The 144179-nt window shown below is 47.1% G+C and overlaps 1 long non-coding RNA gene across 4 annotated transcripts; it reads right to left on the reverse strand.

Annotated features, from left to right (window-relative positions):
- Nucleotides 1-14413: 14413 nt before the first annotated feature.
- On the reverse strand, nucleotides 14414-90293 carry LOC140395397 (uncharacterized). 4 transcript variants are annotated; one of them, XR_011936173.1, is made up of 7 exons: nucleotides 90164-90293; nucleotides 89554-89759; nucleotides 69270-69304; nucleotides 66445-66542; nucleotides 55506-66094; nucleotides 35093-35134; nucleotides 14414-16531 (listed from the first exon to the last, which is right to left on the reverse strand). It is a non-coding gene; the product is annotated as an uncharacterized lncRNA (long non-coding RNA). The 4 variants fall into 4 exon arrangements; XR_011936174.1 differs by lacking the exons at nucleotides 14414-16531; nucleotides 35093-35134 and adding an exon at nucleotides 47157-49272; XR_011936175.1 differs by lacking the exons at nucleotides 14414-16531; nucleotides 35093-35134 and adding an exon at nucleotides 50410-54030.
- Nucleotides 90294-144179: the final 53886 nt, after the last annotated feature.

The raw sequence follows: 144179 nt of genomic DNA on the forward strand, positions 1-144179 counted from the left end.
CTCCCAGGCCAGCAACAGGCGGGCAATGAAGCCCCGAGAAGCCACAAGGAGCTGTGCGCACTAGGTTTGCGCTGTCGGCAGAGTGAACCAACCTCTCCCTGCGCCCCCCCCCCCCCATGTGATGATGCCCCGAGGCAAAGGAGAGGGGCAGCAGCCACGACAAACACACAGTGTGGGTGAGGCAGGTTGCCTTGAAGACTCTGGGCGAACAAGGTGAGTGAGAATGGAGGAGTGTGAGGAGTGGGGACAGACTGTGAGGGGATGGGATGGGGAAGAGTGTGTGGTGGGGGGGAGAATTTGTGAGGGGGTTGGGTTGCAGACATGCAAGGAGGGAGAGTGTGAGAGGGCGGGTTGCATGGAGGGAGAGTTTGTGATGGGGTTTTGGAGTCCACGGGAAAGAGAGATTGTGAGTCAGTGAGGGAAGACTGGGCAGGAGAAGAGAAGAGTGAGTGTTGTTTGAATTTCATGATCAGAATCACAGCTTCATAGTTAAAAGATGAATCCCATTTTGGCAGATCTTGAACCTGATAAAAATGTGGGATTGACTGTAGCAAATACCTTCTCTTCCAGAAACTTTAAAATCAAGGTCCGTTTCTTTTGCAATATGAAGTGACACTATCAATCTGGCAGTCAAAAATGCAGAAAATTGAAGGCGAGACAGAAGGACAAGCTAGGAAAAATGACAGTTTGGCATTTTACGTTTAGAAGTTAAGTATTGAACATCGCACAAACTGCAAATTCAACCCCATTCAAATGTCGGGGTGAATTACCTCATGACTTAAACGTGCTGATTTCCGGAGATACCAGATCTCCAGGAAAAGTTAAACAAGACGTGGACTCTGAAATGGCAACACAACTACAAGATGTTGCAGATTCTGTTGAAGTGAGGGAAGAAACCTACCCTTGAAGACATTGCCTTATGGCGAAAATATGCTCCACTAGATAAGAGAAATGGGATGATGGAAATTAGAAGTTGGTCGATCTTTTCGGAAACGTCTAAGGCTGTCTACTGTTATGTTTGCAAATTATTTCCTGACCCGAGTAAAGAGAAACAATCATTCATCGACAGGTACTTTAACTGGAGAAATGCTGAATAAAATATTGCTGATTATTAAATTTCCAAAGCTCATATTAAAGCTATGTGTGCGTTCATTCAAAGATGCAAATTATCTGGAAAAATTGATTCTGCATTATCGGCTCAGTTTGAAAAATAGCAGGCTGGATTCTCTGCACCCTCGCGCCGAGATCGCAACTGGCGGAGAATCCATTTTGACGCGGAAATTGGGACCAGTGCTGGTTCGCCAATTCTCCAGGCACCAAAAAGCAGCATCACTGGGGAGTACGCCATGCCGCCTGGGGCCCGCTCCGACATTCTCCGCCCCCAACCGGCCGAAGTCCTGATGGCGTGGATCTAACCTGGTCCAGCCGGTCGGGATACTCGCATGGCAGCTGCGGACTCAGTCTGCGGCTGCCCTGGTCGGGGGCGGGCGGATCGGAGGCCAGAGGGAGCCTTATAGGCGGCCGAAGAATGTTCATTGGGGCTTTGAGGGTTAGGCACGCAGCCGATCGGGGGGTCTCCTTCATGGGTCTGCCTCCGCGGTCCGAATCCACTATGGAGCACGGCGCGGCCACTGGAGGCCGCCACTGTGCGCATGCGCGGCCTCTAACCCGGAAGTGTGGGGGGGACCGTGTCTGTAGCAAAAGCTGTGAGATTTACTCCGGGTCCCTGCTAGTCCCCTGCAGGGCTAGGAATTTGTGGTCCTTTCACGGCAGTTTGTCTGGCGTGAAAGTCCACAGTTTTGATGCCGGCGTGGGGACATAGTCCCAATAGTGGAGAATCCAGCCCAGTGTTCATATTGGAGAGAAGTGCTGAGATGCCACAGTCAAACTTCTGTCTTCTTCGGGACTATCCCGAAGAGGATATGATGAGTCATCATTGTCAAATCGAAGAGGTAAAGTTTTAGCCTGTCTTGAATATCTCAGTGCATTTGATGAGCTTCTCAAAGAGTATTTGAAAAATTATCCATATTGTGGCACAGGGAAGAGCAACATTTTAATGAACTAAACCTCCGACTTCAGCACTACAATGGCAATGTGGATCAGAAACTAATTCACTCATGAAGTAAAAGATGGCAAATACATTTACAGAATAGTTGATTCAACACCACATGTGAGTAATGTGGGCCAATTAACATTAATTGAAAGCTATGTGACCTGTGATGGTGAAATTGTAGAGCGATTTTTTGTTTTGTCCAGCTCAATTCCTGCACTTCTGATTGCCTGGAGACAACTATTTTGGAAATCATTGCAAATTTAGGTTTGGACATCAACAATTGTCATGGGCAGAGCTCCGATAATGCCTCAAGTATGTCAGGAAAATATTCAGGTCTACAAGCAAGAGTGAACAATGCAAGCCCCTGAGCTTTCTTCATCCCATGTTCCAGTCATTCTTGGAATTTAATCTCCAATGCTGTAGTTGAATCCCGGGAAGGAGCTGTACATTTTTTTGACTTTGTTCAGAACGTGTAAGCCTTTTTTTCGGTTTCCACGCATCAATGGAATATGTTGCACTAACGCTTGGATCAAGCAAATGAAAACAATTTGACAGTCAAAAGAATTTGTAACACCAGGTGAGATGCTCATGCAAATGCTGATTTGGCTTTGAAAATGAACATTGCTGATATAAAGAAAAACTATATAAAGGAAAACTTATAGCAAATGTGACACCACTGTTTAAAAAAGGAGGTAGGCAGAAAGTGGGTAATTATAGGCCAGTGAGCTTAACTTCGGTAGTAGGGAAGATGCTGGAATCTATCATCAAGGAAGAAATAGCGAGGCATCTGGATGGAAATTGTCCCATTGGGCAGACGCAGCATGGGTTCATAAAGGGCAGGTCGTGCCTAACGATTTTAGTAGAATTTTTTGAGGACATTACCAGTGTGGTAGATAACAGGGAGCCAATGGATGTGGTGTATCTGGATTTCCAGAAAGCCTTTGACAAGGTGCCACACAAAAGGTTGTTGCATAAGATAAAGATGCATGGCATTAAGGGCAAAGTAGGAGCATGGATAGAGGATTGGTTAATTAATAGAAAGCAAAGAGTGGGGATTAATGGGTGTTTCTCTGGTTGGCAATCAGTAGCTAGTGGTGTCCCTCAGGGATCAGTGTTGGGCCCACAACTGTTCACAATTTACATAGATGATTTGGAGTTGGGGACCAAGGGCAATGTGTCCAAGTTTGCAGACGACACTAAGATAAGTGGTAAAGCAAAAAGTGCAGAGGATACTGGAAGTCTGCAGAGGGATTTGGACAGGCTAAGTGAATGGGCTAGGGTCTGGCAGATGGAATACAATGTTGACAAATGTGAGGTTATCCATTTTGGTAAGAATAACGACAAAAGGGATTATTATTTAAATGATAAAATATTAAAACATGCTGCTGTGCAGAGAGACCTGGGTGTGCTCGTGCATGAGTCGCAGAAAGTTGGTTTTCAGGTGCAACAGGTGATTAAGAAGGCAAATGGAATTTTGGCCTTCATTGCTAGAGGGATGGAGTTTAAGACTAGGGAGGTTATGCTGCAATTGTATAAGGTGTTAGTGAGGCCACACCTGGAGTATTGTGTTCAGTTTTGGTCTCCTTACTTGAGAAAGGATGTACTGGCACTGGAGGGTGTGCAGAGGAGATTCACTAGGTTAATCCCAGAGCTGAAGGGGTTGGATTACGAGGAGAGGTTGAGTAGACTGGGACTGTACTCGTTGGAATTTAGAAGGATGAGGGGGGATCTTATAGAAACATATAAAATTATGAAGGGAATCGATAGGATTGATGCGGGCAGGTTGTTTCCACTGGCGGGTGAAAGCAGAACTAGGGGGCATAGCCTCAAAATAAGGGGAAGTAGATTTAGGACTGAGTTTAGGAGGAACTTCTTCACCCAAAGGGTTGTGAATCTATGGAATTCCTTGCCCAGTGAAGCAGTAGAGGCTCCTTCATTAAATGTTTTTAAGATAAAGATAGATAGTTTTTTGAAGAATAAAGGGATTAAGGGTTATGGTGTTCGGGCCGGAAAGTGGAGCTGAGTCCACAAAAGATCAGCCATGATCTCACTGAATGGCGGAGCAGGCTCGAGGGGCCAGATGGCCTACTCCTGCTCCTAGTTCTTATGTTCTTATGTTCTTATTAGATATGGCCATATCAAATTCAGAAAAACCATGGGCTGGATTCTCCCAAAATGGGACTATGTCCCCACGCCGGTGTAAAAACGCTGGAGTTTTACTCTGGAGATTCCTAGAAAAAAGTACAGTTAATTCAATGCCCTGTAGGGGATAACAGGGAGCCAGAGTGATTCTCGCATCTTTAGCTGCGGATATGGGCTCCCGCAATTCCGGTTGTGAGTCCGCGCATGCGCACGGCGGCAGCCTCCAGCTGCCGCGCCGAGCTCAATGGCGGACTTGGACAGCGGAGACAGACATAAAAATTAGACCCCCCCCCCCCCCCAAATCGGCTGCTGAGTTGCGTGACCGGCGACGTGATCGGAGGTGCTGGTACGGCCCCGCGATGACTGTCCGTGTAGATCGTACGCGTCGAGGGCGTAGAAGATGGCGCCCAAGGTGGCGGCCCCCGTTGGTCGAGCGTGGCTGGCCGCGTGGGGGAGGATGACCAAGCTGCCGGCCCCCGTGAGTTGCACGTGTTGTGAGGGGGCGGAGTCGGCAGACACGCTGCCACATTGCGGGGTCTGCGGGCCTGTGAGTCTGAGGATCAGGTCTGTGAGTTAGAGTTCTTAGACCTGGCCAGGCAGACCTTGGCGAAGTGTCCTTTTCACCCACAGCTGCTGCAGTTCGCATTGCGGGTCAGGCAGTGCTGCCAGGGGTGTTGAGACTGGGCACAAAAATAGCAGGGTAGCCCCCCCCCATGGTGGGCGGGCGGCCGCGCGGCACAGGCCTGGGATAGTCTCTGGTCGGGGGCCCATGAGGGGGTCGCATGGTCGGCCGGGAATGCAGTAAGGCTCTGAAAAGCAACCTCCAGAGAGGTGGCTAACTTTACCCTGTCGTCCAGGTCCTGGGCCCCTTTTTCGAGCAGTCGCTGTCTCACATAATTCGACCGGACTCCCGCCACGTAGACGTCTTGGACGGCTAGCTCCATGTGCTGAGTGGCAGTAACGGCCTGGTAATTACAGTTGCGTGCGAGGGCTTTGAGGTCGTGTAGGTAGTCATCTAGCGACTCTCCGGGGCGCTGGCGGCGAGTGGTGAAGACGTGTCGTGCGTAGACCTCGTTCACAGGCCATATGTAGAGGCGTTCGAGCAGTGCGAGGGCATCTGTATAGGAGGCGGCCTCGTCGAACTGGACAGAAATGCGACAGCTCACCCGTGCGTGGAGGAGGCTCAGCTTCTGTTCATGAGTGACAGATGGCGTGGACGACGCGGCGAGGTAGGCCTTGAAGCATCAAAGCCAGTGCAAAGAAATGTCTTTCGCCTGCGGATCGAGTTCCAGTCTGTCAGGTTTGAGGGCTGATTCCATAGTTGTATTTAAGCTGATTAAATTGATGCGGCCATCAAATCACTCAAAGACACGAGGAGAAGTAAACCGTGGTTTCAATCAGCTTAGAACAGTGCCTGCCTGCGACTGGCACAATACTGGGAACTGCCTGCAGGTCAGCTGCTCTTTATACTTCCTCTTAAGGGGAGGAGCCATGGGCGGAGCCCGTACATGCCCCAACATATCCTCCTGTGGGTGAAGCCACGCAATGGCCCATAGGTGGAGCCCATAGGGTTAACAACATAACACAACAGCAGAACATGATACAAATGCACTGGCGAATTATTAGCACTATACATTCACCACAAGGTTCACACTCAAAAAAATTCCATGTGTGGGAGAATCCAGTGAGAATCTCCCCAAGATCAAAAAAAAACAGACTTCACCCCTATTAACATTTGTTTAATTGGGTCAATCTAAATGCCTTTGTGAAGTGATTTATCACATTTTTCTGAATGATATGTGCTATTTTTTTAAAAGTAAGTTGTTGCTGTGTTTTGTACACAAGGTCTTGCTTCAGATGGGATGTGACTTTTTAGTGGTAGATGAGGAAAGCCTACGTAGAGAATACAAAAATGGAGCAGACATATGGGGCGGGATTCTCCGGTCGCTGACGACCAAATCGCATTCGGCGATCGGCCGTAGAATCAAAGTTTCCGACCAAATCGGGGGCGTGGCGGCGCCGCTTTTGCGATGGTCCGCCCCCTCCAAAGCGGACCATCACCGTGCAATGTATTGATGGCCTCAGGACATTGCCTGAGACCCGGCCCCCGATGCTCCGCCCCCGACCGGCCGAGTTCCCGACGGCGTGGGTCTCTCATGGTCTCATCCGTCGGGAACTCGCCGTGGCGGCTGCGGACTCAGTCAAGTGCCGCCGCAGTCAGGGGAGGGCCGATCTGTGGACAGGTTGCATTTTGCCAGGGGCTGGGGGCACTGTGGGGTCTGGTCTGGGGCTCGCAAGCCAGCCAAATGGGGGGCACTATTTAGCAGGCTGGATCCGCGAACGGCCGGCACCATGTTGCACGGCATGGCTGCTGCAGGCCTCCGCTGTGCCCATGTGCGGCCATTGGACCTGGCAATTCTCGGGCCGTATTGACAGCTAGAGCCAGATGCTCTATGCTGCCTTGATGCTAGCCTCCAGGATTAGTGGCCGTTTTACGCTACTTTTTCTGTCGTAAAACGCCACCGTTCCCATGCCGGTGTGGGGACATAGCCTCAAAATCGGAGAATCCCATCTGTTTTCTGGTGGAGTGGGCCCCTGCAGGCAGCTGGATTCTCCGCCCTGGCAACTGGCCAATGGGGTTTCCCATTGTGGGCACCCCCACTCCGTCGAGAAATCGGGAGAGCTGCATGTTGCCAAAGACTCGAGCTGAGCAGGAGGAACCATGGAACATCTTTGCCAGATCATGATGCATCTGGCACTGCAGGGGAATGGGGGAGGACACCCGCTCCCGGTGGCCGTCATGATGAAGGTCGCCCTCAACATTTACACCATGGGGTCCTTCCAGGCACTGAATGTGGACCTGTCTGGGATCTCACTCACCTCGGTGCACAGGTGCACCTGTGCTGTAACGGAGGCCCTCTAAGCTCGGTCGGCAGAATGCATTACTTTCGCCGTGGACCGAACCTACAAGGTTGTCCGGGCAGCGGGATTCGCCGCCATTGCCAGGGTCCCCCAGGTTCATGGGGTAATCCACGGGACGCATGTCCCCCTATGAGCACAGGTGCATGAAAGGGTGATCTCCACAAATAGGAAGAGGTGGCACTCTATATGCGTGCAGTTAGTTGATGTGTGACCACGAGATGCACATCTGCGCCCAATTCCTAGGCAGCATTCACAACGCCTTCGTCCTGACACACTTGACATTTCCCTGCACCTTCAAGGTGCACCCCCAGGTGAGGAGTTGGCTCCTGGGGGACAGGGCTTATCTTTCATGGTTGCTTTCGTGGCTGATGACTCCTATCCGGAAGCCACGGACTGATGTGGAGACTCACTACAATGTCTCCCATACGGCGACCAGGGGCGTGATCGAGGGGTGCATTGGTGTGCTCAAGATGCGGTTCAGGTGCCTGGACCGCTCGAGAGGGAGCCAGCAGTAGACTGCTAGGAGAGTCTTCCACATCGTCAATGCATGCTGGATCCTCCACATTATTGTACAGCAGAGGGGTGACTTTCTGGAGGAGGAGGACGAACGGCAGGCATTGGACACCCTCTCGGGTTTCGTGGGGCTGCAGCTGGGGGCTTGTGGCAACAGGTGTCACCTCATCACCCGGAGTTGGGGCCCGGGACAGGGGACACCGGTTGGGCCCGCCTCATCGCCAGGTGATCCTGCAAGGCATGCATCAAGACCCATGGTTATATCGTGGATGGGGGGAGGGTGGTGAGAGTAGGGCTGGTGGGGGGACATGGTGGGTCGGGGGTGTGTGGTAGGTGTGGGGGGTTACACACGTGCCATGGGGACATTGAATTCCATGGGGGCTCACTTGCTTCCCCGATGCCGCCCTCCGCCTCAGCGACTGTCCACTCTCCGACCCCACTGACCAGGTCCAAAGCGCTCCTCTCAGCAGCAGTGAGGGCCCTCAGTCCAGTAGGCCCCCTCAAGTCTGCTCTCTCTCTCGCTCTGCGTTTGTGGGTCACCTTCCCCTGGGGGGACAGATAATGCACATTGTGGGACACTCAGACACGGGCAGCACACAGGGGTCTGCAGCTGGTGGCCTGTGTGTGCAGGGTGTAGGATCGGGATTGGTGCCAAGGGCGCGGTGGTGGTAGTGGGCCACCGTGTCTGGCCTGCGGGGTTACCCAACAGCACCCAGCACTGCCTACCAATCCACCTGATGGGGCCGCGTGGAGTTGGAGGGGGCTATGGAAGTGGGGGTGGGGTGGTGAGACGGGGGTGGTGCTAGGGGAGCGGGGCTGGTTACTCACACATCGTTACCTCTGTATCTGTATTGTTTTATAACATTTGGTGTAAATTTACATATTTTATCTTGTAGCCTCTGCCAGTAAGAATGTAACCCACTTCGAGAATGAACATAACTTTCTTTATTTTCATGTCCAATTTGTTAATTAAAAAAATATTAGAATATTGTTTCTTAGTAAATTGGGTAAATTTCACATTGTGCAAAGTAGGAATAAAGACCCCCAGTCCAATTTTTAGAAGACAACCTTAGGAACTTGATAATAGATTGATTTTCAAAATCCTCAAAATGAATATTATTACGCAAATAAATCCAAACTCTGCTTTATTGACCACATTCATTGTACCTTTGTTTCTTTTGTAAAGGCTCATGGAATCTCGATTGTGTCCTTTCTAGTCCTTTCGCTTTTCTTAACACAATTGCCACTTACACTTTAAAAGCATGCTAACAATCCAGATGTCACTGCAGCTCAAGTGATAGTTTCCATTGACAAGGCAGCTGCTAATTCGCTTTTGTCGTAAATCATCAGCTGTTCTGTATACATTAGGCTTGTCTAAATGCAGCAATTTTCTCTTCTACAATCTTGGTCACAGTGGAGCCAGAATTAAGGCCAAGGTGGTGGGATAATGAGCTCTATTATTGTTCAAGTGTAAGACAAAAAGAGGATGAATTTCTCCACTCAATATTATACCAGTGGTTACAAAACTTACATTTGTACTTTTCTTCACTCTCCTCCAGTTGGTGACATGATGTGGTCCACCTCCTTAGGTACCAGCAGCCTATGTAGCTTACGCACCTGCAGTAGTTCACCCAAGTGGTCATTCATGTGTGTAGTAACAGTGAGCGATGTCAGGCCAGGGTGGCAACATAAAATAAAAGCAAATTACTGCGGTTGCTGGAATCTGAAACCAAAAGGAAAATGCTGGAAAATCTCAGCATCTGTAGGGAGAGAAAAGAGCTAATGTTTTGAGTCCAGATGACCTTTTGTCAAAGTTAAAGACAGAGAAAGTGGAAAATATTTATACTGTGGAGTGAGAATGAAAGATGAGTCATAGCCACATAAACCCAGGGAAGCGGGGTGCTAATAGCCACAGAAAGCAAAGGGAAAGAGTGCTAATGGCAGTCCCCAGAGAGAACAAAAGGTGTGAAAGACCAAACTGCAGAGCAACTAACATCAGAGGGTAAACTGTGACAGATGTAGATGTGGGGGAAGAGGAAGGGGAAGCAAAGGGGAGAAAGGGTAACAAAAGGTGGATAAGATGGGGGGTGAATATATATAAAGAAAGACAAGAGAGAAAGGAATGGTAACAAAGCAATTGAAATGCAATGGGATGAAAATAAATGGATTGAGTTGGGGTAGAGCTAATCATCTGAAGTTGTTGAATTTGATGTTGAGACCGGAAGGCGGTAGCATGCCTAACCGAAAGATGAGATGTTGTTCCTCGAGTTTGTGTTGAGCTTCACTGGAACATTGTAGCAGGCCAAGGACAGACATGTGGACATGGGAGCAGGGTCTTAGTGTTAAAATGGCAAGCAACAGGAAGGTCTGGGTGCTGAATGTGCACAGGTTTGCAGCATGGCAGATCTCAACCTTGTCCTTACCAAACATCCCCAGAAATGAATTTTGCAGCACACTTTTAATGTGTCAATATGTTGGTGTCATGAGAATGTCACTTTAAGAACTGGTTAGCTGCTCATGTTACTGCAGTGATGTCAGAGTGTGGGTGGCGCTGAGCTCTAGTTCTGCTGTTTAGTTTCACTTTGAGAAAAAGCTTGGGTGTGTCTGTCTTTTTGGTTTCGTTTTTCAGGGTGTTGCAGCTGAAGTCAGCCAAAGCAGCTGTACTGTTGATCCCTCTGCCATGAAGGACTATCTCTTGATCATTTGGTGAATTCAGAAATGTAAATGTTTTCAGTATTGAATGTAAACCCTGATGTGCTTCTGTTTAAAGGTTGTTAAGTATTTTGGATGTTAAAAGGACAGCTTAAAGGATTACTTAGTGTTGTATTCTTTGGGGGTTAACTTTGAATTAATGGTGGCTAAGATATTCACTGTTTGTTTTAAAAAGGTTAACTTGAGTTCATAGAATAAACATTGTTTTGTTTTTAAAAATACTGGTCCATTTCTGCTGTACCATACCTGTAGAGTGTGCCGTGTGCTCCCCATACCACAATCTATTAAAAATTGTGGGTGAGGTGAACTCCATGTTACACTTTGGGATTCTCTAAACCCTGACACATAACAGTTGGGTAGTTCATTTTTCTATTCATTTCTCCAGGTGTATTGAGTTGCCCTGTCAATTGTAGAGCTCCTATCACTGCCCAAACTAACCCAGCAAAGGCCAATACTATTTTCATCAAAACTACTACTGAAAAGGAAATGTGTGAATCTTTGTTCATGTGTCAAACTTTTTACATGTATCAAATTACATACCTTTTCAAATAATATTCAACATAAATACAGAAAAATAAACGTCTGATGGTCACATAAAAGCTTGCAGGTACAATGGTACGTTGGCTTGGATTCACCATTCTGGAGACTAAACCTCCCGCCAGCACAGAATCAGGACTAGTCCCCGTTGGCACTGGGTGCGGGACCCAGTTGCGAGTCTCTCTCCTTAACCATGCAAATATATGCACGTTGGAGAGCTCGCCGGATTGTATTGAAATCCGAGTAACAAGTCATCATTTTTAGTGGGCAGCCCGATCCCAAGGTCTGGCGGCAGACCCCCTCTCCCCCTCCACCCTACAACGCTAATCCTGCCCTCCCCCCTTTGACAAGAAGGGGAATGAGTGTGTTTATAAACATTGTGGTTAGTAGCAGGGTAATGGAGATGCATTCAAGCATGAAAGGAAAGATAGACAATCCACCAAGCACCTGTCTCTGGACCAATGTCAATCACTGGCTAGCGAAATGTATTGCTGTGTGAAATTGAATTAAAGATTTGCATTTCAAAGGCTGTCAGGGAATTTGGCTTTCAATGAAGCCTCTGACACTTGTAACAGATGCTGCTTTAAACACTTTTATTTATTTATATTTGCTTCAAACACTTTTGTCTGAGGCAGCAAATTTTAAGGAAGGGTAAGTGAAAATGTCTTGCGTGGACATTCTTCAGCTTTCACTGTCTTGCGTGGACTTTCTTCAGCTTTTAGGCAGGGGTGACTGATGTGGGTCTCTCATATGGGTCTTTGATGGGGGTCTCTGATGGGGATCTCAGATGGGGTGTCTCTGATGGGGGTGACCGATGGAGGTGACTGATGGGGTAAATGATGGGAGGGTCTGATGGGAGGGATTGAGGGGTCGATGGGGAAGGGGCACCCTCATGCGTGTGCTGTGGGGGGGTGAACCATTATTTCTGTAGCGAGGGGAGGGTGCCCCTCTTTGTTAGCGGGAGGGAGAAGGAGGCAATATTTACACTGTGGGGGGCCTTACGATGGACTTGAGAAGAACCTCAGATATGCACTGACCCCTTGACCCACCTCAAGATCCATCAGGTAGGGTAGGTTTAGACAAACTTGCACCAAAGCCCACCCCGTGCATAATTGAGGAGGGGGGGATATGGGGGGGGGGGGGGTTGCTGCGGTGAATCGGGCTTCCAGCCTGTTAATTATATTGAGATGGATGCAAATCACAGGGGCAAACCCACTTTTCAACAGATGCTCCATCCTTCGCCCGATTGAGAATCCCAATCCTGGCATTGGGCAATGGAGAATCCACCAGCTCAATCGCCCTGATTATCAGCAATTAGTAATATGTATACCATCTATCTTTCACCGCTGTTTGGTGTTACTTTGAATAGAACTTTTATTCAAACAAATCATGTTATTTTCGTAAACACTCAAGTGGCTTGTCGTCTGTGAGTAACCAGAATTGACTGACAGGTATTTTATGCAAAGATAGCAACAAAATAAAGCTGCCATCATGTTTCCTATTTCTACCTGTCGAGGAAGAAAGTGCAGCAGAATGTTTGTTCTAAAGGTGAGAAGGTCAGGAAATCAACTCAGTTTTCTCATTAGGGGCATGATGGTTATCCGTCTCCATGCATAGTGGAAGGAATTACACTGTGCCTCTTTCAGCGCTGGTGTTCTAGATGTCTTAAGTCTGATGCCATAAATCCAGCTTGCTCAACACCAACTGTTTAATGGAGATTATTTTTTCATATAGAGAGACATGCCCACCATATTTCCTCCACTGGGATTCTGAGTGGTGTGGGTCTCAACTGATTCAACTGCAACCAGTTACCATTCCCCCCACATATCTATGATATGAGAAATTTACACTATATCGATTTACTTGTAAGAGTTCAAATATCTCTAATGATGTGAAATTTGAGTAAAAGCAAAATCACACAGATAACTTTGATTAGGCAATTTGAGGCCACTTTAAGTGAAAGCTAATGTGCAAAATTACTGGGAGGCACTCTGAAAGAAGGAGGGACAGTCATGGTAAATGTGGGGGAGGCCTTGGGGTTTGAGGGTCCCAGGATGGAAACCCTAAAGAATTGTCAGTCTCTGTCCTCCAATTCCTTTGAGATAAAACTATCTTTGCTGGTGTGAAACCGCAGGAGCTGTCCTCGCTGCGCTTGGGGAAGCTGAGGCAGGCAGATCCATAAAAGGCAGTAATGACAACGTAGGCTGGAGGTGGCATCCCATATGCAAGGGCTGCTGCACACCCTGAAGACCTGGATGCCCATCAGGCTGAGGAGGGTGCTAGAAGGGGAGGCCAGCAATGGCCCACAGTGTACAGGCGTCATTGGTCATTCCATGAGCTGATGGACACTGTGTGCCGCAGAAGGCTCTGACTCGGCAGGGAGACAGTGTGGCAACTGTGCCATGTCCTTGTGGGCATGGCACCCCATGGAGGAGAAGGAAACCCTCTTCCGGTGGCCATAAAGGTCACTGTAGCCCTCAAATTCTATGTCACCGGGTCATTCCAGGGCTCTAGCGGGGAATTGTGTGGCATATCCCAATCTTCCACCCACAGGTGCACCTGGGTGGTAACAGATGCACTGTATATCTGGGCATCAGACTATATCATCTTCAACCTTCACCAGGCCCACCAAGATGCCGGGGCTGCAGAATTTGCTGCCATCACTGGGATGTCCCAGGTCCAGGAGGCAATCGATGATACACATGTCATCCTGCAAGCACCGGGCATCAGGGAAAGCCCCAGATTAAAACCGGGAGCAGGGGGGGGCATTCCCTGAATGCTCAAATATGTGAACCCACCACATCAGGATCATGCACGTATGTGCTCGCTTCTCAGGAGCACGTATAGCAGCTACATCCTGGGACATTCAGATATCTTCGAGGACCACCCCAGTTCAATGGGTTGTCTCATGGGGGACAATGGATATCTGCTGAGGACATGGCTGGTGACGCAGGTGCGGAAGTCTGAGACCGAGGTGGTGACCCGTTATAATGAGGCCCATTTATGCTGTTGTTGAGTCGCGCATCGGGCTGCTAAAACTGCGGTTCCAATGCATTGACTGCTCAGGCGGTGCCCTGAAGCACACCCCCAGAGGGTCTCCCACTTTGTGGTGGTCTGCTGTGCCCTCCACAATCTGGCACAGCATTGGGCAACATGCTGGAGGGGAAGGTGGAGGAGGTGGAGGGACATGAGGCCTTGTCCGAGGAGTTGGACCAGGAGGGGCTGCAGGATGTGCCCAGAGGACGAGCCCGAGGAGGAGCCAGAGGATGGAGGACAGTCTGCAATGAGGGTCTGAGATGTGAGTAGGACCAGGGAGGCCCTGATCGTCTCAAGATTTTCCTAGGACGAGGCTTTGCCTATCAGCTCAATGCACCCACCCCCACCCAATTTCCTTCCCCCACCAATCAAACCCCTTCTCTCCCAATCTCCTTTCCCATGTCACCCCCAATCTCCTGCCCCACACATTTCCCTCCTCACCTGCCCTTCCATTACCCCCCCCCCACAAGCTGAACCTTCCAACCACCCTGTTCCCCCTTCCAAAGGTCTTTGTAACATCGCTCCAGGGTGAGGGGCTTGTGTCGGCACTGTGAGTGGGTCACTATACAGGCAGTAGAGAGATGATCACTCGCTGTGAGGAAAGCTCTGGTGCTCCTCAATTTTTGCTGAAGTTTGACTCCTGTCTTTCTGCTGACAGCACACTCACACCCATCCTCTGAACAAGGTCTGCAACGGGGCTTTTGATCTTGGACCACTGTGCCTTGGGGGTTCAGGGGAGTGGAGGGGAACAGGGGGTGGGGTGCAGGCAGGCCCACTGTGTAGGTTAGCATGACAGAGGCTTCACATATGAGTTGTGACATGTTTTAATAATGAACATTTCCATTCCCCCTAACTACAGATAGTGACCCCACCAGTGCCCACTCGTGCATCTCACTCTTCGTGATCTTTTGTTGTCTACTGCTAGGTCTAGGTGTGTCCCCAGGATGCACATCAGAGGCGGAGGCAGCTCGCTCCTTTCCCCGCCCTGTGGCCTTTGATACCCTTGGCAGAAGTCCGCTGGAGGTCCTGGAGCCGGAGGGCCCCTGCCGGCTTACCAGTTTTGCAGTGCCACCCTGTTCTGCCCACTGCCATTGGGATGCAGCAGTGTCAGGAGGGGGAATACTGAAGAACTGGAGACCGTTGTTGTCTGCTTGGTGGCAGGGCCCAGGTAGGCCTTCAGTGCTGCCTCCTCCCCGACGGAGCCTATAGGGTCCTGGGGGACTCCATAGGATGGAGCGGCAGCTGGAGTGAGCTCCAGAGGTTTCAGAGTCATCTGGCGGTTCCAGTCCTGGGGCCTTTCCAATGGTCTGCACCATAGTATCGACACGCTTAGCCATGGTCCTCAGTGGCTGGGCTAAGCTCTGCAGTGCCTCGACAATGTCCACCTGCATCTGGGGCACATCCCTCAATGACTGGGATATGATGTCAATGCCCTCAGCCATGGTCTGCCCAGATTGAACCATGCCTTGGTCTGCACCACTCCAAGACATGGATGCCATGCTTCAGGTATTCCACTGTAGTTGCCACTGTCATGGGAGTGTCCCTTTAAGAAATGTTTTTGTCTTATCACATGGCTTTAGTGAAGTCATTGTGTGGGGGGAGCTGGGCTATGGCTCTGAGTTTTTACTTTCTCTTTGAGTTTTCGGAGCTGGATTGTGGCTTTGTGAGTTTTTACTATTGTTTTCTCATTTGGCTGCTGTAGACTTAGACAGAAAAGTATCTTGGCATGTCTCTCTATTTTCAATTTTAAAGAGTTAGTCCAAGGAAGAAACCCAATGATTATAGTTACCTGCTGTTTTTGGTAAAAACGGGTTTTTGATTTATGGGATGTTGTTATTAAATTGGAACAATTAAGGGGGGATTTATTAAGGGTTATAGATAGATTACTGTAGCTGTGTGGGGTCTTTATGTTTGTCGTTGATAAAATTCTTACTGTGTGTGTTTATACAAATGTTAACTAAATTCGTAGAATAAAACTTGTTTTTTTGTTTAAAAGCGCCGAAGAACTCTGTTGAATAACACCTGAAAGGCAGACTCTTGTGCTCATCGTAACCAAAATCATTAAACAGTTGTAGGTCAGGTGAACTCCATAATACATGGTGTTTTCTAAACCCTGGCCCAAAATACCACACGAGCAGAGTTGATTTCGGTGCCACACATTGTCGGCACCATCTCCTGCATCTGAAGCCTTTGGAACTCTACCAAACGGCGATGCAGACATTGGCATGTTGCTGACACCTCCTCCTGAATCTCACGGCTCTGTCCTATCATCTACATCAGCTCAAGAAGAACATTGTCCAGCGGCTCAACATCTGACTGCGATCAAGCTGTTTCCTGTGATCCAACAGACCTCCAACTGCTGTGTTTCTTGGATGTTCCTGCCTCCACTTGATGTACATCAGCAACTGTGGTGCGCATCAGATTGTGCCTCAGAAGCCTCTTGACTAATTTCACCTACTGAGGTGTGTGTCTCTGCGATGGTGGAGGATGCAGGGGACAGTTGTGACACCTTGATGGTGGTTTCTTCAGAAGTCTTCTCCAAGGTGTTCTCTTCGATGGCGGGGGTTAGGGGGGAGCGGAAATGACTGCAGGTGACATGGCCCCATCAATTGGATCCTGCAAGACAATTGACATGTGGTCAGTGAGAGGGAAGGATCATTTTGCCTGACATGACAACTCTCTTGAGACATCATCTGGATGAAGGGGCAGTGGATCCTCAACTCTCTGGCGCAGGCCAACCTTGCCATCGGTGACTGCTCTCGCCTCAGGCAACCACACAATTTCCAGTTCCCATTCCTCACAGAATGTGAGGACTTGAATCTCAGGGATTCCTCTCCCTGTCGTGGCCCTTTCCCATTTATTATTGACTATCTTCTCCTGCGCAGACAAAGAGAGGACATTGTGAGCCACACACTTGATGGGTCAGGGGGATCCATAGCGGGCAGCATGTGTGGCACTGCACCTCGACATGAAGGGGTTGTGACGGTGGGTGTCAGGGGGCTCTGAGGAACAAGCTGGAAGATCAGATGTGGAGAGGGTGCGAGGTGTCAGCCAGTTGATGTGGGGGATGGGAGGAGCGGGTTTTAGAATTTGTAGGGCTGCAGTCAGGATAGGTTACCTACTCTTGCAGCACGTTGGAGGTGATTGGTCTTCTTCCGACATTGGACGCCAGTCCTCCTTGTCATGCTGCCTGCACTGACAGCCTCTGCCACTGCCTCCCAAGCGGCATTGCCCACCCTGCTGCTGGCCCTCCGACCCCTCGGGGGAACAGGGTGCCCTGCTTCTCATCCACGGTGTTGAGAAGTTTTGTAAGGTCACTGTCCCCAAAGCAAGGAGCAGGTCTGCGCGCTGCCGTGCTTATGTGTTAACTGGGAGTGAGGGAGAGCTGAGGTGCGGGTTGGACGAATCAGACAGCGAGGGAGCCACAAATTTCGAGAATCTCGTGGAGGCTCATTTTTGGCACTAAGTGCCGTTGAATACTGCTATCTCGTCAATGCGGCCACCGCAAACCTCCCACAAATCACGCCCAAAACCAGACTTTAACTTTGGTACGCTGAATCGCATCGATTACCTGAGCTGTAGCACACTGTGCAAACATAATTCAAAAACTATTTTAGTCAATTTAGTCAACTGAGGAAAGCAAATTGAGGATCTAACAGCTTACAATTATTTCACAAAGGAATTTACAAACTGTCAACTTCAATCTTCACAGGTTTCCATATTGTTTCCAAAGCTAATGAAGGCAAAAATAAATAAATTATTCTTACAATATTAACATATGATTAGCTTATTCATATGGTAGAATAAACTGGTTGAATGTCAGGCAATGCTTTCTTTGCGAATCACAAGCACCAGCCTGATTATCATTGTCACAGAATGAAGGAAAACACAACTAAGGAATCCTTATTTGTCCGATGGTGATAAACGATTGGCAATTGAACATATCTGTCACTGGTGTTGTAAATAATGATGCAATACTTGGCTATGATTGTGATTGGATCCAAGATCAGCTGCAAACCACATGATCCATCTGAAGCAATAAAGGCCATTGAATTACATTAAAAGGGATAGACCATTCCCAGTGTGTTTTGTTTGTCAAATTAAATGGAGTGGGTATAATCTATAGAGCGTGGTCTTCTGGTAACCCCCCACCACCACCATGCAACATGTTTTCTGGCAGCAGAGGGGGAGGGGGGTGGGGGGGTTGCCATTGGCTGCCGGCGGGATCTACCGCTCCTGCCAATGTTCAAGACACTTTCGTTGGCTCATCTTCCCCACCGGCAGAGGGTCTGCCGCAGGGGGTCACCTTCGGCGGGACTGGAAGATCTGACTAGCAGGAAGGGCCAGAAAATCCGTCCTTATGACAACATTGCACAAGGAATAAATTGATTTGTTGAACAGGTCCCTTTCTCTTTTGAATATCTGTTAAACTTTAGTGTTTTCTGTGTTGCCGTGCATAAGGAACTAAAGTTTAGGTTAATATTGACAGTTTTACAGGTTTAATGTTTATGTATAACTCTCTATAATACATCTTTCAAATATTTAATTCAAATATTGCTAAGATTTTGTCTCACTATCAGATCTAAATTTAGCTTGATCCCTAATAATAGGAGTCCTCTTTGCTGATTTGTCAACAGGAGAGCATTTGGTTAAATATTTAAAATGTTGTATCCTACTTTCCTTACCATGATATGGTTTCCCTTATGGCAGCAACACTGATATCTCACTCGCACACCATTGTCATTAGTGAGCCGAGGTTGTGAGTATTGGTCAACCATGCTGCACCGTGCATCATCTTTATTTGCCTATGTGTATTGTTACCACTCCCTCGGGGACCACAAACTATCGTCCATCAGATTCCCCACATTTACCTCTGAGTATGAACTCCCCTGGTAATTGGGGGCAGGGTTCCTCACAGTATATAAACCCTGACCTGGTTGCAGGTCGGGGAGGGTGGCCCTTCGGCGAGGAGTTGTTAGCTTAGTGTATACCTAATTAAACCTTAGTTCATTTTAAAAAAATAAATTTAGAGTACCCAATTCATTTGTTCCAATTAAGGAGCAATTTAGCGTGTTCAATCCACCTACCTTGCACATCTTTGGGTTGTGGGGGGAAACCCACGCAAACACGGGGAGAATGTGCAAACTCCACAAGGACAGTGACCCAGAGCCGGGATCGAACCTGGGACCTCGGCGCCGTGAGACTGTAGTGCTACCACTGCGCCACCCTGCTGCCCTCTTAGTTCATTTCTATCCTACCGTGCGTTCCTGTGTCTCTTTCTTTGGGTTCTACATGTACAATCAATCAGGATACTGAATAGCAATCAGCCTGATGATCAGGTAGGTTTTTTCCCTCTGGTCACCAGACTGAAAACACTTAGGAAAACGGCAGCATCCATTACTCCCACCTGAACTGAGATGAGTTTATGTAGTCCACTACATAAAGTCGATGGAGTCGGAACTGTCGGGGCTATTTCCACTTCGGGTATATTCAGAAAATTAGTTGGAAACTGCTTTGGTTAGTTTACAGTTTCAGGTTTTCACAAAAGGAATTTGCATAACCTCAAATATAAAGGGCGGGATTCTCCACTTGGCGACGGCGAAAGAGCATTGGCGATCGGACGGAGAGTCCCTTTTGTCGCTGAAATCGGGGAGAAGCCTGTTTTCGGATGCTCTTACCCCTCCAAAACAGCGTCATCGGTGAGTACGCCGCACACCGTTGGGACGGCCTCAGGACGTCATCTGAAGGCCCTTGCCCAATGCTCCGCCCCCGATGGGCCAACTTCCCGACAGCGTGGATCACTTGTGCTCTGAGTTTTCAGCAAACTTGCGTGGGGGCTGCAGACTGTGTCCAACACCACCACAGTAGTGGCAGGGGGAGCCGTTCCGCTGGCAGGTGGGCTCCGGCAGGGGCTGGGGGAAAGGGTGGGGGTGGTCTAAGGGTGGCGAGGGGGTTACAGGGGGGCCCTATCTGACAGGCCGAGTCCGTGCATGGCCGGCGCCATGTTGTACGACGCTACTGCTGCAGGTCGTCGCCATGCGCGGCCACGGACCTGGCAATTCTCTGGCCGTTTCTGTCGGGAACGCCGGGGGTTTTACATGGCATGGTTGCTAGCCCCACCACTGGGTGCAGGGGCGCTTCCGACATTTTCATCATAAGACTAGACACATTCTCCGGATATAGCCACAAAATCGGAAGATCCAGCCCAAAATCGTACATAAAGCAGTACCATAACGCAGCATAGGAGACTGTAATAATTTATTTGTTCTTCCATTAAAAAGTATCCTTTGAATTACCTTGTGCAGTTTTATTAATACACTGCAAATGGGATTAACACCAAAAATAAGAATTTTTTGTCCTCTATCTAGCAGGAATTTGAAATCATTGATAATGGCTCTAAAAACCATTCATTTGTGTACCAGTAAATTAAATATTTTTTTTAAAAGATAAAGCTTTTAAATTGTCTGCATGCATCTACAAAAGACAGCATAATTTGAAGAGCTTTACTAAACCAGCACAATTACTGTATTCTCCGAATTTTACCCTGCATTTGTGCTGTGTGTGTGAGAAGGATCTGGGGCGAGATTCTCCGACCCCCCGCGATTCTCCGGACTGGATGGGCCGAAGTCCCGCTGCTAGAATGTCTGTCCCGCCGGCGTAGATTAAACCACCTACGTTACCGGCGGGACAAGGTGGCGCGGGCGGGCTCTGGGGTCCTGGGGGGGGCGCGGGGCGATCTGGCCCCGGGGGGTGCCCCCACAGTGGCCTGGCCCGTGATCGGGGCCCACCGATCCGCAGGCGGGCCTGTGCCGTGGGGGCACTATTTTCCTTCCGCCTTCGCCACGGTCTCCACCATGGCGGAGGCGGAAGAGACTCCCTCCACAGCGCATGCGCGGGGATGCCGTGAGAGGCCGCTAACGCTGCGACGCATGCGCTGCCCGGAGATGTCATTTCCGCGCCAGCTGGTGAGGCACCAAAGGCCTTTTCCGCCAGCTGGCGGGGCAGAAATTAGTCCGGCGCGGGCCTAGCCCCTTAAGGTTGGGGCTCGGCCCCCCAAGATGTGGAGGATTCCACACCTTTGGGGCGGCGCGATGCCCGACCGATTTGCGCCGTTTTGGGCGCCGGTCGGTGGACATCGCGCCGACACCGGAGAATTTCGCCCCTGATTTGGGCAAACTGAAACACTGAACCAAGCCGGCAATTGAACCTGAGACCCTGGAGCTCTGAAGCAACAGTGCTAACCACTGTGCTACCATGCCACCTGTGATGTTTCTCTTTGTTGATATCTCAGGGCATTTTGTTTACTCCAGATAAAATTTTGGGCCAGTTTCATTTGAACACTTCTTTTTCCAATGTTGTTCCAGGGGAGATTCTCCGCCTGCGTTGCACCTGGCGCACATCCCAATACTCCTGGAGAATAGTGGCAGAGCCCCTAAATGGAGCTTGCACCAGGTACCAAATGGAGCATAATGCTCCTGGCTCGTGGCATTGGACGCAATCTGGTTCACGCCTTTGCTGGACATGAACCAGATGAGAATATTTGCAATAACATTTATATATGCTCAGACCATTTGAAGTTGGAATATCCCGGCTGATGCACTATCAATTACGACGAGACGAGAGTAGAGAGTAATCGAGGCTTTATTACACAGAGATGTGGAACTTCCCGCAGCTGCTGCCGAAATGGCTGCAGTTCAGAGAGCACACACATTTATACTCCGCCTACTGGGCGGAGCCAGCAGGCAGGGATCTACCGCCATACCTGTAGTACAGGGGCCTTACCGTAATACCCTCGTATGCAGTATATACAATATAACAGTGGTGACTACCACATTCACCCCCTGTTAAAAAAAGAGTCCAGTGGGGGTGGTGGAAAACTATTTACATACAGGTTGTTTAAAATTTAAGAGGTTACAAATTTAGACGATCGGGCGCCTTGATCCGTTGTTGCGAGCGCCACAGTTCTGGTGGTGATTCAGGCGTCAGTTCGGTCGTCGGTGACTCCGGGAGCGTGTTGACCTTAACTTCATCCCCGGGTGGGACCAAGGGGAGGACGGATCGTCCTGGAGCGGGGGCTGTGGTGGGGTGCACCAGGGGGAGGGAGGATGGCGCCGGGGCAGAGGGGGGGGGGTGTGGGAACCCAGCTGGCGCCAGGTCCCTGAGGGAGACTGTGTCTTGGCGGCCGTCGGGGTATGCTACGTAGGCGTACTGCGGGTTCGCGTGGAGTAGCTGTACCCTTTCAACCAACGGGTCCACCTTATGGAGCCTGTTGCTGAATGTTTCTCTCTTTATTTGGCTCTGAATATGGTCGCCTTCCTTAATTCTAATTACGTTTGCTCTAGAGTCGCCAGGTATCTTTCGATACCGCCACAAGGTTCAAACCGAATACTGATCAAAGACTCGATACACTAGTTAGTTAGTTCAAAGTCAAATGCTTATTTATTTACACACACAGTTAAATATACTCATGCACAAATACTACAGACGAAACTATCACTACACATAAAGCCTATACTTAATTTTGGGCGCCCACTCAGTCAGAGGAACAATGGCCGTTGTTCGGTTCTGAGGCTGCTGTGGTCGAAGTGGTGAAGGGGAACAGCTAAGGCCGTCTGTCAGGTAGCTTGCGTTGACCTTGGACTTACTTGTTCTGGTGCAGCTGTTGGGCAGGTCTCTCCTCGGTGAGAGCCGGAGCCTAGAGAACGATTCTCTCTTGGGGATTCCTTCTTATAACCAAAGGGGCTTTGCGCGCTTTTGGTTGGGCCTTGAACTTGGCCCCAATCAATTGGGCCGTTTCTCGATCGTTCCTATCGATTTCATCCAATAAAGGGGTGGGTGACTGATGGCTGGGCGTGTCCTAGGTGGCCATTGGCCTGCTTTGTTCAGGTCTCCTCTGGCGCCGGGGTGTCTGCCTTAGTATTGGTTACATAAATATTACTCTTTTGTTGCCGGAAATGGGCCATTAGTATGCTCATAGGCCTACAGTTTTGGTCTGGTCTGGGTGCTGCGGCTCCAATAAACAGACAAACCCTGAACCTGCTTGTTTTCTCAGTATTGTCCATTTTCCTTGCCATCTTTGCAAAGTGTCATTTTGTAATCAGAAGTGGCCAGCCCAGATGGCTACAAGCCATGCGTATTTGCGGAGGAGAATGGGTCCTGGAGCTGCCAGCCATGTTGAGAGCGAAACCCCGGAGGTGGACTTCCTGGGGAAGGCAAAGAGACATTCATGGGGAGTTTCGTTTGTCGCAGTGCACAGGAGCGACCGAATGGAGTGAAGGGCGTCGGGGAGGACCTCCTGCCAGCGGGAGGCCGGGAAATCTCTGGACCGTAGGGCCAGCTGGACGACCTTCCAGACCGTCCCATTCTGCCGCTCCACCTGCCCGTTTCCCCGGGGGTTGTAGCTGGTCGTCCTGCTCAAAGCAATGCCATTGTTGAGGAGGTACTGGCGTAGCTCACCGCTCACAAATGAGGATCCCCAGTCACTGTGGACGTAGGCGGAGAAACCAAACAGAGCGAAGAAAAGTTGAGGGCTTTGATGACGGTGGCAGACGTCATATCGGGGCATGGGATGGCGAAGGGGAATCTTGAATATTTGTCGACCACATTAAGAAAATAGGTGTTGCGGTCGGTGGAGGGGCGGGGCCCTATGAAGTCCACGCTGAGGCGTTTAAAGGGGGGGGAGGCCTTCACCAGGCACGCACGGTCTGGCCGGTAGAAGTGCGGTTTACACTCCGCGCAGACCTGGCAGTCTCTGGTGATAGCCCTGACTTCCTCGATGGAGTAGGCCAGATTGCGGGCCTTTATGAAGTGATAAACGCGGGTGAACCCCTGGGTGACAGAGATCGTCGAGCATGGTCCGGAGTCGGTCCACTTGTGCGCTGGCACATGTACCTTGGGATAGGGCATCGGGGGGCTGGTTGAGCTTACCGTGGCGATACAAAATCTCGTAATTGTAGGTGGAGAGCTCGATCCTCCACCTCAAGATCTTATCATTTTAGACCTTACCCCGCTGTGTGTTAAACATGAAGGCAACTTGTGGGTGGGGGTGGTATGGGAGGTGTTGAGGGCGGTGATCAGGGGAGAGCTGGTTTCCATTGGGGCTCATGTGGAGAGGACAGGGGGTATGGAAAGGGAGAGGTTAGTGGGGGAGATTTTGGGAGTGGACGGGAGATGTGCGGCGGCCCCGGAGGAAAGATTGCTTGGGGAGGGACGACGGCTCCGGACGGAGTTTGACCTGTTGACCACAGGGAAGGCGGAGGCACAGTGGAGGAGGGCGCAGGGGACGACCTACGAGTATGGGGAAAAGGCTAGTCGGATGCTGGCACACCAGCTCCGTAAGAGGATGGCAGCGAGGGAAATAGGGGGAGTCAGAGATGGGGGGGGAGCCGCGGTTCGGAGTGCGACAAAAATAAACGAGGTATTCAAGGCCTTTTATGAAGAGCTGTACAGATCCCAGCCCCCTGTGGGAAGAGGGGATGAGACGATTCCTAGATCAGCTGAGATTCCCGAGGGTGGAGGAGCAAGAGGTGGCTGGTTTGGGGGCACCAATTGGGGTGGAGGAGCTGAGCAAGGGTTTGGGGAGCATGCAGGCGGGGAAGGCCCCGGGACCGGACGGATTCCCGGTGGAGTTCTACAGGAAGTACGCAGACCTGTTGGCCCCGCTACTGGTGAGGACCTTTAATGAGGCAAGAGAGGAGGGGACCCTGCCCCCGACAATGTCGGAAGCGACAATTTCTTTGATCCTAAAGCGGGACAAGGACCCACTGCAATGTGGATCGTACAGGCCGATCTCGCTCCTCAATGTGGATGCAAAGTTGCTGGCAAAAGTGCTGGCCACGAGGATCGAGGACTGTGTCCCGGGGGTAATCCACGAGGACCAGACGGGATTTGTAAAGGGCAGGCAACTAAACACCAATGTGCGGCAGCTCTTAAACGTGATAATGATGCCATCGGAGGAGGGAGAGGCGGAGATAGTGGCAGCTATGGACGCGGAGAAGGCCTTTGACCGAGTAGAGTGGGAGTACCTCTGGGAGGTGCTGCGCAGGTTTGGGTTCGGGGTAGGGTTTATCAATTGGGTTAAGCTCCTTTACAGAGCCCCGATGGCAAGTGTAGTGACGAACCAGCGGAGGTCGGAGTACTTTCGACTGTACCGAGGGATGAGGCAGGGGTGCCCCCTGTCCCCCCTGTTGTTCGCATTGGCGATCGAACCATTGGCCATGTCATTGAGGGAGTCTAATAAATGGAAGGGGGTGGTCCGAGGGGGAGAAGAGCATCGGGTGTCGCTATATGCGGATGACCTGTTGCTGTAAGTGGCGGATCCAATGGAGGGGATGGTGGAGGTCATGCAGACTCTAAGGGAGTTTGGGGAGTTTTCGCGCTATAAGCTCAATGTAGGGAAGAGTGAGCTCTTTGTATTACAGGCGGGGGACCAAGAAAGAGGGATAGGGGACCTACCGCTGAGGAGAGCGGAGGGGAGCTTTCGGTATCTGGGGATCCAGATAGCCAGGAGTTGGGAGACCCTACATAAACTGAATCTGACAAGGTTGGTGGAGCAAATGGAGGAGGATTTCAAAAGATGGGACATGTTACCGCTCTCGCTGGCGGGTAGAGTGCAGTCGGTCAAAATGGTGGTCCTTCCGAGGTTTCTGTTTGTGTTTCAGTGCCTTCCCATCGTGATCACTAAGGCCTTTTTTAAGAGAGTAGGCAGGAGTATTATGGGGTTTGTGTGGGCGAATAAGACCCCGAGGGTAAGGAGAGGGTTCCTGGAACGCAGTAGGGACCGAGGAGGGTTGGCGCTGCCAAACCTGGGGAGCTACTACTGGGCAGCAAATGTGGCGATGATCCGCAAGTGGGTTATGGAGGGAGAGGGGGCGGCATGGAAGAGGATGGAGATGGTGTCCTGTAAAGGAACGAGCCTGGGGGCGTTGGTGACAGCACCGCTGCCACTCTTGCCGACAAAGTATACCACGAGCCCGGTGGTGGCGGCAACGCTAAGGATCTGGGGCCAGTGGAGACGGCACCGGGGTGCAATGGGAGCATCGGTGTGGTCCCCGATCAGGGGTAACCACCGGTTTGTCCCGGGGAAGATGGACGGGGGGTTCCAGAGCTGGCATCGGGCGGGGATTGGAAGAATGGGGGACCTGTTCATCGACGGGACTTTTGCGAGCCTAGCGGCACTGGAGGAGAAGTTTGAGTTACCCCCGGGAAATGCCTTTAGATATATGCAGGTGAGGGCTTTTGTGAGGCGACAGGTGAGGGAATTCCCGTTGCTCCCGGCACAAGAAGTTCAAGATAGGGTGATCTCGGGTGTATGGGTCGGGGAGGGCAAGGTGTCGGAAATACACCAGGAGTTGAAAGAAGAGGGGGAAGCGCTGGTAGAAGAGTTGAAGGGTAAATGGGAGGAGGAGCTGGGGGAGGAGATCGAGGAAGGTCTGTGGGCTGATGCCCTAGGTAGGGTTAATTCCTCCTCCTCGTGTGCCAGGCTCAGCCTGATACAATTTAAGGTGGTCCACAGAGCGCACTTGACGGGACGAGGTTGAGTAGGTTCTTTGGGGTAGAGGACAGATGTGGAAGGTGCTCAGGGAGCCCGACGAACCATGTCCATATGTTTTGGTCATGCCCGGCACTGGAGGAGTTCTGGAGAGGAGTGGCGGGAGCAATATCTCAGGTGGTGAAAGTCCGGGTCAAGCCAAGCTGGGGGCTAGCAATATTTGGAGTAGTGGACGAACCGGGAGTGCAGGAGGCGAAAGAGGCCGGCATTCTGGCCTTTGCGTCCCTAGTAGCCCGGCGAAGGATCTTGCTAATGTGGAAGGAGGCGAAGCCCCCCAGCCTGGAGGCCTGGATAAATGATATGGCTGGGTTCATAAAGTTGGAGAGGATGAAGTTCGCATTGAGAGGGTCTGTGCAGGGCTTTTACAGGCGGTGGCAACCGTTCCTAGACTATCTCGCGGAGCGTTAGAGGAAGGTCGGTCAGCAGCAGCAACCTTGGGGGGGTGGGGTGGGGGGGGGGGGGGGTACGACCTGGGAGGGGGGCGGGAGAGGGGTGACTGCGTGGGAGAGTGGATGAGCAAGAGATAACATGAAGGGTTGGGGAAACTAGCACGTAAGGGTGAGGGCCAGTGTACAAAGCTGTGTAAATATATCATTTTGCCATGTATATATCTTGCTCTGCGCAATTTCTCGTTTTTTTTTTGTTACGGGGGGGTGGGGGGGGGGGGTTATTGTTTGTAAGGGAGAAAAATTGTGTTAAAAAACTTTAATAAATATATATATTTTTTTAAAAACATGAAGGCAACCGACCGCTGGTCAGTGAGGAGAGTGAATCTCCTGCGAGCCAGGTAATGCCTCCAATGTCGCACAGCTTCAACGATAGCTTGGGTTCTCCTTTTTGACGGAGGAGTACCGAATTTCGGAGGCATGGAGAGTGCGGGAAAAGAATGCCACGGGCCTGCCTGCCTGGTTGAGGGTGGCGGCCAGAGCGACGTCTGATGCATCGCTCTCGCCTTGGAAGGGGAGCGTCTCTTCGACTGCGTGCATCGCGGCCTTGGCGATGTTGGCCTTGATACGGTTGAAGGCCTGGTGAGCCTCGGCCGTCAGGGGAAAAACTGTGGAGTGGATGAGTGGGCAAGCCTTGTCCGCATAGTTAGGGACTCACTGGGCGTAGTACGATAAGAAACCCAGGCATCGTTTGAGGGCCTTGGGGCAGTGGGGAAGGGGGAGTACCATAAGGGGGCGCATGCGATCGGGTTCGGGCCCCAGAACTCCGTTCTGAACCACATAGCCGAGGATGGCTAATCGGTTCGAGCTGAACACGCACATCTCCTTGTTGTAGGTTAGGTTGAGGAGTTTGGCGGTGTGGAGGAATTTGGAAAGGTTAGCGTCGTGGTCCTGATGGTCGTGGCCGCAGATGGTGTCGTTATCTAGGTACGGAAAAGTGGCCCGCAGTCCGTACCAGTCAACCATTCGGTCCATCTCCCGTTGGAAGACCGAGACCCCGTTAGTGATGTCGAAGGGAACCCTAAGGAAGTGGTAAAGGCGGCTGTCCACTTCAAACGCGGTGTACTGGCGGATGGGGAGCTGGTGGTAGGCAGATTTCAGGTCCACTGTCAAGAAGACCCGGTACTGTACAATCTGATTGACCGTATCAGATATGCGTGGGAGGGGGTACGCGTCGAGCTGCGTGTACCGATTGACGGTCTGACTGTAGTCAACCACCATCCTGCTTTTCTCCCCAGTTTTCACCACTACCACTGGGCTCTCCAGGGACTGTTGCTGGTCTCGATGATACCTTCCCGCAGCAGCCGCTGGACCTCAGACCTGATGAAGGTCCTGTCCTGGGTGCTGTACCGTCTGCTCCTGGTGGCGACGGGCTTGAAATCCGGGGTGAGGTTCGCAAACAGGGAAGGTGGGTCGACCTTAAGGGTCGCGAGGCCGCACACAGTAAGGGGTGGTAGGGGCCCACCAAATTTCAGGGTTAGGCTCTGGAGGTTGCACTGAAAGTCCAGGCTGAGTAGCAAGGCAGCGCAGAGGTTGGGGAGGACGTGGAGCCGGACGCCGCTGAACTCTGCGCCCTGGACGGCAAGGGTGGCGGTGCAATACCCCCGGATCGAACATGGAATGGGATCCGGAGGCCAGGGAGACTCTCTGGTTGATGGGGTGTACCGTGAGGGAGCAGCACCTTACTGTATCGGGGTGGATGAAGCTCTCAGTGCTCCCGGAGTCCAGAAGGGAGGATATCTTGTGCCCGTCGACCTTCACTGTCGTCGACGCGGTCGCGAGGTTGTGCGGTCGGGACTGGTCGATCGTGATGGAGGCCAGACGTGGCTGGTCGGCGGTGGTTGCAGGCGATGAGCGGCCCAATGAGGTGCCCGATGAGCAGGGGTCCTGAGGCGGGGAAGATGGCGGCGCCCATGGGTCGCACGTGCCCTGATGCATGCAAGTTGGCGGCGCCCACGGGCCGCCCGTGTTGTGAGCCGAGCAAGACGGCGGCGCCCACGGGCCGCACGTGGTCTGAGGCGAGGAAGATGGTGGCGCCCGCGGGTCGCACATGGGGGCTGCCGGGACAATAGCGGTGACCAAGTGGGCCTGGCACACAACAGCGAAATGTCCTTTCTTCCCGCAAGCCTTGCAGAGCACGCTCCGTGCTGGGCAGCACTGTCGGGATGCTTTGAGTGTCTGCAGAAGTAGCATTTTGGTCCCCCGGCATCGGTTGGCTGCCGCGCGGCGCAGGCCTGAGGTTGGCTGGGCGGGGTCGCTGATGGGGTCCACGATGACCCAGGAGGGGTGGGCCGTGTGGTAGGGGGCATACGCCTGTACGCTGCGTGAGGGGACTGTGAGTGAGAGCGCTAGTTTCTTGGTCGCCGTGAGGTGAGGTGCTGGCGGATGTAGGCCGACCCTATGCCTGTAACGCGTCTCTAAGTAGCAGGTCAGAATGTTCAGTGGCCGAAACGGTGTGGCAATCAGTCTCTCACCAGGACGTGCAGGGCACGCCAGAAATCTTCCAGACTCACCGGTGAGTTGATGCCACGTGGACAGGAGGTGCCTGGCTTAGATTGTGTTAGTCTGCTGAGTGTAGTGCTCCTTCAGTAGCGCCATGGCCTCAGCGTAGGTTGGTGCGTCCCGAATGAGGGGAAAGATATCGGAACTCAGCCGCGTGTACAGAATTTGGAGCTTCTGTGCTTCTGGGATTGGGTCTGTCGCAGATCCGATGTATGCTTCAAAGCAAGCTAGCCAACGTGCAAAGTCCTTTTTGGCGTTGTCTGCTTGAGGAAGCAGCTGCAGATGATCCGGCTTGATGCGGAGATCCATCTTTTTAAAATCTCTGTGTAATAAATTGATGCACTATCAATTACGGCGAGACGAGAGTAGAGAGTATTCGAGGCTTTATTACACAGAGATATGTGGCCTCCTACAGCTGCTGCCGAAATGGCTGCAGTTTGGAGAGCACACACATTTATACTCCGCCTACTGGGCAGAGCCAGCAGGCAGGGATCTACCCCCGTACCTGTAGTACAGGGGCCTTACCGTAATACCCTTGTATGCAGTATATACAATACAACAGTGGGGACTACCACACCGGCTCCCCGGATTCACCCCTCGCTGAAGCCAGTGGAAATCACAGTCTCCATCCAGAGACCAAACATGTGGAGGGGGCTTGGAGGCCATTCGAGCCACTTGGTGGTTGGAGACATGGCAGGATAGTGTCCGGGACACATTCCATCTGGGGGAGTGCAGCTCTGTCAGGCTGCCAAGGCGCACCGCAAAGTGGTGGGGCCTGAAAGTAGACATGGCCTTGAAGGAGGGACGTGAAGTGGGGGGCATGAATGGGGGCATTTGGTGATCCCCCATAGCGGGGGTGTATTACTCACCTGGGAGGAGGTTGCTGGTGCCGCCGATTCGGGGTTGCCTGATACTGGTTATAAAAGGGTGGGATCTGAAGTGATACCATTTGGGAGGGCCTGATGCCACCAAGCCAGCATTCCTTGGCGGAGTGGGTGGGCTGCACTCTCACTTGAAATTGAGGCGCTCTTTAAAAAATGGAGCCATGCGATTTCTGTGAGGCCGGACTTACAGGTGTCTCCAGGTCCCACCCATCATTTCTCTGGCGGCTTTCACCAGCCTTAGGGCGTGATTCTCTGGAAAAAGTGTGGTTGTGAGCAGGAACTGCCGCGAGCTTCCCGGCATGCAACCTGGCGAGTCCGGCAACACTATTCAACGTTAGTCGGTCACTTAACGAAGCCCCACAGGCTTCTCGCCGCAAATGAAGGCTCGCCAGCCGATTTGCCTGCGCCGCACTAGCCTGCTAACAAGGTCGAGCAGCACTTAAGTAGTGCTTGCTCAGCCAACCCCAGCCAACTTGCAACAATGGTCCCCAGGAGATCGGTCCCAAGATTCGGGGATGCTGACCTGGAGAGGCTCCTAGGCACAGTGGAGGCCAGGAGAGATATCCTAGTCCCCTGAGTGTCCCAGAGGGTCAGCCTTGGGAAGCCATGGCTGCTTGGGACAATGGGGCGGTGGCTATGAGCACCGGGAGGGTGACCAGAGGACTGACCTCCAGTGCAGGAAAAAGGTCAATGACCTACACTGGGCAGCACGAGTGAGTAGACACACACGCCCCCCCCCCACTCAAACCCCCCCATGATCCTTCCACCCCCACGCAAGCATCCACCCCCAAAGCCCCAAGCAACCCCCAACCCACCCTCCACCCCCTTCCCCTTCAACACACCCTACCCTTCCTTCACACCCCCTTCAACACCATTGTGCACCATGGTGTGGCTAACGATGACCTCTCTTTGTCTCCTCAGGAAAGGCTCTCCCACAATCGCCGGGAGAGGTCCCAGACTGGCAGTGGTGTTGCGGACATAAGAATCCTCACTACCTTTGAGGAGCGTGTCCTCGAGGTGACTGATGTGGCCGAGAACTGGGCAGTCACCAACACGGAGGCTGGCTGACGCCGCAAAGTTGGGGAACCAATGGACTCCACCCTGAGAACCTGTCAAACGTGAGTTGTTATTGCCTTACTGACTGACCGCATGTCCATTCCCCCGCAGGTCCTCCAGGACAGCGCCGGCCCATCCTGGGTGGCCCCCACTCCAGCCACCCACGAGAACACCTCGAAGGAAAGCTCAAGGGATGGCACCATAATAATCGCGGCACAGCTGTCATCCCCCCACCCCCTCCACCAGCACAGATACAATCACCTTAGTGGGAAATATTAGTGATCTGGCTTCTGGGGCACAATCAGTTGAGCACCACACAGCTGCTGATGTACATCAGGTGGAGGCGGGAACCCCGAGGAGAGACAGCAGTCGGAGGTCAGCTGGATCCCTGGACCTAGCTGAATCCCAGCCTGATGCAGAAACTGGTCATCCCAGAGCTAAGGGAGACGTTAGAGTGAGGCCGGGACATTCAGAGGGAAATGTCAGCATCACGCCAGCAGATCCATAGCTACTTGGAGGAGTCTCGGAGCCTACAGGCACTGGAGATGTCGCCAGCAATGCGTGGCACCGAGGCCAACACAGCAAGGGTGGAGAGCATGGTGCACAACGCAGTGGAGAGCATGGTGCACAACATTGGCAGCATCAGTAAAGGTGCCCAAGATGTTGCGCAGTCGGTGACAGCCATGGCTGAGGGTCTCAGCAGAATGTCTGACTTGCTGAGGGATGTCACCCAGTATCTGTCTGTCCTTGATGAGGTTCTGCGGGACATGTCCCGCTCTCAAATGGAAATGGCCAAAGCGCTGCGGAGCTTGTCCCAGTCGCAGTTGGGCTAGGCTGAGGCACTGCAGAGCATGGCTCGGTCACTGGCAATGTGTCCCAGTCACTGAGGAGCATCGCTGAGGCGTTGACACCATGGTGCAGACCATGGGGAATGGCCAGGGCTGGCAGAGTCAGTTGATGCCAGGGCTCAAACCAGCTGCACCTCCATCCCAAGGTAAACCCCAATGTCCTATGGGCACCGAGCGGGATGAGGTGCCGGGTGCCTACCATGACCCGCCCTATGGACTGACGATGGTGGCCACCAGCTCCTCCGAATTCCATTACTGTGATGAAGCCACGTCTCACTGCCAGCACAGGGTACAGGGCAGCACAGCTGTGCATGTGCCACTGACAAGTGAGTCGGGGCCCTCCGGCTGCAGAGCCCCTAGAGGACACCCACCTGGGGCATCGAAGGCCACGGGACATGGTAAGCAGATGACTGTTTCCACCTCAGATGTGCATCCTGGGGACACCCCTAGACATAGCAGTATAGCTAGGAGGACCAAGCCCATCGAGGATCACTGAGGGCACACAGGAAGGCGGGTTGGGGTAGTAGGTAGGGGTGAGGTAGCTGGGGTTGGTGGAGGGGGCAGCACCATCGGGAGGATGGGGAATTATAAAACATTAAACACCCTTGTGACACTTACTTCCGCAATGCGCACCAATCTCCGAATCTTTGGGCCATCTCTCCAGGCATTCCCCCCCTCCCCATGACACTCATCCACTCTCTGGCCATGGTATGTCCCTGAAGTTATGTCCCATCCCCTGGATGTTCGGATGTTGCCTGCTGCGTGTGTGGTGTTGCCTCCCGCAGTGTTCAGGCAGTGTCCGTGCATCAAGGTCTCATTGGGATGCTAGGCAACGACTCCCACATGCTACATTGCCCTCTCACCCATGGGAAACCACTTGGGTTGTGTGAAGTGCTCACTTAATGATGATTGCCAATTTCTTATTAGCAATAGCCTTCATCTGCACAGCCAAAGGCTTCGGCAGTTGATGAGGGTAATGGGAGGTGGGACAGGGACAAGAGTTGCCCCCGGAATGGGTACACACGATCCAGGGGTTTGCATAGTGGTGCAACACGCGGTTGCCCCAGTTGCCCTCCCCTCCAGCACCTCCCCCCCACCCTTCCATGGCAGCCCACCCCTGGGGAAGGTCCCCCACCCCCAGCCAAAGGCGGGACCCCATCTCCTGCCGAGCACTGGGGTGGCAAGCCCAGCGCCCCCAAACTCTTTGCCCATGAGCAAAGATGGCTACTCTCCTCCTCGGCTCCCCACAGTAGCACTTCCGCAAGGTTCGTGTTTTTCAATAGTTGTACTAATCGGCGCCAGTGTGACCACTTGCTGGGAAGGCCACTGAATGATGGGAGGCCGCTGTATATGGTGTGGTTCTCATTAATTATATGGAACAAGGGCTTAAGTTGTGATAATTGGTTTCTCGCCACGCTACGGCGAGATCCCGATTTCCCCTACGGAGCGGGCCGGTTGCATCGCCTGGCGCAGTTCACTTTTTCTGCCTCTCCCGCTATTCACGGGCCTCGTTTCGCCGGGCGAGACGGCAACGAGGCCGGAGAATCGCGCCCCAAGTCATTTTGGGGAGAATTCCACCCACTGTGTTTTGCAACCACGTTTTACATAGCTGAGCATGTTTAAACTCATGGTGAATCACAGGATAATTATGTTCAAGGAAGGTGATACAGTCTATCTTAGATTGCCTTAGACCTTGCCACGTGCAGTTTCTAAATTTTTCTTAAATGATTCATGCCTATTAACTCATCTGAAGTCCATTCCATAATTGAGTACTCTTTTTGTGAAGAATGTTCAGTCATCAGTCTTGAATTTCCCTTTATTACTTTGAACTTGTACCCCTTTGTCCTATGATTGCAGCTAACTTTAAATAATATTCTGAATTTGTCCTGCCTTAAAGGTTTAGTAATTTTATCTTTTGCTAGATTTTCCACTCTGTGAATGACACCCTAGCACAGGTAAAGAAAATCATTGGCAAGCTCTACATCAGGGTCCTGGGGAAGAGAGAACCAGAACTGCAGTTGCAGGCCACTGGCATTCAGACATATTTCACAGTTCAGCGTTCCGTTTTCTTGATTGATGGATGCTTTTCCGTGGTTGAACATATTGGGTCTGTCGGGAACCTTAGATCTCTTTCAATTTAATCATGTCAACACTATTCATGGAGCCATCTGTTGACCTTTTATCTTTCCTTACATATACAATTACATAGGTTTTCTGTTCATTCGAATTTACTCCACCAGTATCAGTCTATTTTCTTTTCTAATCCCGATTTATAAATTACATATGGTTATGTTCAAAGCCAAAGCACTGTATTTAAGAATGGTTCGATCTCGGACATCAACCCCCTCCTCTTAAAGCAAAAATAATCTAATCAGGTGAGTTAACTAATATGGACATGGGTTACATTCAGTCAGGTTTTCACAATTAACTAAGCCTTGATTATGTTCTAGATCATGGTGAGTATCATCGAATCATAAAGGATAGAAGAGGCCCTTCAGCCCATCAAGCCTGCACCGACAAAAAACTACTCTAACTCTACACCTATCCCACTTCCGACTTCCAACTTCCGAATAACAAAGCAGAACATTGAATCAAAGCATTTTCAATCTTTGTTATATAACAGGGAGCCAATAATACTAGGCAACAGATATTCCCTCTCTCCGCTTTGTGCAATGGAGTCTAAAGTGAAGTTAACAATCTAAACACATTGATCCAACTAAAATCCTTCAATCGCTTTTAATTTAGTTATTTCAATATCATTCGTGGAACATGTATCTGCCCATATGTGCATTACCTTGTATATTTCTCTTTAATTTTGTTGTGCGTGTTATCTCAATAGCACAGGAGTGCCGAATTCGTCCAGACCCAGTTTGAACAGGATTGAAACTTACCAGTCTCATTGTGGATCGTGCCACGGGATCCATTATGACCATCTGAAAAGGTAAAGTGGGTGTCAGATCAGCTTCTCATTTGAAAGACTAATTAGTAAAGTCCCTGATACTGACAATGTGAAGTTAGCTCCCAGCCCATATCTTAGAGTTTGAATTCCATCTGCCACTGCAGGCTGCGAATGCCAACCAGTCACAGCTTTACAGGAAACACGATTCATGTTGGGTCCAAGTGCAGTTGAAAATACGTAATACCATGGTGCTACATATCATATGTTTTATTTCATACCATTTCCACAATGTATTCCTCTGTTGTATATTACATGTTTCAGATTTTGTTTTGCACATGCATGCACATCAGCAGGTCTTGTGGTGCAGTGGGCAGCATCCCTACCTTCGGGCCTGAAGCTGTAAGTTCAAGTCTCACTTCAGGACTTGATGATCTTGGAAGGTCCATTCATAACACAGCCAAACAGCTTGATTATCAGCCCATAAACCCTTCCAATACGCCTGGTAGCAGGCGGTAAGAGTGGGAGGCTTTCCTGGTCAGGCATACTGCAGAAGGCAATGGCAAACCAATCATTACATTGCCAAGCAGAATCATGGACCAATCCATGGAAGTCCATGGTTGCCAACAACCTCGTAGGGCATGATATCTGGAGGAGGATACATAACAGCAAAAGCTTCATTTGTTTACAAAATGGTTCTCTAAAAAAAATCATTGCCATGTAATTATAAAAGTGCTGGTTATCAATACAAAGGAGACAGACTGATTCAATTCACATCAGTATTCACAATCAAATCCTGGGTATGGTGCTGGATGCTAGTGTAGCTCATCAATAGAAAATAATGTATTGCACAGTTTTTGGTTCAAAAATTAAAGAATCAGTCCATGTATAATGGAGGATGTCTTGTGGTGCAGTGGGTGCATCCCTGTCACTGAACCAGAAGCATCTGGGTTCAAGTCCCATTTTGGAACTTGATGGCCAAGAAGGGTCGGCTCTTCATGTGTCAAAACTGATGAATTATAAATAATAGATGTAAGCACGTGTGCTTTGTCTGTCTCATGCTTTGTTGGACATAAAAAGCCTAAGAGGGCATTATACAGTGGCACAGTGGAGTCTACACATTCTCTCTGTGTCTGTGTGGGGTTCGTCCAGGTGCTTCAGTTTCCTCCCACAGTCCAAAAATGTGCGGATTAGGTGGATTGGCCATGATCAATGCACAAGTTTGCGGGCATAATGCGGGGGAGTGGGCCTAGGTAGGGTACTGTTTCAGTGGGTCGGTGCGGACTCAGTGGGCTGAATGGTCTCCTATGGAAGACTACATAAATTCATGAGGGTTATTTTTTTACTGACATTCATATACTGGTACAAGGCAGAGGCAATGGATGGAAAGGACCTTCGAATGGGATGGGCAGCATGGTGGCACAGCAGTTAGCAGGGCCAGGGACCTGGGTTCCATTCTGGGCTTGCTTGACTGTGTGGAGTTTGCACGTTCTCCCCGTCTGCGTAGGTTTCCACCGGGTGCCCTGCTTTCCTCTCACAGTCCAACGATGTGCAGGTTAGGTGAATTGGCCATGATAAAATTGTCCCTAGTGTCCAATGATGTGCAGCTTAGGTGGAATTACAGGGATAGGTTGGGGAGTGGGTTAGAAAGTGTGCTCTTTCAGAGGGTCGGTGCAGACCGGTGGGCCGAAAGGCCTCCTTCTACACTGCAGCGATTCTATGACTCCGCAAGCCTCCCGCCCGGACTTAATTAGGAAAGAGTGCAAAGGTGGGTGCCCACATGCCACCCTCCTGCCTGATTAAATATCATCCCACCTCCAAACCCGCCTTGGGAAAGGGCATTAAATTCCACCTCACATATTGAGAAATCCCAAATTGTAGAATTTCATCCACTCCCAATGTTATCATGTCAGGAAAGTAAAAGTTATGCCTAATGTTTCAGTTTTTCTTAACTGCTGCCACCAAACAATTAAAAATACTTGTGGCCTTCTGGGCGATTAGGCATGTAGCCTAAAGAGCAGGTGGACCATTCCTGGATGTTGGACCCCATCATGATAACAGCCCTCAGGAGGTAAAATTCTGAAAGAATATGATCTCCACTGTGCCTATTCTGAATTCTCCCTCTGTGTATCCGAACAGGTGCCGGAATGTGGTGACTAGGGGCTTTTCACAGTAACTTTATTGCAGTGTAAATGTAAGCCTACTTGTGACAATAAAGATTATTTATTTATTTATTTGGAGAGGGCCTCTTCCTCATATAAATGTGCATGTGTATTTGTTGTGTCACTCCTGCACTACAATGTTGTGTGCTCAAACTGTAAACTTCCATGAACATAGAAACTAAGACCATTCAACCCTTCGAGTCTGCTCCGCCATTCAGTATGATCATGGCTGATCATCCAACGCAATAGCGTAATCCTGCTTTCTCCCCATAGCCTTTGATCTCCTTTGCCCTAAGTGCTATATCCAACTGCTTCTTGAAAACATGTGATACGTTGGCCTCAACTGTTTCCTATGGTAACAAATTCCACAGGCAGACCACTCTCTGGGTGAAGAAACTTCTCGTCATCTCTGTCCTAAATGGTTTACCTGGACTGTGAGCCCTGGTTCTGGATACACCCACTATCACGGCATGGTAGCACAGTGACTAGCACTGTTACTTCATAGGGTTCCAGATTCGATTCCCACTCGCTGTCTGTGCGGAGTCTGCACGTTCTCCCCATATCTGTGTGGGTTTCCTCCAGGTGCCTCCTACAATTCCCGAAAGATGTGCTTGTTAGGTGAATTGGACATTCTGAATTCGCCCTCAGTGTACCCGAACAGGCAGCGGAGTGTGGCGACTCGGGGATTTTCACAGTAACTTCATTGCATTGTTAATGTAAGCCGATTGTGACAATAATAAAGATTATTATTATCGGGGACATCGTTCCTGCATCTATCCTGTCTAGTCCTGTTAGAATTTTATAGGTTTCCATGAGATCCCCCCCTCACTCTTCTGAACTCCAGCGAATACAATCCTAACCGATTCAATCTCTCCTCACATATCAGTCCCACCATCCCAGGAATCAGCCTGGTAAACCTTTGCTGCATTCCCTCTAGAACAAGAACATCCTTCCTCAGATAAGGAGACCAAAACTGCACACAATATTCCAGGTGTAGCCTCACCAAGACACTGTATAATTGTAGCAAGACATCCCTGCTCCTGTACTCAAATCCTCGCGCAATGAAGTCCATCAAACCATTTGCCTGCTACACCTTCACGGCTTACCTTCAGTGACTGGTGTACGAGGACACCCAGGTCTCATTGCACATTCCCTCCCCTATATATGGACTTCCAGATAATAGTCTGCCTTCTCGTTTTTGCTACCAAAGTGGATAATCTTGCATTTATCCAAATTATACTGCATCTGTGATTCATTTATCACTCAGTCAACTTGCAAATCACACTGAAGGATCTCTGCATCCTCCTCACAGCTCATCCACCGCGCCCCCCCCCCCCTGCCCCCCCCACTCAACTTGGTGTCATCTGCAAATTTGGAGATATTACATTTTGTACCCTCATCTAAATCATGAATATATATTGTGAATAGAAGTTCTACAACTTTATATTTGCAACACAATAGTCCTTCAAATTAAAGACATTTCTTGGCCTCAAGAAATACTGCTGGAACTGACCAACTGATAACTGCCACATTGCTGTTTGCGGAACCTTGGTGTGCACTAATCGGCTGTAATATTTTACACATCACAACAGTAATGGGGTTTTAAAACAAAATGTAATTGTCAGTGAAGTGCTTTCGGAAGCCCCGACCTCTTGAAAGGTGTCCCAGGCATACAAACTAATGTTTTCCCTCTTCCACCTCCACCTGAAGAAAACAGAATAGATAAGGCTCCTTGTGGGTGAGGTGCAGTTTTAAAAATACATTGATATGCTAAAACTAATGATTTATCTTATAGATAGTCTTTTGAGGTGGTAGCATAGTGGTATTTTCACGGGACTAGTAATCCAAAGACTCAGAGTACGCTCTGGGATCCCAAGTTCAAATCCCGCTGCTGCAGATGGTGAAATATAAATTCAATAAAAATCTGGAATTTTAAAGTCTCGTGAGGACCATGAAACCATTGTTGATTGTTGTAAAAACCCATCTGGTTCGCTAATGTCCTTTAGGGAAGGAAATCTGTCATCCTTACCTGGTCTGGCCTACATGTGACTTCAGACCCACAGCAGTGTGATTGACTCTTAACTGCCCCCACAAGGGGCAATTAGGACTTGGCAATAAATGCTGGCACAGCCTGCGATGCCCAGGTCCCATGAACGAATAAAAAAATAATTCATTTCAGTAATTTTGGCTGCAATGATATAAATAACTAAATAGCTTGTGATTGATGACGTCTCACTGCAATAAAATGAATGTCTATGGTCTCTGGTCTTGTCTGCCCGCACAACAGCCAAAGCAGAAGTTCTGGCTTATATGTGCATTCTTACATTCAGTGTATTTTGCTGGAGATTTCATGCCCTTCTCCTTCCAGAACATTTACTCCAATACATTCTTCAGATTATCAGAGAATTTCCTGACCGTAAACCGATCCCTATAACAACTCAAATGGTGACAACCCTTTGATAGTTGCAGCATCTCCCTTCAATCAACTTTTGGTCCAAGATACTGCTTTGATTTGCGTATCGCATGTTAGAATTAAAGAATCCCAACAATGCAGAAGGAGGCCATTCAGTGATCGAGTCTGCACCGACCCTCCAAAAGAGCTCCCTACCCAGGGCCACTGCCCACCTTATTCTCATCACCTCACCTAACCTTTGCACACTAAAGAGCAATTTAGCATGGCCAATCTACCCAACCTGTACATCTTTAGATTTGTCAGAGGAAACCAGAGCACCCGGTGGACACCCCGCAGACACGGGGAGAACGTGCAAACCCCACACGGACAGTCACCTAATACCGGAATCGAACCCAGGTCCCTGGTGTTGTGAGGCAGCAATGCTAACCACTGGGCCATGATGTTGTTTAATATGGCACTGCCCTCCCATAACTCTGTAATTAACTGAGGCATAAAATGTCTCCTGGTGTTTGACTGCACTTCTTCTGACTTCACATAAACATTTTCTACGCATGATTTTCACTTGACATAATGTTGTGCCTGGATATCGCGGTGCAGAGTTCCCTATTGTCAAATGTACAGTTTTCTGGCGTTAGTCTCAGAATGCTGTAGTATTACTAAATCCATGTCCATTCTTTTAAAAGTGTTGCTGTCATGGGTATTATATTGTAATCAATCTAACGATACATCAATTTGATTCCACAGTTTTACTCTTTTCTTTCTGGAAGCTGTTAGCTAATAAAAGGAATATTACACTTCTTGGCCTTCAACTCTTTCAACAGCTTTTTGTGGTAGACCTAAGATCGCAATATCTGTTGAAATATTTCAGGTTCAATGTTAATGGATTACTTTAAATGCTGCCCAACCAATTGTCCTTTGATACTAAGAATGTCCCTGTTGGCTCATGTTCCACTTTGGAATCTATGTCCTGGACTTGAATTAGCAGGTCAAATAGTTTGTGGCCACCATACCATCCTTTTCACTTTTGCAACTTTCACCCACCGGGTGGATCATATTCTAGGGCTGGTTTAGCACAGTGGGCTAAATAGCTGGCTTGTAAAGCAGACCAAGGCCAGCAGCGCAGATTCAATTCCCGTACCAGCCTCCCCGAACAGGTGCCCGAATGTGGCGACTAGAGGCTTTTCACAGTAACTTCATTTGAAGCCTACTTGTGACAATAAGCGATTTTCATTTCATTTCACATTTAGCTGTCTCCCATACAAACATAGACTTCACAGAGCAGCAACATAATAGCGAGTGGCGAGGAATGAAGAAACAGCTGCAAGACCAGTAGAATGGCTTTTGCAGCCAGTTTTTAAAATAGGTTGCATCTCACAACATAGTTCTGATGGATTCTTCCCTGTAAGAATAAGCAGTTGCATTCAACAAATTAAAACCCCCTCTGAAATAACTTTGTCCTAGCTTTAGGATTAATCCTAACTCTAAACCTAACCCTAACCCAAAGGCCAAAGCTAAGCCCAAGTTTTCTCGGGATACATCTCAAAAAGTTTTTTAGCTACAAAGCCACATACAGCAACAACAGGACAAGCAAAAAACCCAATAGACTTACTTACCTGCACCAGTAACAGACTAATCTGGGAGTTCATGACAGTAAGCCTAAAGAACCAGGAATGAAGCAAAGATGTAAATATTTTCATTGTTTTGTGGTGTTCAATAAGAAATGAAAAAGCCAACTCTGGAAATGTTGTGTAGGAGCCCTAAAGCTGGCATTCTCACTGAGTGAAAATAAACAATGTCCTGGAACCACTAATATATAAGGTGGGATTCTCTGATCCTGGGGCTAAGTGTTGACGCCGTCGTAAATGCCGGAGCGATTTACGACGGCGTCAACAGGCCCCTAGGAGCAGCGATTCTGCGCTGCACAATGGGCCAGCACGGCACTGGAGAGCCTCGCGCTGCTCCAGTTGCCGATACCGGCGTCAGAACGGGCGGCACGGTTCTGTGTGTGCGCACTACGGCCGGCACGAGTTCGTGCATGCGCATGGGTTGCCTTCTCCGCGCTGGCCCCGATGCAACATAGCAGAGAGCAACAGGGGCCCGGCGCGGAGGAATATAGGCCTCCACCAGGATAAGCCCGCCGGCCGATCGGTAGGCCCTGTTCGCGGGCCAGGCCACCATGGAGCCCCCCCCCCCCCCCCCCCCCCGGGGTCGGATCCCCCCTCCCCCCCCCCACCAGGCCGCCACCCGCAACATGAACGCTGAGGTCCCGCCGGGTAGGACCATACGGCGACCGGAGAATCGACGGACCGGCATCGGGGTGGAGTCGCGTGAATCACCCCCCCCCCCCCCCCCCCCCCCGCCCCCGGTGATTCTCCAACCCGGTGCGGGGTCAGAGAATCCCACCATAGTCTCTGGGTTTGTAGTAGCCCTCTGAACCTCTAAACGTTGCTCTACATTCATATTTCTTGGGGTGGCTTGAACAGTTATACCTCCGAAACGTATGCAGTGGAATTCTCCAGTCCGCCCGCAGTATACCTGTGCCCGCTGGTTTCCCGATGGCGTGGGGTGGCCATAATGGGAAACCCCATTGGCCGGCAGTGGGATTCTCATCGTGCCAGATGCGTCGTGCCAGTAAACGTGGCAGGTGGACTGGAGAATCTCACCCAATGTTTACAGAATTTTCTATCTCTCCACATGCACATGTTGGGTGGAATCTTACCAGAATTTGGCAAAGTGTCAGCCTTAGACTGAAAGCTGGTGAGTAACTCTCCAGTTGCACTGTGCAAAGATTGAGCCTCTTAGAAAGAAAGAAAGAAAGAAATGTGCGGACGTGGTGGCACTCTGGTGAGACTTGGCCTCATAGAGCCAGAAAGGAGCTCCACAGAGATCGGGTACCATCTTTAAGGCCGATCAACGTTGCAGCCTAATGGCGCCAGGCTCCATCACTGAGTTTGCAGGGGCTCACCCTCACCCCTGACAGTCCTCCTTGGCACCCCCCCCCCCCCAACCAACATTGCTGAAGTGTAGCCGACACTCCCCCCCCAACACCAGTGTGTCCACCCTCCATCCCTATCACACATCAATGCAATCCCCTAATAGTGGGAGGTACACAAGGGCCATGTCACTGCCCCTGGCCCAGGTGGGCACTGATGGGTTGGCACAGTGCCCACCTGGGAATGCTGCGCCTCCCCCCCTGGGGGCTATACTGCGCCACCGGAGGGATCCCCTCGACTGCCTCACATCTGACTAAACCTGTCTTCATAGAATTTACAGTGCAGAAGGAGGCCATTCGGCCCATCGAGTCTGCACCGGCCCCTGGAACGAGTACTCTACCCAAGCTCACACCTCCACCCCATCCCCATAACCCAGAAACCCCACCCAATACGAAGGGCAATTTTGGACACTAAGGGCAATTTAGCATGGCCAATCCACCTAACCTCCACATCTTTGGACTGTGGGAGGAAACCGGAGCACCCGGGGGAAACCCACGCATACACGGGGAGCGCGTGCAGACTCCGCACAGACAGTTACCCAGCGGGGAATCGAACCTGGGACCCTGGAGCTGTGAAGCAATTGTGTTAACCACCATGCTACCGTGCTGCCCCAAAGTTTGTGAACCTCATCAAAGTGGAGTCACAGCGGTGAGATATGAATATTCAGTGAGGTAAGATCATGTGGAGGGGGAAATCGATAAGATTAAAATTAATGTAAGTCTATTGAAATGAGGTTCATGTCCTTTGCCGCCCGTGAGGGGGCGAGGAAAATTGGAAAATATGGGGCTGGTTTCACCGTTTTTCAGGCTAGGTGCCGACACCGGCGTGGGAACTGTGGCATTTTACGATGCCAAAATTGGCAGAGAACCCTCACCGATCCGCGCCGAGTAAAACTCCCGGCTCCCACGATATAAACGGCCAGAGAATGGCCGGGTCTTTGGCCACGCATGCGCACAGCGACGACCTGCAGCGGCCGTGCAGTAAAATATGGCGCCGGCCCTAGTGGACCCGACCTGACAAATAATGCCCGCCTGCCCACACCCCAGCAGTACCCCCAGCCCTCGCAGAAACACCCCGGCCAGCAGCACGGCTCCTGGCCGACTGTGGCGGCGCTGGACACAGTGCGCAGCCGCCACGCCGGGTCACGGACCGCTGGAGCGGAGCATCGTGGGAGGGCCTTCCGATGACACGTCAATGACGTTCCAAAGGCACGCGATGCGATGGCGCCATTTAGGAGGTCGCTGAGGATAGAAAACCGGCGTCAAACCGGCGCTACCCCCGATTTAGACATCGGAAGGAATTTTCCGCCCCATCATTGATTACAATATCAGTGTCGGAGATCGGTGAATCTTGCCCATGATCTCTCGGGTGAGAATCCCATTTCCTGAGTCTCGTGAGATTTTTTCCCCCTCACTGCTGATCCCACGAACAGCAATTGCTGGCTCAAAATCACCCGCATTGTGTGCGGATTACTCCAGAGAATCTTTCTTTCTCAGGCAGCCTTAGTTCATCACCATCCTGTGGTTGGAGAAGCTCTCAGCCCTTATAATAACTTAACTGTTCACTGCAGCTAGCTGCTCTGATGCCGTAGTAGCTTGACACTGTCTTGCAGGCCTTTTGTAATTCCAAGTCACTGCACAGACTACCCTATATTCTTGATCTAAAAATACAAAATTACACAAGCTAAACGCAGAGATTGTGTACTATCATTATTGTGATGAACGGTTACTGCCTTATCATCATGTAAGGTGATGTCCCCTTTAAGACCAGGCTTGGAACCCTGGGGACTCTGCCTCTGGCTCCGCCCATCTGGGAGCCATACATAAAGGCCTGCCTCATGGTCTGTATAGCAGTCAGCTCTCGTCTATATCTGTAGCAGTTATTAGCCTAATAAAGCCTTCTTTACTGTTTAATCTCTAAGCATCATTATTGAGGGTACCTCAATTATAGACTATTGTGGTAAACACCAACTGGAAAGCTGTAGATGATTATGTTACATGAGAAAGTAATGGACATTAAAATGCCCAGCTTTAATCTTTGACCCCAGGGAGCAACATGAGAAAGTAAAACTGTAGCAGCAATACTGGTAGGATGGTATTGAGGATCGTCCATTGAATGTATCATAGTCATGCGACAATTGCCCATTATGATTAGTAATGCTCACCCACCTACCAGCAGCTATGTAATCCCTGAGAGTGGCTACTCAAAAAGATTATAAAACCTAGGCTAGTTTGAGAGAACAAAACTAGAAAATGATTTTCCAAGCTCTAACAGTGATCAAATGAGTTTCAGGAAACCTGTGACCATGACTCCCATCACCCAATACCACAACTTATATTTTGCGTGATGCCATAATAACCATGGACAGGAACTTGTGCAACTGCTCTGTAGTCATTTCATGAGACAACCTGCTGACTTTAAAATTCAGTCTTTGCGGGAGCAGCATGGTGGCGCAGTGATTAGCACTGCTGCCTCACGGCGCCGATTAACCAGGTTTGATCCTGGCACTGGATCACTGTCCATGTGGAGTTTGCACATTCTCCCTCTGTCTGCGTGGGTCTCATCCCCACAACCCAAAGATGTGCAGGGTAGGTGGATTGGCCACGCTAAATCGTCCTTAATTGGAAAATGTTAAAATAAAATAAAATTTGGTCTTTGCGTATGCAACTTGTGGAATCATAAAATGGTACATTGCCTTTGGCCTAGCATGTCTGTGGCATCTCTTTGTCAGAGCTATTCCATAAATTGTACTCCTCTGCTCCTTTCCCTCGGCCTTGCAAGTACTTTGGCAAGGATACCCCCACATCTAGCGAGCTTTCCGACATCGGAGTCGGCTCGCCATGGGCCACCGGTAGGATTCTCCATTCCCGCCGTAGTCAATGGCCATTTACATTGCTCGCCAGCTGCCCTGCTAGGAAATCCATGGTTGGGGAGAAGAAGGAAACCCGTGGTTGAGGAAGGATCGGGAAGGGCCAGAAAATTCAACCCATTCTCTTTGAAATGTTACTATTGAAACTGTTTCCACCTTAGAACACAACAACTCAATGTATTAATAAAATGTTTCCTGATGTCATCTCCGATTCTTTTGACAACCTTAATTCTGTGTCTTATGGTTAATGACCTTCCTGCCACTGGAAGCATTTTTTCTTTGTTTACTCTATCAAAGCCATTCATGATTGTGAACACCCTCTGTGAAATGTTCTCTTAACCATCTCTGCTCTCGGGGAGAAAATGCCAGCTTCTTCAGTTTTCCCCATAACAGGAGTTCTTCCTCTGGTACCATTCTTGTAAATCTATTCAAATCATTTGCATCCTAAAATATGATGCCCAGTATTGAACACAAAATGCTCTAGCTGAAGCTTAATCAATGTCTTACAATTATTTTGCATAACTTCCTTGCTCTTGTAATATTTTCTTCGATTAGCAAAGTTAAGGATCCCTTTTAATAACCTTCTCAACTATTTCTGCCACTTTTAAAGATTTGTGTATTTATAATAGTCTTCTATGTTCCTTCATTGCCTTTAACATTGTCCCATTTCATTCATATTGTCCTTCCTAATTATTTTGACCAAAATGTTACAAATCTGTTCTTCTTCTAATAATAACAATCTTTATTCTCACTAGTAGACCTACATTAACATTGCAATGAAGTTACTGTGAAAAGCCCCGAGTCAACACATTCTGGCGCCTGTTCAGGTACACAGAGCGAGAATTCAGAATGTCCAAATTACCTAATATCATGTATTTCGGGACTTGCGGGAGGAAACCGGAGCACCTGGAGGAAACCCACGCAGACACGGGGGGAACGTGCAGAATCCGCACAGACAGTGACCCAGTCTGAAGTCTGTTACTGTCCTCCTCATCATTCACTATACTTCCAAGTTGCATGTTCCCTGCAAACTTTGTAATGATGCGCATATCTAACTCCACGATTTAAAATATATCAAAGGAAGGAGTGATCCTAAATACTGACCTCTGCGAAACATCACTGTTGCTTTAATGATGGAGAAAAAAACCTGGAATCATAAACAGAAATATTGGACTTTAAGAAGTCCTGAATTTTATATTTTTAAAAAGGACACCAACTCTGAAGATTGCTGAAAATGTAGAGCTAGCCACTGACAGGAATGGCTGCAGGGTCATTCTCTAAGGAACAATGGAACCCTTCCTGTGATTCCAGACAAGGTACATCTATAATAATCCAAAAACTGATTATCATCTCTCGTAAAAACAAAGAAACATAATGGCTATCGCATCCAAAACCCCTGGGCATAATTAACAGGACTGTCTTGTGAACTCCAGTTCGAATGCACGAAGATGGGTTTTAAAAGCTAGCCGAGAGAGCTGCCTGGTGTCTGTCTCTCTGTTCGTCTGTGCATGTGCTGTGAAAAAAGCAGCTGGGAGTTTTGCCACACTGAAGGTGTTAGAATAACCAGGGCAGGGACCCTGCAAAAATAGCCGGCTTTTGCAGAAACATCTAAAACTCCCTCTCTGACTGTGAAAGTCGATTAGTTAGCAGAAGGAAAAAGAACTGAAATCTCTCTACTGAACTAGAGAACACCTGAACTGATAAATCAACTACTAGAATCAATATGTATTAGCTGCAATATGTCACCATCTGCTCCTTGCAACTTCACTGCTCCGTGTAAATCTTTACATATATTTACTTACTATCGGACTTAATTCTTACTTCTAGTCCATATGAATGTAGATGTGTATGTTTTATCATCGCTCGTTGCCTTGTTAGTTAACCAATTTACTCCATCTTAAGTCAAGAAAGTCTGGTTAAATTGGCTGCTTTTTAAACATAACTATCAGGTCTGGAAAAGGAAAAGGGAACCTTGTTAGATTAAACCTTTGTGCTACCAGCAGAGGGTGGGTTGAATACAGGCATGGAGCCGGTGATCCCTCCTCACCGGGGTTTGTAACAATTTTGGGGGTATTCCACCCAGGTGGTGACAAATCGCGGGTTCTCACCTGGATCAACAATGGGCTGGAGTCTCTGGTTCCCCCAACTACGTGTTTCTCACTGGAGCACTGTTCGCTGGTGGAGGGATTCTCTGTTATCGCTGCTGTCAATAGTATTTCCCATTGAAGACACCCCACGCTGCTGGGAAACCCATGGGCGGGGGTGGCGCTGCTGGTGGGGGACAGAGAATCCCGCTGCCACCAAACGGCCGGAGAATTCCGGACAATGTTGGGGGAATCTCACGTAGGACTGATTGTAACACTGTATACTTCCCTCTAATCAGAAAAACAATCATTCATCACTACTCTCTGAAGGCCCTTAGCCAATTTTATATTCATGCTGCCACTGCTCTTTCAATCGCATGGGCTTTAATTTTGCTAACAAATCTATTTGGTGTCACTTTGACAAACACATTTTGAAAGTCTGCATGTACAAAATCAACCAACTTTCCCTCATCAACCTTCTCTGATCAAGTTAGCCAAATACAATTTGCTTTTAACACATCACATTCACATTCACTTTTATTTACTTTGCACATATTTTCACGAATGTCTTTTGATTTTGTCCTGGATTATTGCTCCCACCATATAGTAGTCCCATCCATAGTTGTCAGGTTCATCCCTCCCTATTTTAAATGGGGCATAACATTTGCTATTCTGCAATCCTCTGATTGATAGATTTTGGCAAGAGCTTCCTTAATTTCCAGGTTTACTTCCTGTGGTAACCTGAATTTGAGACCTGCCAGCTTTTTACTGACTGCCTCTTTATTTATTTTTAAATGGGCATGTCCCCTGGTTCCCCCTAATCTACGGAATTCAAATCGCCCAGTCATGTGGACGTAATCTGGTTCTTTCATTATTTTGAAGGCTACAATTAAATACCTCAAGTTTAGTAATTGTACATAAAGCACTTTAGCTCTATTCTTTAAGAGGTCACACTATAAAAATCGTCTCTATGCTAAATTTACCGTTGAATTTGTGAATTATTCAAATTATTTGACGATAATTATTCTCAAATGTTAAAATTTTGAATCATTCTTTTGTCCAGACGAGAAATAAAGGTTAAAATTAATTTTGTTAAGCTCGCTAGTGTAATACAGTTTGGTTCTGCAAATCAAACAATAGAAGCCTAACAAAGAAATGTATAATCTGTTGCACCATGGGTATCATACTGGTGCCACAATCCATCCGAAGTGAGCACCAAAAATGATCAGACTTTCGAAGTCAATAGCTTGCCCAAAACCAAAAAAGCCGAATAAAACACAAAGACAGAAATTGGGTAGGAGGGTGCAGAAGTGGAGAGGGCTCCAGGATGTAAACAATGAGACTTTTAAGAAAGCAAATTAAAAGAAAAAACTATACAAACATGGTTGGAGGAATGAAACAGCCCTGTTCCCCTGATATCATTGAGTCCTGTTCTCCTGATATCATTCTATGCATGACTGAGCGGAACATGCATGATGTTTTCATTCTGGTCTGTGCAGAGTTATCTAATCCTGGCTGACAAGCTTCAGTATTCAAGGGTTCCTACACCTGGTGAATATCCAGTGGCATTCCTGAAAATCTGTGCCAGTAAGTGGTGGATGAAGGCTGAATCAAAATCTGTCTGCTGTCTGCTGCAACTAAATAACCTGTCAACCTGTATTGAAGAAAAGTTAAAGCATAGAGAAACATAAACCACATGGTATATAACAGACAATTATATTTCCACGTGCGTTTACAAAGTGACAATGCCTGCATGACTGAATTCAATCATTTAGCTCCATAACATAAATCAATGTGACATAATTTGAATTACCATAGAATCCCTACAGTGCAGGCAATTCTGCCCATCGAGTCTGCACCAACCGTTTGAAAGAACACTCTACTAGGCCCACCCTCCCACCCAGCCCCATCTATCCTCATACCCTGTACATCCATGGACACGAAGGGGCAATTTATCATGGCCTATCCACCTAACCTGTACATTTTTGGACTGTGGGAGGAAACTGGAGCACCTGAAGGAAGCCCATGCAGACACGGGGAGAATGTGCAAACTCCACACAGACAGTGACCCAAAGCCGGAATTAAACCCGGGTCCCCGGCATTATGAGGCAGCAGGGCTAACCACTGTGCCACCCATAAATGGAACAAAATTAAGCAGAACAAATGACACAATAAAGTGAGAACAAATTGAATTAGCACATATTTTAGCCTTAAGCCATCAAAAATTGCCCATTAGTGTCTAAACGTTAGATGGAGTCACGGGGATAGGGCGGGGAGTGGACTTGGGTAGGGTGCCTTTTCAGAGGGTCAGTACAGCCTCGATGGGCCAAATGGCTTCCTTTTGCACTGTAGCAATTCTATGATTCTAAGTGACGCTGAAATAATGAAGAGAACTTTAAAGTGCGTTCTTGCAACACTGGCTATTTCCAAGCATTGCACCAGTCAAAGCTGCGGGATCAAACTGACTCGTTTTAGGTATGTCAAGACTTTAGAACACTCGAATCTTAACAACCTGAAGTAACAGCTGTGGGATAAATATGACTTTTGAGGGATCTTAAGATTGTTATTCTATTTAAAGCAAAGACTGGAGTTCTGAAAGCGAGTAGCTTTGAAAAAAATTAACACCTTAATAGATTTGCCATACAAACTCAGGAAATCCATTGACGCTATCAATGCTAATACTATTTTCTCTGAAAAGTGAATTTTCCCTCTTTTTATTTTGATAGAATGTGCTTGTCCAGCATCAAGCTGCTTCCTCTTATGAAATTGATCCATCAGGAGCTCGCCAATAAATCTTACGCCCCCATGTTTTCTAACTGTAAATTGGTTATATAATCAATTAATGTTGGCAAATATTCTTTTTTTTTAATAAACATTTTATTGAGGTATTTTTGTATTGTAACAACAAAATAAACAATGTACATGAAACTATAAACATAGTGCAAAAGCCTTCCTTACAGGTCCCACCTTTATTAACCCCCTACTCTAAGCTAAACTAACCGCTCCCCCTTCTGAATGTTGGCAAATATTCTATTCACTACACTGTCTGCAAAGTGCTATATCAGTGAAAGTGGTTAAATTCACCCTTACATTTCTCCACACAATCATTTAAAATAAACATGCTTCCAGAAGGAACAGATCGGTGTCTGAAGGAGGACTCCCTTAAAAAGGTGAACGAAGGTTGTTGGGCGGTCAATTGTTCTAGAGAGCCAGTACTTAATCGTGCACAACAAGGTATTAGAATGTGGGACTGGACACCAGTTGCCTTCGGGGTCAGACAGGAGAGAAATATGACTAGATTTCATTCAACCCTTGCATCTCACAGCATTAGATGCCGCTTTCATATAATTGCGGCAGTATTAGTTTAATAATTAGGTATCTGCTCAGTGAGTTTGAAGTGGTGAGATTGTATTTGACATATCTTCCTTGAAGGAAACGCAACACAGTGGAAAACATGTGTGTTGTTTGTGGCAAGTTTCGTTTTCTAAAAGGTGCAAAAGCAAAATCGCACTCGGTTTTTGGACTGGAATAAACGACTCTTGCAAGAACAGTGGCAATTGCCTTCCTGGACTGCGGAGAGCCGGTATCACACCTCGCCCACCGATAAGAAGTGGCTCAAGTTACCTGCTTTTTCTGGTCCCATGATTTTATATAAACCACACTGTTTTGCAAATGGTTTTCCATTTGCTATTTAGTTTTTTTTTCAGCAAAAACCTCTTTAAGAAGATAACTTAGATTATGCGTCAACCTGTTGGACATCTTGTCAATTGCCACTGGGGATTCCAATGCTTGCAATATAAATTTTTTTCCCAGTATTACTTATTGTATAGAAACTTCAGAAAAAAAATACCAGTGTCCAATTCATATTGATGAACGTTAAAATGGTGACTTTTAGCCACTTGCTAGTAATGTAGCTATCTCACTTTATGTCACATCGCTTATTTTGAAAAACGCATTTAAAATTCGGTAGAGATTCGAGTTTATTGTGTGTCAGTGAAGGTAAAGTCAACGACCCGAAATAGCACGTAATCTAATTTGGGGACTTTTGGAAACTATTTTCTTGTCAGCAGTATTCCTCTGGGTAACTTTTCAAAAATAAAATAGATCACTTTACACTAACGTCTTAAGTGCTCAAGGATTTGAGGTCAGTGTTTGGAATTTATCAACAGCACAGCGAATTCTCCCGAGGGCACAGCAACTCGAGCTGGGATTCAAGGAGCCAGCACCTGTCCTCTACGGAGCCAAGACATTTGCAATGCCTGGCCATTTAAAGTCCCCCCACCCAGTGAACCGTAATTTATCGTCGGAATCGTTAGGCTCAAGTTCAGAGTTGTCATGTAACACATATTCGCCCCTAATTATTTACCTCCAGCTTCCTTCTTTGAAACTACCAGTTTATTATTTACAAATTGCTGTTGAAATGTATTTAATATTGCATTTCAGTGTCCATTTAAAAACAGAATCAGCTGAGGGATGCGCTGGTGCCCGTGACAATTGTGCCCTATTCGCAATTTTAACGTTATGACAGTGACATTGAAGGTCATTTCGTCCATGACGAAATATTAAAATAAATTATGCTCTTGCTGGTCACGAAAACAATCTATTTGGAGACTGTGTGATATAAAGTGGAGATCTGTTGAACCCCACTCTCCTCCTCTGACCGTTGCAGATGTCCTTGTTGCCTTGACAGTGGCGAGTTTGCTTAGTTACCGTCTGATTTGATCCATAATATTTTTTTCGAGCTAAAATTCGATCAAAGTGTGCTGGAAGAGCAGGTCAGTTCCGTAACCGTGTTTAAACCCAGGAGGTCAACCCCACCCTTCGCCTCCCCCCAGCCAGCGGGTTGGAAAATTTTGAATTCGGATGCAGTTGAAATGTGAATATTTGGAAAAGCTAAATATCCCATTTGGGAACGGTGCAATCGGCAATGTCCAGTTTTTAGCCCCCTCAACACGGGAGAGGGGTGAAGGAAAAGTCGTCAGAGCAATTGTAATGAGGACAAGGACTCAACATCCGTTAAAATATAACCATCGCTGGGGTTAACGTGAATAAAAATAGTCGTTTTGGTTTGCCCACGCCACCAAATTTGCTTGTGAAGATAAAGATGCGTGATAAACTTCAAGCACTGAGCTTGTTTTTAAAGGCGATTGTGTTTATTCAGGATCAATTCAAACTTGCAGGTGAAATGACTTAAACTTGACTGTGGACATGGACTTAAACCATGTCTTAAATATGGACATGGGAGGGTGGGATAGAAGCAGAAGCGACCCTTGTGACGGGGAGGGGGGAGGCAGGGAGGTTGTCCACCTATTTTTGGTGGGTTGTTTTCGTTTAAAGAACAGCGGGTGAGATCAGCATTGAGACCATTCATGGAGGTGGAGGAGGAGTAAGGACTGAACAGGGGGGTCTGGGACGTTAATTGGTGCGGAAGGCAGATCAAGGAGAACATCTGCACTCTGGCTGAGTCAACCAGCTGCTGACTCCATCATCCAGGGGGGGGCCTGCGAAGAGGTAGTGTTTGAGTGCGGGAGCAATTAATGAACTTAATTAATGAATTAATGCCATGTACTTGAATCAGGGCTATGTGCAAGAAACATTACTACATGTGAGAAATGTATCCATATACATACACATTAATATATATACATATGAGAGAGTTGCAGTGGCATTTAAACTGATGTTAACCAGTCACCCTCGGGGTCACAATGGGATTAACCCCGTTGCTGTGAAGCGGTGTTCTCGATACCCAAGGTTGTCAAACCTGGAGCCCCGTCACATCTGGCAATAGACAGCAGACATTTTCCTTTTCAAAGATGTGCCGAATCCTAATATCACACCCACAGCGTCCGTTCCTCAATCCCAGTGGCATCTGCACCAAAGGTCCCTTTTTAATCCCAGAATTGGGACAAACTCCTTTGATGCGGATGCAAGCACAGCAGACTGATGCACAAATTTCGAGGCTCGGGTCCAAGGTGCCTTTGCGACAACCCCATCATTATCCTTGGGCAACATTGGAAAATGAGGACTATATTTGAAAGTGGTTGCTGTGAAGAAACGGGCCAGTATACACCGCATATGTAATGGCGAACACTGAGGTGCAACTATCAGATTACACACACAGGAGATATATGGCCATTTTTGAGAAGAATTTTGTGGGCAAATAAACAACAATTCCGATCTTCAGCCCCTCCAGGCGCCTTGCAGAATGGCCCAGGGGAAAACACAAGTAGTCCCGATAATTATATGTCATCTTGTTCTTGCAAATGTTGTTCTGTGCAGGTGTGTGTGGCTTTCGATCTTAGCGACTGCGTTTTCACCTGTCTCCCATGGGGTAACCCCAAGTGAACCATTTGTAGGACCGACCTGCCTCTGAATCTTCCCTTTCCTCTGCTGTGACCTGGGCCCGTTCAATCTGTTGAGCAGGTTCGGTACAGACTTCAGGAGAAAGATTGGGAAATATACAGTCTGGACAGAAAATGAAACTAGTGCATGAGCGCTTTATGTTTTATTCTGAACATTGCATCAGCCGTTCAGCTATTGTTGCACGGGTTGCTTAAGTTCATCGAGTTTACAATGCAGAAGGAGGCCATTCGGCCCATCGAGACTGCACCGGCTCTTGGAAAGAGCACCCTACCCAAGGTCAACACCTCCACCCGATCCCCATAACCCAGCAACCCCACCCGACACTAAGGGCAATTTTGGACACTAAGGGCAATTTATCATGGCCAATCCACCTAACCCGCACATCTTTGGACTGTGGGGGGAAACCGGGGCACCCGGAGGAAACCCACGCACACACGGGGAGGATGTGCAGACTCCACACAGACAGTGACCCAAGCCGGAATCGAACCTTGGACCCTGGAGCTGTGAAGCAATTGTGCTATCCACAATGCTACAGTGCAGCAGGAGGCCATTCAGCCCATCGAATCTGCACCGGCTCTTGGATAGAGCACCCTACTTAAGCCCACACCTCCGCCCTATCACCATAACCCCACCTAACCTTTTTTTTGGACACTAAGGGCACTTTAGCATGGCAAATCCACCTACCCTGTACATCTTTGGACTGTCGAAGGAAACCGGAGCACCCGGAGGAAACCCACACAGTCACAGGGAGAACGTACAGACTCCGCACAGCCAGTGACCCAAGCCAGGAATCAAACCCTTGCACTGTGAAGCAACAGTGCTAACCACTGTGCTACTGTGCCACCCTAGTGAACCATCCTCAGTGAATTAGTTCCCTTCTCCCCTTTATTATCAGCCCTCTTGAAACAAGATGTGGATTAAAGTATTTGGAAATGAATTACCATTGTTTTATTTATGCAGTAGTTTGTTTAAAGAATGCGGCCCAAGACATCATCTTGTTCTTGCAAATGTTGTTCTGTACAGGCGTGTGTGGCTTTCGATCTTAGCGACTGAGTTTTCAGCTGTCTCCCAGAGGGTAACCCCAAGTGAACCATTTGTAGGACCGACCTGCCTCTGAATCTTCCCTTTCCTCTGCTGTGACCTGGGCCCGCTCTGAATGGGTTCACTTACCTCCAGCTCCCCAATGGTCTCAGTCGGCACTGACCCTCCGAAAGAGCACCCAACCTAGATCTACTCTGCCGCCTATTCCCATGACCACATAATTCCATTTAATCAGCGCACCTTTGGACACTAAGGGACAATTGTGCATGGCCAATCCTCCTAACCTACACATCTTTGGACTGTGGGAGGTAACCAGAGTACCTGGAGGAAACCCACGCACACACGAGGAGAACGTGCAAACTCCACACAGTCACTCAAGGTTGGAATCGAGTCCGGATCCCTGGCACTGTGAGGCAGCAGTGGTAACTACTGTGCAACCATGCTATCCCGGGGATTTATTTGAGAACCATTGTCATGATTTACCTTTCTATTATCCTGCATCTTCAGGCAGCCAGGCATCCACATTCGGCAGTAGAAGAGACCAGGATGATGATCCACCACACTTGCTGTGTCCTGATTTCATTTTAGAATGCCAAGTTCTGCGGATGCTGGAAAGCTGAAAGAAAACAGAAAATACTGGAAATACTCTGCAGGTCAGACCCATTGGTGGAGGGAATAGGAACGTTGACCTGTAAACCCCCCCCCCCCCCTTTCACCACAAGCACCATCTGTCCTGTTGAGTGTTCCTGGCATTTTCTGTTTTACTCCAGTTTCTGATGGTAGCGTCTCCTTGTCATATACAGCAATGTTGCTCCTTTCTCCTCTCTACAATGATGTATAAACCAACCTGTTACACCTTGCACCACAGGCTTGCTCACTGAGTTGGCCGTGGTAAGAATGTCCATCTGTTCAGCAGCTTCCTCAATAGGAAATAGAAGCAGGAGCAGTCTATTCGGCCCATCGAGCCTGCTCCACCATTCTATGTGATCATGGCTGATCCTCTATCACAATGCCATACCCCACTCATTCCACCCCCCCCCCCCCCATACCCTTCAACATCTTTTGTGTCTAGAAATCTATTTCCATCTTAAATACATTCAGCGACTTAACCACAGAGAATACTATAGGTTCACCATCTTCTGAGTTCACCACCCTGAGTGAAGAAATGTCTCCTCGACTCATTCCTAAATTGCCTACCCCATATCCTGAGATTGTGACCCTTTGTTCTAATTGCCTCCCACCCCCCTCCCTGCCCGTCCAGATCCCAGCCAGGGAAACATCATTGTTGCATCCAGTCTGACTAGCCCTGTCAGAATTTTACACGCTTCATTCAGTTCCCCTCTCAATCATCTCAACTCCAGTAAATACAGGCCCAGTCGACACCATCTCCACCCCTAGGACAATCCTGTCATCCCAGGACAGTCTGCTGAACCTTTGCTTCCTTGGCAAACTCTCTCTTCTTGGGTGTTACTCAGAGGGTGTTCAGCATGAGAAGAAAATGCACTTAACAATACTGTACACAGCTGCCAGTGAGTTAAAGCTTGCCAGGGGGCGTCATTCAAAACGTTAGGTGCGAGTTAAGACTTTTTTTTTCACGTGGTGAATATATTCATATCAAAATACTTATCAAGGCTATTCCAAAAGTGAAATTGTGTTAGAAATGTCGAGATGTATTATGTTGAGAGTGTTATTTATGAATATGTAGATGCCAGATGCTAAAAATCCGAATGGCAAAATGGGGATGTTGAACATATCTTTCGCCCTGTGAATAAAAACGCTTGTTGCAGCTCTTCTGTGTATGTGTTCGACTGTGAAAACATTTTACACTTAAATTTGATTACTAATGCAATTTTCACCTGATCAGCCCTGCTGTGAAATGGTTAACTTCAACCGGACAGAATTGGCGAGTCAAATATTTAGCATTTCTTTTAAAAAGAGCCAACTGTTCTCTGTGCTATGTTAATGAGAGGTCAGATATTCTGGGCGAACCTTCGGCTCTTTCGCACTATTTTAAATGCCAAGCTCATCAGAAAGTGGGATTAGAGATATGAACCGGCACCCAATATCGCCGCCTAGGGGACTGTGCCGGTACAGCAACCGTACAAAGATAAATTTCCTGAAGAGTCTTCAATACAGTGCAGAAGGAAGCCATTCGACCTTCCGAAAGCGCACGCTGCCTAGGCCCACACAACCTGCACATCTTTTGGACACCAAGGGGCAATATTAGCTAGGCCACTCCACCTAACCCGCACATCTTTGGACTATGGGAGGAAACTGGAGCACCCGCCCAGGCAGACACAGGGAGAAGAATTCCACTCAGTCACCCAAGGTCGGAATCGAACCCGGGTCGCTGCCGCTGCGAGACAGCAGTGCTAACCACCGTACCACCCATGTGCTGCTTCTGGACTGGAAACATTAACTCTACATTTCCCTCTCCAGACCTGCTGAGTATTTCCAGCACTTACCGTTTTTATTTTAAATGTCCTGTCACACTGCTCCAACCTTATAAGTCCTGTCCTCATTGGTGCTGTTGTATTTCAATTCCGCACTTAGATCTTGCAGTGGCCCCTCTGAGTGAGATTCCCAAGGTGGTGTTAATTACTACAGAATTAGAGGGAGTCTTATCATGTGCACATGTGCCGACTAGAATTAGATGGAGACTGACCAAACGTTATATAAATTGTAGTTCTACTGGAACCATTATATTGCTTCCCACTTATTGTGCTCTGAATTGTAAAAAGTGTAAAATAAACTGCCCGTGTCAATCTAACACCAGTTGGACATGTGCATAGTGTATTATGGGTTGTTGGGAAACAGAATCTATTGTGACTGCCCAAATGGGATTAACAAGTACTCTGGAATTAGAATGTACACATGTAATATTTAATACCAACGGAGTGAGACAGAGTAGCAGCTGCTTCCGGAGAACCCTCTCAGGGTTTTAGTGTTGTAGGCAGGCTACTAATTAACTTAAGTACTTTGAGGATGGAAGAACGTTGATGAAAATTTCCACACAGGTCATACGTAACAAAATAGAAGCAAATACTATAAATCCAAAAGGATTACTTGCTGTTTGCTTACTGTTCCCAACTGTAAAGTTAAAGACGCGACGTAAGGGTACAAATACACATCTTGTACAACTGTGCCAGCTGGAGCTTGTTTTGTCTTTAGATCAAAAGCCATCAGTGTGTGATGTGCAGGTTAATAGTCGATACAGAGTCACATCGGAGCAGGAAATAAAAATGGTGAAATTATTCTCCAGGCCTTGTACAGCTTTGCCCTTGGAAGGATACCACTATTATTCTGCCAGTCACGACAGGAGCTTCTAAAACCATTATAGATCCATTGCAGGCAACAGACTGTGCAGTTTCCTTTTACCAATATGAATAATTACTAACATTTATGCACCTTTGACATTAAAATGATACACCATTCTTCGCGGAGCATTATGAAATAACATATACTCATTAATATAAGATGTTAAGGCACGTGATCAAATGCTGCGACAGAGACAGGTTATAAGAAGCAAATTATAGGGGAGTGTTGTAGAGAGGAAACCTTAGATGTTAGGGTGGAGGGAACCCAACATCCAAGTCATCACAACCCATCTTTCCATTATGGTTGTGTGTTACAGTTCACTCGGAAGTCGCGCTGCTGCACTAACATACAGTTAGTTACCCATGCATCTTCTGGTCTGGAGCTTTAGACAGTAATGGTCGAGGCTCCAGAGTTCTTTCCATCATATGCCTGACTAGGATTCTCTGCCGCTCTTACTCCCTGTCATTGGTGTGTGTTGGAAGGATACGCAAACTGTGTTGGCTCCCTTGTCAATGCACGTTCTATGGCCATCAAATTCTGGGGTGGGGCTTCACCCAGAGCTTCTCACTCAGAGGCAGGGACATTAACCCACCATGCCAGAAAGCCTTAACCTCCATTATGCCAAGACACCTTTAATTAATTAGCACACTATTATATGACACCACTGGGTCTGCTTTTTTAAAAAACATGCTAGGTGAATAAATACTCATAAAAGCAAAATGAATATATCAAACCAAACACTTGTATCAAACCATGATGGAGACCATAAATAAGTGCATAGTTTAGTTGCTTTGTTAAGATTTTAAGTTACAATGAAGAGAAGCGATGGCAAACGTTCAGGAAATTATATAATCATTGGTAATAAAATTGAACGATTTAAGGATAAATCAAATACAAAAATGCCCAGAATTTGATACCCTTGCCAACAAATCACGATGAGTGGCTGTGCAGTAGTCACATGGATTCCCGTCAGGAAGGAATGTATGAGGTATAAACTGGTGGAGCTGTGAGAAAATTATTACCCTTCTCAGTCAGTCACCAGGGGTCATAGGTTTAAGGTCCATGAGGCAAAGTTTAGAGGAGATGTGCGAGGCAATTTTCTTATGGAGAGGATGGTGAGTGCCTGGAATGCGTTCCCAGGCGCAGTTGTGGAAGCAGATACATTAACGGCGTTCAAAAGGCATCTTGACAATTACATGGATAGGATGTAGAGGAATACAGCACAAGGAAGTGCTGAGGGTTTTGGCCAAGGTTAGTATCATGACCACTGCAGGCTTGGAGGGCCGAAGGGCTTGTTCCTGTGCTGAATTGTTCTTTGTTCTAAAATAATAATCCCACATGGAGAAACCATCTGAAATACCTACTCAAAGATCATAGATTGTTGTTACCAAAGATCTTTGAATGTTCAGACCCATTTATCCTTAAATCATTTTTACTTCTGCTTTCAGAATTTAGGGGATAATAATAATCTGTATTAGTGTCACAATTAGGCTTACCTTAACACTGCATTGAAGTTACTGTAGAAATCCCTTAGTCGCTACACTCTGCCGCCTGTTTGGGTACACTGAGGGAGAATTCAGAATGCCCAATTCACTTAACAAGCATGTCTTTTGGAACTTGTGGAAGGAAACCAGAGCACCCGGAGGAAACCAAAGCAGGCACGTGGGAATGTGCAGAGTCCGCATTAACCTGCACCTAATCAGCAGCAAGGAGTCACTTGACCTTCCAGAATTGGTCAATGCCTTCATTCTCAGTCAATAAACAGCTTTTCCAGAAGCGACTCAGCAAGATATTATTGCAGCCTTGAGTGTGGGTAGCTACTCCTCCAGGATTGTCCTGGAATCTGTAGGAATTAAAAATCAATATCCAGCTGCTGTGTGTAACTCTGGAGAAAAATCATTCGAATAGTATTTTTTTTTCCATTTCCTTCAAACATTTGTCTTTACCAGATATAAAAATACTGAAAATGGGGGGGGGGGGGGGGGGGGGGACAGTTTGGCTGTCAAACATCATCCAATTGGGTAATGAGTCTTCTTACTTTGCAATTGTGGACGAAGGTAATCGATCGCAAGAATGGATGTGTTTGCCGACTAATGGCTGGATGGCGGGGGCAAATCATGTGATGAAATCCGTAGGGATACATTTAGTTGCAGTTTTGACTATAACATGTGGAAGCAGAAGCTTTTCAGTCCATCGCGCCTACTATGATAATTCATAGAATTTACAGTGCAAAAGGAGAAGGAATTCCAAGAGAACATGGCTGATCTGATGTGAAAATCCTCAACTCCACTTTACCGCCTTATCCCCATAATCCTGGATTCCCTTACTGATTATAAATCTTTCTATATCAGCCTTGAATATACCCATCTTCTACAGCCCTCTGTGCTAAAGAATTCCACAGATTCACTACCCTCTGAGAGAAATTCCTCATCTTGGTCTTAAATGGGCAACCCCTTACTCTTTCATTATGTCCTCTAATCATTGATTCTTCCACAAGGGGAATCAACCTCTCAGCATCTATCCTGTCAAGCCCCCTGAGAATCATACATGTTTCAATAATATCGCCTCTCATCATTCTAAACTTCAATGAGTACAGGCCCAACCTACTCAAACTCTCCTCATTAGAAAATCCCTCTATACCTGGGATCAACCGAATGAACCTTCTCTGGACTTCCTCCAATGCCAGTATATCTATCCTTAAATAAGGGGACCAAAATTGTTCACAATATTCCAGGTGTGATCTGTCTAGTGCCTTGTATAGTTTTAACAAGACTTCTCTATTTTTATACTCCATTCCCTTTGAAATAAAGGACAACATTCCATTTGCCTTTCCTATTACCTGCTGAACTAGCATGCTGGCTTTTTGTGATTTATGCACGAGGACCCCCAAATTCCTCTGTGCTGTAGTTTTCTGCAGTCTTTATTATGGACTGCAATTCCTCTTATGGATTGACCTGATTAACACTACACTCCTGTATGCTTCACCCGATGCCGGTGTCTATGTCGTTACACTGTGTACCTTGTGTTGCCTTATTATGTATTTTCTTTTCTTTTCATGTACTTAATGATCTGTTCAGCTGCTCACAGAAAAATACTTTTCACTGTACCTTGGTACACGTGACAATGAACAAATCCAAATTCAAAATAATATTCAGCTCCATTATTCTTCCCACCAAAGTGCATAATAATACATTTCCCGACATTATATTCCATCTGCCAAGTTTTTGCCCACTCACCTAACCTGTCTATATCGCTCTGTGGGCTTGTTGTGTCATCCTCACCACTTGCCTTCCCACCTTTTTTTGTGCCATCCACAAACTTGACAGTAGTACATTCACTTCCCTTGTCCAAGTCATTAATAGATATTGTAATAATTGTGGTGCCAGCACTGATCCCTGTGGTACTCCACTAGTTACAGGTTGCCTTCTTGAAAATGCCGCTTCTATCCCAACTCTCTGTCTTCTATCAGTTAGTATATCCATGCTAATATATATCCCCAATACCATGTGCTCTTATTTTGGTAACTAGCCTTTTGTGTGGTATCTTATCAAATGCTTTTTGGAAATCCAAGTATATTACATCTACTGGTTCCTCTTTATCTGTCCTGCTTATTGCTACCTCAAAGGAGTCTAATAATTTTGTCAGGCATGATTTTCCCTCCATGAAGCCATACTGACTCTGCTTCATTTTATTATGTATTTCTAAATGCTCTGCTAGTACATCCTTTATAATGGACTTTAACGTTTTCTCAATGACAGATGTTAAACTAACTTGTCTATAGTCATCTGTTTTTTGTCTCCCTCCCTTTTTGGATAAGGGTGTTTCATTGGCAGTTTTCCCAATCCTCTGGGACTTTCTACAAATTGAAGTTTGTAACCCTACTTGAGCTATATGCACAGTGAACCCAGAGCCATATAAAATTTGAATATCATTGCAATTTCCGTGGCCGTTTTGAAATGTTTTGTAATGTTCTTTGAGGTATTTCATGAATAAAGTATATTTTTGCAAAAGAAATAACTTATGTTCAAAGTGACCACGCCTTCTTGTGATGGTACAAGGCCAGTGTCCAGCTCAGTCGTAATTCACACTAGTTAGCACAAGGTTTTCTGATGCGAGGATCCGAGCTCCCTACATATTAAATACTAGTAGATTCCTCTTTCTGTAACTCCCCGACAGGGACTCAGAACTAGATTAACGATTGAAAGGAAGGATTTAGCCCGTAAAATATGTTGAATTTCAAACAGATCATTTGGAAATTTAGTAGGCCTCAGTAGAGCTTTAGTAGAGCTGTGTCCTTCAATGGACTTCAAAATCGTGGGAACTTCACGGCACTCATAATGAAAACAGAACAGATAGGAAACACAACCTAGCTCTGAGAGAGAAAAATAAACACACAGACAACGTTTCTGGAGTCAGAACTGAAATCTGGAGACTCCCAGGTATGACTGGCTTTTAAAAGGTTCAACACCGCAAGTTCTTTCCAACCTTCTGATGTTGGCAGGTCTCCCTGGGTACTTTCAGTTTCGTTTCTGATTTCCAGTGGATTTTTTTTTCTCAGCCGCATATTTCATAAAACGATACAGTATATATAAATAACATTCCACACAATACACAATTTAAATTATTCTCAATGTTTCTCCATGATGTCACATTTTGGCAACCAAATGCGAATGTTTCAAACTCCAATTCTGAAACACCAATCATTTTCATGTGTTGATGCTTCCAAACAGAGGTTTGACATGGCCCAGGAAAGCATTTCAAAAGTTTTATTAAGTATTAAACTTTTCTTGGGATGGTCAAAGTTGTAATCATAAGTTTGCACTTCATGAACCATCACTGGGCTCCATCCCTTTGAATACCCAACTACTATCATCAAGGATGGTTGAATAATACAAAATGTTCCCTCCTGTTCATTTCTGAATTCAAAACTTTAGGCATGAATAGATTTCTCCAAACAGTTCCTGCAACAGACTTTGTAGGAATGTCATATACCATCTTGCCCCAACCCTTCATGATTTTCATTAAGATCCCCCCCCCACCTCCTCCATTACACTATTATTTCTTCAGCTTCCAAATGGTGTTTTAACCTGAGTATTAGTAGAGGAAGGCTAAACCCTGCTCCATCAATATTCCACGGGAATTAATACATTTATTTAAATGGTCCCTGCTGAAATAAATAATAAAGAATGCTAAATGGTTAAGACTTGGACTGTTAATGGCAGCAATGTGGTCTAGGCAATCCTGAACTACTGTACAAAGAGACAAAATCGTTCATTTTCAAAAAAGAATCTTCAGGAATCTGTTCAGGATACACTTTAAGAACACACATCCTGTTCACATCCCATGAATGAATGAAATAAACATTGACAATGACTAACAGGGCAGCATTTATGGCCCATCCCTAATTGCCCTTAAGTAGGTGGTGGTATGTCACCTTCTTGAACTGCTTCAGTCCATGTGGTGTAGGTGCGCTGGGAATGCCAGTAGGGAGGAACTTCCAGGATTTCGATTTTACTAGTCTGATACTACAGTTAGAGTGCTGGCACTAGTATTAAATGGTCATCTAGTGAAAATAGAGAGTGCAGAGTTTGAATGCTGTTAGATTCAGATGTACAATGCTATGTGGGGATGGCAAACCCCAAAAGTTACACTGTTAACTATGCATCGTACACAGTTCGGTGATGAATGCTGATGGACATCTCTGCACTGCTCCATTCACTGGCTGGTTAAATTTCCTAATGTTTAGTATTAGGTATTAGCACTATTAGTAGCCCTCAACATCAAATTATTGCGAAATACGTTTATAAAAGTTATGTGTTGAAGGGAAAGTCACAAGTCTTGGCTTCAGTGTCCTGGAAAGGTAGATGGCCCCCTGACTGTCATGTTACTTTGCCACTTTCAGGCTCTTGGATTTTGATTGACATATTTAGGGTCCAGGCAGCTGAAGGCATGACCACAAATGGTGAGCTGATTAAATGCAAGAGATCAAAATTAAAAGGATGCAGCTCTCTGAGGGCTATAGGAGGAAATCTGTTGATCATCACTTCCTTCAGCTGATGATTTATGCTGAACATCACTTGGGAGAAGTATTTAAAAAATGCATAAAAGTGTGAAGTACCACACATTAGAAAGGGGTGCAATAATTGTTCTGCAGATGGTGTTAAAATAGTTACATTGAAAGAGACCAAGAAGATTCAGGGCTCAATGGACTACATGTTGTGGTCAGCGATGAAGCAATTGCACTCTGAACCAACTACCTACATGTATATCTAGCAATTCATAGAATCATAGAATTTACAGTGCAGAAGGAGGTTTGGCCCAGTGAAGGAGCACCCTACTTAAATCCACACTTCCACCCTAGCTCTGTAACCCAGTAACCCCACCTATCCTTTTGGACACTAAGAGGCAATTTAGCATGGCAACTCCACCTAACCTGGGCACCATTGGACTGTGGGAGGAAACCGGAGCACCCGGAGGAATCCCACGGCGACACGAGGAGAAAGTGCAAACTCCACACAGTCACCAGAGGCCGGATTTGGATCCGGGTCCCAGGAGCTGTGAGGCAACAGTGCTAACCATGCCGGCCATGTGTCTGTGGTTTTTCTCCTTTTCCCCTTTTCCCAAGGTAGTTTAAATCTGGCACCAAATTTAGAAGATCTCTGGGCAAGGCAGCAGTACTGTCAACAAGGAAGCAGCCAATCATGTTGAGGTATCATCAGAGCAAACCAGGAAGTTGCACTCTTCATCCCCATTTTCAACTAAAGATTTCAGAGAGAAAATTTATCATGATTCACATACTTCAGTGCACGGTAGCACAGTGGTTAGCCCTGTTGCTTCACAGCACCAGGTTCCCATGTTCAATTACTGCCTTGGGTCACTGTCTGTGCGGAATCTGCACGTTCTCCCCGTGTCTGCATGGGTTTCCTCCGGGTGCTCCTGTTTCCTCCCACATCCTGAAAGACGTGCTTATTAGGTGAATTGGATATTCTGAATTCTTCCTCTGTGTACCCGAACAGGCGCCGGAGTGTGGCGACTAGGGGATTTTCACAGTAACTTCATTGCAGTATTAATGTAAGCCTACTTGTGACAATAAAGATTATTATTATTATTATTATTAATAAATCTGAACTTCTTTCTTAACTTTCAAAGAAAGAGTGGAATTTTTATCTTGGAGAAATGTGACATTTTGCAAATAGGAAATTGGTTTTTCAGGGTAATTCAATGATTATGAAACTAGTGGACCATTAAAATTCACTTACACCTCATTCAACAAGTGTTTTTTTTACAACAAGACCAACAACTTAAGAAATTAAAGTTCTGAACCAATCATTGCTTGCACTCTGGGCAGTGCCATACCCTTTGGAGAAATGTCAAATCACTTTGAATAACTTCTGAATTTCTGTGTTATTCTGTGAATGTGTGGAGTTCAGAAGTTGCTGTCAGTTTTAGTGGAAGAATGAGGGTGATGCTGACAGTTTCCTTGCCGTTATAACTGCAAAATCCAGGTCAACATATCCAAAGGATGCAGAAAAACAATTAATGGATATTTGTGAATTACATAGCCAAAATAGTAGACTGGTGAGATGCAATTGTGACCAAACTGTACAGTGCACAGGTCAGATGACATCATGAGTACTGTATCCAATTCTGGTTACTGAAACACATGGTGCTGGAGGCAGTGCACAGAAGAATCACATGACTCATCCCTGGTATCAAGCGCCTGGAACACCCGGAAACAGTGGACCTTTTCATAGCTGAAAAGATGGTTGAGAATGGAATAGGTAAATCTTGAATAATACTTTTGATTAAGGTGCATGAATCGGGACACAGGGGCACAAGTTATGGTAAATCTGAGCAGCTTATATTTGGAAATCCTTCTTGATGTAAAGAGTGATCAACATATTATATGGGTGTAGTGGAGGCAACATGGTAGAACTGATTAAGAAACAATTAGATGCTGCAATTAAAGGCCGTAGGGTCTTTCTGGATAGATGGCCTTCCTCACACTTGGGTTTGCCATTCTTATCAAGCAAGATTCTTTTCATTCTCAGGGAAGTTAAGGCAAAAGAATCCAGGTATGAAGCACAATAGGAAAAACTCTTACCTCCAATGATACTGGATTGGCGTTTGTCTTCCACCCTCAGTAGCCTTTTGAGGCAGGCCATGTCATGTGCAATTTCCGAAGCTTTTCATCAATCATATCTGTGGGGGTGGGACACAACATTGACATCATCATTATATAAAAGAAAATAAGTGTCTGAATGCAATAAAATGTATCTACATGCGTATGGGAAAGTCAATGCACTGGATTAATATAAATGATTAGCATTAGTGTTTTAAAAACATGCAATCACAAAAAAAACATTATTGGACTTTGGAAATGTTCACTCATAAAACTTTCAAGCTTAAATATACTGAATGTATTCATTAATATTAATCTCCCACAGCTGATAAAATACAGGAATTTTCTTTTAATTGCATAGAATCCCTGCAGTGCAGGAGGCCATTCAGCCCATTGAGTCTGTACCTACCCTCCGTAAGAGCACCCTACCTAGACCCACTCCCCTGCCCTATCCCTGTACCCCCTATGTGACAATAGGAAGATTTTAGGAAAATTGGATGATAAATGTATTGGGCATTTTAAGGGTTAAAAGCCTGGGGTTCGAATATGTTTGACTGCAATGGTCATGTTTGAAAAAAAAGAATTCTCCTCTGCAGGGCCTGGCTGGTTTTAGCAGCCAGCAGGTGAAATTGACAATAGAATGTGATTTTCAGTCTGGGCTAATGCATACTGGCTTGGCTGGCGAATTCCCTAACGTGTTGATGAGCTTTCATCCCTGGAATGTTAATTTGTTTTTTAGCTTGGGGAAATTATGTCAGTTCTGGGTGGAACTAAGCGACCCTTTTTCTTTTCTGATCTTTCAACCCTTGTTTTTTTAGACCACAAGTAAAGTCAGTTTTCTTTCCCAGTAGGATAGTTTTTTAAAAAACCATAATAATATTTGAAAAGCAACAAGGAAGAGGCTGAAGCAGCTATTTGAAGAAATTCAGCAGAGTCTGAAGGGGTTCTAACCAGAGCCAGAATCTGTTCTGGACCACAAGAATTACTCTATGCCCTGCTGATTTTTAAGCTGGATTGAGAGCTGTATGTTTATTTTCTTGTTGTTTCATGGGAAATTGTTAAGGGGTAATTGTAAACTGTTCTTTTTCTGGTGTGAAGTTAAAACATTTAATATGTATCCAAAATAAAGTTTTGATTTATAAATACCAAATCCCTATTTTTTCATGCAATCACTCCTGGGGCGAATCATTCTTTCCACACAGTCTTACAAATAAACTAAAATATTGGGGTTTTGGTCCAGTATCTTAGGCATTGTTGGGGTCTGGTCTGGGATCATAACACGTAACCCCACCAAATCTGCGCATCTTTGGAAACTAAGGGGCAATTTACCATGGCCAATCCACCTAGCCTGCACATCCTTGGACTGTGGGAGGAAACTGGAGCACCTGGAATGTACCCACGCAGATACAGAAAAAATGTGCAAACTCCACACAGACAGTGACCCAAGCCAGAATCAACCCTAGCTCCCTGGCGCCGAGGGGCTGCAGTGCTAACCACTGGTGCTGTTTTTCTAAAAAAAATTCCAATTAAGGGGCAATTTAGCATGGCCAATCCACCTACCCTGCACATCTTTGGGTTGTGGGGGTGAGAGCCATGCAGAATGTGCAAACTCCACACAGACAGTGACCCGGGGCTGGGATAGAACCTGGGCCCTTGGCACCATGAGGCAGCAGTGCTACAGTGCCGACCTTCACTGGTGCTGTTTAATGGTATGGTTTGAGTAGGTGATGGCGTAGTGATATTGTCACTGGACTAGTAAACGGAGACCCAGAGTATTGTTCTGGGGACCCAGATTCAAATCCCACCACTGCAGATGGTGAAATTTGAATTCAATAAAAATCTGGAATTAAAAGTCTAACGATGACCATGAAACCATTGTTGATTGTCGTAAAAGCCCATCTGATTTACTAATGTCCTTTCGGGAAGAAAATCTATCATCCTTACCCGGTCTGGCCTACATGTGACTCCAGCCCCACAGCAATGTGGTTGACTCTTAACTGCACCCTCAAGAGCAATTAGTGATGGGCAATAAATGCTGGCACAGCCAACGATGCCCATGTCCCATGAACAAATTTTTAAAAAAGATCCATGCACAAATATTTGACTTCCAACAGTTCTTTTGCTCCAGTAATTTTACATGCAGTGCCAGAGATGGAAGGAGGAAATTGTAAGGGAAACCGTGAGTCAGGTGCATTTAAAATCTTTTTCATGCAAAGGACTCAAGCAAGGCAGATGCAAAGGTTTGTCTACCTTCCTACTGGGGAATTCTGCATTATAAAATAACCCAAGGGAGTGTAAGAATTGAATATTGTAGCTGTGCTAAAATCAATGTTGCAGTTTAGGTTCTTACAGTCTTAAATCTCCACTAAAGAGTCCAATCATTTTGCAATCCAGTGAAGAAGAAAGCACTGCTTAAATATTCTGATATCCAGCAGTTGCCTGCAACAAAGTCCAACCAACTACCATCTTTAATCAATTGTTATATAGTTGCAGTTCTATTGCATGGAATGGATGCCTTTTTGTGATGCATTTTATGTGTGGATAGCTTTGCATTTAGACCCGTAAACAAACATAAGTGTAATATGTATAATAGAATCAGATGACATTGCCCAAACGTACACACCCATTTTAGCTGGAAGTGAATGGCACAATGAATCAGCTAAACTTTGCCGCACCATTGAGAAACATAGAAATGGAGGCCAACCTTAAATTCCCACAGGGCGTGAAGGGAAATGATCAAATCAGGCCAAGCTTCCTATTAGATAGGAGACGGCAAACAACAGGAGTGGCCCAGGATATATCCTTACCTCAGGAAAGGAAAAGTTGTGAAGCCTGAGAAAACCTGAACAGAAGAAAAGGAAATAAATTTTCAAATTCAGTCAAATAACATAGTATAACTGAACTTAAAAAGATCAAGTGATCGCATTTTCCCCATGGATGTTCTCTGCAAAATGTAACTAAACATGCATTTGGAACAAAGCTCATTCCTGAATGATCTTCCACTACATGTAGTTGGAGATAATAAATCTCATTAAGTTCAACTTCACAAAACTTTTGCAGCACAACAACAGAACTTCTTGACCAAACTTTTGTTCAATATTCTAAAAGCTTGAGCGCAGAAATTTCTGAACCAGGAAAATCCACAGCATATTTTACAACTCATACACATGTTCAGGGCTTATCACTTCACATTTACGAAAATTTTGTACAGGGATAACATCAAAACTGTCCTTAAGTAAACAGTGATGATGCCAACTCCAAAAGAACGCAAAGTGGCTACTAGGAAGAAAGGGGAAAATATCATACTGGTGTAGTACGAGATACTGGAGGAAGGAGAGGGAGCTTTAGCCCATTTGAAGCAGAGTACACAAGGTCCAAGATTGTTTGAGGCTGATATTAAATGTCCACAATGGCAAACTCTCTATTTTCAGCTACGAATTGCTTACTTCTTTAACATCTTTGGGCCAAATACTGTGCTTATTAAAGCCAAAACATGCTCTTGAACATATTCTCATACACCCAATGGTTTTAAGAACTGTATTCTGTTTTTCCATTGTCGATTTCACTGACAATTGTAGTAAATTAGAAGGGGATTTCTAACACCGATGAGCGTCACCATGTAGAATTATTTGAGTGAATTTTGCACACTTGTGCTTTCCAATGTTCTTGGAAGAGGCATTGGTGTAAACAATGAGGAGACTGAACAAATAATTGGAATAATATACAGTAATTAAAATGCAGAAATAAATAGAAATTGAGGTTTTCAAAGCTGCAGTTTTAGCTATGCATGAAATATGAAGTTTTATAGAACAATTAATTCCTTTAAAGGTGTTGGACATCTAAGTTGAAAGAAGTTGAAGAATAATCATAAATTATCATATTTTCAAAATATTACTATGGTTCGATTCTATTTTCCTTCCAATTGAGGCATGTTACTAAAGGAGTTAAATTTAAATTATTTTTTTCAAATATTTTTATTCAAATAATGATATACATAACAACATATAAACAATCAATCAATAAACAAAATAAACAACATTTAAGAATTTTTCTCTTATTTCCATTAAAACTTTTCCTTCTTCTCTCTCCCCTCATCCCATCTCCCCTACCCCTTCCCTTTACCTGCTGGCAACAAACAGATCTGTAAATAGAGACAAGAACAGCTTCCATCCCGTCCAGAATTCCCTATCTGAGCCACGAAGGGCAAACTTAATTTTCTCAAGTTTAAAGAATTCCGCAAGATCCCTCAACCATGACGAGATTTTTTGGTGAATCTGCTGATTTCCATTCTAATAAAATTCACCTCTGGCGACGAATGTGGCAAAGGCCACCACATCGGCTCTTTTCCCTTCTATCGGTCCTGGTATTTCCGAAACTCCAAATATTGCCTCAAGAGGTCCTTGTAATATTTCCACCTCCACAATTTTTGATAATGTTTTAAACACAGATCCAAACCCAACTAACCGTGAATATGATCAGTACATGTGGACATTGTTGACTGGTCCTCCATTACACCTCTCACATTTATCTTCTACCTCTGTGAAGAATCTGCTCATTCTTTCTTGTGTCATATGGGCCCTATGTATTACCTTGAATTGTATTCATCCTAGCACATGAAGATGTAGTATTGACACTGTGCATAATTTCACTCCATAGTCTCCATTCCAATTCCATATCCAACTCTTCTTCCCACTTTAGTTTTATTTCCTCAATCGGTGTTTTCTTCAATTATGAAATTTGGTGAAAAATGAGTTGTCCTCTTTCCCTCGATTGCCAAATAACAATCTCCTTGATAAATTGCTCTTGCCAAATGAGTTGGGAGATGCGAAAATTACTAACATTTATTAATGGCTGATGGACAGAAAGAAAACACCAATTTAGGTTAAATTAAAATTTTGTGGTGTTGTTTGATCACTTCCAGGGCTCAGGAGAAATTGAAGCTTTTTCTGTTCCAGGATATGTGAGTTATGGAAATACATATAAATAATCGTTATGGTCACAAGTAGGCTTACATTAACACTGCAATGAAGTTACTGTGAAAAGCCCCTAGTCACCACATTCCGATGCCTGTTCTGGTACACAGAGGGAGAATTCAGAATTCTCAGCTGGTATGGGAATTGAACCCGTGCTGCTGGTCTTGTTCTGCACCACAAACCAACTATCTAGCCCACTGAGCTAAACCAGCCCATAAGTCTTTCGCACAATGTAAAAAGAATGAGAGGTAAAAAGGCATTCGAGTACTTTAAGTTTACTCAGTATAAGAATGGTAAATTAAGAGAACTAATGACTAAAATAGAGGGGTCTGAAAAGCTGTGGTGAAGAGAGACAGATCACACAAACAGATTCTGGAATTTGTATTATCAAAGATTGGTGGTGAGTTACAGTTCACTCACAGTCCAAGTTGCTGTGGCAACATGCACCTTTATATGCACGTTGCAGTCAAGGTCTTGGATAGTGCCATCAGAGGCTCCAAAATTCTTTCCATCACATGGCTGATCAGGAATTTTCACTCACTCTTTTGCATGTGTGAAGATTTGCAGATGGATACTGTCTAGCCATACCCTAACAGCGCTGTTCTTTGCAATCAAGCCCTCGGTTGGGCCTCAACCCTAAGCTTCTGTCTCAGAGTCACTAACTACTCACTGCACCACAAGACCATCCATGCTATCAATACATTGCACCTTGTATGCTGATATTGAGTGGAGGATAAACCTATTGATATAGGTGTAAGTGGTTAGCACTGCTGCCTCACAGCGTCAAGGATCCAAGTTCAATTCCAGCCTCTCTGTGGAGTTTGCACTTTCTCCCTATGTCTGCGTGGGTTTCTTCCTGGCGCTCCGGCTCCCTCTCCAGTCCAAAAATGTGCAAGTTAGATGGATTGGCCACATTAAATTGCCCCTTAGTGTTCAGGGATGTGCAGGTTAGGTGGGGTTATGCAGATAGTGGGCCTAGGTAGGGTGTTCTTTCAGTGGGTCGGTGCTGACTCGATGGACCAAATAGCCTTCTTGGATTGGATTGGATTGGATTTGTTTATTGTCACGTGTACCGAGGTACAGTGAAAAGTATTTTTCTGCGAGCAGCTCAACAGATCATTAAGTACATGAGAAGAAAAGGGAAAAAGATTAGAACGAGTATAAGTTAAGTAAAAAGTGGATCTGTTTGTGAGAGCTCGCATTGAGTCGCCTCGCTCTGGCGCCATCTCATTCTTCTGCACTGTAGCAATTCTATTCTTCTAGTCTGAGAGGCAAGCTCCAACAGGTCATGTTGTACTGATTGTTTTCATGCTGTTAACTCTAATCGCTGACAATCCAAAACTCATTTACATCAGGCAAGCTTGCAATTTCTATTAAATAAAAAGAACTGATTACCACATCACAGTGTAATTTACATATTATGTATTCAGAACAATAATTAATAGAACAGCATGGCTGAAGTACAGAATTTTTAATCATTTGGGAAGGCTTTCAGAACTTCTGATTAATTCACCACCACCTTCTTTGGGATTGCAAAGATAAATAGTAAACTGTGGTCAGTTCAAGTAATTTAAGCATAAAATACATGCACTATTTGAACTATCAGGCCAGAATTTACTGCAGCCAACAATCTAATAGCACCGAACATTCAGTCGATTTGCCCATGCAAGTCTCTGCATTATCATTGATGGGATGCAAGTTGAGAGTAGTACATCAGAACCCCATAGGGTCAGATGCTCAGACATGCACAGAAATCACCCAAGATGTTTAAAACTTGTGAGGGCTGATTTCACTTCTGCTGCTCAGGACCCTCTGTGAATGACTCGTATCCTGAGCTCAGGGCCGTTTACACCAAACCTATCTGGGTACTTACCCTGGAAATGTTAAATTAAATAAAAGCAAATTACTGAGGATGTTGGAATCTGAAATAAAAACAGAAAATGCTGGACAATCTCAGCAGGTCTGACAGCATCTGTGGAGAGAATGGAGCTAACGTTTTCCATCTAGATAACTTCTTGTGAAATGTTACATGGTTTAATACCTGGCCAAACTCCGAGCTTAGCCAGTGAAACTCCATTCATCCGAACCTTAAGCTGAAAACGGCTGCTGCTGTCATGTCCTCCCTTCTTCCATTTCTTCTTGCCCTGGTCTTTCCCATAAGGGTGCGCTGATCCTTCCATGTTTCACGTGAAATTGGAAAAAACGCTGAATGTTTGCAGGAATATTTGTGGGCAGCTGCTCAGCAATCAAACCTGACCAGAGCATTTGTGCCAGTATCTACGGGCAAAGTTCTCGGTTTGGGCGACAGTGGGCGCTATTCTCCCAAAAGGGAACAAAGTCCCCGAGTGAGCGCGTTTAGCCGCCTGTTTCCCGGCGCTTGCAGGGCAGAGAAACACATGGCTATTCAACGCGACGCACATAGTATAAGGGGCCTAAACGGGGAATGCGGAGGAGAAGCCGCACATAGCCCCGTTTTGTATAGTGGGGAGCTCCGCTCACTAGAACTCCCCAGTGTAGCGAGAGATCAGGACACCATTTTTAAATGCCGTCCCGATCCCTGAGACCCCCTGAAACAATCCCGGATCTCCCCTGCAGCCCGAATGCACTATGTGAGGGTCCCTAGATCCTTGCACCCGCCCCCACCCTGAGCACCCCAGCCCAATCGCTCGTTGGGGGCACTATTTGTGGATCAATTCAGAGCATGCTAATGGGTCAGCCCTCTGCTGACGTGAATTCTGAGAACTCTGGGCCCAGCGGGTTTTCTAACTACATGGGCCGGAGTTAGCACCCAAGAGCCTGGCAGCGGGAGCTGTTTTTAAGAACTCCACTTACCACACCCTCACTGCAGCCACCAAGATAGCTCAGAGAAGACCAGCCCACTGAGGTTGGGGGTTGTAGCTGGACCCATAGCTCCATGCCAGAGAGGAGTGGAGGGACACCCTCTATCACAGTGTGGCTCGCACGCTCAAGCCTGCCCGCCTGAACTGCCAGGGAGGTGGTAGCAGAGGCAGTCAGTACTCCCCGGCCCACCAGGAGGAGACAGCTGGTGATCCAGGGTGGTGGGGGTCACTGGTGAATCCTCTGCCCTGAAAGTGGCAGAGAGCTAGGGAGGGTTCCAAAGGCTGAGGTGCAGGTGGGGTGAGCTCTGCTGATCCCCTGTTTCCTCTGCAATCGAGGTGTGCCAACACCTGGTGCGTTCCTGATTGAGCTTGGCCCTTGATGATACAGCTGGGCTATGAGGGTGTCCAGAGGGGCAGTCTGGGTGGGCTCCCAGATGGTCAGAGGCCTTCTGAGCCTTCTGAGCATTTAAAGGACACAGGCAGCACTCTGCAGAGTGAGCATCCAGACTAAAGGGATGATCCTTTGAAACAGATATGAGGAGGAATTTCTTCAGCCAGAGGGTGGTGAATCTGTGGAACTCTTTGCCTCAGAAGACTGTGGAGCCAAATCACTGAGTGTCTTTAAAACAGAGATAGATAGGTTCTTGATTAATAAGGGGATCAGGGTTATGGAGAGAAGGCAGGAGAATGGGGATGAGAAAAATATCAGCCACGATTGAATGGCGGAGCAGACTCGATGGGGCGAGTGGCCTAATTCTGCTCCTATGTCTTATGGTTTTATTACAACCAATGAATTACTTTTGAAGTGCAGGCATGGTTTTAATGTAGGAAAGATGACAACCAATTTATGCACAGAAAGCTCCCACAACAGCAAAATGATAATTAGATAATCTGTTTTTTGTGATATTGTTGACTGAAGTATAAGTGTTGGGCAAGACAATAGGGAGAACTCCCCTGCTCTTCAAATAGTACATGGGATCTTCTTTTACGTCCAGCTGACAAGTCAGATAAGGGCCTCAGTTTAATATCTCATCTGAACAACCTCTCTCATTATTGCAGCAGTGTTGTCAGCCTAGGTTTTAGTGCTCAAGATCTGAAATGGGACCAGAACCATCAACCCTCTGACTCAGAAACAAGAAAGTTAGCAGCTGGTACTGTCAGCATGGCACTGTTATTGTTCAGCAAACTGACTTTATGTCATGCGACAGGAAATTGTGACCAAGTGAGATCTACCTATAACTTCACCTGCTAACCTAAAAAAAACTAAAATGCTAAAAAAAAGGATGTTTTTTTAAGACAAGAAAAGACACGGAGGAAAGACGGCTTCCACAAGTCACCTGATGCCCAACATTGTAAGTGGACCACTTAGTTAGTATAGGGATTGCGCAACAGACATGCAGTAACATGTCACCCATTGGAATTTCACACTGGGGGTGTCACGTTCCATTTGAAAAAGGACTATTGAAAGAAATTGACATGTCATTTGTATATTTATTCTCTTACCTCTCCAGCGGAGACCGAGATTCCATCAAGACAATGGCAAACTGCCAGTCAGCCAGCGTATACAACCAACCGCTACTCAAACCCCCCTGTGGAGATTGAAAGAACCCCATCTCCTGTCGTGTTCTACCGTCTTGAAATGTGTCAGAGAGTTCTGAGATGAAACACCAAAGACTGATCATGGTGAGCAGGACTTTAAGAACTTGGCTTTGCCAAGCAGAAGCTGTGGGATGTGGAGCAGAAAGGAATCTCTCGCTATCCCCCTGGGAATAAGGGCAGCACCCAGTTCAAGAAATCAGTGTATCCAAGATCTATCAACGAATGGGATCTTGTAAGAATTGTAACATCTTCTGCATCTACCTGCATAAAGGAACTAGATAGCCTCAATTGTCTGCACTGTTTAATAATCTATGCCTCAAAGACAAGCAAAGAACCTCTAACCATATATTCTTTTAACTTTTATGTGGACTCTAATATTTCTTACTTCTGATACTATGCGTGATGTCAAGTGTTTTATTACTTTTTTCCCCTCCAGTTTAGTGGCTAATAAACTAGCTTTCTCTTTAATCAAGAAAACCTTGAGCTCTATTGTTCATTGCATATACTGTAAAAAATATATATTTGGATTTGAAAAAGGCATCCACCAAAAAAAACCCTTTGTTGTGACCCATCAAAGAAGCTTAATAGAGGGGAACCAGTTCATTCCTCCACACCTCGTCATAACAAAACTGGGGGCTCAACTAACCAAAGAATTAGAATGGGGCGCATATATTGATCCTTTGACAACAATTTGAAATTGCAAAAGGTTTTCTTTGTCTCTGTTCCATTCTTAACCAATTTGATTTCTATTCTTGTGCGAAGAGTTTCACATTTGCTACCATTTTTTTAGAACAAAGTTTCTCAAGAGGATTTAAAATTTCTATTCCTCAAAGAGCTTAAAGTGATAACTTTTTAAAACTTGTGGCCAGAGAATTGGATGGTGAACGCAAGACAGAAACAAGAATATAAATCAAATTGGTTAAGAATGGAACAAAGAAAGAACGGCATGGAGCACAGTGGTTAGCACTGGGACTGTGGCGCTGAGGACCCAGGTTCAAATCCCAGCCCTGGGTCACTGTCCACATGGAGTTTGCACATTCTCCCCATGTCGGTGTGGGTTTCACCCCCACAACCCAAAGACGTGCAGGTTAGGTGGATTGGCCACGCTAAATTGCCCCTTAATTGGAAAAAAAATAATTGGGTACTCTAAATTTAAAAAAAAAAATGGAACAGATACAATAGTGTCAGAAATTCTGGAATTAGAGAGTGTGGAAGCTTTCCAAGGAAGACAGCGAGAGAGAGACAAAGAGAAAGGGAAAGAGGGGAAGTATTCCAAAGACAGGAGCTAGAAAGTGTGATAGTGCAATGCCAGAGAAGAGTACTCCCGAAGGGTTCGGGCCAGTCCAGAGACTGGAGAAAATCAGCAGGAATCTGTAGGAGTGCAGGGAACCACAAGAGGTTCAGAAACCCTAGAGGGGCCGATAGACAGTGTGAGGGTGAGAGTAGCTAGGGAAGGGCTCCTAGCAATTAAAGAGGCTGGAAACAAACGACAGCATTGTGCAGAAGCACAGGGAGATGAAGAATGTTCATAGGCCCCAAAGGGGGCAAGAGAACCTGTTAGTGTTGGGGTAATGAAGGAAAAGCTGCTTGAATTTAAAAAGGTCCTGGTTAGGCCTATAGAATTAAAGGAGGTCAGGAAAGGACCAGTAGAATTTAAAACTGACTGAGAATGACCTGGAAATTTGGCTGGCAGCTACGTTTTTCCTTAGAATTAAACAGGGACCAGGGCGGCACAGTGGCACAATGGTTAGCACTGCTGCCTCACGGCGCCGGGGACCTGGGATCGATCCCTGCCCCAGGTCACTGTCCATGTGCACATTATCCCTACGTCTGTGTGGGCCTCACCCAAAGATGTGCAAGGTAGATGGATTGGCAATGCTAAATTGTCCCTTAATTGAATTTTTTTTTTAATTTAAAAAAAGTAATTAAACCAGGGTAGTTAAAGAGGGAGAAACATAGTGAGGGAGATGCCAGGCCCATTTGGTGAGCCACTTGAAGTTAAAAGAGTCAAAGACAGGCCAGCAGAAGAAGTACAAGGAGCCAAGATGGAAACTGAGGAAGTCAAAAGGACCAAAGCTAGACCATCAGAAATAAAAGAGGTCCATGAGGGGGCTGTAAAAGTTATAAAAGCTTTGCGGCAAATTTAAGCAGGGACAAGCAAAGTTCCCAAACAAATAGTCAGATAGCGAGGGAGAAGCCTCACGCAGTTGAAGAGCCATAAGTGAGTATTTCAGGAGCTAAACATTCACTTGCGAGCAGGAGTCCACCAGGGGACGTGGAACAGGTTAGGCAAAATCCCCATTCCCAAGACAGAAAGGTGCCAATGAACCAATTATCCGTTTAACAGATATCTTCATGGCAGATTTAAAATGGGGAACAGGGAAGTTCCCAAATAGAAAACAAGGGGAGTACAGCAGGAGCTGAATCACCAGCTGAGGGCTGTGGTATTCCAGGGTTCAAGTGCAGGCCCGAGGAAAACCCATACTAAACAGTACAAGAGGAATGGCGAGGATGGATTGGATGGAGATGTAGGTGAGGCCCACATTGAACTCCCTCCTATCCAGCTAACAAGTATGCCAATTCTAGTGAAATTGGACACCATATTCACCTACAGCTAGGAGACCTGATAGGCCTGCCCACTGCATTTAAAGAGACAAACCAGGCTGTGGCTTCGCATGATGCGGAAATGGGAGAGATCCTTCCCTTAAGGCACTATCCCTGACATCTAGGTCCAGAAAAGCTGGCCCAGGTTCAGGAGGAGATTAATTACATGCTGGGGCACCATCTAAAACAGCCTAGCAGCAGTAGCTCAAACTCCCTAGTTGTGCTCGTTCTCAAGCCGGAGACTAAACTGGAACCACCCACAGGAGGCAAAAATCAAATTACAGCCCACAGACCTCCTCGCAATGAGAATTGTAAAAGTGCCTGAGTTTGCGCAAATAAATTCACAGATTAGAGGACACCGAGGGGTTAAAACCGGTCCATGCAGATCAGATTAGCAATCTGAAAATTTGCATATTGAAAGCCTTTGTGAAACACAGCAGGAAGATCAGGCCTGGGAGGAGGACAGAACAGAGCAAACTGCCCAGGTAGCCACAGCATTTTGGCTGTTACGAACAATCTGGGAGCTAGTCAGTAAAACACCCAAATAGAAAATGAGGCTAGCACAGGGATCCGACAAAAAAATTCTGGCATGACCGGTAGCAAAAACAAAGCAACCTCAGAACTAGGATGCCAGCTTAATCTTTTCAATAAATGGACTGAATTTTATGGCCCTGTCATAGAAGATTAGGAAATGCACCAAGACATTCAAAAATCGATTGAGTTCACGGGAGTGGAAAATCCCTCCGGTGGAAAATCCCACCCTTGTAACCAACCATCTGAAAGGGGAAAAAGCAAGATAGGAGCAGGTTATCCAGTGTGTCTAACATTGTTTAGGGTTATTTGGGTATCAAGACCAGGAGAACAGATTGACTGCAATTTGAATAAAAGAGTGAATGGAAGTGTGGGTTCTTTTTGGTTGCCATCTTATATTTATTATATACCTTGGGCAACCTGCCACGTGTTTCATGGCTGCTGAGGCAGCCCCCTCACTGGCCAGCGGCGGGATCTTATGGTCTTACCATTGTCAGCGGGGTTTCCCATTGAATGCACCATTCACCACTGGGAAACCCGTTGTGAGGATGCATCATCGGGGGACGATAAGATCCCACTTGCGTGAATGGCCAAAACGTTCTGGCCCTTGTAATGAAATGAGAGTGAACTTCATTTCATTTCTCATGAAATGGCGGGATGCCAACAGGAAATTGTGACTGAGTTAGATCAACTTTGAACTTCACCAGCTAACCAAAAACATACGAAAATATTTTAAAAGGACTTTTTTTTAAAGGCAAGAAAAGACACTGACCAAAGATGGCCACCACAAATCACCTGATGTCTGGAATCATAAGTGGACCATTTCTGAATAGTTAGTATGGATTGCACTGCAGATATATCCTGACATGTTGGTCATGGGAATTTCACACTTGGGAGTGTCAGGGTCCTCTTTAGAAAGGGCTATTGAAAGGAATTAAAATGTCATTTACACCTTTATGCACTTACCTCTCCAGCAGAGACTGAGAGTCCATCAAGACAATGGGGAACTGCTGGTCAACCAGGATATACAATCAACAAAAACTCAACCGCCCTATGGAGGATGAAAGAACATCATCTCCTGTTGGTTTCTACTATCTTGAAACATATCAACAGTTTTTGAGATCAAATGATAACATTGTTGTCCTACAACAATGACTGCAACAACTTCCGGTTGCGGCTATGCGGAGCTAAGTCGCACATTCGGCGGTTCCCGCAAAAACTGACTTTTGGGCTCTTTTCAGGGCCTCCAACGGCACTTTTTCGATGTTTCCCGGTGTGGGAAGGAGATTATAACAGCTCCCCGATAGTATATGGCTTCTACTAGGAGCGGGGCGACTAAAAAGGTGGTGGTGGACCCGAAGAGGGTGCGCGGGAAGAAGAACAAAATGGCAGCTGGCGGAGACCAGGCAGCGTGGATGCAGTGGGCGGAGGAGCAGCAGGAGGGTATTCAGCGCTGCTTCAGAGAGATTAAAGAGGACCTGCTAGAGCCGATGAAGGCTTCTATTGATAAGCTGCTGGAGACACAGACGGCCCAGGGAGTGGCGATCCGCGAGGCTCGACAAAAGATCTCCGACAACAAGGACGAGATGTTAGGCCTGGCGGTAAAGGTGGAGGCGCACGAGGCGCTCCACAAGAAATGGCAGGAGCGGTTCGAGGAGATGGAGAATCGGTCGAGGCGGAAGAATCTGCGGATTCTGGGCCTCCCGGAAGGGCTGGAGGGGCCGGACATGGGGGCCTGTGTGGTCACCATGTTGAACTCGCTGATGGGAGCGGGGTCCTTCCAGGGGCCCCTGGAACTGGAAGGGCCAATAGAGTGCTGGCAAGGAGGCCCAAGGCTAACGAGCCTCCGTGGGCGGTGCTGGTGAGGTTCCATCGGTTCGTCGATCGGGAGTGTGTGCTCAGGTGGGCCAAGAAGGAGAGGAGCAGCAGGTGGGAGAACGCGGAGGTTCGAATATACCAGGACTGGAGTGCGGAGGTGGCGAAGAGGAAGGCCGGGTACAATCGAGCGAAGGCGGTGCTGCACAGGAAGGGGGTGAAGTTTGGCATGTTGCAGCCGGCACAACTGTGGGTCACCTACAAGGACCGGCACCATTATTTTGAGTCTCCGGAGGAGGCATGGGCCTTTGTTCAGGCCGAGAAGTTGGACACAGATTGAGGGTCGGGATGGGCGATTGGGGACTGCGGTTGATATGTTATTTTTATTTTTATTTTTTGAGGGGGGGGTCTTTGTCTTGCTCCTGGTTTATTTTTCTCTGTGTTTTTCTCTTTCGGGTCGGTGAGGGTGGCTGGGGTGGGTTGGGCACTGTTTTGGGTGAGTTGTTCTGGGGGGCTCTTGGAGGGGGTTGGTAAACGGAACAGGGGTGATGGATGGCGGTGAGCTGGGACCCGAGACGGGGGTGAGGGGACCGGGCCTGTAAAAGGAGCTGCGTCAGAGGTGGCGGGGCCGGGTAGGTGGAAAGCGCGGGCTTTTTCCCGTGTTGAAGACTGGAGGGGGCGGGGCCGGGGCGGGGAAGCGAGGGTTGTTTCCCGTGCTTAGAATGGAAGGGGGAGGGGGAGAGCCTATGGATGGGGAACGTGAGAGGAGGGTGTGTCACACAATGGGAGGAGTTGAAGGGGTGGCCGGGATCAGCAGGAGTCAGCTGACTTGCGGAAGTGCAATGGGGGGAGTAAATCAGCTAGGATGGGTCCTAGCCGGGGGGGGGGGGGGGGGGGGGGGCGGGGGTGGGGGGGGTGAAGGGGGGGGATCGAGTTGCTGCTGCTATGGTCAAGGAGGAGCTGGAGCGAGTGGTGGAGGGGTCGAGACGGGGGTATGCCGCTGTGGGGAAAGGGCCAGATGTGGGGTGCGGGGGCGTGGCTGGCCGAGGAGGGGTCATGGCTAGTCGGAGGGGGAGGGGGGGGCGGGTAGCCCCCTGATCCGGCTGATAACCTGCAATGTAAGGGGACTGAATGGGCCGGTTAAGCATGCCCGCGTGTTTGCGCAGCTGAAAGGGCTCAAGGCGGATGTGGTTATGCTCCAGGAGACACACCTGAAGGTGGCAGACCAGGCAAGATTGAGGAAAGGGTGAGTAGGTCAGGTGTTTCACTCGGGGCTGGATGCCAAAAATCGAGGGGTGGCGATCTTGGTGGGAAAGAAGGTGTCATTCGAGGCGTCGAGCATTGTGGCAGATAATGGCGGTAGGTACGTAATGGTAAGTGGTAAGTTGCAGGGCGAGAGGGTGGTACTGGTCAAAGTGTATGCCCCGAATTGGGACGATGTGGGTTTTATGTGGCGTATGTTGGGTCGGATCCCAGACTTGGAAGTGGGGGGCCTGATAATGTGGGGAGACTTTAACACGGTGCTGGATCCGGCACTGGATCGCTCCAGGTCTAGGAGGGGTAGGAAGCCGGCGGCGGCTAGAGTGCTGAGGGAGTTTATGGACCAGATGGGAGGGGTGGACCCTTGGAGATTTGCAAGGCCGGGGGCTAGGGAATTTTCATTCTTCTCACATGTCCATAAGGCTTATTCCCGAATCAACTTTTTCATTTTGAGTAGGTCGCTGATAGCAAGAGTAGAGGATACTGAATACTCGGCTATAGCCATTTCGGACCACACCCCGCACTTGGAGATGGGGGAGGAGAAGGACCAGCACCCGCTGTGGCGCTTGGAGGTGGGGCTGTTGGCGGATGAGGAGGTGAGCGAGCGTGTCCGAGGAAGTAGAGAGAGGTACTTGGAGACCAACGACAACAGGGAGGTCCGAGTGGGGATGGTATGGGAGGCGCTTAAGGCGGTGGTGAGGGGAGAGCTGATCTCCATTAGGGCCCACAAGGAGCGGAGGGAGCGGGGGGGAGAGGGAGAGGCTGGTGGGGGAGACGGTGAGGGTATACAGGAGGTATGCGGAGGTGCCCGAGGAAGGATTGCTGAGGGAGAGTCGCAGCCTCCAGGCCGAATTCGACCTGGTGACCACCAGGAAGGCGGAGGTGCAGTGGAGGAAAGCCCAGGGGGCGATTTACGAGTATGGGGAAAAGGCAAGCCGGATGCTGGCGCATCAGCTTCGGAAGCGGGACGCAGCTAGGCAGATCGGGGGAGTTAAGGACAGGGGAGGGAGTGTGGTGCGGAGTGGGGTTGGCATCAATGGGGTCTTCAGGGACTTTTACGAGGAATTGTACCGATCCAAGCCCCCACGGGAGGAGGGAGAGATGAGCCGCTTCCTGGACCAATTGAGGTTTCCAAAGGTGGAAGAGGGACTGGTGGCGGGATTGGGGGCCCCGATTGGGCTGGAGGAGCTGACCAAAGGGATAGGAAGCATTTAGGCGGGGAAGGCACCAGGGCCGGACGGTTTCCCGGTCGAATTCTATAAAAAATATATGGACCTGTTGGGCCCATTGCTAGTCAGGACCTTCAATGAGGCAAGGGAGGGGGGGGGGCCGGGGGGGGGGAGGGGGGGGGGGCGGGGGGCTTTGCCCCCGACGATGTCCTGGGCACTGATCTCCTTGATCCTGAAGCGGGACAAGGATCCCCTGCAGTGTGGGTCTTACAGACCGATTTCCTTGCTAAATGTAGATGCCAAGTTGCTGGTGAAGGTCTTAGCCACGAAGATTGAGGATTGTGTGCCGCAGATCATCCATGAAGACCAGACGGGGTTTGTGAAGGGGAGGCAGTTGAACGCGAATGTGCGGAGGCTTTGAACGTTATCATGATGCCGGCGAGGGAGGGGGAGGCGAAGATAGTGGTGGCGATGGACGTTGAGAAAGCCTTCGATAGGGTAGAGTGGGGGTACCTGTGGGATGTGCTGAAGAGGTTTGGGTTTGGGGAGGGGTTTGTCAGGTGGGTTAGGCTGTTGTATGAGGTCCCGATGGCGAGTGTGGCCACGAACAGGAGGAGGTCCGAATACTTTCGGTTGCACCGAGGGGCGAGGCAGGGGTGTCCCCTGTCCCCCCTGCTCTTCGCACTGGCGATTGAACTCCTGGCTATGGCACTGAGGGAGTCAAGGAACTGGTTGGTGCGGGGTGGGGAGGAGCATAGGGTGTCGCTCTATGCGGACGACCTGCTGCTGTATGTGGCGGACCCGGTAGGGGGAATGCTGGAGGTAATGAGGATCCTTAGGGAATTCGGGGACTTTTCAGGGTACAAGCTCAACATGGGGAAGAGCGAGCTGTTCGTGGTTCACCCAGGGGACCAGGAGAGGGGGATTGGCGAGCTCCCACTAAAAAGGGCGGAGAGGAGCTTCAGGTATTTGGGGGTCCAGGTGGCCAGGAGCTGGGGGGCCCTGCATAGGCTTAATTTTACAAGGCTGGTGGAGCAAATGGAGGAAGAGTTCAAGAGGTGGGACGCGTTGCCGCTGTCCTTAGGGGGTAGGATGCAGTCAATCAAAATGACGCTGCTCCCAAGGTTTTTGTTCCTGTTCCAGTGCCTCCCCTTGTTTATCCCGAAGGCTTTTTTTAGGCAGGTTAACAGGAGTATAATGGGGTTAGTGTGGACGCGAGGGACTCCGAGGGTGAGAAGGGTGTTCCTGGAGTGGAGTAGAGATAGGGGGGGACTGGCGCTCCCCAACCTCTGTGGGTACTACTGGGCAGCCAATGCGATGATGGTGCACAAGTGGGTGATGGAGGGGGAGGGGGCTGCATGGAAGAGGCTGGAGACGGCGTCTTGTGTAGGTACGAGTCTGGGGTCGCTGGCAACGGCACCGCTGCCGCTCCCTCCAGGGAGGCATACCACGAGCCCGGTGGTGGCGGCTGCCCTCAAACTTTGGGGTCAGTGGAGGCGGCATAGGGGGGATGTTGGGGCCTCGGCGTGGACCCCAATACGGGGGAACCACCGGTTCGCCCCAGGGAGAACAGGTGGAGGGTTTTCGGGGTGGCACAGGGCAGTGATACGAAAGTTGGGGGACCTGTTTGTGGACGGGAAGTTTGTGAGCCTGGGTGAGCTGGAGGAGAAGTACGGGCTCCCCCCTGGGACACCTTCAGGTACTTACAGGTAAGGGCGTTCGCCAGACGGCAGGTGGTGGAATTCCCCCGGCTACTGCCACACACAGTACAGGACAGGGTGCTCTCGGGGGGGGGTGGGGGGGGGGGGGGGGGGGGGGAGTGGGGAAGATCTTGGAAACTTACCAGGTGATGCAGGAGGAGGAGGAGGCCTCGGTGGTGGAGGTGAAAGGTAAGTGGGAGGAGGAGTTGGGAGAGGAGATCGAGGAAGGGACGTGGGCAGATGCCCTAGGGAGGGTGAACTCTTCCTCATCGTGCGCGAGGCTCAGCCTCATACAGTTTAAGGTGCTGCACAGGGCACACATGACCGGGACAAGGATGAGCCGTTTTTTGGGGGGTGAGGACAGGTGCATTAGGTGCTCAGGGAGCCCAGCAAATCACACCCATATGTTCTGGGCATGCCCAGCGCTGGAGGAATTTTGGAAGGGCGTAGCGAGGACGGTGTCGAGGGTGGTAGGATCCAGGGTCAAACCGGGCTGGGGGCTCGCAATATTTGGGGTGGCAGAGGAGTGCAGGAGGCGAAAGAGGCCGGTATTCTGGCCTTTGCGTCCCTGGTAGCCCAGCGAAGGATTCTTCTTCAGTGAAAGGATGCGAGGCCCCCAAGCGTGAAATCCTGGATCAGCGATATGGCGGGGTTCATTAAATTGGAGAGGGTGAAATTCGCCTTGAGAGGGTCGGTACAAGGGTTCTTTAGGCGGTGGCAACCGTTCTTAAGACTTCCTGGCAGAACGGTAGACATTGGTCAATGTCAGCAGCAACTCGGGGGTGGGGGGTTACTTTATTTTTGTTTTTGTTATTTCCACTTAAGGGTCTGAGGGGGTGTATATACCTGTTGTGTTAAGTCGGGGTGTTAATGTTAATTGATTATTTATGTACAGGGGGGAGGGGGGTATGGAGGGTTGCTTTTCTAGACTGTGTTGTGTACTTAACCCTGTTGGGTTCTTATTTCATTTTGTTATTGATATTTTATGAAAACCTTAATAAAAATTATTTTTTGAAAAAAACAATGACTGCAGCATACATAGTACACACTGAACAAAGAACAGAGTCTGCCAAGCAGAAGCATAGGAATGTGGAGAAACTGCTAATGGAGCAGTAAGGAATCCATCTCTCCCAGGAATAAATGCAACACCCGGTTCAAGAAATCATCATACGTAAAACCTATCAACAAACTGAGATCTTGTCGGAGTTGTAACATCTTCTACATTAGATACATTAACGACGTTCAAAAGGCATCTTGATAAACGCTTGGATAGGATGGGTATAACCTCAATGGACCGTAATGTTCAATAAGCCACATCTCAAACCCAGGCAACAAATTTCTGAACATATAGGGCGTCATTCTCCGCCGGCGGGAGTCTCCGTTTTGCCGGCGCCCGGGGGTTTCCCGATGGCGTGGGGCTGCCCCACAATGGGAAACCCCATTGACCGGCCGGTGTAACGGAGACTCCCGCCGGCCGGTCGGCGCAGAAATGTGGCGGGGCGGGTAGGAGAATTTCGCCCATATTCTTTTAAATTTATTTGGACTCAAACTTCCTTTCTTCTGCTACCCATGTGTGTGATGTTGCATCTTTTATTATTTTTCCCATTCAGCTTTAGTGGCGAACTAATTAACTCTCTTTTCACTCTGTTGATTTGCTGTTAAATGTTCATTGTATAAGATAGTAAAAAGTACATTTGGATTTGAAAAAGGCATCCAGGGGTAAATAAATAAATGAAAAGTCTTTGTTGTGACCAATCGAGAGAGCTGAATAGAGGGGAGCCAATCCACCCCATCTCACCTGGTCCTGACAGATGAATTGCCAGCTCTGAACATTCTCTAAAACAGGAGGCGTCATCAACCTGGAATGTCAGCCATCTCTCTCTCCCTCTATGATAGTCCACAGGTCTGGCAGCATCTTAGGCATTGATTATTTTTTTTAAATTGCTAACTCTCTTTTGAGTCCATTCATAATTAACAAGGACAAACAGGAATATGACACTAGAAACAATTGGTCTCTTAGTGCCAGAGTTTCCATTCTGGCTTTCTACTCCAGACTGCCAGGATTAAACCCTCCATCTTGGTGCTCCTCTCTTAACTTTCTCAAACCTTTTTCACAACCCAATTGCTTGGCGATGACCTCGGAGCCCCTTTGCATATCCTTCCCTCCTGGTCAGCATTCATCTTCATCTGTGAAGAGCCTCAAAGCGGCGCTGTATCCATGTGTGTAGTTTCTGAAACTTAGCTGAAATTTACTTGGGATAAATCCTGAAAAAAACATCCTTGTAACCATGTCCAGGTGAGCATGAATTACTTCGCAAACCTGCCCAGAAAGGGAATTTCACTACAACTGTTTTCAGCTTGAAGATTAGGTAAGCATAAAGGATGAGTAAAATGCCCTTGCTGATTTGTCATCCAGCACAAATTGATGAAAGCTAAGTTGTGTCACTTTATCATTCTTAAAACAATGAGTCATAATGTTTCCTCTTCTCTATTACGTAACTCCATTAAAATTTACAATTTAGACTTACGATACAGGGCAAACAGCAAAATGCTGAAGTCGCAGAAAGAATATTTGGGCATGTGATGTGACACCATTTCTGAGTGATAACCTTACACCATTCCAACCTCACATTGCTAGAGTATAATTACAATTGCTGCAAGGAAGATTTTTAAAAAACCTTCCAGCTGCACCGAGTAACACAAATTTCACTCCCGAACTTTTAGTCTTAAAGGAGTGTTAACAGGACATTTTGTGCCTCACAAACACCAGGGGCGGGATTCTCCACTCCCATGCCGAAGTGGCCGCGCCGTCGTGAACGCCGTTGAGGTTCACGACGGCGCGGAACGGCCCCGGTCCCGACCGATTCAGGCCCTGACAATGGGCCAGTATCGGGGCCGCGTCATCTACACGTGCCAGGCCTTGTTGCCCGCGTAAAAGCGGCGCCGCATAGATGACACGGCCGGCGCCGCATAACGGACGTCATCCGCGCATGCGCGGGTTGGCCGGCACCAACTCGCGCATGCGTGGTTGCCGTCCTCTCTAAATCCGCCCCGCAAGAAGATGGGGGACGGATCTTGAAGGTCCGCGGAAGGAAGGAGGTCCTCCTTCACAGAGGATGGCCCGACGATCGGTGGGCACCGATCGCGGGCCATCCCACATTCCAGGTGAAGCCCGGTGCAGGATCACCCCTCACCCCCCCACAGGCTGCCCCCCCCCCCCCCCAGCGTTCACACACCGCCCACGACTGCAGCGACCAGGTGTGGACGGCGCCGGGGGGAACCCGCTATTTTGGCCTGGCCGCTCGGCCCATCCGGGCCTCAGAATAGCGGGGGTGCCGGAGAATCGCCATTTTTGGTGTCTCCGGCGATTCTCCGGCCTGCGGCCCGCGAAACTCAACCAGGCCGTTCCCGCCGCTTGGGAGAATCGCGGGAGGGTGTCGGACCGGCGGCCCCGGAAATTTTGGCGGCCCAGGCGATTCTCCCAACCGGCGTGGGAGTGGAGAATCGTGCCCCATGTTCTCCAGGACTTTGATGCCACATAATGGAACACAGCACATACTTTCACCAATAAATAATTACCTGGCTGGAGGGAGGGAATCATCAATGCAACTTCAAACTTGTAAAGTCTCTGTTAAACCATCTCTGCTGCACAATGATGACCAATTAGACTTGTGCTTTTATTGCTCCTTTCTAATGATTTAGAATATTTTACCCTGGTATTCCAGATGATAGAATTAAAGAAACATTTTATTTTCAAGAAGCTCTGATTGACATCTCCATCTTCCTTTTCCACATCAGATGCCACATGGGGTGGTGTAGTGGTATTGTCATTAGACTTGCATTCCAGAGACCCAGGGTAATGTCCTGAGGACCTGGGGTGAAATCCCACCAGGCTAGGTGATGAAATTTGAATTCAATAAAAATCTGAAACTAAATGTCTAATGATGACCATGAAACCTATTGTCAATTGTCATAACAAACCCATCTGGTCCATTAATGTCCTTCAGGGAAGGAAATCTGCCGCTCTTACCTGGTCTGGCCAACATGTGAATCCAGATCCACAGTAATGTGGTTGACTCTTAAAATGCCCTCTGACATGGCTGAGCAAGTGACTCAGTTCACGGGCAATTAGGGATGGGCCAGAAATGCTGGGGATACTCACATCCCATGAAATATTATTTTAAAATCCCATAATTAGGTGCATCATTGTAAATTAAAAACTTTATCAAGTACTGTGATTTAGAAAATTGTTGGCATTAAATGCGAGTGACGTGTTGCTGTTTTAATCCTTCAGTTAAAATAGCAGCCAGTGGAATGTCAGAACACTGCTAATAACATTTCAAGGTACTTCAACACCTCCAAAAATATCCAATATACATCCTAAAGTGTAGGATTTACAAAGTGCTCCCAAAGCACTTTGGTTCCTCCTCAGAACCATTAAGCAACTTCGATGTATTTGCCAAAACCTACCATTGGTCAGTCATCCAATCAAATAAAACGTATGGTTAGATTTAACTTGCATTAAGCAGGATGCATTGCTATTAAGTAAAGTACATAAAATAATGCATCATTCACTAGCTATTTAAAGTATATCACAGACCTTGCTCTGATTTCGGTGCGTTGACCCGCTAGGAACCTTCTTCCGTCACATTTTGCGGCCTGTGAATGTCCAATGAGCAAGTGTTCTTTACAAACTGCAGAGCGGGTTTATTGTTCCTCTCCAGCATCTGGCTAATAGGCTCCGGCTGCTCAATCTCTTCATCGTTTTGTTCAGCAATCCTTCGTCAAGTATTGATCCCAACAATCCTGACAAAAGCCAAATACGAGAGAATCTTCATTTTACAGGTCCTGGATCAGAAAGCCTGAAACATGTTTGATACAAAATACTTTCCACCAATGTATCGCTTTGGCCATCTGCTAATTTACCCCCGACCCCCCCCCCCCCCCCCCCCCCGTCCTTTTAAGCCCGCAAAAAAATATAACTCTTAAAAATCCCTTTAAAAGCTCTAATAAATAGGTTCCCGAATCAGATCGTCAATGCGAGTCTTCTCGATATTCAGGTTTCTGCATGGTCTGACATCCCGAGGAGGCTAACTCAACTCTGATACAAACAATTCTTGAATTAGTCCTTTGAATATCATCGAATATCCGAACTGGATTATATACGATCGAATATGCAGCCCGAACATTTCAGATAGACATTGCATTACCTCAGCTGGCTCCCTGGGCTCGAGTGGCCGTGTTGTTACTGTTCCCCAGATGATGCTGCCTCCCTACTTTAATCAACCTGTTCAGTCAGATCTCAAGTATCTATCTGAGTGCCGAGTAATCTTCGCGCTTTTTGCACATACAGCAAATTAATCCTCTGTACGGTAATAGGTTTCGATTATCAGCGAAAGATACCAGATGTCATATTTGTCGGGAATACTATTAATAGCTTGTTAAATATCCGCCAATTCAGTGAGTTACTATATCTGTCCAAGAGGCTGTCTGACAGGCTGGTGTCAGATTTCCAATGCAGAAACCTGAAAAAGATTTAATTTCCAATATCCAGTTCACCATGCCTGATTATATAAACGTACAACAGGCATTTCCTTCGTCTCACACAAGCTTATTCACTGAATTGCTAGTTTAATTGTGCAAATGACTCAATTTCTGACATGCATTAATCGCTCAGGAAAAAGGAACAATAGTGGTTAGGCGTATGTCTCAAGTCATTTCAGTCGAAGTGAATATGCAACGGATTCAGCGGGCTGAATTTTAGCCAAATTAGATACGGTGCTTGTCTGTACTTCAAAAAAATAATTCCTTTCTCAAGAGTTATAAAACCAACGCACAGAGTGGACAGGGCTTAATCCATCTTCTTCCTTTGCACCCCCCCAAAAAAAAAATTCAAATTCAAATTGATTATCGAGACAAACACCATCTGTTGCAAAATTGACTTTTTCACTATTAAGGGTACTTTTCGGTTTGAATAATTTCCCCCAGAAAATAAATCCCTTGTTCCCGAAGTTGAGGCCTGACTGGATGTCCATTGCAATAGGAAATGACAACTTCGAATATGAAATTTTAAGTACATTAAGGCAAGCTGTTTTGGGCAGCCTAGTTTAATAATAATAATATCCATCTTCTAAGGTGAATAATTTATTTCAATGTTTGACTGCTGCCTCGGAGGGGTTGGTTAACATTTGCATGATTGTACTTCTAATAGCAACCTGTGAAACCAAATGAAACCAGCACTCAATGTGACATTCTTCTCCAAACTATAGCAAATAGCCTGATTACAATTGAAGCCAAATGCAGAGAGAGAATAATACAACATTACAAAAATGCTTACATTGAGAGAGGAACACTACAGTATTTAGGATTAAAAAAACAGAAACTATAGTGGAAATACTCAGCAGATCTGGTGATTGGTAGAAAAGAGTTTTTCCTCTCCACCAATGCTGCCAGATCTGCTGAGTGTTTCTACCACATTTGGTTATTATTCCAGATTTCCAGCACTCACAAAACTTTGCATTTACTATTTAGGATTACCTGTACTAACTGAATGGCTGAATGGATTAATAAAAACAAATTAATACTGCCAAACCATGGGATCACAAATGCCCCAAATCTACTATGATTTATTTTACTGGCCCAACGGTGTTTACGATCAAGCTGCTAAAAATCTCAGTGTCTGAGAGGTCATTCATCACAACAAACCTTGAGTGCAGTCTAATTTTGAAATACACTCAAAGTAACTATTAACATTGGTTAAGTAATTCAATGCTGGTTCTGATTAATTCTGTTTTTAAAATTTGCACATTATCCTACATACACTTGAGCCTATCCAAAACTTTACTGTCAGTATCCTAAAGACTGGAAGCCTCATTCACCATCACCATGTGTTTGCCAACTCGCATCGACTCCCCAGCAATTCTTCTCTTTATTTTCCACTCTTCCAAGTTACAATAAGATTCAAAATTTAATTAAGGCTGCCTTCAACACAATGAGATCCAGGCTGAGCAAAATGCGGCAATTTAAAAATTTTCACCTATGGTTTCTACCTCTACCATGTTACCGTTAAAATTCTGGGATTAGTTACGGCTGACTTCAACGGAATGTGACAAAGAATGTCCACGGTAAACTGGGCAAGTTTGTTAATGGGTAAAATCATAAGGTCAGCAGAAGGTGTTCAAGAAGAATTTCAGATGCTACAGAATCAAAATTTGTAACCCTAAGAGAAAAGCACAATACGGCGGAATCTTCCAGTCCTGCCATCGGCGAACCCCCACCCTGGGTTTCCCGTCGATGAGGGGTGGATTCAATGGGAAATTCCGTAGACAGCAGCGGGCCAGACGATCCTACTGCCAGCCAACCGTGCGTGCCACCTCCCGCTGCTGAGAAACACTTTGAGGGCTTTGGGAAATCTCCTCCCCCCCCCCCTCCACATGTCAAAAGAAAAAACATGAATGACTAATAAGGTACGAGACAACATAAAAATAAGAGTCATACCTAGCACAAAGTCAGGTGGTTGTTGTTGCTGGAAGCCAACCATCTCAGTCTCGAGATATCACTGCAGGAGTTTTCGGGGTAGAACCCAGGCCCAACCATCTCCAGTTGCTTCATCAATGACCTTTGCACCATCATAAGGTCAGAACTGGGGATGTTCACTCACTATTTCATCATTGAGGACCATTGGGTGAAGAAATTTCACAATCCCGAACTATAATCTTTTAAAGTTCTCTCAATTCAGAAGCTGCTCCTTTAGGGAGGCGGTAGCATAGTGGTATTGTCACTGGACTAGGAAACTAGAGACCCAGACTAATGCTCTGGGGATTTAGGTTCAAATCCCACCACTGCAGATGGTGAAATTTGAATTTAATAACAATCTGGAATTATAAATCTAATGATGACCATGAACTATTGTTGATTGTTGTAAAAACCCATCTGCTTCATTAATGTCCTTCAGGGAAGACAATCTGCCGTCCTTACCTGGTCTGGCCTGCATGTGACCCCAGACCCACAACAATGTGGTTGACTCTTAACTGTCCCCTCAAGGGCAATTATCGATGGGCAATAAATGCTGGCACAGTCTGCAACACCCACGTCCCATGAACGAATAAAAAAACTGGAAAATTGATATGCACTCCATTATTTAAGAAGGGTGAGTGGGGAAAGCAAGTGAACGTAGGCCAGGTAGGTTATCATCTTTCATTGGGAAATTATGAATGCCTATACTTAATAATTGACAGGATGTGATTAATGGAATCCAGCAAATATCTGTGTTTCAGCAAATTGATGAACAACTTGATGGGATAGAACAAAATGATGGGATAGAAAGCCATATTTTCAAATATATTGACATCACAAAAGTAGGTGGTATTATTAGCAGAATGTATTGAAGCATAAATGTATAAAGGAATATTGATAGATTAAGTGAATGGCCAAAACTGTGACAATTGTTTTTCAACCTGGGCAAATGTGAGGTCATCCATTTTGGATCTAAAAAAGATAAGACGAGGTCCTTTCTAAATGATGAATGGCTGGAAACAGTAGTGATACAAATAGACTTTGGCCTCTATGTACATAGATCATTAAAATGTCATGGATAGGTTGAGAATATATCAAAAAGGATAATGGAATGCTGGCCTTTATATTTAGGGAATAGAATACAGTGGGATTGAAGTTATGATTAAGCTATACAAATCCCTGGTTCCATCACACTTGGTGAACAGTTCTAGGCATCACACCTGACCATGAATATACTTGCCTTGGAGGGATTACAATGTAACTTTACCAGAATGATACCTGGGCTTGAGCTGTCAAATTACAATGCGGGATTTCTCAAATTAAGGCTGAATTTCCTGGAATTTTAAAGCTCACGGGTGATTTAATCAAAGTTTCAATATATATTAAGGGGAGAAAATAGGGTAGATAGAGAAAATATTTTCACTGGTTAGGGAACCTGGGACTCAGAGGCATTCGCAAATGTCAGGACCAGGCCTTCCAGGAGTGAAATTAGGAAACACTTCCACACAAACAGTGGTGGAAGTTTGGAACTCTCTTCCACACATTGAAACTAGATCAATTATAAATTTTAAACCTGAGATAGATGTTTTTTAGTTATCTGAAATTATCAAGGAATATGGGTGGGTGGAGAGGTGAATGAATATATGGAGTCAGGTCACAGATCAGCCATGATCACATTGGATTGTTGAACAGGCTTGAAGGGCCTATGGTCTACCCTGTTCTTACATTCCTATTTCTGGAACATTGCCCATCCTGACAGCCCTCCCTGATCTGTTTTTTTAAGTAAATTTAGAGTACCCAATTCTCTTTTTCCAATTAAGGCGCAATTTAGTGTGGCCAATCCACCTACGAAGCACATCTTTGGGTTGTGGGGGTGAGACGCACACAGACATGGGGAGATTGTGTGTACTCCACACTGACAGTGACCCGGAGCCGAGCATCTTAAAACCAAACTTTTTGTCATCTGTCCGAATATCTCCTTATGTGGCTGAGCTCAAATTTCGGTTGATTGTGTTCAACTGAAGCATCTTGGGATCTTCTGTTATGTTAAAAGCACTACATAACTACAAGTTTTATTATTGTTTCAATATTTACTTCAAGTAGCCTTTCGCGTGGAATAATTTGCTGAACTATTTAAGAAAATAGTCGACACATTTACGATAACATTGTTGACCATTTAATAAAGGACACTGTGCATTTGGCAGTCAGATTAACATTGCAGGTGGATTGACATATTTTCACGGCCTTCCAGTAAATTGCAAACCCTTTCAAAATAGCCATTTATGAGAAGATTATATCCTAATCGTAATGTCTCCCCATTTGTATGACTAGTTTAAAAAAGTGACTGAAATGTTGTGGGCGGGATTCTCCGATCGACGACGGCGAAATCGCGTTCAGCAGTCGGCCAGAGAATCCCCATTTACGCCAAAATCAGGGGTGGCGACCTTTTTGCGATGCTCTGCCCCCTCAAAAACAGCAACTCAAAGAGTACGGCCATGCCATTGGGACGGCCTCAGGACGTCATCTGAGGCCCTCCCACGATTCTCCGCCCCCGGTGGGCTGAGTTCCCGACGGCACGGACACTTATTCTATTTCTTTCCTTCGATCCCGCGGGCTGTGTCCAGCGCCGCCACAGTCGGGGGGAGGGGGGGGGGGGGAGAGCCATGCCGCTGGCCGGGGAGGGGCCTCGGCGAGGGCTGGGGGGCTGATGGGGGTTGGTCTGGGGGTGGCAAGTGGGTTATTGGGGGTCATTATTTGGCAGGCTCTGTCCGTGCGCGGCCAGCGCCATGTTGCACGGCATGGCCGCCGCAGGTCTCGGAATCGATGCAGCTGTTGCGCTGTTTTTTCTGGCGTAAAACGCCACTGTTCCCACACCGGCGTCAGCACTTAGTCTGCAAATCGGAAAATCCAGCCCTGTTTTTTTTCTTTCGGCTGAAAAATTTAATTTAAATCTAAACTGCATTAAATTTTACGCAAATTTATGCACTGACCTCGCTGAAACATGAAAGGGCATTCATGCCTGTGGACATCACTGCATTTAGTAACAACACAAATATTTTGCTTACAGCCACTTTTGTCTTGAGTCAAGTGGAAAAGAATCAACTCATCTTTAAAATGCAGTTGGAATTACAATGCTGTACTCTATGCTGAGAAATTGTTTAACAAAGCATTATGTATCAACATTATCAAATATTTGTCTTGCTTTTCCCTTTTGTAATAATGCCTTTTTAAAAATTGTGAACCTCAGTGCATAATCACCTAAAGGTTCGTAACGGCACAAAGTTTGGTTCAGTGAGGATATATAATTGTTTGTCTGCAGCACTACAGGAGCAGCATTGCCGAAGTGCCTTTAAAATGCTAAGTTTATCATTGCTGGGATTTTTGAAAGCTTTCCAATATGTAAAGTTCATAGGATGTGTATGCCAAAGATCGACTCAGCCCATTTAGCAGCAAGGCTCCCTGAGCAGTAAAACACTGACAAAGGACTAAAAACGAAATACTAAAATAAATTGTGATGTGATTCTTTTCGCAGACACTTGTTCGCAGACTAACTGAGGAAAAAAAGTAGCCTTTTGCAAAGTCAATGGAGAAGCACCAATACTAGACCACAATTTTAATTGCCCACATTCATTCTCAAAAGGTGATTTAACAGTAGCACCCATTTTGCTAAAATTGGAATTGAGTTAATGTGCATTTATACTAATGCTAAAAAAGCTGAGGTGAATACACAGAATACCGCAGTGAGTGGAGGAAATTCAAACGTGACCTAAATAATATATATGCCTGAGTTACCATCAATATCAACCAATATTTACCAAGTTTATCAGTCAATTTCTCTGGGATGAACACATGTTTCCAATGGAAACCTAAAGTAAAGAGTTAAAGCGAATTTTATGTAATGTTTGGTTCATGCAGGCACTTCTTCACGCTTTCTGCTTTCATGAATTTGGTTACACCTTAGGAAAATGGCAGGAGTAGAGCAAAATTGGGAACTCTCTGATAAACTCTTACCATTTTGTTGCCAGCAAGACTGGGAAGGGGGAGGGGTAGCAGAACGAAGAAACAAGTTGACATTGAACCTGTTACTATTAAACAGGATTCAAATTCAGGACTCAGAAAATAAATCCCTTAGTGTCAAATGTACTTCACGGTGTAGAAATTGGCTTTGACTACCAAAGGTTGGATTTTGTCCGCAACTGTGGCCGTAAATAATTGTACAAATTCACAGTACTGAACATGTGTGAGTGACATTCTGCTGCAGTGCTAAGTTTTCTTTTTTAGCTAGCTTGTGGGGTGGAACTTTCCCATCCCACCCACAGTGGGTTTTGTGATGAGGGGAGGGGAGGAGAATCTAGCAGCAGGAAAAATGTTGGAAACCCGCCAGAGTACAAACAGTTTGCGATTCTTTAGATGGCTGATTAACAGCAGGCTGGTAATCCCGCTGCCTGGCGGCGTGAATGCTCATTAAAACAGCTGCTCACTGGAATCTCGTCATGCTTTGCAGCACACTGACAGAAAAATTATGTTGGCTTCAAACCCGTTTAAAAATGAGCGGTGTGCACAAGTCGGGCCTAGTGTGCATGTGATTTTCAGGTGAGTGCTACATAAATAGCATACCTTTGTTGCGATGAGCGCCACATTGCTGGGGCTAGAGGGTTGGTCTTCTTCTGGTCTTTGCTGATGTTGGGCTCCAGTTTTCCACTCCTCGGTCTTTCCTCCACCTTCCATTGCTCCTCATTGACTCCAGCTCTTTGACTCTATGCCTTCCATTGTGCTCCGTCTCCTCCCTTGTGTAGCCTTCCTTCCCTGTTGCACCCCTGGGGTTCGTCCTTCATCTCTCACAGCCGCTGCATAAGGACATCACTATGCTGCGGGACTCATGCAGGCCTCGACCTTTCAGACATTGAAAGTTAAGGAATGCAGGGGTCTTCTTCCCTGGTGGCTGACACCATTGACCACAAGGACACCACTGTGCTGTGGTACTCAGACAGAAATTTCACAAATGAGCATTGCGACCGGGGTGGGGTGTGAGGGGAGGGTGGCGATGACAAACACCAGTGGGGCAATGGGAGGGAAAGCACTCTTGTGGCTATACGGGATAAATGGTAGCAGCCCCTAATATTTATAAGCCTCAGGGTCTACCATTCCATCAATGTACAACTGGTACATCAGAAGCACATACGTCACGTGTGTGCATGGTACCCTGGAAGTTGCCATGACTCCTACATCCTGAATCACTCCGAGGAGCCTGAGATTTCCAAGGGGTCAGAATGTCTGTAGCGATATCTGCTTATGGATATGGGATACCGACTGGAACACCAGCCAATGACTCTGGTGCGTCGCCCTCAGAGCTGTTCCGAGGAGATGTACAATGCTGCTCACACCATCACACACTCCCTTATAGAGCAGACCATAGGACCAGCGAAGATGTCCTTCAGATGTTTGGACTGCTGAGGTATTTCACTGCAATACACTCCCGTTAGTGTCCCCTACACAATCTGGCAATGCAAAGAGGTGAGCCCTGGCCAGAGAATTAACTGGAGCAGGATAAGAGCTCATCGGAGGATGAAGAACCGGACTGCCAGGAAGAGGCTGAGTGGCATATACACACAATAACACCATGGTGGAAGGAAGATATGGGGGATATGGAAAAGTATGAGGTTATGCACTTTGGAAGGAGCAATGGAGGCATAGACTATTTTATAAATGGGAAGATGCTTAGGAAATCAGCAGCACAAAGGGACTTGGGAGTCCTTGTTCACGATTCTCTTAAGGTTAACGTGCAGGTTCAGTCGTCAGTTAGGAAGGCAAATGCAATGTTAGCATTCATGTCGAGAGGGCTAGAATACAAGAGCAGGAATGTACTTCTGAGGCTATATAAGGTTCTGGTCAGACCCCATTTGGAGTATTGTGAGCAGTTTTGGGCCCCGTATCTAAGGAAGGATGTGCTGGCCTTGGAAAGGGTCCAGAGGAGTTTCACAAGAATGATCCCTGGAATGAAGAGCTTGTTGCATGAGGAACAGTTGAGGGACTCTGGGTCTGTACTCGTTGGAGTTTAGAAGGATGAGGGGGGATCTTTTGAAACTTACAGGATACTGCGAGGCCTGGATAGAGTGGACGTGGAGAGGATGTTTCAACATAGGAAAAACTAGAAGCAGAGGACACAATCTTAGACTAAAGAGACGATCCTTCAAAACTGAGATGAAGAGGAATTTCTTCAGCCAGAGGGTGGTGACTCTGTGGAACTCTTTGCTGTAGAAGGCTGTGGAGGCCAAATCACTGAGTGTCTTTAAGACAGAGATAGATAGGTTTTTTATTAATAAGGGGATCAGGGGTCATGAGGAGAAGGCAGGAAAATGGGGATGAGAAAAATATCAGCCATAATTGAATCACGGAGCAGATTCGATGGGCCGAGTGGCCTAATTCTGCTCCTATGCCTTATGGTCTTCGGGGTCATATGTGCCCGTGATACTTTAATTGCTGCCAGATTCTGGGAAGAGTAAAGTTAGGGAAGGGCTAATGGCTACATCTCTCCTAGTCCTCATTGCCATTCCCTTTCATCGCAGGAGATTCCAACCACTCTCTGTGAGAATGAGTCCAACATTCACACTCACACTTTCTGGCCTCATGAATGGCTAGGCCATGATCTCAGCTTCAGTCTGTGGTGCCCTGTGACTGCACTCACTCTGGGAACTGTGAGTCCCTGAGGAACAAGGAACTCAATGCACGAGAAGACATGGAGCTTTCGCTGCCATCTAACAATGTAAACACTACCATGGCTAAGATGAGGACATGTTTAGGGATCTCCTCAGCCAGTGTCTTGTGGTCTGGCACTACCACTGAGGAGATACAAATGCCAGTAGAATATCAAAGCTGATGAGCTGCCCTCACTCAATGGTGTTCCTTGAGGAAGAAGCATTAGAAACACTTACATTACCCACTTCAAATAAGGATTTAAACACATCTCCCTGACATCACAGAAGGGTGCAGAGACTAGTTCAACTGAGGTTGGCATCACATCAATGTTAATCTTGGAGTGGGACACTCACCGAGTGGGAGAATGTCTAAACATTGACATAAGAAGATTCAAATGTTCAAATTCACACCTTCAGTTCACCAAACATTTTCATACCCATCAAATGCACTCCCAACAGTGCAATTTCTTTACAGTGATAGCACACCTGTGGCCCAAAAGTGACATCAAAATTCCTTAACCTCCCTATTTCTACCCCTACACCTTGGTGCAGTCTCAACATTAACAGCAAAGGTGGAGGCAGCCTGCTGACTGCCATGTCCTGATGCTTGCGATGACCTTGATGAACGTTCTCTGGGGGCCTGAGGCCTGGAGGGCCCTAGCCTGATAAGGGCCACCTGCTCTGTGACACAAGTGCCTTGAGCGGCCTGACCAACTGGAGTGCTTGGGGTCACAGCCAGAGGAGAGTGTGAGTGGCTGCGCAACCTTGGAGTGTCCTGAATGGAGGCCTCAGTGGTGCCTGGCTGATGCACATCCTCAAGGGTTTCCAAGGGCCTGTGCTGACTCATGCAGGAGATAGTGCACTTGGAGAGAGGTCAAGGTGCCTCATCCTCCGTGTCACCTACATCTTGATGGTGCCCACCAGGGTGCAGAACCGAGCGCATATCCGGCAAGACCTGCTGGATCAAGGTTGCCAACCATCCCATTGTGACCTTGACACACTTGCAATCAGAGCCACCACATCAGATGGAACGCGGTTGGACTCTTTCCTCATTCACTCTAGTCTGCTGAGTGACTGTCTAATCTCTGCCTGATGTTTTGCCGCCATTCGCTGCATCTCCAGCACTGAGCTGGCAGCCGCTTCCAATGGCCCATCATCTGACTGGCACTGAGCATGTGCCTGCTCTCCAGCTGCCCTCCGAGTACCAGAGACATAGGCTGAACCTGCCTCCAACTGCTCTGGGGACGTGTCAGTGAGGTGTTCTCCAGAAAGTGAGCCTGAGTCTAATCTAGTGCTATGACCCAGCGAGGTGTGCATCTCTGCGCTGGTGGAGGATGCGAGTGAGCGCCGTGATGGTACTTCCAGAGCGTCATTTTCTTTCGTCGAGATAGAACATTGACCTTAGAAACTAAAGGTGGGGTATCAGCAATGGAGCCTCAGATGATCTCAGTTCTGGTTTCAGTTAATATCACATGTTGTTTTACTCCTTAAAAATAATCTTAGTCTCCATTTCTCTCTCTTTTGTGTGCAGTTTCTACAGTTTGCAGAAATGCTTGCCCAAACTTTAGTCTAGTCTTTTGTTCAAAGTTTTAGTTACATTTTAGCATTGCTGAAAAATGAGGCATGTCAAAGCTTTTCATCTTGCACTCACTAGGCCACTTCGCAAGAATACCAATATATGGGGAAAACAACAATTTATACTGTATTGTTTCAAATCACTAGCTTTCGTAGCACTGCTCCTTCCTCAGGTGAAGGCATTTCCACATCACGTATTAAGTTGAAGGCATTGTTCAATTTATGTTGCATTTCTCCAAGGCCTTCCTGAGGTGCAGTGGCCAGAACTGAGCACGATAATGGGATCTAATCAGAGATATATATAACTGTCACAGAACTTCACCCTTTTGGATTCCAACCTTCTTGTGATAAAGGCCAACAATCCACTGGTCTTTTTAATTACTCTTTCTACCAGTCCACAAGCTTCAAGTGATTTCTGTCCTGGACTCCAAGATCTTTCTATTCATCAAACATTTTCAGCTTCTCACTCTTCAGAAAAAACCCTGATCCACTAATGTGGATGTGGATGACTTCACACTTCCCTACAATAAACGTCATGGCATGAATTTTTGTGCAGATGGACAGGCATTCCATTTTTAGTGAAAATGGCAGTAGAGAACTGAATCCAGAAGTCCCACCCGCACCTGGACCCCCTACCATTTTGCAGGGATGGGGAAATGGGGGCAGGTTTCACTTTGCACATCTGTGGTTCACAGAGACAGTTGTTTGTGTTAAAGTGCAGCTGCCTTCAGTCAGATCCAATTTTGGCTAGTGGGATGTCTATCACATGACTTGTGCACTTTAGAACTATCAAGAGAAAGTCTAAAGATGGCTAAAGGTTCTGGAGGGTAGCGTACTCTTTCGGAGAGGTCGAGGGACATTTTTGGAGTTCTTTGGATGAGGTCAGGTGCCCTTTGGGGATTGTTAAAATTAGATATGAATGTGTGTAAAAGTGGATAAATTCAAAGGAACTATGAAACTCAAAGGAACTGTCAAGGGGTTTAAATCTTCTGTCTTTAATTGTTAAAAAACACAGTTTGTAGGTTTATAGAATCAGTGCTTGCTATTTCACTTGGTTTATTGACACATGGTTGTCATTATAAGATTTGTGCATGATTAATTCCACACCTATCATCAGAGTTTCAGTTTACAGTTTGATTGACAGTTTCAAGTGCTTATAAAATCTTTAATATGGGGCTGTGAGTGCAAGTGTTTATTGTTGTAGAGGATTGAAGGGTTGTCAATGCAGTGAATTGGATTTTATCAATCAGAGAAATATTTTGTAAATAGTGAATTAATCAATAGACACTTGAAACTTTATTTAATTTCTTCTCAGCATGTGTCCTGGTATCATCCAGTGGTCGATATTGGGTGAGTTGGCAGGGAGAGTGCGAGGCAAATTGTGGTTGGGGTGGGGAGGCATGTGTTGGCAGGACTTGGTGCCCAGGTGGCATTGGCTATAAAGGGCTATTGGGGTGGATGGAGGGTCAAAAGGTTAGCACAGAGGATATGCAAGGGGCGTATGTTGGCATGGGATATGAGGGGGAATTGGTTCACCCAAGGGCTATAACCATAGGGGCGGAGGGTAGAGGGGCATGAAGTGGTATGAATGGAGCATGGGGAGTATATGGGGGTGAGTGGGTGTGATGGGAGAAGGCTAGAATGCTGTTTTATTGGATCTTTCTTCGGTTGGGATAAAATGTCAGGTCACTGAGGCCGGCATTTTCCCCAGCTCACCTTTTGCACCCAGCCACCCCTGTGCTGCCATAAAACATCTTCTTTCGGTTAGTAGCATCAGCCCCCACAATCTCTGATCAACTAAATTGCCCTTAGTCCAAAAAGGTTAGATGGGTTACTGGGTTACGGGGATAGGTTGGAGGTGTGGAGGTCTAGGTAGGGTGATCTTTCCACGGGCCAGTGCAGACTCGATGGGCCGAATGGCCTCCTTCTGCACTGTAAATTCTATGATCTATGATCTGTACAAAACAGATTATTTTGTCACTATTACTTTTTTAAAAATAAATTTAGAGTACTCAATTCATTTTTTCCAATGGGCAATTTAACATGACCAATCCACCTACCCTGCACGTCTTTGGGTTGTGTGGGCAAAACCCACACAAACACGGGAGAATGTACAAACTCCACATGGGCAATGACCCAGAGTCGAGATCGAACCTGGGATCTCGGCACCGTGAGGCAGCAGTGCTACCCACTGTGCCACCGTGCTGCCCTTGTCACTATTACATTGCTAACTGTGGGACCTTGCTGGGTGCATCCTGGCTTTTCTTCATTGCACCAATGGCTACAGCTTGAAAGTACTACAGTGGCCTGTGAATTGCTTTTTGGATGTTTATGATGCTGTGAAATGGGTTATGTAAGCTAAATGCAAGACATTCTTATAACTGAAGACACGTGCTTTACTTTTATGTGAAACTATTTCCAACGGTGATTTAAGCTATGCATGCTATTAATTTCAGACAATCTTTGCATTGGCCCAAGTGATCAATTTACAGTCATGGCTCCACATGTTGCTGGATGCTATTCAGCCTGTTGGTATTTTGTTTGCCGGAATGTATCTTTAATCCAGGATGTAAACCAGTACTTCATTTTGACAAGAATTTGGCAGTGTTCTGGATTTTCGTAACATGTTAATTTATCCCTCAATTAGATTTGAAATCTATGAAGAAGTTCAAATATGCCCCAACCCAAAGGATATTTTGATTATTTATATTTAAATTTCTTTCAGAAAAGCACGTGGTACATTATTTGGTTCACTATATGGGAAAATCATTTCCTGCAGGATTTTGCTGGCTTTATTAAAAATACCCGAAAATATGTATATTACAATTTTGATTTTTTTTTTCCCCACTGCTTTTCATTGGTGCTTGTCTGAGGCAGCTGTAGACAGACCCACACTATCCTGATTATATACATAATATCTGATCCGCAAAGCGAATGGATGTAATGTTTTAAAGCAATGCATCAATTGTGTCCCAGATTTAGACAATAACCTGTCATAGGGAATAACTTCACACTGGGCCTGGGTTAATTTAAAGGAGGAAAAGCCAGTTCTGAAAATAAGATCAAGAAGCCCAAATGAAGGACAGCATGGTGGCGCAGTGGGTTAGCACTGCAGCCTCACAGCGCCAAGGTCCCAGGTTCGATCCCGGCTCTGGGTCACTGTCCGTGTGGAGTTTGCACATTCTCCCCGTGTTTGCGTGGGTTTCGCCCCCACAACCCAAAGATGTGCAGTGTAGGTGGATTGGCCACGCTAAATTGCTCCTTAATTGGAAAAATGAATTGGGCACTCTAAATTTATTTTTAAAAAAGAAGCCCAGATTAAAAGTCTTGAATTTAGATACGATGGATTATATTTTCCAAGTCTATGTCAATTCAAAGGTACCTCTCAATGTGCAGAAAAGTGTCACCATTCTGATGTCTCCAGGGCTTACTGTAAATCAACTCAGGTTGGAGATTATGCTGTATAATCTCTCCTTCTTTTCATTCCATCACAGCACTTTCCTTTTGTTCTTCACCTACCACGTGCCCCTGCTACCCATCCCTGCCTCTATACTTACTTAAAACCTCTGACATCAGGCTAGATGTGTTTTTCTCCACAGATGCTGCAAAATTTGTTGAGTATTTCCAGCAGCTTCTGTTTTATTGCCAAACCATCAGAATCATTGCTTGAACATATAGATGTCTGCCTGGTGAAGTTCTGCTTCACATGCACTTTAAGGGTGGGATTTCATGCTGCTGCTTGCAGCAGGCGGCAATGGAATCGGGGTAGAGGGTGGATAAAATATTACGGGAGACACGAAATGGAGATTTACAATGAAATGAAATGAAATGAAAATCGCTTATTGTCACAAGTAGGCTTCAATGAAGTAACTGTGAAAAGCCCCTAGTCGCCACTTTCCGGCGCCTGTTCGGGGAGGCTGGTACGGGAATTGAACCATGCTGCTGGCCTGCCTTGGTCTGCTTTAAAAGCCAGCGATTTAGCGGACGGGATGTCCCACAGCTAATGTCCCCAGCCCTCCTCCATTGGCGTGATGTGGTTTCAACCGGGAAAGGTGGGGAGAAACCTGTTTGAATTTGTTATTATATAATTAGCGGGCACTCGGGTTGTAACCTCCCCTGACGATCGATAATCAGCCCCCCGCGTTACGACGTCATTCCGGCAGATTTTACAACAGCTTTTTAAAAGCGGGAACCTGACGACTTCACTTCTGAAGGGAAGTTCAGAAGTAAGCTTCTTCTCTACAGCTACAAGACTCCTCAGCGATTCCCCCTCGGACTGATCTGTTCCCTGTAAGGACACTATTCACGACGCCCTATACTGCTCTTGCTCATGTATTTGCTTTGTTTGGCCCCTTGTTCCGCACTGTAACCAATCACTGTTTGTTGATGTACCATTTCTCAATGTACTCTGTTGATTATTCTTTTTGTCTACTATGTACGTATTGTGCATGTTCCCTCAGCCGCAGAAAAATACTTTTCACTGTACTTCGGTATATGTGACAATAAATCAGATCAAATAAAAAGCTCAAGCAGCGGGTCATAGAATTTCATAGAATTTACAATGCAGAAGGAGGCCATTCGGCCCATCGAGTCTGCACCAGCCCTTGGAAAGAGCACTCTACTTAAGCCTACACCTCCACCCTGTCCCCATAACCCAGTAACCCCAACTAACCTTTTTGGACACAAAGGGCAATTTATCATAGCCAATCCACCTAACCTGCACATATTTGGACTGTGGGAGGAAACCGGGGCACCCGGAGGAAACCCACGCACACACGGGGAGGATGTGCAGACTCCTCAGAGACAGTGACCCAAGCCAGAATCGAACCTGGGACCCCGGAGCTGTGAAGTAACTGTGCTAATCATTATGCCCCAATTCAGTCACAAACGGGGATTCTCCGCCCAATTGCCGAATACAATTTTGTCGTCCGGCAACAGAGAATTCCGCCCTACGTTTTCCTGCCAGAACTGAATTGTGCTTGTTTTACGATCCCTTTGTGGTTGTAAAGTGTTATGGGCCAGGATTTAGAGAACCCCAAAGTGTATCATGGAGTTCACCTGACCCACAACCTTTAATAGATTGTGGTTATGGGGAGCACACAGACCTACTTTACAGGTGTGGTGCAACAGAGCATTGAAGTACTTTTAAATTAAAACAATGTTTATTTATGAAACCAGTTTACACTTTATAAACCCACAGTAAACATCTTAACAACTATCAACACCAATCATCCCCACAGATACAATATTCTATAAGTACCCTTAATCTTTTCTTGCAACATCCATAAGACAAAGGACCCTTTTTAACACAGAAATCAGATTTAAATGCTCTACTGAGAGCAGTTATCACTTTGAAATCACCCAAATGATCTGGAGACAGCCTTTAGATTGCAAAGAGATCCTTATACAGCTGCTTGTTTTTACTGCAGCAATCCAGCTCTCAAAACGAAACTAAACACACCCTGTAGCTGCCTGCTCAAAGCGAAAGTGAAAGACAGACAGCCCAGCTCCAGCAACACTCTGACATCACTGCTGCTATTCGTTAAACACCCATTTCCTAAAGGTACATCCACAACAGCTATTTAATAAACACCCAATTCTTAAAGGTTCTCTCACATGACAAAAGCAGGATGCAATTCCATATTCCTTGCTGTGCAAATTTCTGCATGCCATGAAATATGAGGGGATTTCCAGGGGAATCCCGATATCGGGCCGCCATCTTGAGTGGGCGACCTGATAGCAGAGTCCCGCGAACAGCACCGCAAATCGGCCATGACCCCCCTGCACCACATATCAACCACGTCACCCCCCAGGCCAAATTGGCCACGGCCACCCCCCCGCCAATCGCAGATAGGTCACGAAAACTCGCAAAAACTATCTGCTGCTTTATTCCATTCATATTCCTTCTAACGAAACCTCAATGTTTGTAAATAGTGCCCACATCAAAGAGAGGTAAGTGTGGTGAAATCGCATGCTTGTGTGATTGGAATGCACTTAGTGCAACTTATAACTCTTTGATGTGGGCAACCTTTACAAACATTGGGGTTTCAACATTTAGGCCACGGAAGTGTGAAGGGAGATGAATAGATCAAAGCTGCAGATGATTTTTACAAGCTGTCAATCACAAACCGCTACTGGAAAGCTGCTATGAATCGATTGCAGACAGTTAAACGGTGGGAACCGGTTGCAGACACAGCTGCTCACCTAAGAGGAATGGACATGTGGAGTTGCAAGGTACATATCACAGCTATAATGTTTCCCACAGCCCCTGTCTGGACTTCTCTCTAGCTTCCAGACAGGGGGCTCTTTTCTGGGGAGGTCTTTGTGGAGTGATGTGGGGAAGGGGGGTTTGTGTGTGGGGTTATCTGTGTGTGGGGGGATCTGGGTGTGTGGGGGGGGGGGTCTGTGGAGGGGGTTCCTTTAGTCAAGGGGTACCTCTGGGGGTCTCCCTATGCCATGGGTCCCTGTGGGGGTCCCCAATTGCAGGGGTTTCTGTTGGGGGTCCACCTATTATGGGGTCCCTATGGGGGGGGGATATTGCAGGGGTCCTGGGGTGTCCCCTATTACAGGAGTCCCTGGGAAGGTCCCCCTATTACAGGGATCTCTGGGGGTGAGGGTGTTGGGTCAAACCCATACTTGGAAATGCGGAGGGGCAGCCAGGCATTCCGAGGACTGTGAGTTGCTGTGCGAATGGGGGGGGTTGGTTGGGGAAGATTTGTGGTGCGGAGGGGGGATAGCCTCAGATGGTCTTTACAATCGTGGTCCTGGCATTGTGGACCTTCCGGTTGGCAATGGTTGCCCCCTTGATCCATTGCGGGGTCCACCATGTCAGGGCCATGGCTGTAGAGACCAAAGTGAACCTCACCCACACGATTCCCGGCCATGAGGACTGGAGAATCATGGGAGAGCTGAGCATTGGACACCAGGCCTGCAAAATAGATGCAAGTGCGTCATTACGGCCCACTTGCATTTATTTCCATGCTTCCTCGTTCACAACGCCAGTGATGGGTCGGAACATGTCATTCGGGTGGGTGCCCGGCACCAATCCCGATTTTGCCCCGACGCCTGATTCTCTGTCCCATCAGGGAATGCATTCTGCCGTCCAGGGGACGGAAAGACCCGCCCCATATTTGTGAACAGCTGAGGCCCAAGTACTGAGCCTTGCTGTACCCCACTAGCCACAAGCAGCCAATGTGAGAATGACCCATTTATTCATACTCCCTGATTTCTATCTCTTAGCCAATCCTCGATCCAGGATCATATATAGTCTCCTTTCCCATGTGCTTTTATTTTGTGAATTAACCTGCTGTGGGGGCTTTTTCAAAAGCCTTCTGAAAATCCAAATTTACTGCATCCATCGACTTTCCTTCATCAATTCGGTTAGTGACATCTTCAACGAATTTCAACAAGTTCATCAAAATTGATTTCCCATTCGTAAATCCATGCTGACATCACGATTGTCCAAGTGTTGATATATCACATTCTTTCTAATAGATTCCAGCATTTTCCCTTCCACTGATGTAAGGCTAACAGATCTGTAGTTCCCTGTTTTTTCTCTACCTCCCTTCTTAAAGAGCGGGGTGACATTTGCGACCTTCCAATCTTCAGGAACATTCTAAATCTATAGATCACGAATGCATCTACTATCCCTATAGTAATCTCTTTCAACATTATGGGATGCATAATATCATGTCCCAAGATTTATCAACCTTTAGTCCCACTAGTTTATCCAATAAAGCCTTCTTACACTATTTCCTTCAACGCTGCATTCTCCCAAGTCCCATGGATCTTTACATATGGGAGATTTCCTATATCTTCCTGAATGAAAACAGACCAAATGGGCAGGATTCTCCATTTGGGAGATTAAAGTGTTGCTGCCAGGATTGAATTGCAGGCAATTGGTGTTCTCGTGTGGGGCACTATTTGGTAAGCGGGTCAAGGACATGCAAATGGGCCAGCAATCTGCCAGTGAAAATTGAGAGCAATTCCCGGCCCAGCGGGCATTCTAACCACTGGGGCTTGAATTAGTGCCAAACAGCCTGGCAGCTGGAGCTGTTTTCAAGCACTCCACTTACCACACACTCACTGCAGTCAGGAAGATGACTCAGAAAAGATGTGCTCCCCGAGGTTGGGAGTCTGAGGTGGACCCTCAGCACCATGCTAGTGAGGAAAGGAGGGACACCCTCTTCCCCAGTGTGGGCCGCAGACTCAAACCTGCCCTTCTGAACACCGCCTGGGAGGTGGTGACAGAGGCAGTCAGTGCTGCCAGTCTCACTAGGGGGAGACAGCTGGTGAGGGGCAGAGAACCAGGGAGGTCTCCAAAGGCCATGATGCAGGTGCCCTATGGTTGGGGTGAGCTCTGCTGATCTCATGCTTCCTCTGCAATGAGGCAGCGCTTCTGAGGAGTGCCAGCTCCTTGTGGACTTCTGATTGAGCTTGACCCTTGTGATACAGGGCATGAACGTGCCCAGAGGGGCGGCCTCAGTGGGCTGCCAGCTGACCATTTCTGAGCATTTAAAGGACACAACAGTGTGAGCAACCAGCAGCCTGTAAGTAGCACCAAATAGGTGCATTTAAAAGACAGACTGCAGAAATGGTGGTATGCGCCAGGCCACCCCAAATCCAAATTGGACACCCCATGTCCACAGACTTGTCACCAAGTCACTCCTCGCTACTGCCCCTGGCCTGAGCAGCCACTACCCAGAATGCATGACAGTTTTCAACATTTTTTCAGTGTTTTTGTAGCCGCCCGCTCCCCCTCGGCAGCCATGGCACCCAGTTCCCGTTTGTAAATACTTGCAGTAATTCACACTGGCGAGACTTCTGCCCGAGAAGAGCAGAGCATTGTGGAAGCACAGAGCATACTGTGTCCAACCCGCTAATCACACTTAAATGCATGCAAATGCTGGCACGGGGCGCAAACCTCGTTTTCGATGCTTGGGAGTGACCAGAGCCTGGCACACAAATTAACCTCAATTTTGGCCGGACGCCCAATTCTCCATCCAATCACGCTTCACATTTCTGCCGTGGCTAGGCAGAGAAACTAGCCTAAAGTAATCATTTAGCCTTTCTGTCATTTTTCTGTCCCCGTTATGGATTCTCCTGACTCAGTCTGCATTGGATCCACATTTGTCTTACCCAAACTCTTTCTTTCTATATGCCTATAGAAGCTTTTACAATCCATCTTTACTCTGTTATTCCTCCTCTGATGAAATTATATCAAAGTAAAACCCAGAGATGTACTCCTGAAATGCCACAACTAAGTGCCTCCTGTCAACATTTTTGGATTTGGTCCAACATGAACTTCTGCTGGCTCTCTCTGCCACCTAAATGCCATCTTTTATATCAGCTTCACTAGCATAATATGTCCTCGCATTCAGGATGAAATTACAGATTAACATGCAAAACAAGCATTGATGCCAAATCTGTGTCTTAACATGTATTAAACGGCCTTATTTTTAGAAACACTTTTCGGACGTTAGGTAAAGCTTGTAATTACTCTATTAATTGGAATCCCAAAATAATACACCTTAGTTTACAATCAGAGCATGTATCACTCCAACATGAGAAGCAATTTCACCTCCTAGGTTGGTCATGTTTGGCAAATTATTTGTACTCCTTCAATTTCTGCTATTATCTTTAAATTTAAATGTAATTCATTCATCAACTATTAATGGGGTACAGTACTAATGCTTTGATACAGACTTTAAATCAAGTTTTATTTCTGATCAAAGGAAGATAGAATTGTTGAAGTTTACAACACAAAACGGGGCCATTTGCTACACATCAAGGCTGTGCTGCTTTTTTGCTGAACCAATGCAAGGTCAGCCCTGCTGTCCCATTTTCTTTCCGTAGCCCTGCATCATCATCTGCTACAAAAATGTACTCCCCTTTCCCTTAAAATATTCAATAATACCTGTTTATCCATTCCATATGCCAATGAACACTCACAGAAATCAATTTATTCTAACTGCTCTCCTCATGCTGTTGGGCATTTATCATTGACTTTCTAATCAGAGAAACTAGATTTTGCTCAATTTCTCTATCAAAATTGTACAATATTTACATTTCTGTTGCATCTCTGTTTTGTCTTCTCTGCTCCAGTGGCATTAATATCTTTACCAGTGGGATGCTTACAACTAAACAATTGCTGCTTTTATCGTCTTGCACTTTTAAAGAATGATACACTTGAACCTTTATATCTTGCTCCTTATCCACATGCTTTGCCACTTTCCATTAAGCGTACACTGCCATTCCTTTTTTCTCCCCCAAAATGTACGACCTCCGTCTTTCCACATTAAATTGCATCAGCCATCGACTCATCCCACTAATCTGTGTTTTTTATTTTTTATGTAGGCGTTGTCAGCTGGGCCAGCATTTATTGTCCATTTATTGCCCTAACTTCCCTCCATTGCTACGGATCTGGAGTCACATCTTGGCCAGACCAGTTAAGGATGGCAGATTTCCATCTCTAAAGGACATCAGTGAACCAGATAGGATTTTACAACACTGGACAATGGTTCCATGGTCATCTTTAGACATTTTTTAATTTCAGGCGTTTTTATTGAATTCAATTTCACCATCTGCCATGGTGGGATTTAAGCCTGGGTGCCCCAGTTTGGCATTGGTGAAATCATTCAATATCCTTCTGCTTTTCTTCATTCCTCCACCACCGACAGACAGTGGCAGCCATGTGTACCATCTACAAATCTCACTGCAGTAACTCACCAAGATTCCTTAGACAGCACTTTCTAAACCCATAACTGCTACCATCTAGAAGGACAAGAGCAGAAAATACCTGGGAACCCCACCACCTGGAGGTTCCCCTCCAAGTCATTCACCACCTTGACTTGGAAATACATTGCCGTTCCTCCCTCCTTAACAGCACAGTGGGTGTACCTGCACCTCAAGGACAGTGGTTCAAGATGGCAACTCACCATCACCTTCTGAAGGGCAACTAGGGGGCAATAAATGCTGGCCTAACCAGCGACGGCCACATCCCACAAATGATTTGCTTTTTAAAATTCAAATCTTCGTAAATCATCCCTTTTATCTCACCTCTGCAGTTTTACATGCGGCAATACCAACCAATATACAACAAGGAAAACATACTTTCATTTATTTTACTTGACAAGTGTTCTTTAAAATATTTCATCCTGTATAAGAATGAATTGTGGATATAGTGAGCAACTTTTAAGATGAAGTTAGCTATTATTTTACGACGGAAACATACTGTACTACATTTCACTAGAAAGTTGATTGTTACGCGGTCTTGATTTTAACTCATCAACACAGACATCCCCAAAACTCAGCCTTCATGTCACTGACACTATATTCTCATTCTCCTTATTTTCACTGTTGCAACATTGGCAGCCTCCCTTCCAGTTACTGTGCCCTGCATTTTGGAGCCTTTTTCCTAAATCAGTCTACTTTTGTCACTTCCTTATGTTTTTTCAAAAGCCTCCTCAAACACCTTCAGACATCTCTAACTATACCCGTTTCCTTCTACCCCTGCTTGGTACCCACTGCACCCAGATATAGAAATGTAATGAAATATTGTTGGTGAATAAATCATGATGGCCCCAAAGATAAAATACACCTCATAGATTTTGTTATCTATGAAGAAGTGAAAACGTTACCACAGCAGATATGGTGCCTATATCTTCATTTTAAATTCATCTGATAAGATACCACACACAATTAACCAGACAAAATTAATCTGTCTGGTGACAAAGGATAATGACTATCCCTGAGAGTAGTAATCAGATATGTTTCACAAGGGCCTTTTGTTGTTCTGTGTTTTTAGCAAGTGCTCTTGTAAAATAAAGATATTGGAGCACAAGAATTCACTTCAGTAGAAGCTGACACGGAGAAATCAAGCTGACTTAAAGGCTGGAAAATTCGACACCGTCCAAGCAATCTGTAAAATAACTCTAGTTGTTGACCACTAATAGAGTTAACAGCAGCTGTTTGAATGTACGTTCGAAGGGGTAGGCAACTTTAGACGGGCTGCAGGTATTTGTGGTTACATGATGATGATGTAAACACGTTTTGTTAGATAATGTGGAAAATTGGCACAAAGTGCAAATTTGGCACTTTAGGTCCTGCATGAAATGTACTTCCGAATACACCATTCACGGGTGCATTAATTCCTTCTGATCCCAAATCAGTTGAGTATTTCCCAAGAGGATGACAGTTCCTCCATATAGTTGTATACAGCTTATGTGGAAAGTCCATCTACTGGGAATCTTCAAGCTTTGACACCTCTGGATTTAAAATAAAGCATCTGACTCAACCCATACCGATAACACTTCCAGTTACCGCAATTGCGGTTTCTCTAGCAACTTTCACATCGTTTTCTGAAGTGGTAATATTTTCATGATAATGTTTCCTTGAAATGTTATTTTAAAAAAACAAAACATTTTATTAAGGAATTTATGATTTTATAATCGTAATTACAAATGTAAACATAACTCAGTAAATAATACCCCCCCCCACCCCCCCAGCCAATAACCATACCCAGCAAACATTGGTTACACACACAGTTCCCCAGTCCTTCCTCCTCCACTCGCTGGTCTTGCCTCAGCTAAACTAAATTAAACTAACTCCCCTACCTCCCTTATTTCCTAACCCCCTGATGCACCGTCAATTACCACAAGACGAGAATGGTGGAACAATTGAGGCTTTATTGAACAAGATGTTGTGCCTCCTTTAGCTGGAACCAGAAAGGCTGCAGCACAGAAGAGCACACACATTTATACACCGCCTGCTGGGCGGAGCCAGCAGGCAGGGATTTACAGGCAGTGCTGTAATACATATAATATACCACTAGTGGTACTACCACATTCACCCCCTGTTAAAAAAGAGTCAGGCGGGGGTGGTGGAAAACATTACAAGTTAAGTCTGTCGGGGGCCTTGACCCTCCTCTGCGATCGCCTCAGTCCTGGTGGTGATGCCTGCGACTCCGGGAGCATGTTGTCCTCGTCTTCGTCACCCCTGAGTGGATCCAGTGGGAGGACGGATCCTGCTGGGGTGGGGGCTATGGTGAGATTCGCTGGAGGGAGGGTGAGTGGCGCAAGGGTGAATGAGGCAACCGGGGGGGGGGAGAGGGGGGGCGGTGTCAGGTCTTGGGTCATGGGTGGGGATCCCGCGGGTGCCAGGTCCCAGAGGGAGACTGTGTCTTGGCGCCCGTCGGGGTGTGCCATGTAGGCGTACTGCGGGTTTGTGTGTAAGAGGTGGACTTTTTCGGCCAAGGGGTCCGACTTATGGGTCTGAACATGATTCTGGAGGAGGACGGGGCCAGGAACTGTCAGCCATATTGGGAGCGAGACCCCGGAGGTGGACTTCCCGGGGAAGGCAAACTCACGTTCGTGAGGAATCTCATTAGTCGCGGTGCAGAGGAGCGAACGGATGGAGTGGAGTGCTTCGGGGAGGACCTCCTGCCAGCAGGAGAGCAGGAGAGTTTTAGACCGCAGGGCCAGCAGGACAGCCTTCCAGACTGTCCCGTTCTCCCTCTCCACCTGCCCGTTTTCCCAAGGGTTGTAGCTGGTCGTCCTGCTCGAGGTGATTCCTTTGCTGAGCAGGAACTGACACAGCTCATCGCTCATGAAAGAGGATCCCCGATCACTGTGGATATAGGTGGGGAAACCGAACAGAGTGAAGATGCTGTGCAGGGCTTTGATTACTGTGGCAGAAGTCATATCGGGGCATGGGATGGCGAAAGGGAACCGGGAGTACTCATCAATCACATTCAGGAAATACGTGTTGCGGTCGGTGGAGGGGAGGGGCCCTTTGAAGTCCATGCTGAGGCGTTCAAAGGGGCAGGAGGCCTTCACCAAGTGCGCTCTATCTGGCCGCACTCTGCGCAGACTTGGCAGTCTCTGGTGACGGTCCTGACCTCCTCAATGGAGTAGGGCAGGTTGCGGGCCTTGATCAAATGGAAGAAACGGGTGACCCCCCAGGTGGCAGAGGTCATAGTGGAGAGCCCGGAGTCGGCCCACTTGTGCGCTGGCACATGTACCACGGGATAGGGCATCAGGGGGCTCATTGAGCTTCCCCGAGCGATACAAGATCTCGTAATTATAGGTGGAGAGCTCGATCCTCCACCTCAAGATCTTGTCATTTTTGATCTTGCCCCGCTGTATATTATTAAACATAAAGGCAACCGACCATTGGTCAGTGAGGAGAGTGAATCTCCTGCCGGCCAGGTAATGCCTCCAATGTCGCATAGCTTCCACAATGGCTTGGGCCTCCTTTTTGACAGAGAAGTGCCGAATTTCGGAGTCAAAGGGTGTGGGAAAAGAAGGCCACGAGCCTGCCCGCCTGGTTGAGGGTGGCGGCCAGAGCTATGTCTGATGCATTGCTCTCCACCTGAAAGGGGATGGACTCGTCGACCACATGCATCATGGCCTTGGCGATGTCCGCCTTGATGTGGTTGAAGGCCTGGTGGGCCTCAACCGTCAGGGGAATAACTGTCGACTGAATGAATGGGCGGGTCTTGTCCGCATAATTAGGGACCCACCGGGTGTAATAGGAGAAAAACCCCAGGCATCGTTTCAGGGCCTTGGGGCAGTGGGGGAGAGGGAGTTCCAGGAGGGGGCGCATGCGGTAGGGGTTGGGCTCTAGGACTTCATTTTCCACTACATAGCCAAGGATGGCTAAGCGGTTGGTGCGGAACACGCATTTCTCCTTATTGTATGTGAGATTAAAGAGTTTGGCGGTATGGAGGAATTTTTGGAGGTTTGCATTGTGGTCCTGCTGATCATGGCCACAGATGGTGACGTTATCTAGGTACGGGAAGGTGGCCCGCAGTCCGTACTGGTTAACCATTCGGTCCATCTCTCGCTGGAAGACCGAGACCCCATTAGTGACGCCGAAAGGAACCCTAAGGAAGTGATAGAGGCGGCCATCTGCTTTGAACGCAGTGTATTGACGGTCCTCCGGGCGGATGGGAAGCTGGTGGTAGGCGGACTTCAAGTCCACTGTGGAAAAGACTCGGTACTGCGCAATCTGATTGACCATGTCAGATATGCGTGGGAGGGGGTACGTGTCGAGCTGCCTGTACCGATTGATGGTCTGACTGTAGTCAATGACCATCCTGTGCTTCTCCCCAGTCTTCACTACCACTACATGAGCTCTCCAGGGACCGTTGCTGGCCTCAATGACCCCCTCCCGCAGAAGCCTTTGGACCTCCGACCTGATGAAGGTCCTGTCCTGGGCACTGTACCATCTGCTCCTAGTGGCGACGGGTTTGCAGTCCGGGGTGAGGTATGCATATAGGGAAGGTGGATCGACCTTGAGGGTCGTGAGGCCGCAGACGGTGAGGGGGGTAGGGGTCCGCCGAATTTTAAAGTCAGGCTTTGGAGATGGCACTGAGAATCCAGGCCAAGTAACAGGGCAGCGCAGAGGTGGGGGAGGACGTAGAGCCGGAAGTTGCTGAACTCTACGCCTTGGACGGTGAGGGTCGCGATACAGTACCCCCGGATTTCAACGGAATGGGATCCGGAGGCCAGGGAGATTTTCTGGGTGATGTGGTGTACCGGGAGGGAGCAGTGCCTTACCGTAGTGGGGTGGATGAAGCTCTCTGTGCTCCCGGAGTCAAAGAGGCAGGTCGTCTCGTGCCTATTGATCTTCACCGTCGTCGTCACGGTCGCAAGGTTACGGGGCCGGGACTGATCCAGGGTGATAGATGCGAGCTGCGGAAGATGCTGGGAGGTCCCGGGCTGGTCAGCGGTGGCGGAGGTAGCGGTAGGCGATGAACAGCCAGACGGGCAGGGGTCCTGAGACACAGTCCAAAATGGCGCAGAAGATGGCGTAGCCCCTTCCATTAGCCGCTGGCGAATGTACGCAGACTTCATGTCCATGACGTAAGTGTCTCCAATTAAAAGTTTGGTGTGCTGGGCTGCCGAAACTGCCTGGCAGTCACAGTTCCTACCTAGGATCTGCAGGGCACGCAAGAAATCGTCCAGTGTCTCCCCGGGGAGTTGCTGACTCGTGGCCACGAGGTGCCTGGCGTACACTTGGTTCACCGGTCGAACGCAATGTCCCTTCAGGAGCGCCATCGCTTCGGAGTAGGTGGGCGCATCCCGGATGAGGGGAAAAATGTTGGGGCTCACCCATGAATAAAGGACTTGGAGCTTCTGCGCGTCCAAGGCTTCTTCAGCGGCTGCTCTGAGGTAGCCTTCGAAGCAGGCTAGCCAGTGGTCAAAGGTGGACGTGGCGTTGGCTGATTGAGGGCTCAGCTGCAGGCGATCAGGCTTGATGCGGAGCTCCATCGTTTAAAAATCTTGTTCAATAAATTGATGCACCGTCAATTACCACAAGACGAGAATGGTGGAACAATTGAGGCTTTATTGAACAAGATGTTGTGCCTCCTGTAGCTGGAACCAGAATGGCTGCAGCACAGAAGAGCACACACATATATACGTCGCCTGCTGGGCGGAGCCAGCAGGCAGGGATTCACCATTGTACCTCTAATATAAGGGCAGTGCCGTAATACATATAATATACCACTAGTGGTGACTACCACACCCCCTACCCCCTCTTATTATATCTGCTAACAGTTTAATTTGCCCCAAAGAAGTTGATAAATGGCTGCCACTTCCGGACGAACCCTAAAATTGATCCTCTTAAGGCAAACTTGATTTTCTCAAGCCTGAGAAACCAGGCCATGTCGCTAACCCATTTCCCCGATTTCAGGGGCTCCGAGTCCCTCCACGCCAGTAAGAAATAGAGAACAAAAATAAGAGAACAACGACATCACCTTGTCTGCTCAAACGCAATGGTCTGAGGTATATTTGTTTCAATGGCAGAAGTATAGCAGGTAAAGCAGATGAACTTAGAGCACTTGGAACAATGATATTGTGGCTATCACAGAAACGTGGTTAAAGGAAGGGCAGGATTGGCAGCTTAACGTTGGAGGATATAGATACTGCAGGAGAGATAGAGGGGGATGTAAAAGAGGTGGGGGAGTAGCATTACTGATTAAGGAAAATATTATAGCCATAATGCAGGAGGACACCTCGGAGGGCTCATACAATGAGGCAATTTGGGTAGAGCTCAGCAACAGGAAGGGAGCAATCACAATGTTGGGGGTTTATTACAGGCATTCTGCCAGCGAGAGATAGAGGATCAGGTAGGCAGAGAGATTTTGGATAGGTGCAAAAATAACAGGGTTATTGTGCTAGGGAGTTTGTTGTGGTACAGAACTCCACCATTTTCTCCCCTCCTGCGACACGAGGGCCTTCAGAATCCGAAGAGGAGCCCTTACTCGACTCACTCTTCGTGTTGTAGGCTGCAGGCATCCCACGCCGGAGGAGGACCCCAAACTCTTCAACTACCCCATTTTTTCATCTGAACAGCACCCGTTAAACTGGAAAAAAGGACCAAAAACCAAATCCCAGGTAGAAGCCACCTTCTGTGCGACCTTTCATTTCATGGTAGTGGCAGCACAATAGCATTGTGGATAGAACAATTGCTTCACAGCGCCAGGGTCCCCAGTTCGATTCCGGCTTGGGTCTCTGTCTGTGCGGAGCCTGCACATCCTCCCCGTGTGTGCGTGGGTTTCCTCCGGGTGCTCTGGTTTCCTCCCACAGTCCAAAGATGTGCAGGTTAGGCGGATTGGCCATGATAAATTGCCCTTAGTGTCCAAAATTGCCCTTAGTGTTGGGTGGGGTTTACTGGGTTATGGGGATAGGGTGGAGGTGTTGACCTTGGGAAGGGCGCTCTTTCCAAGAGCCGGTGCAGACTCGATGGGCCGAATGGCCTCCTTCTGCACTGTAAATTCCATGGTCACCACTGGAAGTCTGCCTTTATTCCTTTGCCACAGATACTGCCAAACCTCTGAGATTTTCCAGCATTTTCTGATTTTTCTCCTAGTTAGCTTTTGCTGAAGCTTTTACATGCAAGTAACATAGCACCTTAGTGTATCAACACAAAAACACCAGAATAACTATGTTCACACATGTTCATGCTCCAAAGCTGTCAGCAATCGATAACTCTTTGTAGAAGCTCTTTGGCTTAATCTGTCATCAGATAAATGCTCGAAATGGTTTAATTGCCTCCTGTCCAATTATTGTACATTAAGTTGTTTTTAAGAAATGGGCCATTAATTTTCTCTGTGTTCCTTGAAATAAGCAAATATAGCACATCTTACTAGTTATACTGTACACTGGGTTAATGCCTTTGCTTAAACAGGGGACAAAGGAATGTGGTACAAACATGCTCGCCATTCACCCAACCTCAAGACTTAAGGGATGAGTTACAAATTGAGATCTGCTGGAGATACTTTGTCATCTTTGGTGCCAGCAGCCAGTCCTGTAAACAGACTCCATGCCCCTACATTCCAGACTTAACTTGCACTGCTCAACATCTACTCCATATTGCAGTTAACACAAAGAATGTAACAATACTTCCCCTTAAGACACACACATTTAATAACATATAGCAGAGGTTAGTCCAGATTGGGCCCATTTTCAAAAGTGGGAATTAAAAGGGCCAATTTTTGGGCTCAACATCCTGTGCCCTGTATTATGGGCCCTGCCACACTCGCAAAGGAGGCTTTGCCAGCATGTCAGTCATCTTAAAATCAGTGATAGGTCCCTTACATACGTAACCGAGGAGTTCACTGCCCCTTTTAGGCAACTTGGCAGAAATTGTTTCAGTTGAACTGAGCCTACTTTCAATAGTAAATTGAACAGTCTTCACCGCCAAAAAGGTAAATTTTTATAACTATATAAAAATGTCTCTGTGTATTTTCCAGGAGTGGTTTCAAAGCTTGTTGCCTTCCAGCTACCCTGACTTTACGATCCTCGTGATGGCTGTATCCATCGCCCTCTTCACCCCTACTGCTCCAACCACATGTCCACACCCTCCAGGACATTTCTTCTGGCTGCTATTGGCTAGGCAAACGGTGAAATATCCCTCCTAGTGAAATGTGCATGCAGTCTGTCAAGGTGTGGCAGATACAGGCAGTCCGCACAAAATTAATGCAGTGGCCAAAAGCCAATGTTGGACTACAGCTGCTTATGGAGCCAGAAAATGGACCATCAGTAATTTCTAATATTCATGTGTTTTGAAGATGCTGTCATGTGTTTTTCTTTCAGTAAGCAATCTACTTACACTTCAGTTAAATTAATGAATCATAAGGGCGTTTCATCTCTCAGACAACAAACAATAACCAGTTTTCTTCAATTCAATTAATGAAGCACGTCTTCGCTTAATGAACATGGGAACGTCAGCGGGGTTCTTCTTGCTTGGCTTAAACAAAATGGCTATATTTCGTGGAGGTGGGTAGTTGGGGGTGCGGGAGAAAGGGAGACCACTCTGCTAGCACAAACATAGTAGTGTAGAAATTCTCCCTACTCTAACACCAAGCCTGAGATGCTGTTTAAACTTCCACTGAGGAAATGGCAACTGGTGTAGGCACGTTGTTGTGCATCGTCATAATCAATCTCTGCATTATTGGAATTTCGAACTCTCGTGCAAAATAACAGAGTCAACTCTGGTCAGGCCAAATTGTAGTATCTTCAACTACAGCCCTCGCCTTCTCCCAAATCACCATCTCAATACCCGAGTATGATATAGAGTGACAGATTTTAGACGTGGTGTCCAAGTACACAGTCCAAGGCTCAGGCACTGCCTTCATCTTCTATTACCTAGAATCACATGGCAGGAGTTATTCAAAACCTTGTGCTGATTGTTTTTGCAAGGATCACAAAAACATGTTGCAGAGTATGACTGCCAAGTTCGTTGCCAAGGGCAATGCTGCCAACCCTAAGGCACTCTTGGCTGCTGAAAAAAGACATTTGTGAAATAGAATGCATCAGTGTGCACAGGGAGTTGCTTCCTATTTTACTCCTTAAAGTTCCAATGGCCCAATTAGATGATAACAGCACTCAATCTTCCAAGTAGATCTAAACCTTGCGTAAACCTCACTTAGAGAGGAGTCAGATTTCTTGGGCTTCCATTAAAACAACAAACTATTCCTCATCAACTTGTAAAACCGCCGGAAATATGCTAACCTGATCTTGCTGATATCATAAAGGTTTGGATCTTGAGATATGTGACACTTCACTGACTGGCAGTTTGAGCTGATATTGTAAATTGTTTTTGGAGGTTTCCCTTTCAATTCCAAATCCAGAGATGCAGAAGTTGAGATATGTGGGGCTGGATTCTCCATAGCTCGACGCCGAAATCGTGATTGGCGATCGAGCGGAGAATGGATTCCAACTCTGGAATCGGGGCCGGGGCCAGTTTGACAACCATGCTCCGCCCTCTCCAATCCGGCGTCATCGTGACGTGTGGCATTTCAACAACATTCTGCACTGTAAATTCTATGATAATCTGTGTCATCACCCGACCCACCCTCAATGCTCCACCCCTGATGGGCTGTGTTCCCGACGGCGCGGGCCACATGTGGACCCGAGCGTGCGGGAATCCTTTGCTTTTACAATGAGGGAGTACACTTTTTTGGTAAGGTAAATGGAAAAGTTGACTGGCTCCACAGCAGGGTGACGGGTGGATGGTTTGGTGTGGAGGTGGTTGGTATGGCCTTGTAAGTCCTCATTGTTTGTGAGGAATGTTCCCAGTTAGACCTTATAGTGTTTTGTTTTTCTCCTGCATTTTTGTTATTATGAAATGAAATGAAGTGAAAATTGCTTATTGTCACAAGTAGGCTTCAAATGAAGTTACTGTGAAAAGCCCCTAAGTCGCCACATTCCGGCGCCTGTTAGGGGAGGCTGTTACGGGAATCGAACCGTGCTGCTGGCCTGCCTTGGTTTGCTTTCAAAGCCAGCGATTTAGCCCTGTGCTAATACTTGCATGCCTCCTCTGAAGATACAGACAGATTATGTATCCTCGAGAGGACTGGGTTCCTTTTTTTCTCTTTTGTGGTTGGCACCTCTGGTGTTGTTAGAGTTGGGGGAAACAAGTATTGGTGTGCTCGGTTAATTCTCACAGATCTAACTTTTCTTTTGGTAGTGCGGCGGCACAGTGGTTAGCACTGCTACATCACAGCATTAGGGATCCAAGTTCAATTACGACTTCGGGTGACTGGCTGTGTGAATTTCTCCCCGTGTCTGTGTGGGTTTCCTCCGAGGACTCCCGTTTCTTCCAACAGTCCAAAGATGTGCAGGTTTGGAGAACTGGCCATGCTAAATTGCCCCTAAGTGTCAAAAGGTTGTGTGCGGTCATGAGGGCAGGGAATTGGGCCGAGATAGGGTACTCTTTTGGAGGCTCGGTGCAGACTCAATGGGTCAAATGGCCTCCTTCTGTACTATAGGGATTCTATTCTTTGAAACTTCTTGGGTTGGTGTTAGATTTGTTCTTCAGCTGGAGGACAGGTTGGGTGGAGGAGTAAAGCACCCTCCTCCAAGTAGTACAGGGACTTGCAGACTGTCCTCCTTTGTGAGGCTTGGGTTGTCCTGGGGAAGCAGTGTCATGTTTGTTATGAGATTATGCTGTTCTTTTTACAAAGGTCTATGTTGTTAGACCTTGTTTGATGTCTAGTGGCTTATCCTAGTGTTGCTCTCTCTCTGGGATTTCCTTTCTTTATCTGGGTAGGAGACTCTGATTTGTTCTAATTAGATTCAGAGGGTATCCCTTATCATGTGGAGAAGGGGGCTGGAGAGAGTTGTATCCCCTCCCAGGACACCCTGTTGATGGGTGTCCTGACAGTCCTTCTGCTCCTTATCGGTGAGGTTTCCTCGGTGGAGGATGGTATAAGTCCTCCGGTGTCAGCAGGGGCCTGAGTGATACCTCTGATTGGCTGGCGAGGAGTGAGGTCTGTTATGTAGCGAGTCGTCGCCTCATGTGGGTATCCTTGGTTTATTGGCTCTTGTATATGTGAATGTACACAGCAAGGCTGAATCTTGTACCAATGGGGGTATCCTATTGTTCCCCTTTGTTCCGGGAACCTTACATTGCGTGGCGGTCTTGGGAGACTGAGTTAGGTTTTGGGTATGTAACCTTGTCTTCTGGAGGGAGGCATGCATCATAAAGCCATGTGCTTGTGTGTTTATCTTTAGAGCTGGTTTAGCTCAGTGGGCTAGACAGCTGGTTTGCAATGCAGAACAAGGCCAGCAGCGCGGGTTCAATTCCCGTACCAGCTTACCTGAACAGGTGCCAGAATGTGGCGACTAGGGGCTTTTCACAGTAACTTCATACATGGGACAATAAAAGATTATTATTTTTATTTTTATCCTGTTATCCTCCGATCCCCTGCTCTTTGTGGTATCGTTTATCCTGACATTTTCTGTGTGAAGGGTGACGTCGACGTCAATGATTACATCCTGAATCAATTTTATGAATATTTGCTGGTCTTTTCTGTTTGAATATGTGGAATAATGATCACTTTGTGATGTACAGGGATTTTGGGGCTTTGTTGCAGCTTGTGGTTAAGTGTAAAATGCCCACAAAGAACTAATGTCCTCACAAATGTTTTCTGTATTTCTTTTCTTTCGGTTAAAGAATCATTCACCGGCTCCTGCAAAGGTACAGGCAGGTCTCATATCTGAGAAAAAGATGTCATAATGTGCCATTGATACCTCTGGTATAACTGGAGTTGGGGGAGGTGTGTTTTGGTGGGCGCCTGAGTGTGGCCCAGACATCCTACCCTATATCGTTGATAGGGGTGTCCCTTATCCTGTCGAGAGGGGGAGACTTATATTTTTCCCCCTGAGATATCCTGGAAATGGCTGTCTTGACCATTCTTCTTCTCCCTGTCGGTGGAGTTTCCTTTGTGGAGAGTGGTTTGGGCTTCCAGTGTCGGTGATACACTTGAGGGTGTGCACCACTTTACCACGTTTATATGCAGAGAATCACAACAGTGCAGCAGGAGGACATTCGGCCCTTAAAGTCTGCACTGACTCTCCCAAAGAGCACCCTTCCTACATGGCTTTATCCTCGTCTCCCTTATTCTCTAGTTTATCCGCTTACTGTCTTTTCTGGTATACATGAAGGCACCAAGATTAATGATTGAGCTGAAAGAACTGTGTTGGTGTTCTCCTGTCTTTGTCTGTATTTATGTAAGCAGAAGCATTTGTACTGTACTGTAGCATAGAGCCATAGAATTTCTACAGTGCAGATTCGGCCCATCGGGTCTGCGCCGATCCTCTGAAAGAGCACCCTACCTAGGCCCAGTGCCAGTTTTGAGGATTTTGTTGCGTTGTTTGTAAAAAAATGGAACAACTACAATAAAAATATATATTGTAGTAAGGGAACGTCGCCATAGCCCCAGATGACCATAGGCTGCTTTCCCCTTTGAGAGGGAGAACTGACTGGTGGTGATTTAACCTGAGGATCACCACACCTCAGGCGAGAGACAAGGTTGAGAATGTGGGGCGTTCATGAATAACCTCAGTCGGTACGGGATCTAACCCACACTTGTTGGCATCGTTCTGCATCGTTCTGCATCATCAGGTCTCCAGCCAACTGAGCTGAACCAGACCCCCTATATAAAAGTAAAGAACCAGAGGCAGCACTCGAGAAAGCGGTGGAAGCTGATTCAATAATAATTTTCAAAAGGGATTTAGGAAAATCCTTGAATCATCATAGATCATAGAATTTACAGTGCAGAAGGAGGCCATTCGGCCCATCGAGTCTGCACCGGCTCTTGGAAAGAGCACCCTACCCAAGGTCAACACCTCCAACCTATCCCCATAACCCAGTGACCTCACCCAACATTAAGGGCAATTGTGGTTACTAAGGGCAATTTATCATGGCCAATCCACCTAACCTGCACATCTTTGGACTGTGGGAGGAAACCGGAGCACCCGGAGGAAACCCACGCACACACGGGGAGGATGTGCAGACTCCGCACAGACAGTGACCCAAGCCGGAATCGAACCTGGGACCCTGGAGCTGTGAAGCAATTGTGCTAGCCACAGTGCTACCGTGCTGCCCTTTGATGGTAAAGAAAATGCAGCACCATGGGAACAAGCAGGGGAGTGGGACTAATTGGATAGCTCAAAGAGTCAGCACCAGCATGAAGTGCTGAATGGCCTCCTGTGCTTCATGAAACGTTCAGGTGGCCAGCATCCCATCTGTGGAGAAAGAAACAGGGTTAACATTCGGATCAATGGCCTTTCATCAGGGCTAATGGTTTCTATTTTTCTTTAGTTTCATCGTCACACTTTGTATGGCAGTGTTGGTTTGAGTTTTAATACCAATTTGTATTGGGAAATGGAGTAAAATTATGTTTTTTTTAAATAATACCACACAGTCTGGAATATTAATTGCAGGTTCCTCTTGAAATGATCCAGTGAATTTAGATTGCTAAACATACACATTAATAATGGTCCGTAATTTCCTCTGCGGCCAGCGACTCAATTCGCTGGTGCCCCTGCACATGCACGGCGTGATGACCCAGAAGTGTGGGCGTGCAGGCATGCGCGCCAGAAGCATGTGGAGTTTAAACTCACAGTCATTTTTTTGACAGCTTGAAGCTCTCTGCTGGGCTGGAGCTATTGAATGAAAAATGCAGTTCACTTGGGCCGCTTACCTGGATTTTAGGTGAGATTTTACACCTTTTTATTTCGACTGAAAACTTTCAGTCTTGCAGAGGCAGGAGACATTGGGCTGGATTCTCCGTTGTTGGGATTCCCTGATGCGCCGGCAGCCGGGGGGATTTCCCGAAGGTGTGGTGCTTCCCACAATGCGAAACCCCATTGGCCAGCTGGCGAGACAGAGAATCCCGGGTAGGGGAAGGGAATCCTGCCCATTGAGGTTAATGTTTTATATTTCATACAATTTACAGGGCAAAAGGAGGCCATTCAGCCCATCGAGTCTGCACCGGCTCTTGGAAAGAGCACCCTACCCAAGATCCACACCTCCACCCTATCCCCATAACCCAGTAACCCCACCCAACACTAAGGGCAATTTTGGACACTAAGGGCAATTTAGAATGGCCAATCCACCTAACCTGCACATCTTTGGATTGTGGGAGGAAACCGGAGCACCCGGAGGAAACCCACGCACACACGGGGAGGATGAGCAGACTCCGCACAGACAGTGATCCAAGCCGGAATCGAACCTGGGACCTTGGAGCTGTGAAGCAACTGTGCTATCCACAATGCTACCGTGCTGCCCAATTATTATTAGTGCTTAGTGTTTATAAGTATGTTTAAAATGCAAACAAAGTGAAAGGAAGATATATTTTTTTATAACTTTAGTTTGTCATGAGGCTGTTAAAAGGGTGCTTTACTATATAAAGTGGGTTTGATGTCACAGAAGGTGAAAGAATAATTTTTTTTAAACTTTGGTTTGTTAAGAAGATATTAATTCCATTACAGGAACTATAAAGGATAGAATGCGGTTATCGCTCGCTGACGGGTGTGATTGTCCGCCTAAGATACCCGTGTTACTGGTGACGGATTCTGTGGGTCCTTGAGTGGTCGATGAGCCTGATCCTAGAGCTGCATCTTCAATCACTCACTTGGCAGGAGTTTCTAAAAGGTGGGATCGGTCCTTGGACGCTACGTCACGGGTATTCCTTTCTCAGACTCCTTTTCTGGCCTCCTCTTGTCGTCGGGTGTTCTCGAAGAATTGTGACCCTTCAATCAGGAGATTCCTCCAAGCAGGTCTCTTCTGAGAAAAGATCTCCCAGGCATTGACGTCTATGTTCAATTTCTTGATGTAAGCCTACAAGGTGTATTTGAAGATCTTCCTTTGTCCTACTCTTGTTCAGGATCCTTCCTTGAGATGGGTGAAGAAGATTTGCTTTGGCAGTCAGGACTCTGACATAAGCATATGGGTGGACCAGCGAAGTTGGTTTTGAATGATCATGGCCTCAAGACCAGTGCTTTGACTCCTTCAAGGACACTAATATTAGCATGCCTGTTCTCCCAGCTGATTCAGAGCTAAAGTACATTTGGATTTTGGATTGTATTTTAAGCTGAGTTGTTTACGAGTCTCCCTGATGTGATGTTCATCCTTCGAAGTCTCAGTGATTATTTTAAATGCTTCAACAAAGTTTAATGCCTTAGTTAATACATGCAAGCCTTCTGTGAGCTAATGTGAACTATCTATCTGATTGGTATTGCAATGAATCAATCACCCACCCCTAAGAGTGTACTGCCAAAGGACATCCCAAGATGATGTCAGAGGAGATGTATGCGGAAATACTGCGCTTCAGCAGCTGCTGCTTTCAGACTTTGAGTTTGCGAATTAACAATTGAAATGTCAAAACCCTCCCCTCCCTTTAGGAAGCACAGGAGCACAGTGGTTAGCACAGTTGCTTCACAGCTCCAGGGTTCCAGGTTCGATTTCCGGCTTGGGTCACTGTCTGTGTCCGCTGCACGTTCTCCCCGTGATTGCCTGGGTTTCCTTCGGGTGCTCCGGTTTCCTCCCTCAGTCCAAAGATGTGCAGGTTAGATGCATTGGCCATGATAAATTGCCCTTAGTGTCGAAAAAAGGTTTGGTGGGGTTACTGGGTTACAGGGATAGGATGAAGGCGTGGGCTTAGGTGGGGCGCTCTTTCCAAGGGCCGGTGCAGACCCTATGGGCCGAGTGGCCTCCTTCTGCACTGTAAATTCCATGATTCTATGATGTCCCCCCTCTTCCCTCTATACCCTCTTATCTCACTCCCTTTCCCCCTCCCTCCCATTCCCTCATCTTCCCTCCCTCCCTCCCCTCGACCCTCCCTCCTCTTCCCCCATTTTTCCCTTCCTCCTTCCCCTTTACAAATAGATGGAACTGTTGTGTTTAAGCGATAAAATATGTTTTATTGCGAGAAACATGTAAAAGTTGAAGTTTTATGTCATTGTTCAGCTGATAAAGTTAAAAGTTAAGTTAAATGTTAACTGGTTTTCTAAGTTCTGTATTTATAAAATTATTTTTTTAATAAATGTTTTACATTAAACTTTATAAGCCGATACAAATGACTTACTGAAGTATCCGAACACAACATTTAATTGAGATAATTATAAATGAATAATATGACTTCCGGTGGCGGCCATGAAGTGAGTGGTCGCACATTGGGCGACTCAACACAAAGGTGATAGTTTTGGCTTTTTTCACCCACGTTTTGGGTAGATTTGGCAGAAACGTGGACGGATTGGCATGTTTGCTGGCTATTAGATCTGGCAGAATACAGTGCAAGACCTGGCTAAGAAGTTGCGCAGCATCAATTATGAAAATGGCGGAGGGGGAAGGGTTGTCGTCGGCGGGAAAGCCTCAGATGGTGCAATTGATGAGCTTCATTATGGAGGAATTTTGACAGCAGAGGAAGGAGATGCACAGTGACTGATTTAAGGCGATTGACTGAGAGGGGGCCTCTATTCGCGGGTCTCTGAATCGGGTTGAAAAGTGCCTCAAAACGCAAGGGATGGCAATTCAGGAGGTGGAAAAGGTGGCGTCCGACCAGCGAGACCTGATTGTGCCATTGGAGGCAGAGGTGGAGATCCCGGGAGATCTATGCAGATCGCTGTGATCAAAGGTTGGAGAGCAAAGGGCATCACGTTGGCTCAGTGGTTAGCACTGCTGACTCATGGCGCTGAGGTCCCAGGTCCGATCCCTGCTCTGGGTCACTGTTCATGTGGTGTATGCACGTTCCCCCCGTGTTTGCGTGGGTTTCGTCCCCACTACCAAAGATGTGCAGGGTAGGTGGATTGGTCACAATAAATTGCCCCTGAATTGGAAAAAATGAATTGGGTACTCTAAATTAATTTTTTTTTAAAAGGTGGAGGAGCAGGAGAACAGGTCCAGATGACAGAACTTGCGGATTGTGGGTCTGCCGGAGGAAGCAAGTGCCAAGAAGTACGTTTCGAGGATGTCAGTTGATGGAGAAGAAGGTGTTGGACAAGGTCCCAGAGGTGGACCGGACCCATAGATCCTTGAGGCAAAAGCCGAGAGCAGGGGAGCCGCCGCGGACAGTGTTTGGGCAGATACACAAGTTTTTGGACAAGGGGAGGATCCTGAGCTGGGCCAGGGTGCAGCGAGTCTGTGAATGGGAGGGTAACTGAGTCCGGATTTACCAGGACATTGGCGCAAAGCTGGCGAAATGGCGAGTGGGCTTCAACAAGACCAAGGCGGTTCTATAACGTCAACAGATTTGGTTTGGGATGCTGTACCCGGCCAGACTCTGGGTAACTCATGACGGCCAGGAATATTACTTTAGGACGCCTGAGGAGGCGAATTACTTTATAAGGGACCATAAGCTGGGGGAGAACAGAGGGGAGATATGGGGTGGAGGATTAAATCTGCAAAAGTAAGGAGTTGCAGTTGTTTTGGGTTGCCGATGGGGGGATTTTCATAAGTTGTAAGTTTGTAAGGGGTGGGCGATCACTCCCCCCACCCCCCCTCCCTACACCACTCTTTTATGTTTTGGGACGACATTATTTGTGTATTTTGGTGTTTGTCGTGTAAGGCTTTGTTTAGATGGGGCCCTTTGGGTTGTGTTGATGCTTTTTAAAAAATAAATTTAGAGCGCCCAATTCATTTTTTTACAATTAAGGGGCAATTTAGCGTAGCCAATCCACCTAATTGCACATCTTTGGGTTGTGGGGGGGGGGAAACCCACGCAAACACGGGGAGAATGTGCAAACTCCACACGGACGGTGGCCCAGTGCCGGGATCGAACCTGGGACCTCAGCGTCGTGAGGCAACAGGGCTAACCCAATGCGCCACCGTGCTGCCCTGTGTTGATGCTTTTGATGTTTTTTTAGGGTGGCTGGGGGCCTGTTGCACAGCCTAAGGAGGGGTTTGTGGGGGGGGGGGGGGGAGGGGTAGTGTGGAAATGGGTTTTCAGGCTGGGGTCACGCCAGCAAGCAATGCTAGTGAACTGGAGTGTGGTGGGGGAGGAGGCTGCGAGGGTTGGCCAGGTTGCGAGGAGGGTGATTTGGGGGAGGGGGTTTTGCGATGTGGCAGATTTGGAAGATAAGCATGGTCATGGGCGGGGCAGGGGCCATCTTGGATGGGCTGGGTTCAGAGGGGGTTTGGGCGAGGCTGAGCCGAAATGGGGGGGCGATGGCGGATGTTGGAGGGGATTGGAGGCGTAAGCATCCAGCAAGAATTGTGACATGGAATGTCCACGGGTTAAACGGACCAGTCAAGAGGTCCCAGGTTTCCGCACACCTGAAGGTTTGAGAGCGGAGGTTATTTTCTAGCAGGAGACCCATTCCGGGTGAAGGATCAGGTTAGGCTGAAGAAGGGATGGGTGGAACAATTATTTCATTTGGGGTTTGACTTGAAGTCGAGGGGGTGGTGGCCATTTTGCTGAGCAAGAAAATGGGGTTTGTGGGGGCCAGGGAGGTGCAAGATCCATGGGAAGATCTGTAATAGTGAGTGGGGTGTTAGAGGGAATGCCAGTAGTGTTAGTCAATGTATATGTGCCTGACTGGAAGATGCGAGGTTTGTAAAGAGATTATTGGGGGCAATTACGGACTTAGATTTGCACCAGCTGATTATGGGAGGGGTCTTTAACTGTGTGATGGAGCCTAAGTTGGACAGGTCGAGCTCCAAGTTGATGGGAAGGTCGAGGATGGCAAAAGAGCTGGAAGGGTTTATGGATAGAATGGGGATGGTGGATCCGCGGAGGTTCAAGAACCGGGGAGGGAGGGAGCACTCCTTCTTCTCAGACATGTACAAAGTATACGCCAGGATTGAACTTTTTGTGGTGAGTCGGGCGGTGCTGACGGGGGTGGTAGGGGCAGAATATGTGGGAATTGTGATCACTGATCACACGCCACACTGGCTGGATGAGAGGCTTAGTTCAGGACAGGTGCAAAGGCTGGGGTGGAGGTTGGATCCGGGACTTCTGGCGGACAAGGCGTTTTGTGAGAAACATGAGAATGGCGATTAGGATTTATGTGGAGCTTTGTCAGAATGAGAAGGTGTCGGCGGCCAGGTTCTGAGAAGTTTTGAAAGTGGTGGTCCAAGGTGAGGTTATTTAATTTAAGGCTCATAGGAATAGGAGGAGGGAGGAAAACCCGCAGCTATCAGACGAGAATTGAGATAGATGGGAGATACTTGCGGCCCCCACAAAGAAATTGTTTGTGGAAAGGAAGGATTTGCAGAGGCAGTTTGATAGGTTGACGATGGGCAAGGTGGTGGGGCAGCTGCAGAGGGCGAGGGGGGTGCAGTACAAGTATGGGGAGAAGGCGAGTCGTATGTTGGTCCACCATTGGCGGCGTCAGGCAGTGTCTAGGAATATTTTGCAGGCAAGGGCAGAGAAGGGGGAGTTGGTGTCGGAGCTCAAAAAGGTAAATAAGATGTTCAGGGGGTTCTACGAGATGTTGTGTAAGGTTGAGCCGGTTGGTGAGGCGGAGGAAACTCACGCAGACGTGGGGAGAATGTACAACACAGGCAGCCACCCAAGGCCGAAATTGAAACCAGTTCCCTGGCACTGTGAGGCAGCAGTGCTAACCACTGTGCCACCTTACCGCTGTTGGTTTCTCCGGGTGCTTTGGTTTCCTCCCACAGTCCAAAGATGTGCAAGTTAGGTGGATTAGTCATGCTAAGTTGCCCCTTAGTGTCCAAAAGTTAGGTGGGGTTATGGGGATAGCACGGGGTGTGGGCCTGGGTAGGGTGCTCTTTCGGAGGGTCAATGCAGACTTGATGGGCCAAATGACTTTCTTCTGCACTGCAGTGATTCTATAAACACTAACCTCCAAAAATCAGCAGCCGGATTCTGTTGGCAGCACACCCACGTCCGTGTGATCCCCGATGGCGTGGGGTGGCCCACAGTGGGAAACCCCGGGAACAGAGAATCCCCCTGCCGGCGGGGGCGCGCCGCACCAGAAAGCGGGGCTGGCGGGACCGAGAATCCCAACCTAGATGTTACAAGGACAGTGACAGTAAAAAGCCCTGGAGCGCTTTTAAAATCTTTTGACTATAATCTAAATTTAAAAATGCAAACGTTTTTAAGCATGCCGTACGTAAAGTTATCTAATGGTATAATGCAGATTTAAATATTTTCACAGAATTAAAACAAATAACCAAACATACGGTCACTTTGAAATAATCATCTTTAATCATCATAAAAAACTAAAAACTACTTTAAAAGTATCAACAACAATAGTGATGCCTGTTTAACAGAAAGAACAAAATACTGTTTATAAAATGTCTGCATACCTTTAAAACACTTGTTTAAAAGGTTACCCGTTGTTTTCTATCTATATCTGCTGTGTAAATGGCTGTCCTCAATGGACGTTCCAAAGCTGGTTGCATCATAAGGGGGCAGGGCTGCACTCCTCCTGCGCCGCGCTGGAGGCCCCAGGCAGCTGAGCGCATGTAGGTGCGTAAATTCTCTTTTAATATCGGCAGCTGGAGGTTACCGCTGCTAGCTGGAAGTTACGGGCCATTATGTCAATTTTTGGTCTGCATTCCCATCCTTCTTCACTTACTTTCATAAGGCCAAGAACGAGTCCACACTGAGTCGTTCAAAGAAACTTAGTTTATTTACAATAACTATTGTATACATTACATGGTAGATTACAACTGGGTCTGCCTTGCCTGTGCCGGATTCTGCAAGGTTCATGGGGAAGTTAATTGTTCCCACCCCGTAAGATACTTGCGGGTTATGGGCGGCATGTGGTGCAATGGTTAGCACTGGGACTACGGCGCTGAGGACCCGGGTTTGAATCCCGGCCCTGGGTCACTGTCTGTGTGGAGTTTGCACATTCTGCCCATGTCTGCGTGGGCTTCACGCCCACAACCCAAAGATAAGCAGGTTAGGTGGATTGGCCATGCTAAATTGCCCCTTAATTGGAAAAAAAAAAATCGGGTACTCTAAATTTATTTTTTTTAAAGATACTTGCGGGTTATAACACGTACATCATTCAATATTCCTGGAATTCCATCCCTATGTGGAGAATTATTGCTCTGGTTTCCACAGGCACTGCCATTGGTTAATGTACATTTCCTCTGATCAGTATACCAGGCAAAATCATATGCATTTAAAAAGTTTATATTTATGATCTCATTGGGGATACCAAGACAATTTCAACAACTATTTGTCCAAATATGCAACCAGTATAGATTGTCCCACATAGCTTGAGTGCAGTATTAGTCTCCTTATTCGAAGGATGTAAATGCATCACTGGGAGGCGGTTCAGAGGACGTTTACTAGATAGATACCTGGAATGGGTGGGCTGTCTTATGAGGGAAGGTTGGGCAGACTGGGCTTGTTTCCACTGGAGTTGATAGTGAAGGGTGACTTGATTGAAGTATATAAGATCCTGAACGATATTGACAGGGTTGACATTGAAAGGATGTTTCCTCTGGTGGCACATCCAGAACTAGGGGGCACTGTTTTAAAATTTGGGCGTACCCCTTTAGGACAGAGGCAAAATATTTCCTCAGAGGGCGTGCTCCTTCGGAAATGCATATTTGGCATTGCATATTTTTACGGCGAAGGTCGATGAATTCTTGTTAGCAAAGGAATCAAAGATCATCGGGGGTTTATGGAAATGCAGAATTTGAAACACAAACAAATCAGCCATGATCTTATTGAATAGTGGAGCAGGCTCGAGGGGCCGAATGGCCTACCCCTACTCCTGTTAAGTATGTTAACTGCTGAAAGGTGGGGGAGAGTGATTCAGGATTTATATCTGTCTCTTTTTTATTCAGAACTATCAGATGCCTTGGACCTAGGCTCTGGAATTCTTTCCTTGCACTTCTCTGCTTCTCTAACTCACATTCTTCCTTCAAAGCAAGGATGCCATAGTCCCAGTGCCCATATGCTGCTTTCCCCTTTGAGGGGGGAGAACTGACTGGTGGTGATTTAACCTGATGGTCACCCCACACCTCAAGTGAGGGGCAAGGTTGAGAAGCCTTTGTGAATAATAACCTCAGCTGGGATGGGAATTGAACCTATGTTGTTGGCGTCATGAGCCAGCTGTCCTGCCAACTGAGCTAAACCAGCTCATTTTCTCCTCTATGACACTCTTTAACACCTACCTCTTTGACCAAGCTTTTGATCATCTGGCTTAATATCTACCTTTGTGGCTTGGTGTTATATTTTGTTTTATAATGCTCAGTGAGCACTTTGCAAATTCTTATGAGGCTGAATATAATGTTGTTGTTTGTGAAAGTGTAAACAAGTGAAAGCTCACTGGTGGATGAAAGTCCCAGATTCTCATACTGTAATCTCATTATAAAGGACAGTGCTGACCAAAGCATATGGGATGTCTGTAACAGTTGGTAAACACATTAGAATTTCCAGCCTGCTGATATATTTCAACAAATGGCCAAAGGCATATGCAGTTTTGAGACGTCAGTGTAAATTGACCTCCTTTGCCTTTAAATATAACCCAGAAGAGTATTGCTGACAATGGTTTGTTCAAAATGTTTCTAAAGCGACCATGCAACGTAAGCTATTTAAAATCATTTTTTGCAAACGATGCAGATAATCTATTCAGAAGAGTTTAACACATGTAGGACTCCAATGTGGCTCTCATGGCTGGATACACCTAATAAAATACTTACAGAATCTCTACAGAATGAGGCCATTAGTCCCATGAAGTCTGCACCGATCCTCCAAAAGAGCACCCCGCCTAGACCCCTTCCCCTGCCTCTCCCCATAACCCACCCAACCTTTGGATACTAAGGGGCAATTCAGCATGGCCAATCCACCTAACCTGCACATCTTTGGACTGTGGGGAGTGGAGGGGGATGGGGGAGCATCCGGAGAAACCCACGCAGACACAGGGAGAACTTAAAAACTCCACACAGTCACTCAAGACAGGAATGGAACCTGTGTCTCTGGTGCTGTGAGGCAGCAGTGCTAACCTGGTTATTTCCAGTAAATGTCTGGATTGAATGAATGCCTTTTATTATTACCCATGAATTTAAGGATGCAATGACATTGTTTTTCGGTTCATTAATTTCTGAAAGTAATGTTTCTTTCAGCGCAATTACTGCACGGAGTCGAGTAATCCCTATTCATATGCAGCAAAACCGGGTCAACATTCAGGCCTCGGTTGTTAAGTGACAAGTTACAGTTGCGCCATACATGTGCTAGACAATGACCAACTCCCACAGGTGAAAATCCAACCATCTCCTCTTGACATTCAATGGCATTACTACTGCGGAATCCTGTAGTATGGTTAGAAGAGCAGGTCAGAGGCTGGGAATTCTGTGGCAAGCAACTCACTTCCTGACTCCCCAAAACTTGTCCATTATCTACAAGGCAAATTTCAGGAGCGTGCTGGAATACTCTCCATTTAACTGGATGAGTGCAGCTCCAACAACGCTCAAGGTGTTCAACACCCTCCACTTGATTGCCAGCCATTCATCACCTTAAACATTCGCTTTCTCCACCACCATTGCACAGTGTGTTGGTAGTTTGAAAATCATTAGTTTTAGTGTGACGATCATTTTGAACAGTAAGACGTCTTACAACACCAGGTTAAAGTCCAACAGGTTTGTTTCGAATCACTAGCTTTCGGAGCGCAGCTCCTTCCTCAGCTAATTCACCTGAGGATGGAGCTGCTCCGAAAGCTAGTGATTCGAAACAAACCTGGTGGAATTTAACCTGGTGTTGTAAGACCCAGTCCAATGCCGGCATCTCCACATCATGGCTATCATTTTGTAGTTTGAATTAATAATTCTTAGCTGAAACTGATGGAAGCCATTTTAAACCAACCAGATTAGTTAAATAGAAAGCCTTAATTGTGAGACAATTAAATAACAAGTAATTCATTAACAGATACTTGAGAAAGGCTGGAAATGTAATTTGGAACATGTTTATGACTTTTGTAATTATATTATTACATTATTACTTGATTATTAATATAAACTTTTTAAGTGCTGTGAGAGAAAGATTAATGAGTGTTTCTCATGACACAGAATAAAGGGATAGCATGAATGTTAACTTTGACTGGGAGGAGAACTGAATAGACCCTTGTCTAAAGGACCTCAACTCCAGACGACAAAGAGCAATGTTGACCAATTATTGGTTGAGACCTAGGTCTGCCTCAAGATGAAATATATAAGGCTGAATTCTCTGTTTTGGAGACATTGGGCGCAATCAAACTAAAAAAGAATCTGCTCTGGGCGGGATACGCAGGGTCGTTCCCGATGCTTGTAGCACCAGGAACGACTCTGCTATCTAATGCCATTTTGGGGTTTGTCCCAGCGGGGAATGAGTGTAATTTCCTGTGCTGAGTGGCTCTGATCGCTGGAACTCCTCCGTGCAGGAAGAGATTGGGATGACATTTATAAATGCCGTCCCCATCTCTTGACCCCCCCCCCCACAGCCGATGCAACCCCCGTATCACCTCTAACGGGGTTATCGAGACACCCACACCCCAACCTACACGGGCAGGCACCCCGGGCCAGAATCCCGGCACAGGCAAAATGCCAGCCTGGCACCTTGACACTGCCAGTCTGGCACCATTGCAGTGCAGGGTGGCATTGTCAGGGTGTCAGGCTGGCAGTGCCAAAGTGCCTGGATGGCACCAGCAGTGCCAGGGTGTCACTGTTGCCCTTTTATTTTATTCTGCCTTTTTCTGTGGCTCTGTTCTAATTATGGCAATCAGTGGGTTTGCCCTTCTTTCTATATTATCTATGTCTTAATGCTTAGAGTCGCCAGGTATCGAATGATACCACCACAAGTTTCAACCGGCTATCGATCAAAGAGCCAAACATCAGTTAATTAGCTCAAGGTCAAGGGTACTTTATTTACACAAAGTTAGCCATGCAATATAAACACTACTAGTTAACTACACCTATCAGCTAAGATAACCTGTACTTAACTTCGGGCACCCGGCTTAGGTCAGAAAACAGTGGCCGCTGTTCGATTCTGGAACTCTCGGGTTCGAAGGAGTAACTGCTGCTCAACTGGGCTCATCCGTCTGGTAGCTGGCGTTGAACTTGGACTCGCTTCTGGTGTGCTGCAATTGGCGATGGCCATGACCGGGGTACCAAGGCCAAGAGGGCCCCAAGAGAGAGCGAACATGTGGCAAACTCTTCTTCTTATACTCAGGGGGTTTTCACGCTCTTTTGGGTGGTCCTTCAATTTGGACCTTACTAATTGGGTGATCCCTGATCAGTCCATTCGATTCTTTATCTAATAAGTGGGCGGGGATCTGGATGGCTGGGCGTGTCCCAAGCGGTCACTGACCCTGTTGTTTGCGTTTCCCTTGAACAGGGAGTGGCGCCAAAATGTCCTGGACTGTCCCGGTTGCTTGAGTACCAGTCCCTTGTTTTAGGGAAGGTGGGCCATCAAATGCTAATCGGCCCCATTAAAATGCTAATTGGACGGAGTTTCGATACCGTCTGGATTTCTTGCTTACGAATATGCATTTCAGGCTCTGAGCCTGCTTGAGTCTTGGCTTGTCCATTTTACCCGCCAGGCTTTGCGAGTTTCTCTGTACCTAGTTGGAAGTGGCCATCCCAGATGGCTACATCACCCTGCCTGGGGGCCAACTGCCCAGGGGCCTCTGATCGTCTGGGAACCCTCCCACGAACCATTCCGCCTGGTTTATGGGGACCAGTACTGAATGGCACCCAGCTGGGGACTCCTCAGTGAAGCAGGTTGATGTTGGGTGGCCGTTAAATCCGGCGTAAGCACTGCTAAGTGGGTTTTAAAACTTGTAAGATCTAACTGTAACGATTGTTGGGAATCTCAGGGGGGCCTCTCTCGGGGTCTACTGGCTGCACCCCCCCGCCCCCCCCCCCCCCCCGGCCCGGTTCCAGCCAGTAGATCACATCCAAGGTCCTCCCACCGGAGGTCAATTGCTTGTGTTCCGCACTGGTGCTAAGAGAGGCGATCACAAGCGATTCACTCTCCACAGCCATGCAAATTGATGCATGGTAGAAATCGTAAGGGATTCCATCGAAAACCCCACTAATTGGCCACCATGTTGAGTGGATGGTCCAATAGCGAGGTCTGACGGCTGGCCCCCTCCCCAGGCAATGTGAATCCTGCCCCTCACCACTGACAAGTAGGACATCCTCCCCCCCACCACAACAATTGCTGGATCACCCCCCCCTCCCACAATATGCATGCATGAGGGTGATCCGACCCCGCCCATGACCTCCCCATCAGAGACCCACCTACCATGCGAGCCACAAGAGGGGCCCCCCATATTAGAGACCCCTTACCAGAGGCCCACCATATCAGAGAGCACCCATATCAAAGGCCCCACCATAACAGATACTCCGCACAAGAAAAAACTCCCATAACAGAAACCTCCCCCATCAGTCACCACTGTCATGAAGCTAAAGAGCAGTCCAGGCAGAAACATAAAAAATATCACTGCTTTGTCACTCACCTGTCCCTTACACCTGCTGCCTTAGACAGATGCGTAGAAAGCAGCAGCTGTCACTTCATAGAAAGCCAAAACCACATCACAAGTCTATAAACTCCCACAGATCCGTTGATGGAACAAATATTAAAAAGAACAATTTTTTTTTCAATTGTTTCTGTCGAAACAGTTGATCTTCACCAAATTCCACTCTTTGTTCAGGCTGCTGCTAACTGACAGACTAAAGTAGCCCGGGGGCCACATGCGGCCCATCTGAGTTCTGAGTGCAGCCCACAAGAGATTTTGTTGACAGTTCCCCATGTGCAGAGTTGCCGCATTCCACTGATTTCCATCCGTGTAGTTTTTTCTCCTTTCAGTATGACTGAAGTGATACGCATGTGAATCATAGAATTCCTACATTGCAGAAGGAGGCCATTCAGCCTATCGAGTTTGCACCAACCCTCTGAAAGAGCATCTTACCTAGGTCAACACCCACACCCTATACCTGTAACCCAGTAATCCCACCTAACCCTTTGGACACTAAGGGGCAATTTTTGCATGGCCAATCCACCTAAGCTGCACACCTTTGGACTGTGGGAGGAAACCAGAGACCTGGAGGAAACCCACGCAGGCACAGGGAGAATGTGCAAACTCCACACAGACAGTGACTCAAGGCTGGAATTGAATCCCGGTCCATGGCACTGTGAGGCAGGAGTGCTAACCACCGCGCCACCCAAAGCAAGAGCAAGAGACGTGAGGAATGCGCTGATTGTTCTTAAAATTGACTATGAGAGCCCTGCATGCCTTTTGTGTCTTAAGTGTAAAGATTTATTTTGTTTTTACCATTTGAATTTGGTGACAGTTTTATTAATATGTCAATGATTAAACATTTTCTATCACTCGTTATGAAATATTTGGTGTGTATTAAATGTATTTCATCTTATTCATGGTGTTATGGTTAGTGAACAAGCCCGATTTCAATCTGGAGGCCCATTGAGGTGAAGGAGGGCCCACTATAAACGTTGTCTGTCATTTCTGAAAGGTTTACTGGAAACGATCCCGGACTTAGATACGCACCAGTTGATTATGGGTGGAGATTTTAATTGTGTGATGGAACCGAGGGTGGGCAGGCCGAGCCACAAGTCAATGGGAAGGTTGAGGATGGCGGAAGAGTTGGGAGGGTTTATGGAACGTATGGGAATGGTCGATCCTTGGGGGGGGGGGGGGTGCGATTGGGGATTACATGGAGCTTAATCAGAATGGGGAGGTATCGGCAGCCACATTATGCGAGGCATTAAAGGCGGTGGTCCGGGGGGAGATTATTTCGTTCAATGCGCACAGGGGTAGAAGGAGAAGAGAGGAGCATGGATAGTCGAGGTAGCCAAGAGATACTTGAGGGCCTCTACTAAAGAGCTGTGGGTGGAGAGAAAGAGATTGCAGGGGCAGTTTGATAGGTTGACGACGGGAAAGGTGGTGGGGCAGTTACAGAGGGCGAGGAGGTGCAATATGAATATGGAGAGAAGGCGAGCCATATGCTGGCCCACCAGCTGCAGAGGTAGGCTGCGTCTAGGGAAATTCTAAGGGTGCGAGCAGAGAAGGTGGAGGTGGTATCAAAGTCGCGAAGGATAAACAATGCATTCAGAGGGTATCATGAGAAGCTGTACAGGGCCGAGCCGGATGGAGAGGAAGGGATATGGAGCATTTTTTTTCAATAATAATTTTTCTTAGTGTCACAAGTAGACTTACATTATGTTACTGTGAATGGATGGGTTGGAGTTTTGAACAGAGGAGGCAGGTGCTGGGGCTGAAGGAGGTGATTGAAAGCATTAGGAGGATGAAGTCGGGGATGGCTCCAGGACCAGACGGCTTTAAGGAGTTTGTGGCAGAGTTGGCACCGCAATTGTTGGGGATGTTTACTGAGGCGTTGGAGAAGGGGGAGTTGCCAGAAATGTTGACACAGGTGTCAATCATGTTAACCAGAGAGGGGGAAGGTCTGTTGGAGTGTGGGTCATATAGGCCCATTTCATTGTTGAATACAGACGTGAAAGTGCTGGCTAAGTTATTGGTGAGGAGGATGGAGGGATATGTGCCAGGGATGGTCGCTGAGGATCAAACGGGTTTTGTAAAGAGCCGACAGCTCTTGAGCAGCATCAGGAGGCTGTTAAATGTTATGACTCCGTCGGAGGGGGGGGGGTTATTGTCTCTATGGATACAGAGAAGGCCTTTGATCAGGTGGAGTGGAGGTATTTATTTGAACTTTTGCGTAGGTTTGAGTTTGGCCCGAAGTTTGTGGCATAGCTGCGTCTGTTGAATGTATTCCCGGTGGCTACACCGTATATACGGTGTACGTACAAATGAGATGAGTTCACAGAGTTTTCAACTGCATAGGGGAACAAGCCAGCGGTGTCCCCTGTCGCCGTTGTTGTTCGCTTTGGCGATTGAGCCCTTGGCGATGGTCCTCAGGGGGTCTGTGGGATGGCAGGGAATTGTGAGGGGGAGGAAAGAGAACCGGGTGTCGTTGTACGCAAAAGTACTGTTGTTATTTGAGTCAGACCTGTTGGAGAGTATGGGTAGGATCATGGAAATATTGGAGAGGTTTGGGGTCTTCTCTGGGCATAAGTTAAATGTCGAGAAGAGTGAGGTGTTTCCAGTGAATGCAGAGGTGCGGGGGGACTAATTTGGTGGTGTTGCGTTCAAGGTAGGTAGGGAAAGGTTCAGGTATTTGGGAATTCAGGAGACGAGGGAATGAGCTACGATGCACAAGTGGAATTTGACAACTTTGGTGGAGGAGATTAGGGGGGGGGGATTTTAGGAGATGGGATAGATTACTGCTAACTTTGGCAGGGAGGGTGCAGGTGGTAAAGATGAATGTGCTACCAAGGTTCCGGTTTGTTTTCTAGACGATCCCGGTCTTTCTCCCTGAGGCCTTCTTCCAGAAATTGGAGACAGTGATTTTGGAGTTTATATGGGGAGGAAACACGCTGAGGGTAAAGAGGGCCCTGCTACAGAGGCAGAGACAGAAGGCAGGTTGGCGCTCCCAAACCTGCTGCACTATTACTGGGTGGCGAATGTGGATAAGATGAGGTTATGGTGGGGTGGGGGGGGGGGAGGGGACAGAGTGGATCAGGATGGAGGAGGAATCCTGTCAGGATTCCAGTCTGAGGGCTATGGTCATGGCTCCGCTGCCACTAGCTCCAGGAAGTACATGGGGAGCCCAGTGGTACAGTCGACGGTCAGGTGGAATCAGCTGAGGAGGCACTTTAAATTGGAGGAGATGTCGGTGTTGACAACACTATGCAGGAATCATCGGTTTAAGCCGGGGGAGATGGATGGAATGTACGGGAAGTGAAGGGAGGTGGGGCTGGTGAGGGCAAGGGACTTGTACTTGGAAGGGAAGTTTGGATGTCTGGATGAGTTGCGGGAGAGGTTTGAGTTGCGAGGGGGGGAGTGAATTTAGATATATGCAGGTGAGGGACCTTGTGCGAAAGGAGTGGAGGACGTTTCCCAGGTTGCCGGTGTACACCTTAATGGAGCAACTGCTGCTCCCGGATGAGTTGGGAGTGGGTAGGATTGCGATATATATGGGTAGTTTGGCAAGCAGGCGGGTGGGTGCAGGTCGTGAGGATCAAGAACAAATGGGTGGGGGAGTTGGGGGGGTAATAGGTTGGGGACTGTGGTGCAAGGTGACGCTTGGGTGAATTCAACCTCCTCCTGCGCGAGGGTGAGCTTGACCCAGTTTAACGTGGTGCATAGGGTGCATATGACCTGGGTGAGGATGAGTGCGTTCTTCCAAGGGATGGCCAATGACTGTGTGACGTGTGGGCGAGGGCCAGCGAATCATGCGCTTGGAAGATTAAAAAAATAAACTTTGTCTGTCAACCTGTCAGATTCCCTCCCTCCAGATACCTCATCACGGCCAAACATCCTCAAGATATCCGCTTTCCAAGCGCAGCACGTTTAAGCTCTGCAGCCTGGCCTGGCTGTCACTTTGTGCCGCTAGTTCCATCTGCAGTTAAATCTTTGTTTGGTCCCATTAGCTCCGGCCAGGATTACAATCAACTTGACCCCCCCCCCCCCCCCTGCGAGAGAACGAACAATTTAGCAGTGAGCTGGGTGCAGGTATTGGTGTTGGGAAGTCCTCCCCCTCCGTGTATTTGTATGAATTTTACTTTTAACTGCTAAGCTTGTCTCTGTTCCTATCGCAATTTTGTGCGATTGGTTCTTGTTTAACAAATGGATTGCTCGATCCCACGCCGATAGGCTGCGGCGAAATGCAACCTCCCAGTTTCAGAAATGTATGTTGTAGATATTTAACAAAAGTCAACACGGCTTTTATTCTTTAAGGCAAAGCTCTGTCACTTAATAGTCTGACCCGACACCTTTGAAAGAGCGACATTTGGACGAGTCACGAGTGAGACCAAAATTACTTCTCATCGAATCTTCATTATAAATCCGAGTGAGTCATATTCCCGCCACCAGTGTGTCATTTTCCAGGCGATGGAGCGCCGCCTGGTGCGGGATGTTGGAGGAAGGAACAGTCAGTCTTCAAGTTGCAAACCATTTAGTTGTGAGTTCAGATAGATTCCCGAGTGAGAGAAATATGTGGTCAGAACTCAGAAGGAACCTTGCCACTTGTCCGACCAGTGTTGATTTTACAGAATAATTCTATTCAGTGGAGGAAAAAAGCTTTAAAATTGAGTTTTATGTGGAATCCGTCATCATGAGAACTTAACGGTTGCTTTCATTGGCCTGGGCCTTAGTTACCTCAAGACTTTATTTTAAAAAATATTTTTATCCAAATTTTTCCATTTTATTCATAACACAAAATAATACAAAACAAGGAAACAGAATAAAACACCCCTCCCAAAATGTAATCCCTCCTCCTCCCCCTGAGCAACTAATGGTGACCAGCTGCTTGAAATTCACAGTAAACGGCTACCATCTCTGCTAAAACCACTGAATTGCTCCCCTCAGTATGTACTTAATTTTCTCGAGGTGTAGGAACTCCATCAGATCTCCCAGCCACACTGCGGCGCAGGGCAGAGAAGCAGACCTTCATCCCATCAGTACCCGTTTCCAGACAATCAGCAAGGCGAAGGTCAGGACATCGGCCCCCGCGCCCGTCTGCAGCTCCGGTGAGTCTGACACCCCAAATATGGTCACTAAAGGACAGGGCTCCAATACAATTTTCAGAATCGCTGACATGGTGCTCAAGAAAGAGACCTAGAAACCCATAAGCTTAGGGCAAGATCAGAACATGTGCGCGTTGTTGGCAGGACCATCTGAATAGCGCTCGCCTGCAAAGAAACAATTCATTCTAAACCTAGTCAGGTGCACTCTATAAACTACTTTGAGTTGGATTAAACCTTGCTCAGGAGAATGTGGAGTTCACCCTCTGCCAGGCCCTAACTCTGCACCTCATCATCGAAAACCACTGCCGTGTGAGCAGTACGGTAGCATAGTGGTTAGCACTATGGCTTCACAGCACCAGGATCCCAGGTTCGATTCCTAGTTTGGGTCACTGTTAGTACAGAGTCTGCACGTTCTCCCCATGTCTGTGTGGGTTTCCTCCCACAAGTCCCAAAAGATGTGCAATTAGATAATTTGGACATTCTGAATTCTCCCTCTGTGTACCCGAACAGGTGCCAGGATGTGGCAACTAGGGGCTTTTCACAGTAACTTCATTGCAGTGTTAATGTAAGCCTACTTGTGACAATAAAGATTATTATTATAAAATGGGCCTTAACCCCTCCACCGACACAGAATTGTCCGATAGGTTGGCGGCACCATGGAGAATGTCAGGAAAATCTGTTTCGCAAATTTGGGAACTTATAAATATCTGAATATAATCAGGTTGCTGGAGCCCAAACTTCTCCGACAGTTTCTTCTCCCCAGGAACACATCATCCATTCTCTCCAACCCTTTCTCCTCCTACCCCTCGAAAGTGGGATCCAATCTTGCAGACTCAAACATATTATTCGCACAAACTGGAGCCAGCTTTGATATTGACCCCAATTTAAAATGCTTCCAAAATTGTCTCCATATTTTCAAAGTGGAGACAACCACTGCATTTGCCGGATACTTTGCCAGTGAGAATCGGAGCAAGGCTGTCGCTAATGCCCTCAGACTAGTCTCTCTACACGACTTTGATTCCATCTGCACCCACATGACCCCTGGGACACCACACCTAACACATTTGCTGCCCAGTAATAAAATATCAGTTTCGGTAACGTCAAGCCCCCTGACTGTCTATC

This window comes from Scyliorhinus torazame, chromosome 18 (genome assembly GCF_047496885.1).
Source record: "Scyliorhinus torazame isolate Kashiwa2021f chromosome 18, sScyTor2.1, whole genome shotgun sequence".
Classification (NCBI taxonomy): domain Eukaryota; kingdom Metazoa; phylum Chordata; class Chondrichthyes; order Carcharhiniformes; family Scyliorhinidae; genus Scyliorhinus; species Scyliorhinus torazame.